Genomic DNA, 144,179 nt, shown 5'->3' with positions numbered 1-144,179 from the left:
ACTTTCTTGTTTGTAAGAAGAAGAAAGATAGGTGATTATCAGTGAGCAATTTTCAGATTCTCTGTGATAGCTGCAGGATAAGGAAAATTTAATTTTTGTACCATAAATACAGGCATTTTCCTCAGTGTGAATCTCACCATTATGGGGTGAGTTAGTATGAATGCTATAAGGATATGGAGCAATCTTAGAGTAAGTTTACACAAGACATACATGCAATATACTCACAATAACACCTCCCATAGTGGTTAGTATGAGTCAGATGTCTACACGCAATCCTTCAATTCTATAAATTCTCCTTTGTTTGTAGCTCTCTCAGTTTAAATGATAAGTTGTTGATAAGTTGACTATCTCAGTTTGAACGATATCTTAATTTTATGGTAGACAGAAATTCAGAGGCAAAACTCTTTTCTCACTCTTAAATTGTCTGTTCAAATGAATATGCACTGGCAGGGATCCAAAATGTTTCTCTCATGCACAGCAACTATTAAAATGAAAAGAGGATATATCAATTAAAGGATGACACAGTGCCACTCACTAACAATTCTATCTACAAGTACTGTCCTGCCAGAGTATCTGGATATATCTGGAACAAAAATGGGTATCTGTTCACAAACCCAGGTATGTTAGAAGTAAAGTGTTATTCACCTTCCTGTAATATTCAGATTAATTTCCCTTGACGTCTGTTCTACTACAGTAGTGGGAAACAATGTCCTTCCATTTGTAATTTCCCTCCACTTCTTCAAGATTGTGTCTAAGTTCTGAAGAGCTTACAAAATACCAGGGAATCAGTACGTCCCAATTTCAGTGTTTTCTGAGCAAGTAGGCACCTGCCCAGATAGTCTTCCTCATGTCTGATCTACACAGTGCCTTAAGTCAAAGGATTTTTCCTTTACTTCTAAGTCCAAGAACCATGGATCTTCTCCAGTGCCGGTGCAGAGCCTGGAAGCTCTGCAGGGTGACCAAATCCCCATCCAGCCTCTCAGTGCCTTGAAACACCCCTTGGATTCTGACAAGATCTCAGCCCCCTTTCCAGTCAATTTCTCCAAAAGTCTCAACGATCTTGCCAGTTCTGAAGACTCTGGGGCCCTCTGATAACTGTCCATCCTCATTTTAAATGGAAAGAGAAAGGAAGAGGAAAGTCATCCCTTTCTTCAGAATGCTCTCAAGCATTCTGTGTATCTTTCACTTACTGAGAGGCCAGTAAGGAACAAGACTCCAAGAAACCTTATAAATATTTTCTTATCACAAAAACATATTCAGACAAGGAAATTACTATGTATAACATAGACCTCCATCAGAGAGAATCAAGGTGGAACCGGGAGTTGGGAGCGGGGGGAGGATTTTGGACCAGTGCCAGTTGCCTGCTTTCATGATGGCAATCTTGTATTTGCTTTTTCCTCTTCATGTGGCAAACACAAATTTATAAGGAAAAATCAGTTTTACCCTTCAGTTGAGCTCACAAAATAGATGAGCCAGCTCTGTGTAAGCCTTTCCTTGTCTGTAAAACAGTGTGTGTGTGTGTTTTTAAAATATTATGAAGACATTTAAAGAAGCGTTGAAATTTTCTACAGATTTCTTTTTAGTAAAGGTTAAACCAGAAAATAGTGAAGTATGAGAGCTCTCCCAGCCTCCTCTCCTTTTTCAATTGCATTCCAAGACAAGAGGGAGCACATGAAATGGAAAAAGAAACTCCACCTCTGACGGGATGAAGATGCACCTGTAGCCAGAATCCACGATGGACTATGCTGGACAGGGCAACTTGGAGAGCAATGAGAGACATGCATAGGACTCCACAGCTAAAGTGTCTGAGAGGGCACAGGCTTCTCTGAAGTCATGGATGGCTGAGGGGCACATGGACTGTCTAAAAATGCTACCCTAGCTTCCTTCCTATGTTCCTGACATCACAATGTGCACAAGCACCAGCTAAATTTCAAACATACAGAAAACACCATTCTGCAAATGTGCTGTGATGCGGGATGTGAGAAAGATCAGGCATTCTAAAGCTTCTAATTTTCCTCAGCTGAACAGCTGGAGGCCTCCCCAGGGAGGCAGGAAGTTTCTGAACCCAGATAGCAGAGCTTTCTTTCTACAAAACATCTTTCAATAAACTGCTAGCTCAGGGAGAAATCGCCTATTTGGATGTGATCTTTTTAATGATATAATGTCTAAAAAATATATACATATGAAACAAAAGAAATAAAAATGAGGGATAAAAAATAAATTAAAAACGTAGCCCTTGAATAAACAAAACTACTGAGGAAAAACCATTTCCAATAACTTAAAAACAGTAATAAAAATAATGCACCTAAAAAGTAAGAAATCAAGAAAGATACAAAATCTGATAATTAATTGAGAAAACAGTCAAAGGAAATGAAAAAAAAAAAAAAAGTCATGTGGAGTTTATGAAAAACATAGATGAGAAAATAAAATACACCAGGACAGAAATTAAGTCCAGGAAATTTTAATTCAAGAAATCTTCTTGAACTAAAAATACACTTAAAATAATAGATTATAAAAAATTATAGGTTAAAGGGGTACATATGGGTCAGAAAATATCAATCCAGAATTTTAAGCTTCAACACAAGTACTAGAAGTTACTAGCATTCCAAAAACAGAAAGAACTCTTGAAAATCCAGGGAAAAAAGGCACCACTTCCCTCCCAAAACTCAGAGGGCCCTCTCATCTCTGACAGTGGCATTCATTTCTGGGGGAGAGGACAGAATGCACACATCTTCAGAAGGAAAATCATTACCTGGTAAATTATACGAAAAATTTACCAGGCCCAGATATCTTACTAATTTAAAGATCACAGAAAAATATTTTTAATATATAAAACTCAGGAAATATGATTTACATGATCTTTTGTTGAAAAATGCATTAGAGGAAAAACTTACAGTGAGAAAAAAAAAGGACCAGAAACACTGAGGTAAAAATTGCGGACATGGAGCATTAAATCCATTTAAATACAGGACATAGGCTAAATAATGAAGGGAGTTATAGTTACAGAGAAAGATTTTAGTGTTATGAACTATGACACAATGGAAACAGTACTGTAGCAAATAAAAGTTGATATGGCGAAGTAAAGAGAACAGATAAAAAAGGATAAGTATGTATCTGGCTTCATCTTTTTATAACTTGAGACCAAAAGATGTAGTTTAAAGCTGTAAATAAAGTAACAGAGATATGCATGCTAAGTCACTTCAGTCATGTCCAACTCTCTGTGACCCTATGGACTGTAGCCCTCCAAGCTCATTGGTCCATGGGATTCTCCAGGCAAAAATAATGGAGTGGGTTTCCAGGCCCTCCTCCAGAGGATCTTCATGACCTCAGGATGGAATCCACGTCTCTTATGTGTCCTGCATTGGCAGGTAAGTTCTCTACCGCTAGCACCACCTGGAAAGTCCAATAGAGATAGTTATAAAGATTAAATACAGAAATAAATCATATGAACAATATGAAATCAGGTAACATAAAACAAAAATCAGAGGAGAAAACAGAAGTATGAGGATGTCAAATTATGCTAACTGTAGTAATTCATCATTTGAGTCATTACTGACTCCTGCTTAGTTCCTCAGTCATGTCTGACACTTTGCAACCCCATGGACAAGTTTCCTCTGTCCATAAAGATTCTCCAGGCAAGAATACTGGAGTGGGTTGTCATGCCCTCCACCAGGGGATCTTCCCAACCTAGGGATCAAACCCAGGTCTCTCTCATTGCAAGCAGATTCTTTACCGTCTGAGCCACCAGGGAAGCCCATTACCAACTAAATAAGAACTAAAATTATGTCATACAGTAACAGTAGTAATATATCTAACTACATGAGAAACTAAAATCAGAGTGCAAAACTTTCAGAATATCAAAAGAATAAACACATAAAACAAATAAAGAAAATAAGTACTTGCTTATTTCCATCTATAATGACTGATTGTGAAATGATAAGCAAGGAACCACTAATAAGATCAAGGGGATGGAAAGTGTTGGCAAGATTAAATTTAAACCAATAAAAATAATTTAATAAAAAGTGTGCCATATTTTTTAATAGAAGGGTAATTGCTTTACAGAATTGTGTTGGTTTCTGCCAAAAGGTTTTAAAATTATGAAGATATAAACAAAATCCATAGTGGCTTCACACAGTGTCATCTACCTAGTGGAACTAGACACCCTTCTCAGTACAATTCCAGGCAGACTGGACACAAGGATTTGTACGAGCTTAATAAAGATACAGGAGACACAGCAGCCACTACCTGGAGCTGGTCTAGGGCTCCAGGTGATGGCTGCAGTTCACACTGACCCTGCTTTTCTGATTTGCCATTAACAAAGGGCTTCCCCGAGCCTGTAGCTCTTCCACACACACACCGCCCCCCACCCCCCCCCCCGCCCCCCGCCATGAGTTTCTCGTTCAGCTTCTCCAAGTCCAGGACCAGATGCATGTGCAGCTCTAGTGAAAAAAATCACTGGATTCCTCTACAAATGACCGCAACATTGAGACTGGAGGCAGTAACAGGCAGTTTCCAGGCGGTCTTATGAATTCCAGAGAATCCTTGTTCTCTCCCTCTTTGCATCCAGCTTTTCTTCTTGACTGTTGGCCTCAGCGATCCACAGTAACTTCAGGACTCCAACAGAAGCAATGATTTTCCAGATCTTCATTTGATCTCACAATTATGTGAGGTCATATGCCTACACATCCCTATTCTGCATCACTCACAGTGGTTCTGTGTCTCTGAATGACTCTTAACTCATACAAAAATAATGGTAACAAAAGAGGGTTCAGGGAAGCAGCCTTAAAGATGAGTTCTCTGAATTGGTCCTGAGTTTTCTGGAACTGGTTCTCTAGTCTGATTAAATTTAAAGATCTTAGTGACTCATTTGCCAGGGGTAAAGGAAACATGGCAGGCAGTGGAAAGTAACTTAAACCAGCATCTTCAGAAACTTCTGTTATAGTGTCTATAGATGATAGGGCTTAGAGTTACCAATAGTTGCTCTCAGTGAACATTTTAGAAAAATTTAAGAGTTCAGTGTGGTTGCTTGCTTGCTTTTAAGGGCACTGGAGAAGAGGTAGGTGGTACATATCTTAAAACTTGACATTTTAAATTCCAAGCTCAAGATCAAAGTGACTAAACACTTTCTATGATTATCCTAAGGGGGGGGGAGACCCTCTTACTTTCTATTTCTGAAGGATGAAATTTTTCAAAGTGGCAGGTGATTGAATTATAATGCAAATTGAATTCCTAAACTCACAGAGTCTCATATGCTAAAGTCAGAACACTGATTGGAAAGGACATAGACCCCAAATATCCGGGCCAGTATTTGAAGCTAGGAACCCTCGAAACTCTGCATTCTGCTGCCTCCTTTGCCAATAAAAGAAACACTTTTGTTCCTGAGATTAGCTCCCAATTGGCAGAAGGAAAAGTTATCAGTTCAGTTCAGTTCAGTCACTCAGTCGTTTCCAACTCTTTGCAACCCCATGTACTGAAGCACGCTAGGCTTCCCTGTCCATCACCAACTCCCAGAGCTTACTCAAACTCATATCCATTGAGTCGGTGATACCATCCAACCATCTCATCCTCTGTCATCCCCTTCTTCTCCCGCCTTCAATCTTTCCCAGCATCAGGGTCTTTTCCAATGAGTCAGTTCTTTGCATCAGGTGGCCAAAGTATTGGAGTTTCAGCTTCTTCCAATTAATATTCAGCACTGATTTCCTTTAGGATTTACTGGTTAGATCTCCTTGCAGTCCAAGGGACTCTCAAGAGTCTTCTCCAGCACCACACTTCAAAAGCATCAGTTCTTCGGTGCTCAGCTTTCTTTATAGTTCAACTCTCACATCCATACATGTCTACTGGAAAAATCATAGATTTCACTAGACAGACTTTGATTTGCAAAGTAATGTCCATGTTTTTTAATATGCTATCTAGGTGAGTCATAGCTTTCCTTCCAAGGAGCAAGCATCTTAATTTCACGGCAGCAGTCACCATCTGCAGTGATTTTGGAGCCCAAGAAAATACAGTCTGTCACTGTTTCCATTGTTTCCCGATCTATTTGCCATGAAGTGATGAGGCTGGATGCCATGATCTTAGTTTTCTGGATGTTGAGTTTTAAGCCAGCTTTTCCACATTCCTCTTTTACTTTCATCAAGAAGCTTCACTTTTTGCCATAAGAGTGGTGTTATCTGCATATCTGAGGTTATTGATATTTCTCCTTGCAATGTTGATCCCAGCTTGTGATTCTTCCAGCCCAGAGTTTCTCATGATGTGCTCTGCATACAAGTTAAATAAGCAGGGTGACAATATACAGCCTTGACATACTCCTTTTCCTATTTGGAAATAGTCTGTTGTTTCATGCCCAGTTCTAACTGTTGCTTCTTGACCTGCAAACAGATTTCTCAGGAGGCAGGTCAGGTGGTCGTATTCCCATCTCTTATAGAATTTTTCAGTGTGTTGTGATCCATACAGTCAAAGGCTTTGGCAGACTCAACAAAGAAGTAGATATTTTTCTTGAACTCTCTTGCTTTTTCAACGATCCAACAGATGTCACCAATTTGATCTTCGATTCCTCTGCCTTTTCTAAATCCAGCTTGAACATCTGGAAGTTCATGAACTGTTGAAGCCTGGCTTGGAGAATTTTGACCTTTACTTATCAGCATGTGAGATGAGTGCAACTGTGCCGTAGTTTGAGCATTCTTTAGCATCGCCTTTCTTTGGGATTGGAATGAAAACGGACCTTTTCCAGTCCTGTGGCCACTGCTGAGTTTTCCAGGTTTGCTGGTATATTGAGAGCAGCACTTTCATAGCATTATCTTTTAGGATTTGAAATAGCTCAACTTGAATCCCATCACCTCCACTAGCTTTGTTCATAGTGATGCTCCTAAGTGATGCCCACTTGACTTCACATTCCAGGATGTCTGGCTGTAGGTGAGTGTTCACACCATTGTGGTTTTCTGGGTCATGAAGATCTTTTTTGCATAGTTCTTCTGTGTATTCTTGCCACCTTTCCTTAATATCTTCTGCTTCTGTTAGATCCATACTATTTCTGTCCTTTATTGTGCCCATCTTTGCATGAAATGTTCTCTTGGTATCTCTAATTTTCCTGAAGAGATCTTTAGTCTTTCCCATTCTATTGTTTTCCTCTATTTGTTTGCATTGATCTCTGAGGAAGGCTTTCTTATCTCTCCTTGCTATTCTTTGGAACTCTTCATTCAAATGGGTGTATCTTTCCTTTTCTCCTTTGCCTTCAGGCACTCTGTCTATCATATCTAACCCTTGAATCTATTTGTCACTTCCACTGTATAATCAAAAGGGATTTGATTTAGGTCATACCTGAATGGTCTAGTGATTTTCCCCACTTTTTTCAATTTCAGTCTGAATTTGACAATAAGGAGTTCATGATCTGAGCCACAGTCAGCTCATGGTCTTGCTTTTGCTGACTGTATAGAACTTCTCCATCTTTGGCTTCAGAGAATATAATCAATCTGATTTTGGTATTGACTATCTGGTGATGTCCATGTGTAGAGTCTCCCCTTGTGTTGTTGGAAGAGGGTGTTTGCTATGACAACCCCTGGCAGTTACCATAGGAAAAAATTACTTATTAACCCGTTTATCGTCCTATCCCCACCATCTTTGTTGTTTCTAGATCTTGTTGTTGTTCAGTCACTAAATCCTGTCTGACTCTTTGCAATCCTATGAATTGCAACAGCCAGGTTTCACTGTCCTTCATTATCTCCCTGAGTTTGCTCAAATTTATGTCCATTAAGTCAGTGATGCCATCCACCATCTCATCCTCTGTCGTCCCCTTCCCCTCTTGCCCTCAATCTTTCCCAGCATTAGGGTCTTTTCCAGTGAGTTGGCTGTTTGTATCAGGTAGCCAAATATTGGAGCTTCAGCTTCAGCGTCAGTTCTTCCAATGTATATTCAGGGTTGATTTCCTTTAGGATTGACTGATTGGATCTCCTTGCTGTCCAAACAACTCTCAAGAGTCTTCTCCAGCATCACAGTTTGAAAGCATCAATTTTTTGGCACTCAGCCTTCTTTATGGTCCAACTCTCACATCCCTACATGATTACTGGAAAAACCATGGCTGTGACTATATGGACTTTTTTGGCAAAGCAGTGTCTCTGGTTTTTAATATACTGTCTGTGTTTGTCATAGGTTTTCTTCCAAGGAGCAAGTGTCTTTTAATTTCATTGCTGCAGCCACCATCTGCAGTGATTTAGGAGGCCAAGAAAGAGAAATCTGTCACCGTTTCCACTTTTTCTGCATCTGATGGCCATTAAGTGATGGGACCAGATGCCATGATCATTGTTTTTTTCATACTGAGTTTCTAGTTTAGCTTTTTCACTCTCCTCTTTCACATTCATCAAGAGGTTCTTTAGTTCCTCTTTGCTTTCTGCCGTTTGTATGGTATCATCTGCATATCTGAAGTTATTTATATTTCTCCCAGCAATCTTGATTCCAGCTTGTGCTTCATTTAGCCCTGCATTTCACATGATATACTCTGCATATAAGTTAAATAAGCAGGGTGACAATATACAGCCTTGAAATTCTCGTTTCCCAATTTTGAACCAGACTGTTGTTCCATGTTCAGTTCTAACTGTTGCTTCTTTACCTGCATATAGGTTTCTCAGGAGGCAGGTTAGGTGGTCTGGTATTCCCATCTCTTCAAGAATTTTCCACAGTTTGTTGTGAACCACAGAGTCAAAAGCTTTAGCATAGTCAATGAAGCAGAAGTAGACATTTTTCCTGGAATTTCCTTGCTTTCTCTATGATCCAGTGGATATTGGCAATTTGATCTCTGGTTCCTATGCCTTTTCTAAATCCAGCTTGTATATATGGAAGTTCTCGGTTCACGTATTGTTGAAGCCTAGCTTGTAGCATTTTGAGCATTATCGTGCTAGCTTGTGAAATGAGTGCAATTATGCAGTAGTTTGAACATTCTTTGGCAATGTGTTTATTTGGGATTGGAATGAAAACTGACCTTTCCCAGTCCTGTGGCCACTGCTGAGTTTTCCACATTTGCTGGCGTATTTCTATATCTACAACCAGAGAAATTTTGGAAGGCACCAGAGGATAAGGTGAAAGTTTAGCCCCTGAGGAGATACAAGGTAGATCATCACAAGAGTCACAGGATGTTGCCATTACATATCAGTAGAAATCTGAGGAGCACTTAAGAGAATGATGTTGCTGCATCTGGGTGGAAAAATGTAATACTGAACCAAGCTCAAGTTATTAATGTGGGCTTACAAAAGAGAAATTCCAGATTGAATGAGTCAAAAAGTCACTGGCCATGGCTCTAACATTTTCCCGATTGATAGAAATCTAGACCCAGTGCTGGCCTATACTAAGTAAGGCAAGATGCTAGAACTTTCTTGGTATATTGTAGAGCAGTAGTTCTCAGTGTATTTCACAGATGACTAGAGTCCCTAAGAACCTTATATGAGGCTTGCGGGATTCAAACTATTTTCAGAATAACTTTATATATTATTTAATTTTTTCATCAGCTTGACATTTATACTGATAATATAAAAAAAATGCATGTAGAACTACTGACTTATTACCATAAATCACAACAATGGCGCTACACTGTACTAACAGTTTTTGTATGCTTTACCACCATGAACTTGTACCAAAAAAAAAAAAAGCCAGTTTCACTTAATAATCTTTTTGATGAAGTAGTAAAAACTGTTAAAATTGTAAACCTCCACTATTTGAATACATTCATTTATAATATTTTGTGTAATGGCAAAGGAAACATGCATAAAGGATTTGAGGTTGGTACTGATATTATCAAAAGTTCATTTTTAATATTGTATAATGGGACATGTCAATATTTGGAAAATGTGAATAAGTCACAAAATCAATACATGGTGCTACAAAATCATGCACGGATAAGAGATATATTCAAAGTGCAAGGCAGAGCAATGAATGTTAATGTTGCTACAGAACAGAAAATTTTATTTATATGGTTCCATTGTCACAGTGAAATTAACCCCTAAGAAATTATTATGGGGCTGTTTGGGCCTCCCTTGTGGCTCAGCTGGTAAAGAGTCCACCTGCAATGCAGGAGACCTGGGTTCAATCCCTGGATTGGGAAGATCCTTGGAGAAGGAAAAAGTTACCCACTCCAATACTGTGGCCTGGAGAATTTCATGGACTGTATAGTCCATAGGGCCACAAAGAGTTGGACATGACTGAGCAACTTTCTCTTCACTTTCACTTTCATGCTAAACCAAAAAAAAGTATCTACAATTATCTGAGGAAACTATTAAAATATTCCTCCATTTTCCAAATAAACATCCATGTGAATCAATTCTTTCATCTGTTCCACCCAAAGTAAGCTACCTCAAGAAACAGAATACAGAAGCAGATATGAAACCTAGCTATCTTCTCTTGTTTCCAAAGATATTTTCAAAAATATAAAGCAATATCACTTTTCTCATTATTTTTTTGAGAAAATATAGCTATTTCCATTAAAAGTGTGTCATTTATATCAATATGTGATGAGTTTATTCTTGTTATTTTAAATAAATTATTGATAAACATTGTTAACATTTAACAATTTTAATTTTGGTACTCAATAAGTCACATAAGTAAAATTCTTTGAGTTGCTCAATAATTTTTAAGGATATAAAGGGAAGGGACATCCCTGGTGCTCTAGTAGTTAAGAATTCACCTTTCAGTGCAGGGCACGTGGGTTTGATCCCTGGTCTGGGACCTAAACTCACACACAGCAACTACTGAGCCCCCATGCTCTAGAGCTGGCATGCCACAAAGAAGGGCCCGCGTGCTGCAATGGAGATGCCATATACCACAACTAAGACCCAATGCAGCCAAATAAATAAATAAATATAGACTTTTAAAGAATACAAAGGGAAACTGAGATGAGACATTTGAGAGTTGGTGTTATACAGGAAGATTTTAAAGCCTTAGGAAGACTGGAAGAGGCTGGAGTAAATTTTCACATACACATTCTCCACATCTCCAGGAGTATCAGGAGGACGTGTCCAGCTCAGCATAGGCCATGACTGACCATGTTAATTGCTGCCCTGGGGATGGGCTCCCTGAATTTCATGGTCATTGCAGGACCTTGGAGCCAGAAACAAAGTGGATATTTTGCCACAATGGGTAATAGGGCCCAAATCATACTCAGAAGGGATTAATCTAGAGGAATATTTGGCATGAGTTAACCAAAATCATGGAGTCCCTAAAACTGAAATAAACAGGTTCTAGCAAAAGTGTTTGGAGAAGACAGTGGCACCCCACTGCAGTACTCTTGCCTGGAAAATCCCATGGGCGGAGGAGCCTGGTGGGCTGCAGTCCATGGGGTCGCTAAGAGTCAGACACGACTGAGCGACTTCCCTTTCACTTTTCACTTTCATGCACTGGAGAAGGAAATGGCAACCCACTCCAGTGTTCTTGCCTGGAGAATCCCAGGGACGGGGGAGCCTGGTGGGCTGCCGTCTATGGGGTCACACAGAGTCAGACATGACTGAAGCGACTGAGCAGCAGCAGCAGCAGCAGCAGCAGCAAAAGTGCTACTTGACATACAGGACAGAAAGCTCTATAGATCTGGCAAATGTTAAGATTCATGAGAGTCACCACAGAGAGAGCTGCAGCCCCTCTGGCAAGTGAGGACCTTAGCAAACAGACAGAGCCCAGGCCATGCACATGAAAGAGGTCATCTTGTTCCTCTTAAGGAATGATCCTTCTTCCCTGCTTATAGCTGATGCTATCAATCTTCTGACTGGACCCCCCGCATACGCACAAAATGAACTTGTAACCATTTTCCAGTATGATTGTGCCCTGAATTAGGTGAAATAAACAGACTTTTAGGACACAACTGAACATGAGTTTAAAACTTTAAATCGTTACGTGTAGAGAAAAAAATGTGCAATTAAAATGCTAGTCACAGAGTGGGAAAGATATTTGTGACACCTGTAACAATAGAGGATCACATTTAGAATATCTTAAGAACTATAGGAAAAGACTGTCAATGCATGTTCTTTTTTAATTTGGCAAGAGATTTGAACAGCTACTGATTAAAAGAGAATATGTAGATGGCCAGTAAGTATATATGAAGAGCAAACTCATTAGCAATCAAGGGAAATAAAATTTCAATGAGACACCACTACACATCAACCAGAATAGCTAATGTTTAAATAAATATGCAAATTTTGGCAAAGATATAGAGAAAATAGAAATTTCATATATCCATGATCCGGGTTATATAAACTAGTATATACTCTTTGGAAACTTAGATAACCACTACATTCGATCCTATGTATACCCCATGATCAACAGAAATGCCTTCACATATGCATCAAACTCTGCACAGGAATGTTTATAATACTGTTATTTGTAGTAGCCTTCCTGCAGAAGGAGTAAATGGTATTGCAATAGGAAAGAAACTTTGTATTCTATAACAGATTAATTACTAAAGGGATGTTGTCTATAAATTTGAATTACACACAATGGCCCATCTCTGGGAACACTGTCTCCTTGATAATGAGCATTTACTAAGCTAAAACACCTTGGTTTAGCTCAGAGGAAACATCCTGACCAGCCTTGTGAATGACTGCAGGGAGGAAGAAATTAATACATTCACTCCTGAGGCTGACCCAAACCAGAAATGGTTTGACTTTACTCCCTCCCCTTTCTGCATAAATGAAGCCTGAATTCTAACTCAGGGAACTTGGTTCTCTGAGACCCTGGTTCACCATTTTCTCAGTCTGACATCTTTTCAAACAAAATCGCTATTCCTTATCCCAACAACTTATCTCTTGATCCATTGGCCCTGTCGTGAAGCAAGCAGTACTGAGTTTGGCCTTGATAACAGTCATCTATTTATACAATGAAATACAGTACAAAAATGGAAATGAAAGAAATACTGCTCTGTGCAACAAAATATGATACTCAAAAAAAAATTGAGTAAAACAAGCTGGACATCAAAGAGTACATAGCACAAGATTCAATTATAATAGAACTAATATAAAGTGTTTGAAGTAAGAGTAGTGGTTACCTTTGGAACAGAAACTGGAGATCCAAGCACCATTTGTTGAAGAGACTATCCTTTCCCCCATTGTGTATTCTTAATATTCTCATTGAAAATCAGTTGATCATCTATGTTAGGATTTATTTCTAGGCATTCTATGCTATTCCACTGATCTATATGTCTGTCTTTATGCTAACACCATGATGACTAGAGCTTTGAACAGGAAAACTTCATTTTATTGAGCTTTACTTTATTGTACTTCACCACCAAAAAGTTATGGCTCACTGAATGACTGGATGATTTTTAGCATTTTTTTAGCAATAAAGTATTTTTAAATTAAGATATGTACATTGTTATTTTAGACATAACATTATTGTTCATATAATATAGTATAGTATAAGCATAACTTTCATATGCACAGGAAAACCAAAAACTTCATATGACTCACTTTATTGTGACATTTGTTTTATTATTGTGGTCTGGCACCAAGTCTCCATATCTCCATGGTACACCTGCAATGCATTTTAAAATCAGAAAGCACGATGCTCCAGCCTTGTTCTTCTTTCTCAAAATTGCTTTGACTGTTTATAACCTTTTGTAGTTCCGTATGAATTGTAGAATTGCTTTTTTCTATTTCTATTAGAAAATGTCATTGGAATTTCGATAAAGATTGAATTAAATCTGTAGATTCTTTGGGTCATGTCGATGTTTTAACAAAATCAGTTCTTCCAATACATTAACACAGGCTATCTTTCTATTCATTCATCTCCTTAGTAAGTTTATTTCCAAGTATTTTATTTCTTTTGATGCTATTGTACATGGGATTGTTTACCTACTTTCCTTTTCAGACAGCTCATTGTTAGTGAATAGAAACACAACTGATTTTTGCATGTTGACCTTGAATCCTACAACTTAAAAAAAATTCATTTATTAGTTCTAGCAGTTATTTTAAAATAACCCTGTGAGTTTTTCTGTTCAATTATTTGTTTTTCAGGATCATGGATTCTGTTTGGTATTTTTAAAATATTTTCTATCTCGTGAAATTCTCTCTTTGTTCATGTGTTTTTCTATGGATCTTTGTGAGAGCTATTTTTAATTTTCTGTTAGGTAAGTTGTACAACTCCACTTAATTAGAGTTAGTTTCTGAAGGCTCCTCTTGTTCTTTTGTTTGAACATCTTTGCCTGGCTCTTCATTTTCCTTGACTCTGTGTATCAGTGTCTATGTTGGACATAGCGGGTCTGGATTTCAGTCTTCATTATCTACCTTTGTACAGGAGAAATGCTTCACCAACAAGCCTGACCAGAGATTCTGAGGGTCTCTACCAACCCTCCCCAGGGAGAAGCAGGCTGTTGTGGCTTTCGCTTGCTATTCTGTACTAAAGCAGGTGGGAGCTAAAGCATGTAGCAGTGCAAACCATTGCCTTCATTCCCCCTGTGGCAGCTACACTGTCCCAGAACCATCAGTGATCCAAGACAGATAAGACAGAAGCCAGTCCTCTAAGTGAGGGACCCCCTCAGAAAAGCTGGGACCCAGAACCAAGTCCTCTTTTCCCCAGGGTGAAGCCAGGTGGAACTACGGAGTCTCTTCCTGATCGTATGCCACTGCAATAGCTGAAGGGTCTCTGGCAGGAAGACATCCCATATCTTCCTACCAGTTTTGGTCAGTCTGGTTTTGCATTCTCCCATGATGCAGAAGACTTACAATCAGTTCCTGATTTATTCCAAAGGGAATTTGTCCATGAAATATTGCAGACTTGATGTGTTGGGTGTGGGTGGGATATGAAGGGTCCAGAGCCAACTGCCATTCAGTTGATGCCACTGAAATTGACATATTATGTTAATTGTAAAACATGAAAGTAATTGTTTTAAAATCAGGAACAAAACAAGAATATTTATTGTTCTAGATTGAATTGTGTCCCCACAAAATTTTGTGTTGAAGTTCTAACCCCCAATACCATAGAAGATATTTGAGGACAGCATCTTGCACAGTAATTATGTTAAAATGAGGTTATTAGGGTGTGCCTTAGTCAACTCTGATGGACGTCGTTATAAGAAGAGGATATTAGGACACAGGCACACACTAAAGAAAAAAATCACATGAAGATTCCAGAAGAAGATACAGTGTACAAGCCAAGGAAAGAAGACCTAGAAGAAGCCAACCGTGTCAACATCTTGATGAAGACGTTGATCTAGAATTGTGAGAAATTAAATTTCTTTAGTTTCAGCCACATATTCTGTGGTATTTTGTATGGCAGCCACAGCAGACTGACCTTCATGACACTGAAGATGCTAAACAGTACAATGATAAGTAAATAATAATAGGTAATTAAAGAATGTAAAAGAAATAAAACTGTCATTTGAAATTTTTATTATTATATACAAAAAGTTCAAAGGAATCCACCATTAAATTAGAACAACTAATAAGATAGCTTAAAATTTTTATAAACTACAAAATATACAAAGTCAGTATACAAGATTTGAGGAGGATGTGGATTGCAGTCCTCTGACAGCCCAACTTCACAGTTGAAGACTGAAAAGTCTCCCAGAGTTCAGTTCCCATTTCTTCCAGAAAAGAAAAATGAAAGATAAAAAAGAAATAACACTTTCATGTTCAAAGGACTGAATTACCTCTTTCTTTTCACTAATTCAAAGAAATCATCTTTCTCACTTTATCATAAGGACTCAGTAAACTTATCCTACCAAGTCTGCCCATCTTTTTTATTCACTCAATAAGACCCCCATCAGTTTTGTACTGTGAGGTTCAGTTCAGTTCAGTTACTCAGTCGTGTCCAACTCTATGTGACCCCATGAATTGCAGCACTCCAGGCCTCCCTGTCCATCGCCAACTCCCAGAGTTCACTCAGACTCACATCCGTCGAGTCAGTGATGCCATCCAGCCATCTCATCCCCTGTCGTCCCCTTCTCCTCCTGCCCCCAATCCCTCCCAGCATCAGAGTCTTTTTGAATGAGTCAACTCTTCACAAGAGGTGGCCAAAGTACTGGAGTTTCATAATCTGCAATTTAGTAAAATCATGAAAATATTTTAAGTCCATTTAAAAATTTCAAAATTTAAGGCACTCTTAAAGCAAAAATCCCAAAAAAAATCCTTTCTCAGAGATCACTGCAGAATAGCTTTGGCGATTAATGCATTAGTATAATAATTAATGGATTATTAATTCACTCAACTAGCTGAGAGAGGCTGAATGATGTCAGAGGACAGTTGTATATATACACAAACACAACATCTCACCAGTTTGTTTATTAAATTGCCTGGTGACACAGATATTTAACTTCCTCATCTCCCAACCTCAGTGCCATGGTGTGGTCTACATAAACCCAAAGTCACCTGGGTCTTCAGTCATCTGTCTCCTCATTCAACCTATTCAGTGTATCTGGATTTGCACTGCCTGGACTTCCCATTTCAAGATGGAAGAACTCTCCCCTGGCATATAGGAAGACTGACAGTTATTGGGTCATGAGATCCCCCCTCCAGGTGACCATCTTTGGCTAAAGGCAACATCCTTGCTAACATTACACTCCTTTCATGAGCAGCTCTCTGACTGGTCCTCAGATGTAGGAAGGGCTATGAAGGCACATCCCTATTGCCCACATTCAGGACCCAATTCCCTGTACAATTAGCTAGTGTTTCCATGGTGATTCCCTCCTGGGTCCTGCCTCTTTCTCTCCCCACCCCTTCTAATCTTGAGAGCACTCCCTGATTCCATGTAAGCCAATCACAGTCTCACAGTTGACTTCCCCTGGAACCTGACCTCTGACTAAGCAGTTTCTTAGCAGATAAATGATATAAAGTGCTAAAGTCTGCTTATCTTGAGTGTCCTGGTTTTATGTTGCTGTTGTTCAGTCACTAAGTTGTGTCCGACTCTTCATGACCCCATGAACAGAAGCACGCCAAGCTTCCCTGTCCTTCACTATGTCCCAGAGTTTGCTCAAACTCATGTTCATTGAGTTGGTGATGTTATCCAACCATCTCATCCTCTGTCGTTCCTCTTCTCCTCCTGCCTTCCATCTTTCCCAGTATCAGGGTCTTTTCCAATGAGTCTGTTATTTCCATCAGGTGGCCAAAGTATTAGAGCTTCAGCTTCAGCATCAGTCATTCCAGTGAATATTTGCAGTTGATTTCTATGGCTCAGCTAGTAAAGAATCTGCCGGCGATGCAGGAGACCTGGGTTCGATCTCTGGGTTGGGAAGACCCCCCTGGAGAAGGAAAAGGCTACCCACTCCAGTATTCTGGCCTGGAGAATTTCTATTTCTGCTTTATTGACTATGCCAAAGCCTTTAACTGTGTGGATCACAATAAACTGTGGAAAATTCTGAAAGAGATGGGAATACCAGACCACCTGACTTGCCTCTTGAGAAATCTATATGCAGGTCAGGAAGCAACAGTTAGAACTGGACATGGAACAACAGACTGGTTCCAAATAGGAAAAGGAGTACGTCAAGGCTGTATATTGTCACCCTGCTTATTTAACTTATATGCAGAGTACATCATGAGAAATGCTGGGCTGGAAGAAGCACAAGCTGGAAGCAAGATTGCCAGGAGAAACATCAATAACCTCAGATATGCAGATGACACCACCCTTATGGCAGAAAATGAAGAGGAACTAAAAAGCCTCTTGATGAAAGTGAAAGTGGAGAGTGAAAAAGTTGGCTTAAAACCCAACATTCAGAAAACGAAGATCATGGCATCTGGTCCCATCACTTCATGTGAAATAGATGGGGAAACAGTAGAAACAGTGTCAGACTTTATTTTGGGGGGCTCCAAAATCACTGCAGATGGTGACTGCAGCCATGAAATTAAAAGACACTTCTTGGAAGAAAAGTTATGACCAACCTAGATAGTATATTCAAAAGCAGAGACATTACTTTGCCGACTAAGGTCTGTCTAGTCAAGGCTATGGTTTTTCCTGTGGTCATGTATGGATGTGAGAGTTGGACTGTGAAGAAGGCTGAGCTCCGAAGAATTGATGCTTTTGAACTGTTATGTTGGAGAAGACTCTTGAGGGTCCCTTGGACTGCAAGGAGATCCAAGCAGTCCATTCTGAAGGAGATCAACCCTGGGATAACTTTGGAAGGAATGATGCTAAAGCTGAAACTCCAGTACTTTGGCCACCTCATGCGAAGAGTTGACTCATTGGAAAAGACTCTGATGCTGGGAGAGATTGGGGGCAGGAGGAGAAGGGGATGGCAGAGGGTGAGATGGCTGGATGGCATCACTGACTCGATGGACGTGAGTCTGAGTGAACTCCAGGAGATGGTGATGGACAGGGAGGCCCGGCGTGCTGCGATTCATGGGGTCGCAGAGTCGGACAGGACTGAGCGACTTGCACTTTCACTTTCAATTTCCTTTAGGATTGACTGGTCTGATTTCTTTGCTGTCCAAGGGACTCTCAAGAGTTTTCTCCAGCTCCAAAAACCGGTTCAAAAGGTGAGAGATTAAGAAATTAACAAGTTAAGGCAAAGTAACCAAATGTTGTATAGAAATATTATTCTTATCCTAATTAGTTCCAAAGCATCTTTAGTTCACTTTGAAAAGTCATTCACTGATGTTTTGTTGCTGTTGTCTTTTTAAAGATAGGTTACAAATTATTTTTACTATCCTTTCTTCATAAGTTGGGGTGGGGGTAGGAAGGAAAACCTCTTTGTAACTATTTCCAAATAATAGAAGAATAAGCCTCTAAGTAAAATTGCCTCCTGAAATCTTATTTAATGTCCATTTCTATCAAGACAAGAAAATTTGAATCCTACTTTTTAAACAAAGAAAACATTGCCAGTGAGAAAGAGATAATAGGATCCATTTATAAAGATATTTTGATGTTTCAAGCATGCTTTAAGGATAAAGTATATTTGTCTTTCATGGCTCCTGCAAATCATAAGGCAAAAAAGAAGACTGATATTTTGAATTCTGGGAAACTGGTATATTACAAAAAGGAAGAATCATGCCCAGTCCTTTTTAGCGTTAAACTCTCAAGGAGTTTTGAGCACATAATAAATGCTTAATACCACTTGTTCAGTAGATAATCAAATGAGTGGATGTCTAAGTATATTGTTAACCTTCTGAAGATAAGCCTCCATTCATCCTCATTTGGAATATATTTTCCTCATCTCTAACAAAATTAAGCTTGTTCTTTCTTCTCACTTTTAATTTGATTTATCAATAAGTGATAATGCCATATTCCATTTGAAAAGAACATATTCTGTTCTCTCTGTTAGAAGTAGAACTAGAAGTAGAATAAGTGAACCTAGAAAGAGAAACCACAGCTGTCATCCTTAAAATGAGATTTAAGAAAGTTCTTGAGACAATTAATTTACCTGGCATCAGTTTCACAGTTCGCCTCTTCTCAAGGCTTGTATCATAATAACAGAAACCATAATCCAGAGAGATGGAAAGATGCTCCTTGTATTCTTCCACTGTTTTTAAAAAACACTGTATTTCTTCTGTGAACCAGACACTGCACGTAGGATGTAAAAAGCGGTGAAACAATACTCAAGAGCTCATACTCTGGAGAGGAAAAGATATCGGACCCATGTGATGGATAATGTGAGAAGCATAAAAGCAAATGCAGAAGGCAAGGGGCCAAGTCCCCACAGAGGGTAGATGGCTTCTCAGAGGAGGTGGCCTCAGGAGTGAACCTTAAATGATGAGTTAGGATTCACAGATTGGGGTCAAAGAAACTGTTCTAAGGACTTCCCCAGTGGTCCAATGGTTAAGTATCTGCCTTACAATGCAGGGAACGCAGGTTCGATTCCTGGTCAGGGAACTAAGTTCCCACATCCTGTGGAGCAACTAACCCCATGCCACAACTAGAGAGTCTATGAGCCATAATGAACGATCTCGAGTGCTGCAACTAAGACTGATACTACTAAATTAATAAATATTTTTCTTTTAGGAAGCTATTCTAATCAAGGGTGATTAAAGCAATAGTGGTGAAATTGGCTAGGAGTCCACAGGGAGATTTTTAGGTATTGGGATCAGTAGGAAGTGGTGATGGGATGAATGAGCCAAGAAGAGTCAACAGGAAAAGAAGAAAGAATGACCCATGCAAATTTGATGCATGAAGCAGGGCACCCAAAGCCAGTGCTCTAGGAAAAACCAGATAAATAGGGTGGGGAGAATGGTGGGAGGGGGTTTCTGGATAGTGGGGACACATGTACACCTGTGGCTGATTCATGTTGATGTACATTGTGTGGCAAAAACCACTACAATAAATGTAAAGTAATTATTCTCCAATTAAAATATTATTTTAAAGAGAGAAAAGGGAATAATGGACACACAGAGGTCTAGGACAGAGGCCAAATTCAACCTGAACTTGTCCACTGAAAGCTCACTTTTCAAGGGTTGTAAAGAAGGAGGCAGAATAGCATTAGAGACAAGAAAGACTGAAAGTTAATTCTCTGGGCTTTTACTGAAAATTTTTATTAAAACTTGCTCTAGAGGGTGGGCTCAAGATTTCAGACAGATTATTCTTATAAAATTATGAACTTTTATGTCTATGAAATGCAAAAATTTAAGAATGAATGAAGTTAGGGAGAGAAAATAGAGAAGCAAATAATTTTCTCCTGATAGATTCAACTTATATATGTATATATTATCTATAAGTTCATCTGTTGAGGACAAAAGGTCTGTATTTAGGGAGGTGATTTTGAATACAATTACTTCAGACCTGTGTGCTTAGTTTTCTGTTGTTATCCAGTAATTAGCAAGTCAAAAAACCATCAGAATTTGTATACCAGAAAGAATATCTAACTTGCTTTTCCTAAGCCGCCAGTCTAAAAGAAGATAATCAAGAGGATACAAACAAATCTCTCTTATTTTAAGAGAGATTTTAATAATCAATCTCCCCCTCCAGCCTCACCCTTAGATATGCAATCATCAAAGAGCTTTTAGCCATGGTTGTTGAACCACAGCTGTCCTTTCTACCATACATATTTTGCTTCTCAGAGGAATGGACATGCTTTCTTTGCCAAAGGCTGGCATTGAGCACCACGAAAAAGACATGGCAAAATTGGCTGATTAACTTTTTGACTTTGTTCTCCCTGATGAGAAATTGAAGCTTCATTGTTATCAAACTCACATCTGGTGACTCATCATTCAAGAATCTAATATTGAGAGACAAGCATTGGGTAAGAGGTGGTTGTTGTTGTTCACTCACTAAATTGTGTCTGACTCTTTCGCAGCCCATGGACTGCAGCACAGAAGGCTCCTCTGTCCTTCATTATCTCCTGCACTTTGCTCAAATTCATGTCCATTGAGTAAATAATGCTATCTAACCATCTCATCTCCTGCCATACCCTTCTTCTTTTCCCTTCAATCTTTCCCAGCATCAGGGTCTTTTCCCCAGTGATTTCGCTCTTTGCATCAAGTAGCTACAGTATTGGAGCTTCAGCTTCAGTATCTGTCCCTCCAGTAATTATTCACAGTTGATTTCCTTCAGATTTGACTGATTTGATGTCCTTGTAGTCAAAGAAACTCTCAATAGTTTTCTCCAGCACCACAATTCGAAAGCATCAATTCTTTGGCATTTAACCTTCTTTCTGGTTCAACACTCACATCCCTACATGACTACTGGAAAAACCATAGCTTTGACTATATGAATCTTTGTTGGCAAAATAATGTCTCTGCTTTTAAATACCCTGTCTAGGTGTGAGATAGCTTTTCTTCCAAGGAGTAAGCGTCTTTTAATTTCATGGCTGTAGTCACCATCTGCAGTGATTTTGGAGCCCCTCAAAATAAAGTCTGTCACTGTTTCCATTGTTTCCCATCTATTTGCCATGAAGTGATAGGATCAGATGCCATGAGCTTAATGAGTTTTAAGCCAACATTCTCACTCTACTCTTTCATCTTCATCAAGAGCCTCTTTAATTCTTCTTCACTTTCTGTGATAAGGGTGGTGTCATCTGCATATCTGAGGTTATTGATATTTCTCCCGGCAATCTAGATTCTAGCTTGGGTTTCATCCAGTTGGCATTGTATGATGTACTATGCATATAAGTTAAATAAGCAGGGTGACAAACTTCTTGACATGCATACAGCTTTCTCAGGAGGCAGGCCAGATGGTCTGGTATTCCCATCTCTTTCAGAATTTTCCACAGTTTGCTGTGATCCACACAGTCAAAGGCTTTAATGAAAGTGAAAGTCACTCAATCGTGTACAACTCTTTGCGACACCATGGACTAGTCTATGGAATTCTCCAGGCCAGAATACTGGAGTGGGTAGCTTTTCCCTTCTCCAGGGATCTTCAAACCCATGGATTGAACCCTGGTCTCCTGCATTACAGGCAGATTCTTTTACCAGCTGAGCCACAAAGGTAAGCCCAAGAATATTGGAGTGGGTAGCCTATCCCTTTTCCAGCAGATCTTCCCAACCCAGGAATAGGGGCTTCCTGCATTGCAGGGAGATTCTTTACCAACTGAGCTATGAGGGAAGTAGTCAGTAAAGCAGAAAGAGATGTTTTTCCGGAACTCTTTTACTTCTTTGAGCCTGAATTTTGTAATAAGGAGCTCATGATCTGAGCCACAGTCAGCTCCTGGTCTTGTTTTTGCTGACTATATAGAGCTTCTCCATCTTTGGCTGTGAAGAATATAATCAATCTGATTTTGTTATTGACCATCTGGTGTTGTCCGTGTGTAAAGTTATCTCTTGTGTTGTTGGAAGAGTGTGTATGCTATGGCCAGTGTGTTATCTTGGCAAAACTCTGTTAGTCTTTGTCCTGCTTCATTTTGTACTCCAAGGTCAAACTTGCCTGTTACCCCTGGTATTTCTTGATTTCCTCTTTTGCATTACAATCCTCTATGATGAAAAGTACATCTATTTTGGTGTTTTTGCTCTAGAAGATCTTTTAGGTCTTCATAGAACTGTTCAACTTCAACTTCTTCAATATTAGTCATTGGGGCATAGACTTGGAGCACTGTGATATTGAATAGTTTGCCTTGGAAACAAACCAAGGTCATTCTATCATTTTTGAGATTACACTCAAGAACTGCATTTTGGACTCTTTTGTTGACTGTGATGGCTACTCCATTTCTTCTAAGGAATTCTTGCCCACAGTAGGAGATATAATGGTCATCTGAGTTAAATTCATCCTTTCTGATCTATTTTAGTTCACTTACTCCTAAAATGTCAGTGTTCGCTCTTGTCATTTCCTGTTTGACCACTTCTAATTTAGATTGATTCATGAAGCTAACATTCCAGGTTCCTATGCAATATTGGTCTTATGGCATTTGACTTTAGTTTCACCACTAGACATACCCACAACTGGATGTTGTTTCCACTTTGGCTCAGCTTCTTCATTCCTTCTGGAGCTATTTCTCTGCTCTTTTCCAGTAGCATATTGAACACCTACAGACCTGGGGAGTTCATCTTAGAGTGCCCTATCTTTTTGCCTTTTTCTACTGTTCATGGGGTTCTCAAGGAAGGAATGCTGAAGTGGTTTGCCATTCCCATCTCTGGTGGACCACGTTTTGTCAGAACTTTCCATCATGACCCATCCATCTTGGGTGGCCCTACATGGCATGGCTCATAGTTTCATTGAGTTAGAAAAGCCTGTGGCCCATGCGATCAGTTTGGTTAGATTTTTGTGACTGTGGTTTTCATTCTGTCTTCCCTCTGATGGATGAGGATAAGAGGCTTGTAGAAGCTTCCCGATGGGAGGGACTGGCTGTGGGGAAAACTGAGTCTTAGTCTGGTGGGCAAGGCCATGCTCTATAAATCTTCAATCCAATTTTATTCTGATGGGTGGGGCTGTGTTTCCTCCTTGTAGTTTGGCCTGAAGCCAAACTTTGGTAGGTGTAATGGCGGTACTGGCAACCTCCTTCCAAATGACTTATGCCAGCATGCCACAGCTCCAGGACCTTCATAGTTGGTGCTGCTGATGCCATGGCAGGTCATTGCTGACCCATGCCTCTGCTGGAGATGCCTGGGCCTTCACAGGCAAGTCGGGCTCAGTCCTTGTGGGGGTCACTGCTACTTTCTCCTGAACCCCGGTGAGCACAAGGTTTTGTTTGAGCCCTCTAAGAGTCTCTTTCCCCCCAGTCCTGTGGAAGTTCTTAAATCAAATCCCACTGGCCTGCAAAGTCAAATTCCCTGGGAGTTCTCAGTCCCTTTGCTGGGTCCCCAGGAAGGGAAATCTGTTATAGGCCCTAGAACTTTTTGCAACAATATGAGAACTTCTTGCTATTTCAAATTCTGAAAGATGATGTGGTGAAAGTGCTTCACTCAATATGACAGCAAATTTGCAAAATTCAGCAGTGGCCACAAGACAGAAAAAGTCAGTTTTCATTCCAATTCCAAAGAAAGGCAATGCCAAAGAATGCTCAAACTACCACACAGTTGCACTCATCTCACAAACTAGTAAAGTAATGCTCAAAATTCTCCAAGCCGGGCTTCAACAATATGTGAACCGTGAACTTCCTGATGTTCCAGCTGGCTTTAGAAAAGACAGAGGAACCAGAGATCAAATTGCCAACATCTGCTGGACCATCAAAAAGCAAGAGAGTTCCAGAAAAACATCTATTTCTGCTTTATTGACTATGCCAAAGCCTTTGACTGTGTGGATCACAATGAACTGTGGAAAATTCTGAGAGATGGGAATACCAGGCCACCTAACCTGCCTCTTGAGAAATCTATATGCAGGTCAGGAAGCAACAGTTAGAAGTGGACATGGAACAACAGGCTGGTTCCAAATAGGAAAAGCCGTATGTCAAGGCTGTATATTGTCATCTGCTTATTAAACTTATATGCAGAGTACATCATGAGAAACGCTGGACTGAAAGAAGCACAAGCTGGAATCAAGATTGCTAGGAGAAATCTCAAAACCCTCAGATTTGCAAATGACACTACGCTTATGGCAGAAAGTGGAGAGGAACTAAAAAGCCTCTTGATGAAAGTGAAAGAGGAGAGTGAAAAAGTTGGCTTAAAGCTCAACATTCAGAAAACGAAGATCATAGCATCCAGTCCCATCACTTCATGGGAAATAGATGGGGAAACAGTGGAAACAGTGTCAGACTTTATTTTTGGGGGCTCCAAAATCACTGCAGATGGTGACTGCAGCCATGAAATTAGAAGACGCTTACTCCTTGGAAAACAAGTTATGACCAACCTAGATAGCATATTCAAAAGCAGAGACGTTACTTTGCTGACTAAGGTCCATTTAGTCAAGGCTATGGTTTTTCCTGTGGTCATGTATGAATGTGAAGGTTGGACTGTGAAGAAGGCTGAGCGCTGAAGAATTGATGCTTTTGGACTGTGATGTTGGAGAAGACTCTTGAGAGTTCCTTGGACTGCAAGGAGATCCAACCAGGCCATTCTGAAGGAGATCAACCCTGGGATTTCTTTGGAAGGAATGATGCTAAAGCTGAAACTCCAGTACTTAGGCCACCTCATGCAAAGAGTTGACTCATTGGAAAAGACTTTGATGCTGGGAGGGATTGGGAGCAGGAGGAGAAGGGGAGACAGAGGATGAGATGGCTGAATGGCATCACTGACTCAATGGACGTGAGCTTGAGTGAACTCTGGGAGATGGTGATGGACAGGGATGCCTAGAGTACTGTGATTCATGGAGTCGCAAAGAGTCGGACACGACTGAACGACGGAACTGGACTGAACTGAGAACTTCTTTGGTATGAATGTTCACCTGTTTGTGGGTTGTCTGCCCGGTGGCTGTGTAGTAGAGCTAATGGCGATCTCCCACAAGAGGACTTATGCCAGCATGCAATGCCTCCCAGGACTGCTGCAGCCAGAGCCCCTCCCTGAAGCAGGCCACTGCTGACCCATTCCTGTGCAAGAGACACTCACTCAAAGGCAGTCTGGCTCAGTCTCTTGTGGGGGTCACAGCTCCTTTCCCTGGGTCCTGGTCATACAAGGTTTTGTTTGTGCCCTCCAAGCATCTCTGGCAGGTATGACATTTGATTTTAAATGCAATTGAGACCCTCCTATCATCTTGTTAGGGCTCCTGCATTGATCTTGGATGCAGAGTATCTTTTTTATTTTTGGTGGGATACAACATTATTCTGTCAGCAGCTAGTCGTTATTTTGGTGTTCTCTGCTATCCTTTGAAGAAAGAGCCAACCTCCTGCTAAACTTAAATATTGCACAGGACATCAACATCAGCAAGTTTCTCTGTGATCATGGTGGTAAGAGACAGAAGCATGACTGCAGGCATAACTGAGCACAGACAGAGTAAGAACAGCATATAACCCAAATAAATGGTCAAGCATCATCGCCTCCTTCCAGCAAACATGAGTACATGAGTGTTGCTTCTCCACCAACCAAAGCATTCTCCTGCCCAGTCCATCCCTCCTGCCCTGTATATACAAAGCATTAAGATACCCAGTTACAGACCCACCCTAATTAATGCACCCAATACAGAACCAGAACAACTTCTGTGAACCGTCTCCACAGTCACCTCACCCAAGCCCATCTTCCATGTCTGCCCTCCCAGACCCCCTATGCTGATAAACCCACATTCCTTGTGTAAGCCCCCACATTTGTCTGGTGTCTCCTGGGGATCTTTAATGACATTCACTGAGAAGAAAAATACTGGCGATAGATAGGATTAATTGAGGGTAAGAGGATATTTTTGTGCATATTGAATGTGAGGTACATTATATTTTTTTTATTTACTATTTTTTAACTATAATTGCTTTACAATGTTGTGTTAGTTCTGCTGTACAACAAATGAATCAGCTAGTCTTTCTCCTGAGGAACATTATTTTTTGAGGGAACTAGATGTATTGATCTAAGACTGATCAGGAGTTTACGCTGACAAATAAATCTGCGAGTCATCAGCATAGACATGGAAGTGAAGTCAGAGGGAGGCAGACATATAAGTAGATATGGAGTATATCTGAATAAACTCTGTACATTGAGGGGAATAAATAGGTCCAATGCAAATCTTTAGGAGAGAGGGGAAGAGACAATGGCAATAGAAGAATCAGGAATGACAGGGGACTTACATGAAAAACACATGTCACTTAGCAGTGATGTCATAGAAGACAAGCAAAGAAATCTCTTCAAGGAAGAGTAATTAACCAAATCTATAAAATTTGTTTAATATAATGTTAAATTTTATGCTATTATTTTCACTTGCAGCCTACCCTATGAACTCTTACAATTTTCTTATCATAAAAGCAATGTATGAACTTAATTTTTAAAAAATACATATACATGCACTCTACATATTTCTCAGGTGTGTCTACTGCTAACAGTATTGTATATTCATAAAAAGTAATTTTCCTTGAACTTTTTATATGGAAGCATACACATATTTTTGTTTTTACATAAATAGGAACATATTACAAGTGTTTTGCACTTTTATACAGTTTATGAGATTCTCACAGAAAGTATATTGGGGTAGTTTGCCATTCCTTCTTCCAGTGGATCACGTTTTCTCAGAACTCAGTGCTCTGACCCATTACCTTGGGTGGCCCTACACGGCATGGCTCATAGCTTCATCGAGTTACACAAGCTCCGTCACCATGACAAGGCAGTGATCCATGAAGGTCAATACTCATACTGATTCCCAAGAAGGGTAGTACTAAAGACTGTGCTAACCATTGGACAGTTTCACTCATCTCCCATGCTAGTAGCTTAGTTCAGTTGCTCAGTAGTGTCTGATTCTTTGTAATCCCATGGACTGCAGCAGGCAGTCACCAACTCCCTGTCAATCACCAACTCCCAGAGCTTGTTCAAACTTAAGTCCATGGAGTCGGTGATGACATCCAACCATCTCACCCTCTGTCATTTCCTTCTCCTCCTGACTTCAATCTCTCCCAGCATCAGGGTCTTTTCTAGCAAGTCAGCTCTTTGAATCAAGTGGCCAAAGTGTTGGAGTTTCAGGTTCAGCATCAGTTCTTCCAATGAATGTTCAGGACTGATTTCATTTAGGATGGACTGGTTGGATCTCCTTGCTGCCCAAGGGACTCTCAAGAATCTTCTCCAACACCACAGTTCAAAAGCATCAATTCTTCAGTGCTGAGCTTTCTTCACAGTCCAACACTCACATCCATACATGACCACAGGAAAAACCATAGCCTTGGCTAGATGGACCTTTGTTGGCAGAGTAATGTCTCTACTTTTGAATATGCTATCTAGGTTGGTCATAACTCCTCTTCCAAGGAATAAGCATCTTTTAATTCACGGTGGCAGTCATCATCTGCAGTGATTTTGGAGGCAAAAACAAATGTCTGTCACTGTTTCCATTGTTTCCCCATCTATTTGCCATAAAGTAATGAGGCCAGATGCCATGGTGTTAGTTTTTTAAATGTTGAGTTTTAAGCCAGCATTTTCACTCTCTTCTTCCACTTTCATCAAAAGGCTCTTTAGTTCTTCTTCACATTCTGCCATCATGGTGGTGTCATCTGTATATTTGAGGTTATCAAAATTTCTGCCAGCATTGTTGATTCCAGTTTGTGCTTCATCCAGCCTGGCATTTTGCATGATGTACTCTGCATATAAGTTAAATAAACAGAAGAACAATATACAGCTTTAATAAGGTCTATGCTTAAATGCCAGACCAGCTCCAGCAGCCAGGAATTCAACCTGAAGTGATGGATGGTGTTGGCGATCATGATGTAGTCTGTGACTCATAGTACAAGATTACATCTGGCAGACAGTGTTGCAGCCTCTGACTCATAGTATGGGACTACATGTTTATTTCAATCTTCAGGTTCTCTTTTATACTTTGACCAAAGCATTAAGTCAGAGGTTTGACGTTTTTAGTTGCCCCAACCAAATTTACGGTACTTTTCTGAGAGAGATGGGAATACCAGACCACCTGACCTGCCTCTTGAGAAATCTGTATGCAGGTGAGGAAGCAACAGTTAGAACTGGACATGGAACAACAGACTGGTTCCAAATAGGAAAAGGAGTGCATCAAGGCTGTATATTGTCACCCTGCTTATTTAACTTATATGCACAGTACATCATTAGAAACGCTGGACTGGAAGTAACACAAGCTGGAATCTAGATTGGCGGGAGAAATATCAATAACCTCAGATATGCGGATGACACCACCATTATGGCAGAAAGCGAAGAGGAACTAAAAAGCCTCTTGATGAAAGTGAAAGAAGAGAGTGAAAAAGTTGGCTTAAAGCTCAACATTCAGAAAACGAAGATCATGGCATCCGGTTCCATCACTTCATGAAACATAGATGGGAAAACAGTGGAAATAGTGTCAGACTTTTTTTTTTTTTTTTGGCTTCAAAATCACTGCAGATGGTGACTGCAGCCATGAAATTTACTCTTTGGAAGAAAAGTTATGAACAACCTAGATAGCATATTCAAAAGCAGAGACATTACTTTGCCGACTAAGGTCCCTCTAGTCAAGGCTATGGTTTTCCCAGTAGTCATGTATGGATGTGAGAGTTGGACTGTGAAGAAGGCTGAGCGCCGAAGAATTGATGCTTTTGAACTGTGGTGTTGGAGAAGACTCTTTAGAGTCCATGGACTGCAAGGAGATCCAACCAGGCCATTCTGAAGGAGATCAGCCCTGGGATTTCTTTGGAAGGAATGGTGCTAAAGCTGAAACTCCAGTAGTTAGGCCATCTCATGCAAAGAGTTGACTCATTGGAAAAGACTCTGATGCTGGGAGAGATTGGGGGCAGGAGGAGAAGGGGACAACAGAGGATGAGATGGCTGAATGGCATCACTGACTCGATGGACATGAATCTGAGTGAACTCCGGGAGTTGGTGATGGACAGGGAGGCCTGTCATGCTGTGATTCATGGTGTCACAAAGCGTCAGACAAGACTGAGCAACTGAACTGAACTGAACTTGTGATTACATTGTAACTCATGCTACATTCCTCAGTTTATTTCTTATCTTTCTAAATCTTATTTTCCACTAGCATCTTAAGATCATTATCTCCTAAAATGGCTTCTAGCTATTCTTAAATTAAACAAGACCCTAAACTCAGCAATTTGCCTTCATTCATGGACCTGACATTCCAGGTTCCTATGCAACATTGCTCTTTACAGCATTGGACTATATTTCTATCACCAGTCACATCCACAGCTGGGTATTGTTTTTCCTTTGGCTCCATCCCCTCTTTCTTTCTGGAGTTATTTCTCCACTGATCTCCAGTAGCATAATGGATACCAGCTGACCAAGGGAGTTCCTCATTCAGTATCCTATTATTTTGCCTTTTCATACTGTTCATGGGATTCTCAAGGCAAGAATACTGAAGTGGTGTGCCATTCCCTTCTCCAGTGGACCACATTCTGTCAGACCTCTCCACCACGACCCACCCATCTTGGGTTGTCCCTTCGGTCATGGCTTGTTTTCATTGAGTTAGACAAGGCTGTGGTCCTAGTGTGATTAGATTGACTAGTTTTCTGTGAGTATGGTTTCAGTGTATCTGCCCTCTGATGCCCTTTTGCAACACCTACCATCTTACTTGGGTTTCTCTTACCTTGGGCGTGGGGAATCTCTTCATGGCTGCTCCAGCAAAGCGCAGCCGCTGCTCCTTACCTTGGACAAAGGGTATCTCCTCACTGCCACCCTTCCTGACCTTCAACGTGGGATAGCTCCTCTAGGTCCTCCTGTGCCAGCACAGCCACCACTCCTTGGAAGTGGTCAAACAAGAGATGGCAAGAGTGAACGTCAACATTCTAGGAATCGGCGAACTAAAATGGACTGGAATAGGTGAATTTAACTCAGATGACCATTATATCTACTACTGTGGGCAGGAATCCCTCAGAAGAAATAGAGTTGCCATCATGGTCAGCAAAAGAGTCTGAAATGCAGTACTTGGGTGCAATCTCAAAAACGACAGAATGATCTCTGTTCATTTCCAAGGCAAACCATTCAATATCGCAGTTATCTAAGTCTATGCCCCAACCAGTAATGCTGAAGAAGCTGAAGTTGAACGGTTCTATGAAGACCTACAAGACCTTGTAGAACTAACACCCAAAAAAGATGTCCTTTTCATTATAGGGGACTGGAATGCTAAAGTAGGAAGTCAAGAAACACCTGGAGTAACAGGCAAATTTGCCTTGGAATGCAGAATGAAACAGGGCAAAGACTACTAGAGTTTTGCCAAGAAAATACACTGGCCATAGCAAACACCCTCTTCCAACAACAAAAGAGAAGACTCTACACATGGACATCACCAAATGGTCAACACCGAAATCAGATTGATTATATTCTTTGCAACCAAAGATGGAGAAGCTCTATACAGTTAGCAAAAACAAGACCAGGAGCTGACTGTGGCTCCAATCATGAACTCCTTATTACCAAATTAGGACTTAAATTGAAGAAACTAGGGAAAACCGCTAGACCATTCAGGTATGACCTAAATCAAATCCCTTATGATTATACAGTGGAAGTGAGAAATAGATTCAAGGGACTAGATCTGATAGATAGAGTACCTGATGAACTATGGAATGAGGTTCATGACATTGTACAGAAGACAGGGATCAAGACCATCCCCATGGAAAAAAAAAAGCCAAAAACAAAATGGCTGTCTTGGGAGGCCTTACAAATAGCTGCGAAAAGAAGAGAAGCAAAAAGCAAAGGACAAAAGGAAAGATATAAGCATCGGAATGCAGAGTTCCAAAGAATAGCAAGAAGAGATAAGAAAGCCTTCTTCAGTGGCGAATGCAAAGAAATAGAGGAAAACAACAGAATGGGAAAGACTAGAGATCTCTTCAAGAAAATTAGAGACACAAAGGGAACATTTCATGCAAAGATGGGCTCGATAAAGGACAGAAATGGTATGGACCTAACAGAAGCAGAAGATATTAAGAAGAGGTGGCAAGAATACACAGAAGAACTGCATAAAAAAGATCTTCATGGCCCCGATAATCATGATGGTGTGATCACTCATCTAAAGCCAGACATCCTGGAATGTGAAGTCAAGTGGGCCTTAGAAAGCATCATTATGAACAAAGCTAGGGGAGGTGATGGATTTCCAATGGAGCTATTTCAAATCCTGAAAGATGATGCTGTGAAAGTGCTTCACTCAATATGCCAGACAGTTTGGAAAACTCAGCAGTGGCCACAGGACTGGAAAAGGTCAGTTTTCATTCCAATCCCAAAGAAAGGCAATGCCAAAGAATGCTCAAACTGCCACACAATTGCACTCATCTCACCACACGCTAGTAAAGTAATGCTCAAAATTCTCCAAGCCAGGCTTCAAAAATATGTGAACCTTGAACTTCCTGATGTTTAAGCTGGTTTTAGAAAAGGCAGATGAACCAGAGATCAAATTGCCAACATTCGCTGGATCATGGAAAAAGCAAGAGAGTTCCAGAAAAACATCTATTTCTGCTTTATTTACTATGCCAAAGCCTTTGACTGTGTGGATCACAATAAACAGTGGAAAATTCTGAAAGAGATGGGAATACCAGACCACCTGACTTGCCTCTTGAGAAATCTGTATGCAGGTCTGGAAGCAACAGTTAGAACTGTACATGGAACAACAGACTGGTTCCAAATAGGAAAAAGAGTGTGTCAAGGCTGTATATTGTCACTCTGCTTATTAAACTTATATGCAGAGTACACCATGATAAACGCTGGGGTGGAGGAAGCACAAGATGGAATCAAGATTGCCAGGAGAAATATCAATAACCTCAGATATGCAGATGACATTAAGCTTATGGCAGAAAGTGAAGAGGAACTAAAAAGCCTCTTGATGAAAGTGAAAGAGGAGAGTGAAAAAGTTGTCTTAAAGCTCAACATTCAGAAAACAAAGATCATGGCATCTGGTCCCATCACTTCATGGGACATAGATGGGTAAACAGTGGAAATAGTGTCAAACTTTATTTATTTATTTATTTATTTTGGCTCCAAATCCACTGCAGATGGGGATTGCAGCCATGAAATTAAAAGACGCTTACTCCTTGGAAGAAAAGTTATGACCAACCTAGATAGTATATTCAAAAGCAGAGACATTACTTTGCTGACTAAGGTCTGTCTAGTCAAGGCTATGGTTTTTCCTGTGGTCATGTATGGATGTGAGAGTTGGACTGTAAGAAGGCTGAGCGCCGAAGAATTGATGCGTTTGAACTGTGGTGTTGGAGAAGACCCCTGAGAGTCCCTTGGACAGCAAGGAGATCCAACAAGTCCATTCTGAAGGAGATCAGCCCTGGGTGTTCTTTGGAAGGAATGATGCTAAAGCTGAAACTCCAGTACTCTGGCCACCTCATGTGAAGAGTTGACTCATTGGATAAGACTCTGATGCTGGGAGGGATTGGGGGCAAGAGGAGAAGGGGACAACAGAGGATGAGATGGCTGATGACATCACTGACTCGATGGACGTGAGTCGGAGTGAACTTCGGGAGTTGGTGATGGACAGGGAGGCCTGGCGTGCTGCGATTCATGGGGTCGCAAAGAGTCGGACACGACTGAGCGACTGAACTGAACTGAATTTTATAGATTTTTTCCAGGCACAACTGTAGAAGGCATTGTGCTTTCTCATGCTTCTCTCAAGCACCTTGACATTCTTTCCAGCCAACTCAACCGAAGAAAACAAAGAGCAAGTTAGAATCACAAGGACTAACTCCTTCAATCCAGGACCATGCCTGTGAGATGAGGAGAGGGGATTGGGGCTGTGCCTCCATTTTGTCAGTAATGCTTAACGTGGCTCCCGACACTGAAAGATAGAGGTCTATGCTTAAACAGGTCTATGCTTAAAGCATGCTAGTAAGGTCATGCTTAAAATCTTGCATGGTAGGCTTCATCATTATGCAGACGAAGAACTTCCAGTGCTCCAAGATGGATTTAGATAAGGAAGTGGAACCAGAAATCAAATTGCCAACATTCTCTGGATCATAGAGAAAGGTAGGGAATTCCAGAGCTTTTAAAGAGATGGGAATACCAGGCCATCTTACCTGTTTCCTGAGAAACCTGTATGCAGGTCAAGAAGCAACAGTTAGAACTCTGTATGGAACAACTAATTGGCTCAAGATTGAGAAAAGAGTATCTGCTGTCACCCTGTTTGTTTAATCTATACCCTGAGCACATCATGAGATGTAAGTCTGGATGAGTTACAAGCTAGAATCAAGATATGTGGGAGAAACATCAAATACCTCAGCTTTACAGATGATACCATTTTAATGGCAGAAAGCAAAGAGGAACTAAAGAGCCTCTTGATGAGGGTGAAGGAGGGGAGTGAAAGAGTAGGCTTAAAACTAAATATTAAAAAAAAACCCTAAGATCATGGCATCCAGCCCCATTACTTCTTGGCAAATAGAGGGGTAAAATGTGGAAGTAGTGACAGATTTCCTCTTCTTGGGCTCTAAAATCACTGCAGATGGTGATTGTAGCCAAGAAATCAGAAGACGTTTGCTTCTTGGCAGGAAAGCTGTGACAAACCTAGACAGTGTGTTAAAAAGCACAGACATTACTCTGCTGACAAAGGTAGGTCCATATAGTTAAGGCTATGTTCTTCCCAGTGGTCATGTACAGTTGTGAGAGTTGGACCATAAAGAAAGCGGACCACTGAAGAATTGATGCCTTTGAACATCTTGAGATTTCCTTGGACATCAAGGAGACCAAACCAGTCAATCTGAAGGGAAATCGACCCTGAATACTCACTGGAAGGACTGATGTTGAAGCTGAAACTTCAGTATTCTGGTCATCTAATGCAAACAGTTGACTCATGGGAAAAGTCCCTGATGCTGGGAAAGATTGAGGGCAGAAGGAGAAGAGGGCATCAGAGGATGAGATGGCTGGATGGCATCACTGATGCAATGAACATGAACTTGGGCAAACTTCGGGAGATGGTGAGGGACGAGAAGACCTGGCTTGCTGAAGTTCATGGGGTCACAAAGAATCAGACATGACTGGATGACTGAACAACAACAACAAATGCTTTGTATCTTGCTGTTTTATTTAACAACAAATTTCTGCACAGTAAATATGACCACATAGTATCATCCTTTTTAATGTCTGTTTGATATTCTTTTGTACAATGCATCACACATTATTGTGTCATTTTTAACCAATTCATTATTATTATCTGGGTTATTTTCAGTCTTACAGAGTTGCAATGAAGATCTTCATACACAAAAAATTAACTGCTTATGCAAGTATATTTAAAGGATAAATACCTCAAACTGGAATTTCTGGATTAATGGCATTGTGTACCCAATTTTTAATATTCACTAAAGGGTTACATGAAGTAACATATTCACAATATCAGTTCTTATTTCCCCAAACCTCAGTAAATTCCTGATATATTTTCCCTAGCCCCAATTTCTTCTCTTGATTGAAGCGTGGCCTCCATCTGCTGACCCTACATTGCCCTTACCTCTCCAGATACAATTTGGTTTCCAGATGCTAGCTGCATTATTTCACTTTCCAGCCTGCTGACACTGTACCAGAAAGTTAGGCATTAAAAGCATACTCTTAATAGTAGTTGGCGGTACTATATCCAAAAATACAAAAATGCCCCAAATCTGCCAATCATTCCTCCCTCTCCCTTCTTCCCATAAGTTTCCCAAGAACTCTATAAAAGAAACAAAGCAAATGGAAAACAAAGTACCACTTAGTGACCGTGGAGTCGGTGACCAGTGACCACAAAAGCACATATCTGGCAGAGGCTCAGGGGGTGTGGCTAAGCATGACCTTTACCCACGCCACCCTCCCCTAGCCCAAATCTGAGTCTTGGGAGGACTTGACAACCTATTAGGTGAGGAAATCACGGATAGAGCTGCTGAGTTTGTCGGTGAATTGCCTAACTCAGTCCTTAAGATAGAAGAGCAGAGGAGAATATTTCTGGATTAACATGTATTTTTAACTTAAAGCTTTCTCACTACTGGTGAAGGAAGTGGAATTTCTTGGATTTATTTATATATGAGAGCAGTAGCTCCTCTTCCTCAAGTGGATACAGGAAGACAGGGAGGAACAGAGCAGAGAGGTCCTCCTCCCCCAGCTGTCAGAGCGAGACCAGAAAGAGAAGCCATCCTACACCAGACCAGGACATGTTTCCTAAAACTGCTCATTTCTGGGCAAAGTGAGTGCTGTGACACAAGCAAATCTACAAGCACCTCTCCTTCTTGGCACATTGTGTTAATTGCTCAACCGTGTCTAACTCTTTGCAACCCCAGGAACTGTGGCCCACCAGGCTCCTCCATCCGTGGAATTCTCCAGACAAGAATACTGGAATGGGTTGCCTTTCCCTTTTTGAGAGGATCTTCCAGACCCAGGGACTGGTCCCAGGTCTCCCGAATTTTAGGCAGATTTTTTACTGCCTGAACCACCAAAGAAGCCTTAAAGTGTTAGTGGCTCAGTCATGTCGAACTCTTTGCCACCCCATGGGCTGTAATCTGCCAGGCTCCTCTGTCCATGGAATTCTCCAGGCAGGAATACTAGAGTGGGTTGCCGTTCCCTTCTCCAGGGGATCTTCCCAACCCAGGATTGAACCTGAGTCTCCTGCATTGCAGGTGGATTCTTTATCATCTGAGCCACCAGGGAAGCCCTTCATGAAGGTCTAATTTATTTTAGGCAGCCAGTGTGGACATTTGCAGGGAGCAATAGTCCTGTCAGGCTCCTCTGTCTGCAGGAATTCTCCAGGCAAGAATACTGGAGTGGGTAGCAATTCCCTTCTCCAGGGGATCTTCCCAACCCAAGGATAGAACCTGGGTCTACTGCATTGCAGGCAAGTTTTTTTTTTTTTTTTTTTTTTTTTTTTTTTTACCATCTGAGACACCAGGGAAGCATGTAATTGTTTTTATCTTTGTTTTGACACAAGTGGAAGGAAAATATAATGTAAAATATTTAGATGAAATTGAACTTCATTCTGAATTTAAGGATGAACTTCACTCTCGAAGACCAATGTATGAAAATACATAAAATGCATCACTGGTTTCAATTTTTTAGAAATTACAACTTACCAAAGATAAAATGATTCTGATTTTGCCTAGAATCAGCAGAACATAACTAAAATAAAGATGTGATCTCTGCCTTAGCACATGTTGTAGGCTATTCTGAAGGTTTTTCTCTCTGTCAAACTGGAAAACTCCTACACATCCATCAAGACATAGCACATGTGACACCTCCTCTGTGCTGCCTTCCCTGCTCTTTCCTTTATTTTCTCACTCCAGCTCATAGTTATTTCTACCAAGGCACTCATCTCACTGAACAGAAACCAATTTTTCCTTTCCCTGCCATCCCCGCTAGACAGTGAGGTCCTTAAGAGTTCATGGTTTGTGGTTCAGTCACTGTGTTTCCAGAACTTAAAGCATTATCTGGAACACAGATACTCATTAAACATTTATAAAATAAATAAAGAAAATATATAGCCACTTATGCTTCTGGTTCATTAATTGGAACCAGAAGTGACAAGGAAACTTAAAGAATGTCTTCTCTATTAAAGATTGCCTACACACTGTTCTCCATAGTGGCTGTACTAGTTTGCATTCCCACCAACAGTGGAAGAGGGTTCCCTTTTCTCCACACTCTCTCCAGCATTTATTGCTTGCAGATTTTTGGATTGCAGCCATTCTGACTGGTGTGAAGTGGTACCTCATTGTGGTTTTGATTTGCATTTCTCTAATAATGAGTGATGTTGAGCATCTTTTCATGTGTTTGTTAGCCATCCGTATGTCTTCTTTGGAGAAATGTCTATTTAGTTCTTTGGCCCATTTTTTGATTGGGTCATTTATTTTTCTGGAATTGAGCTGCAGAAGTTGCTTGTATATTTTTGAGATTAGTTGTTTGTCAGTTGCTTCATTTGCTATTATTTTCTCCTATTCAGAAGGCTGTCTTTTCACCTTGCTTATAGTTTCCTTTGTTGTACAGAAGCTTTTAATTTTAATTAGATCCCATTTATTTATTTTTGCTTTTATTTCCAGAATTCTGGGAGGTGGATCATAGAGGATCCTGCTGTGATTTATGTCTGAGAGTGTTTTGCCTACGTTCTCCTCTAGGAGTTTTATAGTTTCTGATCTTACATTTAGATCTTTAATCCATTTTGAGTTTATTTTTGTGTACAGTGTTAGAAAGTGATCTAGTTTCATTCTTTTACAAGTGGTTGACCAGTTTTCCCAGCACCACTTGTTAAAGAGATTGTCTTTACTCCACTGTATATTCTTGCCTCCTTTGTCAAAGATAAGGTGTCCATATGTGTGTGGATTTATCTCTGGGCTTTCTATTTTGTTCCATTGATCTATATGTCTGTCTTTGTGCCAGTACCATACTGTCTTGATGACTGTGGCTTTGTAGTAGAGCCTGAAGTCAGGCAAGTTGATTCCTCCAGTTCCATTCTTCTTTCTCAAGATTGCTTTGGCTATTCGAGGTTTTTTGTATTTCCATACAAATCTTGAAATTATTTGTTCTAGTTCTGTGAAAAATGTGGCTGGTAGCTTGACAGGGATTGCATTGAATTTGTAAATTGCTTTGGGTAGTATACTCATTTTCACTATATTGATTCTTCCGATCCATGAACATGGTATATTTCTCCATCTATTAGTGTCCTCTTTGATTTCTTTCATCAGTGTTTTATAGTTTTCTATATATAGGTCTTTAGTTTCCTTAAAAAATTGCAAATAGAACTACCTTATGACCCAGCAATCCCACTGCTGGGCATACACACTGAGGAAACCAGAATTGAAAGAGACACATGTACCCCAATGTTCATCGCAGCACTGTTTATAATAGCCAGGACATGGAAACAACCTAGATGTCCATCAGCAGATGAATGGATAAGAAAGCTGTGGTACATATACACAATGGAGTATTACTCAGCCGTTAAAAAGAATTCATTTGAATCAGTTCTGATGAGATGGATGAAACTGGAGCCAATTATACAGAGTGAAGTAAGCCAGAAAGAAAAACACCAATACAGTATACTAACACATATATATGGAATTTAGGAAGATGGCAATGACGACCCTGTATGCAAGACAGGAAAAAAGACACAGATGTGTATAATGGACTTTTGGACTCAGAGGGAGAGGGAGAGGGTGGGATGATTTGGGAGAATGGGACTTCTAACATGTATACTGTCATGTAAGAATTGAATCGCCAGTCCATGTCTGACGTAGGGTGCAGCTTGCTTGGGGCTGGTGCATGGGGATGACCCAGAGAGATGTTGTGGGGAGGGAGGTGGGAGGGGGGTTCATGTTTGGGAACGCATGTAAGAATTAAAGATTTTAAAATTTAAAAAATAAAATAAAAAAAAATAAATAAAGATTGCCTACAGGAAGAATTCCATTAACTAGAGGTCTCATAGAAGAGAGAACTCACAAAATATGAAAATTGATACCTTTATAAAAAAAAATCAGGAATATTTGTAGCTTCTGGATACCTGGTAAGAACTTAGGAGGAAAGAAATGATTTCCATCTTCTGGATCCATAGGAGCTTTAAGTGACTTTCAGTGAGTTTCAGCCATTTGCTGACAAAGTTTATATGTTCTGAAAACTCTTACCTCCTTTTTGTTTTAATCACCTCTAAGATTTACTGGCAATCAAAGATAACTGTGTAAGAAGAAAATCTGTGCTTCTGCTTAAAAATTTCTCTGTAGCTCACTCAACTTGCTCTTTTTGGTTTAATAATTCCCTGGATCAATGTAAGCTGATAAGCACTTACCTAATATAAGAGTTTACGAACCTAAGTGAAAAACATTTCTCTGCTTGTTACATTAAATAGAACGGACTGAGTTGCAAGTTTTACTTTACTTTGTACACATATCCAATGTTTTATTTCTCCTTGTGATTGTTTTTGCTTTTGTTTCAGTCACATACAAAATGAATCACACAAATATATTATCTAAGTAGGCTTAAACTTATTTGCGAAATAAGATTATGCAGCAATACAATAACTCCATTGACAGAGTAGAAAGACAATTAAAACAAATTTTTTTTCTTCCTACTATCCAATCAACAACCAATTTAGAAGAATGTAGCTCACGGATATTTTTTCATGTACGGAAGGAACTGCTATCTATTCTTAAGTTTTAGCTAGAATCAGAAGGAGGAGAGGAAGTCAGAAGAAATGATGTAAAGAAAATCCTCTTACTGAGATTGTAGGGAGAACAGAAAAAGAGAAGGAAAGCGAGGTGCTCATATGTATGACTAATTTTAGGTTCTCTAGGGAGAAAGAGAGATACCAAGGGAAGGGAGGGCACTAGGGGAAGGCAGCTGTGTCCACAAGCTGCCCTTCTGCCCATATCTACCTGGACACAAGCCACATCAAAATAAACTTGGCAGTGTGAATAAAAAATGCTGCCTGGCACATTAGCAAACAAGGGATGTTGCATGCCTCAAGCCACTACAGTCCCCCCACCAGTGAGCCCGGATGCTACCAGGCCGGAAACAAAGAACACTTAGCATGTAGCAGTCAGCGGCTACAGTCAACCATGAGGTGCACCCTGATGGAATTCAGGATGGAGACACATAGGCTGCTCACTGTCAAGCCCTAGTGCACTGCAACTGCTCTCTGTGATGTGCCCTGTGCACACTCAAGATGAGAAAGCACAGGACTCAGACCCCAGATAGCAGCGGTGCATGGCAAAGTAATGGTTTCAGTGAGCCCAGACTCCTGTGTGTATGTTCCCATGTGCTGAAAAGTGGTAAATTCCTTAGCTTCTTTAATTAACAATAATCTTTTCATGTTCTGACTAACTGGTTTTTGTTGCAGAAACTTCTATGTATCCTTGCTCTTCCTTTACCTCTTCAGAGTAGCTCCTCAAAGCTACTTGAGAGGCTGGAATTGAATCCTCAGTTCAGATCAGCTCAGTTGCTCAGTCGTGTCTGACTCTTTGCAATCCCATGGACTGCAGCACCCCAGGCCTCCTTGTCCATCACCAGCACCCAGAGTTTACTCAAACTTATATCCATTGAGTCAGTGATGCCATCCAACCATCTCATCCTCTGTTGTCCCCTTCTCCTCCCGCCTTCAATCTTTCCCAGCATCAGGGTCTTTTCCAAGGAGTCAGTTCTTCGCATCAGGTGGCCAAAGTATGTGAGTCCTCAGAAAATCTAAATAAAACAGAATTCTCAACTTTTGTTGTGCTTTTTTTTTTTTTCAGTCTCCAGCAGCACAGTGTCATCAAGTAGATGGAAGATGTCATGGGCTTAACATTCCCCAAATTTTGATTTTTCCCAAAATTTACATGTCAAAAGCCTTAATGTTACTGAATTCACATTTCATCTACTCGCTGCATGACAGGCCAGTAATTTGGAGCCAAGGTATTGAGGCAAGGAATAGCGACTATATTCTGAAAGCTGGGTGTTCGAGAAGATGGTAGACTAATGTCCCAGAGTACCATCTTATCTGGGTCTGGATGCCAGTCTCTATTATAGAACAAAATGGGGTGGGGAGTGAAAAAAAGTTAAGTAAAAAGGTCATAAATGTTGCAACTATCTTTTGGCTTGGCCACATTTGGGAGGGAATGTGTTAATTTCTTCTTTTCTGCAGCCATTCACTGGTGGTCAGGGTCAGAATGTCTCCCTGTGAACTGAACCTTAATATGTAGGCAAAGAAGCAGGGTTTCCTAGGTCAGGCCATTATGTATGCTCACAGCTACAGACGGTCTTCTCCCAATGGCTCAGCTGGTAAAGAACATACCTGCCAATGCAGGAGACACACAGGCACAGAGAGTTCGGCCCTGGGTTGGGCAGATCCCCTGGAGAAGGAAATGGCAATCCACTCCAGTATTCCTGCTTAGAATATCCCACAGGCCGAGGAGCCTGGCGGGCTACAATCTATAGGGGCGCAGAGTCAGACACGACTGAGTGTGCCTGCACACACACACTTCGACAGCATCCTTTTGGCGACTATGTTAGGGGAAGCACAATGACTGAAACCGCTACCCTGGCCAAGCACCATAGTAACCACTTCTGTGAGTTGTCTTACAACAGTAGGTTTTGGTAAGGAACACTGAACAAATAAGCCACCACCAACCGGAAGAGTTTGGGAAGGTTCAAAAGGTGACACCACGTGTCCAACCAGGCTGTTTCCCGCGGCTGTGACTTCAAACTCGGACTCCCCCAATTTCGTCTGTCAGAGGATGAACTGTGAAGGAGAGAGGAATCTCCCTGGCTGCCCCTCCCCACGGGCCCCCTTCAGTTTCACTGTGGGGCAGGGAGAGTGACAGGGCCCTCATAGGGGCTCATGGTTGAAACGGCTCCTTATGTCGACCTCGCAAACAAAGAATAAAGTCACAGTGACCCTTGAGACTGACCAAACTGCCCAAACAACACTCTGTTTTCTCTCTGGTGCCTACCTTCTCAAAGCTACAAGACCACCAGATTCCAGACCTCCAGCTACGTGACCACACAGGATGCAACTGCAGGCTAATAATTGACCATTTCTTCAGAGAACGTTTCGCTGGCGGGGTATAAGAGAGACCCTGTCAGAAAGGGAGGACACTGGTTCTCCTTCAGGGCCAGTCATCCTGTTGTTTCCCTCTAATAAATTTCCCTTTTCTTGCCTCACTGCCTGGCTCTCTTTCTTTTTCTCTGCACTCGCCTCCCAGAGAGGAAGGGAATCATCTCAGGTTCTATTTCAGCACTGAAAGACCAAAGCTGCCAGGCTTGGGCCCCACCTTTGAAAACGACCCGCAGCCTCCAGAAGCTCACGCGAGCTTTCTCTTCTTCAGAATTCCAGTTTGCTTGTGTCTCGGCCGAGTGTTCTATCATTAAGACAGCAGTGGCAGCACTGCTGCATTTGGATAGACACCCAAGTTATGACTGTCAGAGTCTGAGTTGTCAGCGGCATTGCTTGGAAACTTTCTGATTGTTTCTTAGACATTTGTGTCTAACCAGACTGTTATCTTGATGAAGATTTAGAATATATCTTCTCCCTGCCTGGCCCCGCTACTCTGCTTCAAGAATACACTCGCTGGGTGATTTTATTAGCTCCTCGGACATGTGTGGTTAAGACTGCAGTTTCTGTTCATGCCATATCTGGTGTAACTAGCATTTTTGTAACAGGGAAGAACAGAATCTGACTCCCTGTTGGATCTATTTCTTTTACTTTAACCTTTGCTCCCTGTTGCTTTTGTTACTATAATCACTAAAAGGATGCTATCTATAGCTGTGAGCATACATAATGTGCTGCCTTGGAGAACCCAGCCCCTTTGCCTGATAAATTGCCTTTGTTAAGTTTGCAGGGAGACATTCAACCTCTTCCCACTTGAATGGCTACAGAAAAGAAGAAATTAACATGTCCACTCCCGGAGGCTGGCCAAGCCAGCAGATATTTTGCAAGAGTTAAGGCCTTTTTACTTTACTTCCTCATCTCCTCCTCCTCTTGTCTGTTCTGTAGAAGAAACTGGCATCCAGACCCTGGTAAGATGTTACTCTGGGATGCTAGTCCACACCTCTCCAAATACCTGGCTCTCTGAATAAAGTTGCTGCTCCCTGTCTCAACACCTTGTCTCCTGGTCATTGACCTATCATGTAGCAAGCAGACTGAACTTGGGTTTGGTAACATCTTGTAAAATGGGCTTTTAATAAATTTGAATACACCTTTTGCTGTTGTTCAGTCTCTCAGTCATGTACGACTCTGTGACCCCATGAACTGTAGCATGCCAGGCTTCCCTGTCCTTCACCATCTCCCAGAGCTTGCTCAAATACATGTCCATTGAGTCAGTGATGTATATTTACTTAATAATAATAATAAAAAGATGCTATTATAGAGATGTCCATAAAAATATAGTTAATTTTGGGCTGTTTCTGTTATATTTCATACATGTGATTTATTTTTATTCCTAGTTTTACTGATAACAAAACATGGACATACAAAGACGTCTGAAATTACTCATCTATATTAAAGTAGCAAGGACAGACATTTATATTTATGGAGACACACCCATCCCAATCTCTAAGGTCATTAAGTTATTAACCAGAGTCATAATTAATGATCACTAAGAATCAACTTGCAATTCTGAAAATGATAAGCTTCCCTTTCTGAAAGAAAACAGGGCAGTGGTTCCAAAAGAATGCCAGTGGAATGTCTTTCCAACCTTAGTAGTGAAGTCTTGTGAAATTCTCAGTGATTTACTATAAACAACTAGACAACCTACTATTTGGCATTAAGATAAACCCAACTTAACAAAGTTGTGTTAATAAAGCCACAATTCAACAATTTGTTCAGTCTTTTCATGCATTAGGACATTTTATGTTAAAAAATATAGAAAAGAAGGCCAGCACTTAAAATTATAATTATTAGGCTTACTACAAATCCTTCTTCCTGGTGTTATCCCAGGTCAGACTTACAGTGTTACACCAAGACATCATTAGCCCCTTCCTTCATAATCACTATTTTCCAGTGTTCCTATTATTGTTCCTGTCCTGTGTGTATTAGACAAATTTTAATAGGCAGTTGGTGCTGAGATTTAAGATGTGAGCCTTGTGCTCTGGACTGAGGCAGGGTCTGATGCAAAGCTCAGCTCTGCCATTTGCTGTCAGTGGAACCTTGGTAAGTTAATCACTGTGAAGGGTGGTTTACTCTACTCCCAGGTATAATTCAGATAGTAATAGCTGTTATATAGACATTTACTGAGATAACATCTAAAAATTAGCATTTAACATGATGCCTGGTGTATAATTTTAAGTACTTAATAAATATTACTTATAATTAGATCACAAAATGAAAATTATAGCAAAACAAGGGAGATAATCACAAGCTGAAACTTTTGAACACATGATTCTTAACCAGTTATTTGATATTTGAACGATGTGAATAGTCTCTCATTTTGTATTTAGACTTTAAAACATCAATACAGTATATTAATGCATATATATGGAATTTAAAAGATAGACTTTTATAATGGCTATCAAATTGTTAGAAATGATCACATCTTTTTTACTTTTTAATCATATTGAAGCATAGTTATGATTTACATTGTATTAGGTGTTATAAGTAAAATCCAGAGATGATTTAAAGTGTATGGCGGAAGAGGTACTTAGGTTACATACAATAACCATTTTGAGCACCCGTGGATTTCAGGCTCCATGAAAGTCCTAGACAAACCCCTCCAAGAACCAAGGAACCACCAGGCCATAGCAATGAAAGTGCCAAGTCCTAACTGCTAGACAGCCAGGGAACTCCCAAGAACTACTGTCCTCTAATGTGCTAAGACAGTAGACCTTAATTGTTCTCACCACACACACACACAAATGGTAATTATATGATGGGATGGAAGTGTTAACTAGTGCCATGGTGGTAATCTTTTCCCAGTAGCTAAATGCATCAAATCAATGCACTGTACACCTTAGACTTAACAATGTTATCTGTCAACTACATCTCAGTAAAGCAGGGAAATTAAACAAAAAACTAAAAATACGCTTACCTTTGACCAAACTAGTATATTTAATTTTATAAATAAAATACATGTACATTTATATCTGATTTGTATTTAAAATATTTTAGTAGATGTGGGGTACATGCATATTTTTCAGTGTTTAGTCATTGTCTGCTAGGTTCTGTCACTGAATGAGTCTTCGTTTCATTCCTACTGAGAAATAAGCTTAAGTAATGGTTGAGAATAAGAAAAATTATAATGAACAAGATGCCACATTATGCATGAAATGTGTATTTGTTAACATTTTGTTCTAAATTAATTGCATATTTCATTTCAATATAATGCAATGTTTTTAATATTAAGCTTAATCATTTAAAGGATTTCAATTTTTTATTTAAGAAATGCACAATGAATCCATGCTTTCCTATCAACTACTCCCATAGGAAGCCTCTCCTTGTGGACTGTGAACCAGGGCTTTACTACTGACAGTTCTCCTAGAAGAAAACGAGGTGTTAGCCTGTAGTGAGGAAAACTTGCAGTGATTTGTCAGTGTCCTTATTAGAGTGCTTCAAAGTAAGTAGTTTGACTGTGTAAATTAAATATACTAAACATCCTCATATTCCTGGGGTGGCATTGACCAATATGGTAGCACTAGCCCCAAGCAGGTATATAAATTCATATGTAAATTAATTAAAATTAAATACATTTAGATGGAATTCCTGGGTGCCACCAGCCATAATTCCAGTGCCATGCAGCCCATTTCCATTATGGTAAGAAGGTGTCCTGGGTGGCACTAGACTTGAGTTACCATTTTCCATTGTAATGAAAACTAAGGTTAAAGAATTACTGAAATAACGTGAAGACTAAACATTCATTTCTTTCTCTTTTTCATTCCTTTGTTTAATTTCTTTTTTCCCATTTTCTTCTGCCTGTGTTCCTCATCTCAATATAGGATCAGCCAATATGATATCAGTTTCAAAATGGAATAATTTATTTCAAATAAAAAATTAATTTAGAAAAACAAGTTGAAGTAAAAAGATTTCCTGGAAATTTAGAGAACAATATAGATAGAAATGGATATTTTAAACACTGTATGTCAGGTGATTATCTAGTTAACAAGCAATTCCCAAATAAAAATCTGTTAATTCATCCTTGGTGAATTAGGCAAAACTCACTTTGATTTTTCGTTCTTCATGTTAGAGAAAATTCTCCATCCTTTTCCAATTATTGTGAAGAATATCACACTTCAGAATTATTTCTCCAGACTCTCTTGAGAGAAACGGCCAGGCTTGGTGCTCACTGGGCCACCTGGCTGTTAGTGGCAACCACGGGCCCTGCAACAGAGCCCTCTGCTTCTGTGTGCTCCGAGCAATGGTGTTGGGGTAGGAGTCTCCCGCTGCTCCATCACTGTAAGGCAAGATGGGATGGGTTGTGTTCTCCCCAGGGCATCTTCCCTCCAGGTCTCTTTCTCTTTCAAGTTTAGGCCATCTTGCAGGAATAAACTGACTCCAATTCAGGTAAGGGCGACCTCACACTAGTCCCAGACCCAGGTATATCTTACAAATAAGCTTTTACCTAAAAGCCCAGCACTGGCTCAACTATTTAAAAAACTGTTTTCCATACTTCTCTACCATTTGCTCCATTAGCCAACTGGGGAGACAGTAATAACCTTTAATTAACAAAATGTATGATGCACAAGTGTGTTTCTTCACTCCCCCACCCCAATCCCCATTTCATTAGGGCTTCCCTGATAGTTCAGTTGTTAAAGAATCTGCCTGCAATGTGGGAGACCTGGGTTCAATCCCTGGGCTGGGAAGATGCCCTGGAGAAGGGAAAGGTTACCCACTCCAGTATTCTGGTCTGGAGAATTCCATGGACTGCATCGTTCATGGGGTCACAAAGAGTCAGTCGGACATGACTGAGTGACTTTCACATAGTTCCCTTAGTGGGGGTATTTTTTAGACTTTTTAAAATAGTTCCCCTGGAGGGAGCCTTTTTAGACTTTTTTTTTTTTTTTTTTAAATTCAGTGAGCACACTGTTGGATCTTACTTCCCTGACCAGGGCCACAGCAGTGAAAGCGTGAGTCCTAACCAATGGACTGCCAGGGCGTTCCTGCTTTTTAGACATTTTTAACTAATCTTTCCAGCATGAAATTTTAATACCTCAGATATATTGTGTATCTACTTATAATTATATATATTTAATACATAATTACTATAGGTATATCTGCTTTGTACTGAGAGGGTAACAGGCAGGAAGGCTAAGGGTCTCCAAACGGAGGAAATAGGCTGCAAGTGTCAGACATTTTTTATCTCTCTTTTAAACAGCAGGAAGAAACAAACTACAAATGTCAGATTTTTTTTTTTTCCTTCTCTATACAAAATTAGAAGGTTTCTCTTAAAATTTTGTGTTGCTATGACGACACCTGGTTCCACCTAAATGTAACTTTTCTCAAATCTCGAGCTAAGCAATGCATTTTTCCTCTGAAAATGTTTTTCTTAAGCTATGTTAATGAACTGTGTATTTACCCTAGACTCTCTTAAAGTCAGTGCCGCTTAAGACTCAGAACTGATAATGGCTCAAGGAATCAGTATGTTTTACTCATACATTGTTCTCCTAATCTATGTTAATAAAACTATATATTTTCTTGGAAATCTGCCTTTCTTCGAGACTGATGTCAATTGTTTTATGGCCTGGGATGACTCACCTTGTGCCAAAGTTATCTCAAAATGCATGTTGTGGGTGAGGTGCCTGGTGCCACTCTGAGTTTTGAGACATCTCCTTTCTCTAACAAACAGTTTGCTCATAGGTATATATAAAATACTGCTAAAGGCTAGCAGGGGGGCACTCTTTCTGCCCCCTTCTGATGTCTATGTCAGAAGTTTTCTCTCTTTTATACTTTAATAAAACTTTATTACACAAAAGCTCAGAACGATCAAGCCTCATCACTGGCCCCGGATTGAATCTCCTCTCCGCTGGAGGTGAAGAATCCCAGCATCTTTCACGGCTCAGCAACAACCTTTCAGTACATAAAAAGAGTAAGAATTTTTCACTTTCCAAGAATCAAGTTTTATCCTGTTGGGGGTGATGTTTCTCCCTTTGATAATTCCTAATAAATGGGAACTGAAATATCAGAAATAGGTACCATTTTCTAGATACTTTGTGTATGTTGCAGTGTGTAAATTTCAAAGATTATAGCTCACTTGAGTGTCAGGATACAGAAAATATTTATTTTTTCCTGCATACAACATATTTGCATACTTTGGTAGGTTAGTGAGGAAATAAACTCTCTGGGCTCTCTGAGAGGTTAAAGAAGTCCTTGGAGTTGCCCTTGGAGATGTTGAGTCATTCTATTCTGTTTTCAGTGTAACTGCTGACAGGAAGGGGAGGACTGGGAAAGAGTATGGAAAGAGGGGAAGAAGTAGATGAAGATACTTAGATAATAGCACATTTTTTATTTTCCATATTTACTCAAGCTCATCATCTAATAGCTTACCCTGTCTTTTCTGAAACTCTAACTTAACAAGTTAGTGCTTAGAAAGCATCTCTCATTTCCCCTTTATCAGTTAATAAAATCCCCCACCATTTCCTAAAAAGAAAATAATATTCAAATATTGAACACTGAATTCAATATGAGAAAGTCATCATACTTTAATAATTGCTAAAATTTTACACTAATCTGCATGTTTTAACTTACAAAGTTTTCTTCGGTCATGTTAGTTGATAAATCAACAAATGTTTATAATTAAGACAACAATAATGTGTTTTGTTAATATTTTCCTTTATTGTGATTCACACCTATAACAATTAGGAGTATTAAATTTTAAAGTGTAGTGAGATATTGTTCTTAAAATGCACTGAACTAAAGTAGCAGGTGAAAATATATTCTTTGAATTAATCCTTCATTTATTCAACATTCTTTGTGCACACCACGTGCTGGAGGAAGCAAGTGCAGCTAAAGGAGCTGAGTGACCATCCTGCTCATCTGTCGAGCCCCTCTCTTCTCAGGAGAGAGCCTCACAAGCAGAGGGCTTTCTCTTGGGTTGCAGCTTCTTAATGAAATTAGGCTCATGGGCACATAGTTCTTCATTCCCTCCTTTTTGTCCCCAAATTTTCACTGTATGTGGGCAATAACTTCTTTAGAAAGCTCCATGCTCTCACATTCTGAGTCATTTCTGCTTGGAGCAGAAACAAGCTCTTCAGAGACCACCAGACAAGGTTTTGATACTTTTCTCCCAGTTTCTTTTTGCTTAAGTAGAGACTTGATCTCAAAAAGGCTGAGAGAAGATGACTAGAGGCAATAGCTTCTATGTCATTCTTCTCCCTCCATGACCTCTTACCCTCATATACTCTGCCCCAATATAAAAGTCACAAGTATGCCAAAAATGAAGTGCTTAAAATATTTTCATACTTAAAAAGCTTATACAACCTGACTGCTGCTGCTGCTGCTGCTGCTAAGTCGCTTCAGTCATGTCCAACTCTGTGCGACCCCAGAGATGGCAGCCCACCAGGCTCCCCCATCCCTGGGATTCTCCAGGCAAGAACACTGGAGTGGGTTGCCATTTCCTTCTCCAATGCATGAAAGTGAAAAGTCAAAGTGAAGTCCCTCAGTCGTGTCCAACTCTTAGCGACCCCACGGACTGCAGCCCACCAGGCTCCTCTGTCAAATGTTAGCCTACAATTGACACTTACTCATTTGGTGGAAAGAGGAAAAGAAGTTGGAAATATTCACTCTAAATTCATTAAAATTCTTTTGTTTCTACTGTCTATAGCATTTCTATTTTTCTAGGAAGAAAAAATCCTCACTGTGGGTCTAATATTTATTTAATGTATTTTCCTATCGTAATAAAGGAAATAACATTTACGGACTTAGAGAAGAACACAGGTATAACTATGAGGGCACAAAGTCATAATGACTGACCTCATAGAACTAAGAAAAACCTGCCACAACTTGTTTCTGTGGCAACAACGGGATCCACTGTAGGAAGGAGAGAGCTTCTCCGTGGGGAGAGGAAACCTGACATCAATTGACACAGAAAGGTGTCCCTTGGGATCACTCACACTCAACGTTTGTTTAAAGATCATTGCCAGCCTCTGAGAGTGGGAGGCTCTTAACTTTAAAAGGAACTTGAAAGGTTTTTGACTCTTTTTTTTCAGCTCCAGAAACAAGATAAAGCAAAAGTGGTACAAATGTATTTCAATGCATTTCTACAGATTTCAAGCTGAATTTTAGTTTTACTTTTGCTTTTTCCCCTTCTTTTAAATTTATTTTACTGAAGTACATTTGATTTACAATGGTGTATTAATTTCTGCTGTACAGCAAAGTGACTCCGTTATACATTTATATACACTTTTCTTTGTATTCTTTTCCATGATGGTTTATCACAGGATACTCTTGAATATAGTTCCCGGTGCTACATGGTAGGACCTTGCTGCTGATCCATCTTATGTGTCATAGTTTACATCTGCTAAGCCTAAACTCCCACTCCTTCTCCCCCCTCTCTGCCCCCCTTGGCAACTACAAGTCTGTTCTCTGTGTCTGTGAGTCTGTTTCTGGTTTATAGACAGGTTCATCTGTGTCATATTCCAAACACTATCATTCTCAGTGAAGCAGTCAGAAAGAGAGACTAATACCATATGATATCACTATATACGTGTTTTTCTCTTTTTGTTTCCATCAAGTTAAACTCTAGTGTAGATATTTTGAACCCACCAATGTCAAGCTCTAACCACTTTATAACAAGGTATTTACATCTGTATTCCCAGGGATCATGCAGCTCCAGGAACTATTTGTATTCAGAAAATGGATTAAAGGCTGCCTGAATGTGTTTCTCCCTTTTACAGTAAATAGAATGACTAGTTAAGGCTAGGAATAACTCTTTAAAGGCTCTTCAGAAAACTCCTTATCTAAGTGGATTTTGCAAAAATCTCTCCTTTGGGGGTAGATTTCTGGATGGGACTCTATTGGACACCTATCCTTTATTTATTTTACTTTTCAATGACAGAGGTAGAATATATTCTTCTAGATAGAAAGCAGAAAAATTGATTTGATGCTGAACATACAGATGAATATCCTTGTAAGTAGCTCTCTGAAGAAGCCCTTTTGTCACTAACATTAAACCAGGGACCCCATGCTCTACTCATCTCCAGTCCAAGCACCTTTCAAATCTTTGGAGCACACAATACCTTGCCTATCTTGTTGGTTCTTTCTGTAGATCAAAGAAGTAGAACTGAAGAATAAGTATTTAACAGATGACCAAATGTCTTCTCCAGTTTCCCCTTCAGTAATCTTGTGTGAACAAGATAGCACACTGTGGGGGATGATGATGACTCTGAGCTCCATCTCAATGATTAGCTGGGATCACTTGCCTGTTTCCTTTTATAAACCTTCATGGCCGAATGGAATCTTCAGAGATGACTATGGGGAACACCGAGTCCACCATCTCCCAGATGCCAGCATTCTGATTAAAAACAACTTTACTTCCTACCAACATTTCTCTCTCTGATATGCTGCTTTTCAAGTGTCAAGCAGTCAGACCCGAGTTTGGTAACACCTTAGTCAAAGGAGGGAGGAAAGATTATCAGTGGAAAGGGATGTAGAAGAGTTAATTACTTTGGTCTTGCCAAGCTGTCAACCCATTTGAAGTATTGAAACCCAGATAATTTATCCTAGAAAATTGGAAAGTAGCTTACTTCTCTACCTTAACCATCATTCCCTCTCCATCTCTGAGCATAAAGTAAAACATGCAATCCATATTGATTTTCTCTTTGTCTTGTTTTGAATCAGGTATCTGATTCACTGGAAGGATAGAGTTGTCACCACTGAGAAAGCAGACCCTTCTAGTGGAGCAACTGAGAACAAAGAACTCAGAAGTGGTGCGTTTAGGACACTTTAAGGTGCTCATTAGTCGTCCAAGTGGAAATGTCAGGAACTCTATGAAATTCCAACATGGAGGAAGTCTGGGGGAGAGATAAGTATAACTGGAGAATAGAAATGCATCAAACACAGAGCTCTGTCACTCTGCCCTGTGAGACTCAGAGCAAAGAGCAAACCAGGAAAAGAGACTGACAGCAGAGCACATTTCCCAGACACCGTGTGCTTTCATCCAGGCAAACTGTGGAACAGGTGCCCCATCCGAGAAAGATATTGGCCAATGAGGTAGCATAAACAAGAGAACCTGACATCCTAGAAGCCACTGGAATAAGTTTCAAAAAGCAGAAAATTATCAACCATGAAAAGTAGTGAAGTATGAAGGCTGAGGCCAGACCACAGTAGCTGGCATTGTGGGAGGCATGGAATGGCTTTAACAAGAGTGGGAGTATCAGTGGGAGCAAAATCCTGATTAGAATAAATTAAAGAGAGATGAGAGAAGAATTGGGGACTGGGATTATAAATCATGTTTAAAATCTTTTTTTTTTTTTTTAATTTACAAAAGAGAGCAGAGAAATAGAGCAGTAACTGATGAAGTGGGCCAAAAGAATGATTTTTTTTAATTATAGGATGGGACAAATAATTGCAATTTTTTTCAATAAGGAAAGATTGATGATGTCAGAGGGGAGAGGAGAGAATTGCTGGAATGATTTCTGAGTAAGCAACAAGGCACAAATGATGTGATTGTTTTAAATAAGAGCTCTACTTAAAGAAGATAGTCATAGGACTTTGCAACAGAAGCAGTGCAGTAGACGGACATGGTGATGGGAGTCTGGATGCTCTGTGTCACAGACAGTCCTCAGGAAGAAAATTAAGTTGGAGTTTGGAGTGTTGAATAGAGGGATCAACAGTTATGGAGAGAAGTGGGAGGGAACAGGATTGGCTTACAGGAAAATTCAAAGTACAGTGCATCCCTGGCAAAGCCGCATCAATTCCAAAGACAACTTTGGATTTGTCCCTTGGTGAAGGACTGATGTTGAAGCTGAAACTCCAATTCTTTGGCCACCTGATGCGAAGAGCTGACTCATTGGTAAAGACCCTAATGCTGGGAAAGATTGAAGGCGGGAGAAGGGGATGACAGAGGATGAGATGGTTGGATGGTATCACCGACTCGATGGACATGAGTTTGAGTAAGCTCTGTGAGTTGGTGATGGACAGGGAGGCCTGGCATGCTGCAGTCCACGGGATTTCAAAAAGTTGGACATGACTGAGCGACTGAAATGAACTGTCTTTACATTGCTGCTACCCACTTCCCCCAAAACGTTTCTCTTCTTTCTTCCCTCTTCCCTCCCTCCCTCCCTCCCTCTCTTCCTTCCCTTGCTGTGTCAGGTCCTAGTTGTGCCACATGGGATCTTTGATCTTCACACGAGATCTTTAGTTGCAAACTCTTAGTTGCAGCATGTAGGATCTAGTTCCTTGACCAGTTATCAAAACTGGGCTTTCAATATTGGGAGTGTGGCATCTTAAGTCGCTGGACCATTGGGGAAGTCTCAATGACTCTTCTTGAAGGGGTGATTTGGATAATACATTTGTATGTCCACCACAAAGAAATTTTTCCCATTTTCTCAGTACAGAGGCATTCAAAATCGGTATCCAGAAGGACAGTGAAATACGGGGTGAGGGAAGTGGAGGGCTTGGAGACTGAGTGTTGTAAAATTGCCACCTAGGTAGGACTGGTGAATGGTCTTGGGAAATATGGTACATTTCCAGGCAGCTCTAAGGGTGCATTTTAGGGGTAGTACTGAGAAATTTCAAGTGAGGAATTTCAGCATGATAGTTTGGTTTTCTCCAGTCACATTCATGTGCAGCTTCAGGAACAGAATGAGAAAAAAGGAAGACTGAGAAACAATTTAAGAGGGGGGCCAGATCATTAGGGATTTGCAGGTCATTTCAGGACCTTGTCTTTTTTCTCTGAATGGGATGTGAAGCCATGCAGGGTTGTTTAATCCTTTTAACTTTGAAGAATAATACACATATCTGGAATTTCATAGAACATAAATGTACAGCCAAATAAATTATCACAGAGCAACCACCCACATAACTCTAGCTGGAGGAATAAACAAGGCATAGCCAGCACCATAGGAGGGCCCCCCTTGCCCTTCCCCAACAGTTATTCCCTTCCTCACTGTATATGATATTTACTTTCCTAACATTCATAATTATTTCCTTGCTATCTTTTTTTTTCATTTTTAATAGCTATGCTACCAAAGCTTGTATCTCCAAAGTCTAAAGATTAGATTAGATGGTTTTAACTTTGTCTTTTTCATTTTTTCTTAAGTGGAAGCAATGTACTTTTACTCCTTTTGTATATGGCAGTTTTGCTTTACTGTTTTTGTTTTTGTTTTTAATTTTTTAGATGTGGGCCAATGTTTTCTAAAGTCTTTATTGAATTTGTTACAATACTGTTTCTGTTTTATGTTTTGGTTTTTTGGCCTCAAGGCATGCAGGATCTTAGCTCCTTGACCAGGAATCAAATCTATACGCCCTGCATTAGAAGCAAAGTCTTAACCACTGGACCATCAGAAAAGTCCCTACAATATGTTTCTGAGGTTCACTCAGTGTTGTATTTTTAAATTCAGGCAACCACAGGATCAGTCCTAGGTCTGTTTTCCAGAAATCCCAGCACTTCAGTTATCAGGAGATAGCTTTGTGAAGGGAGCTGGCTTTGTCTTTGCTTACACCAGGATAAGAACAATTTTCTTGGTCCTCACTCAGGTTGAAGGACTAGAATTTAAAGCCTTGAGTTCATCTCTTTTTTCCTGCAAACTCTCCAGTCAATTTACAATAATTGCCTAATGCAAAGTCTTTAATCTTTACTTCCACGGTAATGTTTTCTGCCAGCAGCTACTTGATCAATTAAAACTTTGTCTTCTCTAGACACCAGCTGTTTAGTTACCACATGAACTATTGTTTGTTGTTCTTGTGCACAGGCATTTTTTGTCTTTGCAGAATGTTCTTAGATTTTGTAAACACCCAAATATCACTCCTCATCACAGTATGCCTGGAGAGAGCTTTTTAAAATGGAGACTGACAATAAAATTTGTTAAGCTGTAGGTGATTCTCCTTTCTTTTAGTGTAAGGATGACTTCCTGTTCAGTCTAAATTATAAATTCACCATTGGGCAGAAACATTGGGAAGACATTATCTAGATGTGTAAGACCATTAAATATTTCCTTTTTTCCTGGCTACAATTATTTGGAAATTTTGCCTATAAAGCCATTTGAAATCCAACATTGTTGAGGCCAACGTTTTTTTTAATTTGAATATATCCACAGATAGAGTTTTGTGGATATAAAAATTCTATAAGAAACCAGAAGCATTTTTGTAGAAAGAGATTTTAGCTTCATAATTCAATGTCTCCCAATGTAAACTGTGAGTACAGCTTTGGGAGTTCATAAATTTTTTTTAAAGGACTTGTGAACTATCAAATCTGAAAATCATTTGTTATATATACTTGCTGTAAATGGAGAAAAACTTGAGACTCTCTGCAGTCCCTTCTCTCTTTAAAAACAAAAGGGTTTTTAAACAAAAACTGTCTGAACAGGCAGAGTTATGGAGAAAGAGTGGCCAAAGAGGCCTTCTGATCGCCAGCTACAAGAGGCTCGAGAAAAGACTCAGATAGGGCCATAACTCCTGCAGTGGAGGCAGGCCACATCACTGCACACTTGGCACTGTCAGGGTCCCTGCAAGCTAAGCAGCTGCACCACCTTCACGCTCAACTCTTGCTGGAGCAGAGCTGCCACAGGCACAAAAACGTCTTGTGTCTATACACGCAAGGTCACTTTGGTCGTGTCCAACTCTTTGTGACCCTGTAGACTATGGCCCTGCCAGGCTTCTCTGTAAGGGGGATTCTCTAGTTAAGAATACTGGAGCATATTGGCCAATACTGGTTGCCATACCCTTCTAGAGCACTATCTTTCCTGCTGCCCTAGCCACCAATTCACCTGAATACCTGGTGCTGCCAGAACCCCTGCAACCCAAGCAGCTGCACCACCTCCATACCTGGCCCGAACAGAGGCAAACCCAAGTCTTCCAGGGCAGGCTCAGGACCAAACCCCAGTGGATGACCCACATGCAGAGGTGGAAATAAAACAGTGGAAACCCAGGGGCAGGGTGGCTAAGGAATAAGACCCAAAACCTTCCCACCAGCTGTATAAGCTGCAGATTAAATCCACACGATCAAGTAGGCAGACTCTGTGTCTATGGAATATATAAGAGGACACTGAGAGCTCCCACAAAAGAAAAGCCACTAGTTCTGAGAGCTGTGGACATTGGAGGCAAGAACACACAGGAGCAGGACCAGATTAGAATCTGAGCTGCCCCCACAGCCGGTCCACAGATCAGCACAGTGTTGGGGGGCATCCTAGGGAGGTGAGGGGGACTATGACTCCCAGCAAGGGAAAGGATTCTGACAGCAGTGACTCAAGAAAAACATCTATTATTCTTATGTTTTCACTTGTTCTGTACATTCTTGTGATTTTTTTCTTTTCTTTCCCCCCTGTGTTGTGGTTGATGGTTTTATTGGCACTACGAAATCTATTAAGCTTTTGTGCTTTTTCTTTTTTTCTTAGTCACATTTTTTATTGTTGTTATAAACCTCTGCCTCTACTTTGGGCTTTTGCAGTTCTGTGGAGGTTTTTTTTTTTTTTTCTCTCTCTTTTTAAAATTTTTAAAACCTATTATTATCTTTTCTACATTTATTAGTTTGCTTTTCCTACTGTTCTTTTCCCCTTGCAGTTAATCTTCAATGTATATAAATCTTTATCTACCTCTATTTAAATTTGCATATTTTCCTTTCTTTTCGTTCTCTCCTTTCCTCTCAACATATTTGTTAGTTTTATTTTCATTGCTTTATTCCCCAGTTGGCACCTTTAGTTTTGTTCTTAACTGGTAGATATAATCTTTGGTTTCCTTTGTTTACAAGGTCAATCTATTGTACTTTATTTTTGTTAGAGTGTTTTGACTTTGCTTATGGGTGTATATGTATATTCTATTGTTTTAATTATTATTTGCCTGATTTTGTAACTGCCATTTTTCTGAGGCTCATCTTTGGTTTCTCATTTTTGGATATTTGTTTTAATCTCACTTAATGCCATAACAAACCACTTGCGGAATCTTTATTCCTGATCAGAGATCAGGCCCCAAGCCTTTGGAGTGGGAGCACTGACTCCAAGACCCTAGACTACCAGAGAACTTAGTATCAAATAGTGAGGACTCACATAAAGGAAACCACTTGAAAACAAGACCCAGCATCACCCAACCACCAGTAGCATCCTGTGCAGGATGCCTCATCTAAACAACAAACAAAACAAAAATACAAACCCAATCATCAGTAGACAGGATTAGCACCTTGCTCAGCCTTGCTCTTTAGATGAAAAACAAGCAAACAAACAAAAAAACTCAGCACAAATCTCATCCTATATAAAGCTTACACAAACCACTGGACCAACTTTCAGAGGGCAGAAACTAAAAGGAAGAAAGAATTCAACCTTGAAGCCTGGGAAAAGGTGACCACAAACACAGTAAGTTTAAAAACAAAACAAAACAAAACATAATAACAATGAAAAGGCAGAGAAATATTACACAAAAGAAGGAACAATTTAGAAACACAGAAGTAAAAAAAAAAAGAAGAAGAAGAAAAGGATCTAGGCAAACTACCTAAAAAAGAATTCAGAATAATGATAGCAAAGATGATCAAAAACCTTGAAAAAAAAAAAATGGAGACAATGCAAGAATCAATTAACAAAGACGTAGAAGAATTAAAGAATAAACATACAGAGACAAACAATACAGTTACTAAAATTAAAAACTACTCTAGAAGGAATCAATAGCAGAATATCTGAAGAAGAAGAACAAATCGGTGAGCTGGAAGACAAAATGATGTAAATAACTTCTGAAGAGCAGAAAAAAGTAAAAAGAATGAAAAGAACTGAAGAGAGTCTCAGAAACCTCTGGGACAATGTTAAACATACCAACATTCGAATTATAGGGGTCCCAGAAGAAGAGAAAAAGAAAGGGCATGAAAAAACTTTTGAAGAGATTATAGTTGTTGAAAATATTCCCAACAGGGAAAAGTAAATAGTCAATCAAGTCCAAGAGGTGCAGAGTCCCATACAAGATAAACCCAAGGAAAAACACACCAAGACACATACTAATCAAACTAACAAAGACTAAACACAAAGAAAGAATATTAAAAGCAGCAAGGGAAAAACAACAAGTAACATACAAGGGAAACCCCATACGTTTAACAGTTGATCTTTCAGCAGAAACTCTGCAGGCCAGAAGGGAATGGCAGGATATATTTAAAGTACTGAAAGGGAAAAATCTAAAACCAAGATAACTTTCCCCAGCAAGAATCTCATTCAAAATTGATAAAGAAATCAAAAGCTTTTCAGACAAGCAAAAGAGAACTCAGTACAACCAAACTAGTATTACAACAAGAGAAGAAAAAAGATCTACAGACACATATAGGCTGAAGGTGAGAGGATGGAAAAATATATTCCATGCAAATGGGAAGCAAAAGAATGCTGAGAGTGGCAATTCTCATATCAGACAAAATAGACCTTAAAATAAAGAATATTACAACAGATAAGGAAGGACACTACATATGATCTAGGGATAAATCCAAGAGGAAGACATAACAATTGTAAATATCTATGCACCCAACATAGGAGCACCTTAATACATAAGAAACACTGCTGCTGCTAAGTCCCTTCAGCTGTGTCCGACTTTGTGCGACCCCTTAGACAGCAGCCCACCAGGCTCCCCTATCCCTGGGATTCTCCAGGCAAGAACACTGGAGTTGGTTGCCATTTCCTTCTCCAATGCATGAAAGTGAAAAGTGAAAGTGAAGTCGCTCAGTCGTGCCCGACTGTTAGCGACCCCGTGGACTGCAGCCTACCAGGCTCCTCCATCCATGGGATTTACTGGAGTGGGTTGCCATTGCCTTCTCCGAAGACAAACACTAACAGACATAAAAGGAGAAATTGACAGTAACACAGTAATAGTAGGAGACTTTAACATGCCCCTCACACCAATGGACAGATCATCAAAACAGAAAATTAATAAGGAAACACAAGTCTTAAATGATACATTAGATGAGATCTCATTGATATCTTCAGGACATTCCATCCAAATGCAGAAGAATACACCTTCTTCTCAAGTGCACATGGAACATTCTCCAGGAGAGCCCACATCTTGAGTCACAAATCAAACCTCAGTAAATTTAAGAAAACTGAATCATATCAAGCATCTTCTCCAATCACAACACTATGAGACTAGATATCAATTACAAGAAAAAAAACTGTAAGAAACACAAACACATGGAGATTAAACAATACTTTTCTAAATAACAGGTTACTGAAGAAATCAAAAGGAAATTTAAAAATTTCTAGAAACAAATGACAATGAAAACACAACAACACAAAACCTATGGGATGCAGCAAAAGCAGTTCTAAGAGGGTAGTTTATAGCAATATAATCCTACTTCAAGAAACAAGAAAAACATCGAATAGATAGCCTAGCTTTACATCTAAAATAACTGGAAAAGGAAGGAAAAAACCCCAAAGTTAGTAGAGGGAAGGAAGTCATAAAGGTCCCAGCAGAAGTAAATGAAAAAGAAATGAAAGAAACAATAGTAAAGATTAGTAAAACTAAAAGCTGGTTCTTTGAGAAGATAAACAAAATTGACAAACCTTTAGCCTGACTCATCAAGAAAAAAAAAGAAGACTCAAATCAGCAAAATTAAAAATGAAAAAGGAGAGGTTACAACAGACAATGCAGAAATACAAAGGTTTATAAGAGAATATTAAGAACAACTATATGACAATAAAATGGATAACCTGGAATAAATGGACAGATTCTTAGAAAAGTCCAGTCTTCCAAGACTGAACCAGGAAGATATAGAAATTATGGACAACCCAATTATAAGCAGTGAAATTGAAGCTGTGATCAAAAGTCTTCCACAAAACAAAAGTCCAGGACCAGATGAACATTTAGAGAGGAGCTAATGCCTATCTTTCTCAAACTCTTTCAAAAATTTGCAGAGGAAGGAACACTTCCAAACTCATTCTATGAGGCCACCAGCATCCTGATACCAAAATCAAACAAAGACAACACACAAAAAGAAAACTATAAGCCAATATCACTAATGAACATAGATGCAAAAATCCTCAACAAACAAATTTAGCTAACAGAATTCAGCAACACATCGAAAAGTTCATACACCATGATCAAGTTGGATTTATTCCAGGGGTACAAGGATTCTTCAATAAATGCAAATCAATCAATGTGATACACCTTATTAACAAACTGAAAGATAAAAACCATATGATAATCTCAATAAATGCAGAAAAGCCTTTCACAAAATTCAGCACCCATTTATGATTAAAACACTTCAAAAAATGGGCATAGAAGGAACCTACGTCAACATACTAAAGGCCATCTATAAGCCTACAGCAAACATTATTCTCAGTTGTGAAAAACTGAAAGCATTCCCCCTAAGATCGGGAACAAGACAAGGGTGTCCACTTTCACCACTATTATTCAACATAGTTCTGGAAGTCCTAGCTACAGCAATCAGAGAAGAAAAAGAAATAAAAGGAATCCAGATTAGAAAAGAAGAAGTAAAGCTCTCACTGTTTGCAGATGACATGATACTGTACATAGAAAACCATAAAGATAGTATCCGAAAATTACTGGAGCTAATCAATGAATTTAACAAAGTTGCAGAATACAAAATCAATACACAGAAATCACTTGCATTTCTATATACTAACAATGAAAAATCAGAAAGAGAAATTAAGGAATCAATTTCATTCACCATTGCAACAAAAAAGAATAAAATATCTAGGAATAAACTTACCTAAGGAGACAAAATAACTGTACACAGAAAATTGTAAGACACTAATGAAAGAAACCAAAGATGATATAAACAAATGGAGAGATATTCCATGTTCCTGGGGAGGAAGAATCAATATTGTGAAAATGACTATACAACAAATGCAATCTATAGAGTCAATGCGATCCCTATCAAATTAACAATGACATTTTTCACAGAACTAGAACCAAAAATTCCACAATTCATATGGAAACACAAAAGATCCTGTATAGCCAAAGCAGTCAGATTAGACTACAAAACTACAGTCATCAAGACAGTATGGTACTGGCACAAAAACAGAAATATGGACCAATGGAACAAGATAGAAAGCCCAGAAATAAACCCATGCATCTATGGGCACCTTATTTTTGACAAAGGAGGCAAGAATATACAATGGGGCAAAGACAACCTCGTCAATAAATGGTGCTGGGAAAACTGGACAGCTCCATGCAAAGGAATGAAATTAGAACATTTCCTAACACCATACACAAAGATAAACTCAAAATAGATTAAAGACCTAAATGTAAGACCAGAAACTATAAAACTCCTAGAGGAGAACACAGGCTGAACACTTGATGATATAAACCAAAACAAGATCTTCTACGACTCACCTAATAGAGTAACAGAAATAAAAACAAAAGTAAACAAGTAGGGTCTGCTTAAGCTTAAAAGCTTCTGCACAGCAAAGCAAACTACAAGTGAAGTGAAAAGACAAACCTCAGAATGGGAGAAAATAATAGCAAATGAAACAACTGACAAAGGATTAATTTACAAAATATATAAGCACCTCATACAACTCACTACCAGAAAAACAAACAACCCAATCAAAAAGTGGGGAAAAAGACCTAAACAGACATTTCTCCAAAGAAGACATACAGGTGGCTAACAAACACATGAAAAGACGCTCAACATTCATCATTATTAGAGAAATGCAAATCAAAAGTACAATGAGATATCACCTCCCACCAGTCAGAACAGCCATCATCAGAAAGTCTACAAATGATAGACGCTGGAGAGGGTGTGGAGAAAAGGAAATGATCTTGCACTGTTGGTGGGAATGTAAATTAATAAAGCTACTATGGAAAATGGTATGGATATTCCTTAAAAAAGTAGGAATAAAACCACCATATGACCCAGCAATACTACTCCTAGGCATACACTCTGAGGAAATCAAAATTGAAAAAGACTCATGTATCCCATTGTTCATTACAGCACCATTAGCAATAGTCAGAACATGGAAGCAACCTAGATGTCCATCAACAGATGAAAGGATAAAGAATTTGTGGTACCTAAACACAATGGACAAATACTCAACCATAAAAAGGATTGCCTTTGAGGCATTTCTAATGAGATGGATGAACATAGAACCTATTATACAGAGTGAAGTGAGTCAGAAAGAGAAAAATAAATACCATATTCTAACACATATATACAAAATCTAGAAAAATGGTACTGATGAATTTATTAACAGGGCAGCAATGGAGAGACAGACATAGAGAATAGACTTATAGACATGGGGAGAGGGTGAGATGTATCAAAAATAACATGAAAACTTACATTACCATATGTAAAATAGACAGCCAAGGGGAATTTGCTATATGGCTCAGGAAACTCAAACAAGGTCTCTCTATCAATCCAGTGGGGTCGGATAGGAAGGGAGAAGGGAGGGGGTTTCAAAAGGGAGGGGATATATGTGTACCTATGGCTGATTCATGTTGAAGTTTGACAGAAAACAACAAAATTCTGTAAAGCAATTATGCTTCAACAAAAAAATTAATTTAAAAAGAGAGGAAAGCTTCTCTTCTAGAAAAATGTAAATGTCCCAGGCTTTATCGGTACTAACATATCTGACTTTATTTACATAAATGCTGATCCTGCAGACTTGAGAATCTGCCTTACTGAGGACTCAATGCCTCTGTTTTCTGGTGTCAAAAACTCTGCTGGTACCCTGCTCTTTTTTTAATATATAAATATAAATTTTATTTTTGAAAAGTTAATGTATATGTATATAATACAATATTCATAAATACAACAAAATAGCTTAGTGAAAATTCTCTCATCTCTGACTTGGCTATCTCATTCCTCTCTTTAGAGGGAATCAATGCTTTTTTCTCCTTAAGAGATTCTGTGCATATGCAGTCAAATAAGTGTGCATGTGTGTATGTACAGACATACACATATATCGTCTTCCTGTTCTTCCCATATACATATGTGAGCGTGTTCTACACACTAACTTGACCATTAAATTGCTATTTTCACTTAATGTATCTTGATCTTTTTATATTAGTACATAGGGAGCTCTTCATCCGTTTTGGTTTTCTTTTTTGAAAGTTTAAAAATCTTTATATGTAAAAGTAGAAAGTTACTTTAGATCCTAAGTTCTTCATCTTTTTTTTTTCCCCCCTTTTGTATAGCTACATAGTAACCAACCATGACTGGTCAGTAATTTTTGACCTGTTCTACACTGTGGTGAAGGCAATGGCACCCCACTGCAGTATTCTTGCCTGGAAAATCCTATGGATGGAGGAGCCTGGTGGGCTGCAATCCATGGGGTTGCTAAGAGACGGACACGATTGAGCAACTTCACTTTCACTTTCATGCATTGAAGGAAATGACAACCCACTCCAGTGTTCTTGCCTGGAGAATCCCAGGGACGGGGGAGCCTGGTGGGCTGCTGTCTATGGGGCTGCAGAGTCGGACACGGCTGAAGTGACTTAGCAGCAGCAGTACACTGTAGGGGAAAGGGGGTGTGAACAGGTTAAGAACCAAAGAGTCTATATTAAATAGTGATTTCCTAGCCCAATACAAAGTATTTAACATTACTGCCAGACTCCAGGATCAGATGTAACTTCAATAAATTGTCTTACCAAGACCAGGTACATCTGAGAAATGTGCTCCATCATAAGCTTCCCCAGTGAACATCTGTGACAGTGTTTCTAAAATGTGTCCTGCAGGATATGGGACAGGGAGATGCTCACTGGAGAAAAATAAATGTGGGAAGTAACACATTCTAGAGTCCATATATTAGATTGAACCAAATGAATTTTGTAGGCAATTTCATAGATTTCAAACAGTATCTGAATGCCTATAGATTTTCTATAGTTAATGCCTATAGATTATTTTCTTCTGCCCTTGTATTGTAAACCCCTAATTTTGCTGGACAGAATTTATTTTGAAATGATGATACTGGCAATAAATATATAGTACCAGGAATTATTAAAAAGCAGAGACATCACTTAGCTGACAAAGGTCTGTACAGTCAAAGCTATGGTTTTTCCAGTAGTCATGTATGAATGTGAGAGTCGAACCATAAAGACTGAGTGCCAAAGAATTGATGTTTTTGAACTATGGTGCTGGAAAAGACCCTTGAGAGTTCCTTAGACAGCAAGGAGATCAAATCAATCAATCATAAAGGAAATCAACCCTGAATACTCATGGGAAGGACTGATGCTCCAATGTTCTGGTCACCTGATGCAAAAAGCCAACTCACTGGAAAAGACCCTGATCCTGTGAAAGACTGAGGGCAGGAGAAGCAGTCAACAGAGGATAAGATGGTTCGATAGCACCACCAACTTAACGAACATGAGTTTGAGCAAACTTTGGGAGATAATGGACAGGGAAGCCTGGTGTGCTGCAGACCCCAGGGTTGCAGAGTTGGACACGACTTAGTGACTGAACAACCACCAGGAATTACAGTTCATCAAAAACCAAACTGCTTTTAAAGAAAATTAATCATTTGCTTTGAATGAATCAGCCACTAAGACAGCTGGCACACCAGGGGCTGACACTGCCATGTCCTGACATGAAGCACTGCATGATGCATGGTCAAGCAGACATTTGGAGTGGTGCGATGGGGAAGAGTACCCCTCCCATGTGTCACACGAGCACACGTGAAAGGTTCCAAGAGCTGCAGCAATGGTTCTGCCAGTGGCTATAGATACTGAGAACATATTAGTTCACTTCTACCATCTAAACATTACAGACCACCACCATCTATATATCACATTTTAATAGGGATTCTCTACTAAAAAGTTTCATTCCTTTGTATCTGTCCCACTATTCGGGCCATATTTTGTGTTAGAAACAATGTTTAGCCCTTGTATGTTCAATGCAAATAATAGGCTTTTACCGTATCACGACAGTTGCTCTTTCTGGGGGATGTTACAGTGCAACTAACTACAAAATAAGTCAATGTAACATTTATTCCCATTTCATCAACCTTATGAGTAGAAATAAAAGGTACTGAACTAATATATGCATAATAATCAGGCTTTTACACTAGCTTTCAAATGTATATATTTGTAAGTACACATATAAGTATTGAATGTGCAGAAGAAACTTTTCATTGGCTATTTTCATTATTTTACCATTTGATACACAACTGTGTACCTCATTTCCAGAACACTAAGTAATTGTACATGTCTAGAGTGCAGAGTCAAAGATGAGAGATAATTTTATCACTACTAGTAGCTCAAAACAAGTACTCTGGCCTGATAGGTGGTATTAAGAAGGTATTTCTCAACTTTAATTTCAGAACAATATAGTAAATGTTTCCATGGTTTTCTGGAACATAATCGCTACATAAATTTAGGATCTGGCTGGGTCAGATTGATGAGTAAGGCTTTTGGAATAAGGGCAATTTATCTGCAGAAAAGGACACAAATGTGTACTGCTGTTGCTTTTACCCTGAATGTATTGTCATAAATATAGACTGTATTAAATCAGAGTACCTGCAACATAACTGGACAATCTCTCATAATCATTTTATTTTCCAGCTTGCATTCATTCTATTGTCTATTTTTTTTATAGACCTGAGAGTTTATTCATTGGAATCAAATAGGCAATGTCAGAAAGATTTTATGAACACATATTGTCACGATATACAAACTGACTCTACAGAACATTCATCTAGTTTTTAATTCCTTTCTTAAAAAGACCTAGTGTTTAACAACATACTTATTTTCCCTTGAGTTTCCCTGGTAGCACAGATGGAAAAAGAATCATATCTCAACAACAGGATCATTAAACCGGTTTATCATATGTCTTAAAATGTTTAAATTCATAGTATTGAAAGCAAATGCCAATTACTGCTGAAATAGAATATCCCTAAATGATACATTATGTCCAAGATTTTCTCCCTCCCCAAATCCCTAAGAAAACTTGTTCTTAAGAAACACTAAGATTTTTAGCATATGCAGATTTTAAATACCATCTTTTTTTTAATCAAATAGTATTAAATTATAGATTGGAACTCAAGATTCTACTCATTATTTACTTAAGTTTATTGAATTTGTTACATCACTGTGTTATGTTCTTAGCTTTTTGGCTGCAGGTATGTGGGATTTCAGCTCTCTGAACAGGGACTGAACCCACACCCCCAGCACTGGGAGGCAGTCTTAACGACTGGACCTCCAGGGAAGTCCCTCTACTCTTTTCCTATGTCTTAAAATGTTAACGTACTTGACTTTCACCAACTCTAACCAAGCAAGGAGAAAGAAGAGTAGCACAAGACGAGGCAGGGGTGGAGGGCGGGGAGTAACAAGCCAGAACGAATGGGTGGGAAGAGGGGAAGGGAAAGAGGGAAGAGCAAGCACCCCACAGTCTTCAACATTCGCAAAGCTGAGACCCCTGTACACAGGCTCTGCCAGTGTATCCAACTGGTATGACAACTAGGGCCTACTAATCATTCAGTTAGACAGCAGGATGGGGGCATTTTAGAACTTAACTTTATGACTTAACCATAAGGCTTCTGAGAAATGTGTTTTGCAAAGTTCTGTACAGTACCTCCTATTCTAGGTCTACACTAGTCTCAACCCAGTTCTTTCAGTCTTTATTTCTAACATGAGAACAAGTCATCCAGTTACCAAGGACTTTACTATCTTTTCCATTAAAGAAAGGAGGAGGAGAAAGACAGTTACTCATCTAATAAAATAAACACATTAGCTTAGACTATAATTTTAGTTTCATTTTATCATTATTTATAACTAGACATGCAAAAGGCTTCCCTGATGGCTCAGATGGTAAAGAATCTGCCTGCAATGCAGGAGATTCGGGTTCAATCCTGGGTCAGGGAAATCCCCTGGAGAAGGAAATGGCAACCCACTCCAGTATTCTTGCCTGGAGAATCCCACAGACAGAGGAGCCTGGCGGGCTACTGCCCATGTGTTGCAGAGTCAGACAAGACTGAGCAACCAACACACACAGGACATGCAAAAGCATTCTCTGCATGCTATCATGTGAATGACAATCTATTTCACTGTAGAAAAAGAACAGCCTATTTCAGATGACAAATGGCATGTGAAGAATATTCTAAGTATTTATATTGGCTAGTAATTTAAGGATTTAGAACCATATGATTTCAAAAGCAGCACCCTAAGATTAAGACGATGAAAACTGTAATATTTTTTTCCAAACTTGGGTTCCTTCTCTTACACTCCAAAAATGTGTATAGCTAAAAAATATATACATATAACTGAGAACGAAGTGAGTGAGATGTCATGAACAATTAACAAGCAGCCAGTTTTATTTCTCTCTTCTTCCCCAACTCCCTCCACACCCTCACTACCCCTCTAAACAGAATTCCCTTCAATCCCAGAGTGAAGGGCATAGAAGTTGTAATAGACATGTACCCTGAAATCCACACAGACTAAGGATAAATCCTGAAATTCAACACCTGGCGGTACCTGTTAAAAGTGGTTTCCTAGATCTTATCTCAGATCTACTGAATTTGAATCTTGGGATAAAACCCAAGAATGTGTACTTTTAATAAATCATTCAAAGCTTAGGTCATTTCTGAAATTCAAAGGCCTTGAAATAAGTATAGGGAGGAAGGCAAGTTGGACCTAAGCGCTTAAGGTAGCAGCTTAATTGAAAGCAGAAATCAAATGGCATCACTCAGCTCTAAGTTTCTTCAGGTATTAAAAGAGATATTGTCAATATCTACAGTCTACTTTTGAACAGAAGTCTAAAGATTTTTTACATGCCTTGATGATTATAACAGCTCACTAACTTGTTGTAACTGGATGGCAACATCTCACTCTTTCCATTATGGGGTTTCCTCGGTGCTTTTAGATATAGCCTCACGTAATTCTTAAAATATTTCATCAACCAAAAGAAGACTGTCTTTACTATGCTGTAATACTGTGCCTGTTCTATAAAGGCAACTCCTAAACAGAAGCTGCAATAACATTTCAAAAAAGAAACATGAAATACAACACATGTTTAAGCCAGTGTTACCACCAAAGCAGGAACCTCTCATCTCACAACACAAGAACCCTGAAGAGAGTCTCCTCAGCCCTCGGAGGTGGCGGAGGTGGGGAGGGGGAAGAAAATGGGGACCTGCAACTAGAATCCACACGCTTGTGATAAATTACCAGATTACCCTAACCAGCAAACAAGTATTATTTTTCTAAGACTGCCAAGGAACGAAAGATTGGAAAACACCAATTTATAAAGTACAGGTCTGAAGATCAGAATTCAGTTTATCTTCTTGCTGCCTCACTGGCAACCTTAGTGACTTGATGTCTCTGGAGTCCTTAGGCTGCTCCAAGGTTATTAAATTAGTACTCTTCTAGGCTGCTTCTAAAGCCTCTTCTATCACTAAAATTCTAAGATTTCCTTACACTTATGTTTCATGAGTACATAATCATGTGAAATAACATTCACTGGTTATTTAATTAAAAGTCTACATTTAATAGATTTTATTTTTTTATTAAGCACTTAATCTGTGCCAGGCATCTAAGAATCTGGGAAATCCATATGGACACACAAGTCTCCTTGCTGTTGGTAAATGCACATTACTGTGAATGAATAATGCATTTTACTGTGAATACTCCGTGTGTCTCTTTAAGCAATTAAACAGTAAAGTTTACTGGATCATGCCTGAATGGAAATCTGCACAGATAATGGAAAGCCTGTCAATGCAAAATAAATAAATATTAACTTTAATTATACACATGACTTCTGCCAAGATATAACGCTTTCCTTCTCTGTACCTTTCACCTGCTTTAAGAAAAAAAAAGTACATTTTAATTTATTGGTAAACTGCATTTACAACCAGAGTCAATTTTTGAAATATATTTATAAAAATAGTTTATTTTAAAGGCTCTCAATAGGACTTAACATTTTATTTTCAGATATACCAAGAATATAATCAGTATGGTCAATATATTTTAATCCATGATGAAAGGTGCCCCAGATTATTAGATTGAGGCATATTATTTAATTAGGCAAGGTTCAAAGTATTAATTAAATATTACATAATTGGATTCCCTGCCACAAGTTTAACATTAAATTTTCATAAAGGTTACAATATATAACAACCTACAACTGAAGGAACTAATTTTTAATTTACAATGCTTTAAAAATCTAGCTCTATAATCTCTTTTTAAAAAATGCTTTCACATATATATGCATGTATGTATATAAAAGTCCACATTTCTCAGGAATGCATACATCAACCTAATAGTAAGGTCCAAAATGAGCAGAATTACCATCTCCAGAAGAGGAGGGTGGAGGCAGGGGTGGGGGGGGCGGAGGTGGGGCTAGGGAGTAGGGCAGGGGGATTATTGGGTGAGGGGCCACAGAAGGGGCAGCCCAGCCCATGTTTGCAGAGGCAGGTGGCGGGGGTGGAGGAGGAGGGAGGGAGAAGTTATGCATGTCAAACCCTGGAGGAGGGAAGGGATACTGTGGCATCATGGGGCTATCCTGTATCTGTGGCGCAAATCCTGAAGTGTCCTGAGGGACCATGTGTTCTGTGTTATAAAACTGTGAAGGGGGGGGCCTGCCAGGGCAAGATCGAGGATATCTACCCTGGGAAAATCCTCTTGTGAATTCTCTGTTGTGATATCCTTTGGAATGCTCTGAAACAGAGCTATGAACATTCCAATTGTGATGTACTTCTGCAAAATCTTCACCTTTGAAGGAAAGAGCATAGAGAGAAAATTAAAATTAATTTTCATACATCAAAAAACAGTGTTTAAAATTTCAAGAATGCCTTATTTAACTTCCAGTATATCTTACAGTAGTTATAATTTTGTAAGGCTTAAAATGATCAACTTTAAATGAATCCTAAAGGTCAGAGGATCAGGAGAGGGAAACTTTATCAAGACAAAACTTTTAGACAATAACCACTTGATTTCAGCCAAACACCACAGAGAAAACTGGACACCACTTCCACTCACACGCTCAAAGGTGGTCAAAGAGGCTGAGCAGGGAGCCAGTCAGTACGTCCCCTCAATGACAATGCAGATCACATGGGGAACATAGACTTTTGTCTCTACTGGCAATAACTCCCTAAAAGCCTTCCTCTACTTCTTACATTTGCGGTGGAGTCAGAGAAAACCCAGGAGAGTGAGGACATTCATCACTGCCCAGCATAACAAGGCCAGCCCCAATAGTGTCAGGAGCAGTAATGAGGCACTCTTACAATTCAGCAGACACAAGAGGAGGCCTGCCTGCGCCCAGCAGTAATGAGACAGCCCCAGGCTCAGATGTCAACTGAAGCTAAAAAGAAAAGCTTAACTCTTATACTCACCTGGACGTAAAGAGTAATAATGCAACCTCCTTCCTTTCCCCGAAAGAACAAAACAACATATTAGATGGGTGCAAAGGTGACTGGGGTTTGGACTGTTGAACTTTTGCCATTTCACATTGGAATACATTCTTAAATAAATGTGATTATGTTATATATCATTAAATGCATACTTCTCACTTTATGTTTTTTTCCCTAATGAGTTATTATTTGCTGTTTATTTTATATTTATTTTAGACTGGAGAAATGTTTGACAAAAAGCAAATACAAGCAATTTTATTATTCGAGATCAAAATGGGTCATAAAGCAGTGGAGACAACTCGCAACATCAGCAATGCATTTGGCCCAACAACTACTAATGGACAGTGCAGTGGTGGTTCAAGGAGTTTTGCAAAGGAGGTTTGAAGATGAAAAGTGTAGTGGCTGGCTATTGGAAGCTGACAATGACCGAGGATCATCAAAGCTGATCCTCTTAACAACTGTATAAGAAGTTGCCAAAGAACTCAGTATCAACCATTTCATGGTCATTTGCCATCTGGAGCAAATTAGAAAGTTGAAAAAGCTCAGTAAGTGGCTGCCTCACGAGTTGACTGAAAATCAAAAAAATCAGTGTTTTGAAGTGTTATCTTCTTTCATCCTATGCAACAACAACAAACCATTTCTCAGTCAGATTGTGACATGAGATGAAAAGTGGATTTTACACAATAGCTGGCAATGATCAGCTCAGTGGCTGGACCGAGAAGCTCCAAAGCCCTTCCCAAAGCCAAACCTGCACCAAAAAAAGGTCATGGTCACTGTTTGGTGGTCAGCTGTCGGTCTGATCCACTACAACTTTCTTAATCTCAGTGAAATCATTACATCTGAGAAGTATGCTCAGCAAATCGAACTGATGCACTGAAAACCGCAACATTAGCAGCCAGGACTGGTCAACAGAAAGGGCCCAATTTTTATCCACGACAATGTCCAACCACATGTCACACAACCAATGCTTCAAAAGTTGAATGAATTGGGCTATGAAGTTTTGCCTCATCTACCATATTCACAAAACCTCTTGCCAACTGAGGACCACTTCTTCAAGTAGCTCAACAACTTTTTGCACGGAAAATGCTTCCATAGCACAAGGCAGAAAATGCTTTCCAAGAGTTTGTTGAATCCCAAAGGACAGATTTTTATGTTACAGGAATAAACAAACTTGTTTCTTCTAGTTGGGAAAATGTGTTCATTGTAACAGTTGCAATTTTGACTAATAAAGTTGTGTTTGAGCCTAGTTATGATTTAAAATTCATGGTCATAGATTGCACTCTAGCTGGTAAAACAACAGTAGATTGTGATAATTAAAGACCTAAACCAACCACTGAAAAAGCTACATTCATACAATCAACACTGTAGACAAATGCAAAGAGAATTCTAAAACAATTTACAACCACAGGAAGGCAGAAGAAAGACAACAGAGAAATAAAAATTAGAAAGAACACAGAAAAGGGCAGATTTAAGCCCAAACATATCAATAATTACATTAAATATAAATGGTCTAAATATACCAATCAAAACACAGTAGTTGGCAGAGTGGATTAGAAAACAACTATAGTCTGTAAAAAGCTTATTTCAAGTGATAGTCACATTGAATGTAAGAAAATGGAACAAGCTACAATATGCAATGTAACTAATTATATTAATATCAGATAAAATAAGCTTCAGAATAGGGACATTTTATGATAAAGGGGTCACCTACCAAGAAGACTTAGCCATCTTAAATGTGTATGCACCAACCACATGCTCTCTCTCAACAACTGACAAGATAACTAGACAGAAAGTCATTAAGGATAGAGAAAATACTAAATAGTACTCTTCTAAATAATCCATTGGTCCAAGAGACTGTGTCAAGAGGAATATAAACAAAGAAACATTAAGCTAAATCACAATAAATAAAATGTATGCGTATCCATGGAACAGATTCAAGGAGTAAAGTCTTTAATAACATAAACTCCCATCTTAAGAACCTATAAAAACCAAAACAAAATAAACTCAAAGCAAGCAGTAGAAAGTTAATGATAAAGAGTTAAAAGAATGCAAATGTTAATAGAAAAATAATAAATTAAAATCAATAACAAAGAACTGGCTCTGTGAAAAATCAATATAATTTGCTATCTTCTAAGCAAAACTGAAAAAATACAAGCCACAAATGATCAATATCAAAGACATCAAAATGAAGACAATCTTGCAAACCAACTCTACATACATAATTTGACAAATTAGATGAAATGGACCAACTCGTTGAAAAATAAAAGCTACTATAACCTATCCAACATGGAAAAGTAAGTAAACTATTAAGCAAACTGAATTTGTAATTAAGTTTCTCCCAAAAGCTATCTCCAGTCTGAAGTGGTTCACTGGAGATTTTTTTACTAAATATAAAAAAATTAACAGCAAGTCTACATAATGTTTTCAAGTATACCAAAAAAGAAAATCTCAATTCATTTTTATGAAGCTACTCTGCTGACAATAAAACCAGTTTAAAATAGTCTGAAAGAAAACTAGACCAATACCTCTCATGAATAAAAGTCCTTATTAAAATATAAGCAAAATTCAGCAATATTTACAAAGAATTACATACCATGGCTAACTGGTTTATTCCAGTGATGCTCATTCAATATTCTAAAACCAATGTAATCTACTTTATTAACAAGTTAATGAAGGGGTCATGTGATATTATCAATCAATGCAGAAAAACAATTGTCAAAATTATTATTCATGATTTCTTAAAAAACGTTTAGGAAGACTAGACAGAAACTTCCTCAACTTGATAAAGAACACCTACAGTAACCCTATACCTAATATTATACTTAATGGTAAAATACTGAATGTTTCCTTCTATGATCAGGAATACAACATATTTACTGAATATAGTGCCAGACGTTACAGCCAGTTCGGAAACGAAAGAGAGCTAAAAAACCATACAGATTGGGAGGGAAAAGACAAACGCTATTTCTATTTGCCACTGACATAACTGTCTACACTGAAATCTCAGGAGAAAAACTACAACTAATGAGTTCAGCAAAGTCACAAGATACAAGCTAAACATACAAACAGTAATTATTTCTGTATTCTAGAAATGAACACATGAACACAAATTAAAAATGCAAAAGCAGTTACAATGATTTCCCCCAAACTGAAATACTCAGGTATATATCTAACAAAAAGATGTACAGAACTTGCATTCTGAAAACTACATAATGCTGGTGAAGACATTTTTAAAAAATCTAAATTAATGGAGATGTATACCATGTCTGTGGAATGGAAGACTCAATCCAGTTAAGACATCAGTTCTCTCCAAACCAATACACAGGTTCAATCCAATTTCTATCAAAATCTAAGCAAGACTTTCTGTCAATATAGGGAAGTTGATTTCAAAAGTCATACGGAAAGACAAAGGAATTAAAATGGCTAAAAATAATTAAGAAAACTTTTAGGAAATAAAAAAGATAAAATCTTTGGAATGTAAGTCTAGGAAAGGAATTCTCAGACTCCATCAAAGAAAAGCAGATAAATTGGGCTTCATCAAAACAAAAAATTTCACTCTGCAAAGCTCCTTTATAAAGATGAAAACTCAAGCTAAAGAAATATTAGCAATTAAATATAAACTCTCATTAACTCAAGAGTAAAGCAGAAATACAATTAGAAAGTGGGCACAATATGAACAGAAAAGCATCGAAGGGATATAGATAGCAAATGAGCACATGGAAAGCTGGTCAATATCACTAGCCATTAGGAAAATGCAAGTTAAAATCACAACTACGTATCATTACATACTTATTAAGTTAAGTCGCTCAGTCGTGTCCGACTCTTTGCAACCCTGTGGACTGTAGCCCACCAGGCTCCTCCGTCCATGGGATTCTCCAGGCAAGAATACTGGAGTGGGTTGCCATTTCCTTCTCCAGGGGATCTTCCCAACCCAGGGATCGAACCCAGGTCTCCTGTATTAGAGGCAGACTCTTTAACCTCTGAGCCACCAGGGAAGCCCTACATACTTATTAGAATGGCTAAAATAAAAAATGATGACAATGACAAATGCTTGTGAGAATGCAGACAAACTGGGCAACTAGGGATAAGAATGTAAAGTGGTAAAGCCACACACACAAAAAACCAATATGACAGGCTCTCAAGAAACTAAACATGGAACTACAGTGGGCCCTTAAATAACACAGGTTTGAACTGCACCTTTAAGCAGATTTTTCTCAATAAAAACATACTATATAATCCATGGTTGGCTGAATCTACGGATGTATAATGATGGCTACAGAGGGCCAACTTTAAGTCATTCAGATTTTCAACTGCATGGAAGGGAGGGAGATGTCAGTGCCCCTTACCCCAAAGTTGCTCACTTGTCAACTGTATTATATAATCCAACCGTACTCTTGGACATTTATCCCAGAGAAATGTGAAAATCTGTGTTTACATAAAAATCTGTGCACAAATGTATAAAGCAGCTTTATTCATAAAACCCAGAACTGTAAACAACAAAAATGTCCTTAAATGGATGAATGGTTAAAACACCTGCAGTATATTCATACCACAGAACACCACCCTGGAATGAAAACAAACAATACATACAACAATCTAGATGATCTCCAGAAAAATATGCTCAGTAACAAAACCCAACTGATAATTTATATAAACCATTCTTGACAAGACAAAATATATCACAGAAATGGCACACAGATGAGTGGCTGTCAGGAGCTGAGGAAACGGAAGAAGAAAGGAAGTGGGTGTGGATATAACAAGGCAACATGAGGACCTTCTTCTGTGATTGCATTGGTGTCAACAGCTAACAAAACACCTTGATTTTACCTTAAGTACCGTATCATTTAATTCTAAAAATGGAAGCAAACAGGTTTCTTGGAAAAAAAAAAAAAAGGACTGATAAGCACAAATGATTCTTCTACTTTATACCCCAAAGGGCCCTTTTTTACACCCTCAAGCTTGAAAACCACCCAAGTGTCCCTTGTGCCTCTCCTACCACACCCCACCCCATGCTATGTGATGCCTCCAATGCTGGCAGATGCCAGAAAGTACAAGAAAACTCCTAGATAGCTCCCTCAGTTTTATTACTGAGCAATTTATACAGATGTAAATGAAGATTAAAAATATTATATACTACATTGAGGAGTGCCAAAGACTGCTCAAACTACCACAGAACTGCACTCATTTCACATGCTAGCAAGGTAATGCTCAAAATTCTCCAAGCCAGGCTTCAACAGTACGTGAACTGTGAACTTCCAGATGTTCAAGTTGGATTTAGAAAAGGCAGAGGAAACAGAGATCAAATTGCCAACATCCGGTGGATCATCAAAAAAGCAAGAGAGTTCCAGAAAAATATCCACTTCTGCTTTACTGACTATGCCAAAGCCTTTGACTGTGTGGATCACAAAAAACTGTGGAAAATTCTTTAAGAGATGGGATTACCAGACCACCTAACCTGTCAAGAAGCAAGAGTTAGAACTGGACATGGAACAACAGACTGGTTCCAAATAGGGAAAGGCGTACATCAAGGTTGTATACTGTCACCATGCTTATTTAACTTATATGCAGAGTACATCATGAAAAATGCTGGACTGGATGAAGCACAAGCTGTAATCAAGACTGCTGGGAGAAATATCAATAACCTCAAATATACAGATGACACCACCCTTATGGTAGAAAGAAAAGAACTGAAGAGCCTCTTGATGAAAGTGAAAGAGGAGAGTGAAAAAGCTGGCTTAAAGCTCAACATTAAGAAAAGTAAGATCAAGGCATCCGGTACCATCACTTCATGGCAAATAGATGGGAAAACAGTGGAAACAGTGACACTTTATTTTTGGGGGCTCCAAAATCACTGCAGATGATGACTGCAGCTATGAAATTAAAAGATGCTTGCTCCTTGGAAGAAAAGCTATGACAGCATATTAAAAAGCAGAGAAATCCCTTTGCCAACAAAGGTCCGTCTAGTCAAGGCTATGGTTTTTCCAGTAGTCATGTATGGATATGAGAGTTGGACTATAAAGAACGGTGAGCACTGAAGAATTGATGCTTTTGAGCTGTGGTGCTGGAGAAGACTCTTGAGAGTCCCTTGGACTGCAAGGAGATCCAACCAGTCCATCCTAAAGGAGATCAGTCCTGAATATTCATTGGAAGGACTGAAGCTGATGCTGAAACTCCAATACTTTGGCCACCTGATGTAAAAAACTGACTCATTGGAAAAGACCCTAAGGCTGGGAAAGATTGAAGGCAAGAAGAGAAGGGGACAAGAGAGGACTGAACGTTGAGGAGGGCATGGCAACCCACTCTAGTATTCTTTCCTGGAGAATCCCATGGACAGAGGAGTCTAACAGATTCCAGTCCCTGGGGTCACAAAAGTCGGACACAACAGATGAGACTTAACATGTATGTACATTTTCTACATTTAACTCACCAGGTTCATTAAATTCAGATCTGAATTTTTTCCGACCTTGAATCTGAGATTTTTTCCTCTGTTTGGCTTCTTTTTCCTTTTCATCATCACTGAAATCCAAGGCCTTACATGAAAAAATAGATTTATATCATATGCATTTACCAATTCAATGGTACATTATCAGAGATAAAGAGAATAAAGCACTTATTTACGTGACCCTGAAAGTTAATACATGTACACATGACACAAATCAGAAGGCATAACACCGTGGCAATGAGGATGCTAAAACAGGACTGCTTCTGATTAAGTAATCCTCTAAGTGGGCATTCACTGACTCACACAGCTTCAGCAAAATCACAAATTAACACAGATCATGAACCTTTAGCACTGCTTGAGAATTTACAATGACTAAAGTTAAATCTATAAATATCAATAATTTACAAAACTGAGAAACTTCATCAGAACTTCTGAGTGCATAAAAAATTCTCTTATAATTATATTTTTGTTTTATAAAATAAAAATGCAAAAGTATAAATTCATGCTATTTTTAAGAATGTATATACTCATTGCTGTAATTTTCATGTTTTAATAAAGACCATATATATCAAGCTACTTTGAAATGTAAAATACTATTGCTGATAAGAAAAAGAACACTCTTTTTAGGAAGGTGAGTATACTGTAAAAAATGGAGAAGTAGGTAGACTGTAATTATTTTCTACCTCCAAAAGAAAAGTAGCTTATTAAAAGTACCATCAATAAACATCTTCACGTCCCATGTGGTGAATTTACTAAACTAAAAAAAATTGTTTTAAATAATGATAATTTTGCCTTTACCAGGTATCAACAAAATTGATAAAAACAGGACACTATAAGGAAAATGATAACTGATAGTAATTAAAATGTGATTGAAAATATTTTTTTCTGAAATGACCATAAACATTAATTGCGAGGCATAAAAGGCATCAGAGGGAGGGGAGAGCACACCGGCTGGCTGAAAGCAGTGTGACTAGTGAGCAGTTTCGAGGACATCCTTCAGGTCAGGAATGAGGAATATATAAGACTGAGTCCTGTTCCTTTCTCAAATACTGTGTGAAAAGACACTTACCTCTGGTGGTGGTTCTTGATCATTCTTCCATGATGCATCTGATCCCCTATCCCTAGGGGAACAAACAAAGGTCAAAGGGTCAAAACACTTATTAAGATTCTGTTAAGTGCTTATAACCTAATAGCATGGAAAATAAAAAAGCAAAAGACCTAAGCTCAATCTTAATTTGCAATATATAAGACAATAAGAGAAAAGAATAAAGGCTCATTTCTCTGTTCTTTATTTAAGAATATGTGGGAAGAGCACACATATATATTACGAGTGGAGAATCAGAATGAGAAGCCGACACCACACTGTGCAGGGCAAAGGGTTCTGCAATTCTTCAGCAGCTCCAGGTGCTCTGACTCTGACTGATACCCTCCTAATATCTGAGCTCAGCTCATAAACCTCCTTAAGTAAATACCTATCCAAGACCACAATCAGACGTTCGAGGTGTCAAGGACACAAAAAGGGAATACGGGGTATTTCCTTGTGTAAGACTTTACAGGTTCAACAACAGAGATCACAATATGAAATGCTTCTTCCTCGATTCACCTGAGAATTATCAATGATCCTCCATGAGTAAGCAAGGTTTGCTCTGAGAGTGACTCTCAGAGCAGAGGGTGAGACAAAGGCATCTAGAGTTTGGGGAGAAGGAGCTGTAAAGATAGGACACTAACTTTTTCTGGTGAAAAGTTTTATACTCTATGACCAACAAAAGCATATAGATCTACTATAATTTCTGACAGCTCATTTTTAATTGTGTCTGTTTGATCCCGATTTCAGTTTGACAATATTTGTTATTCAATTACATTAAAATATTACAAAGTATTAGGAGTAGATGTCCTCATTGCTTGACACCAAATCTCAAAAATAAATGAAACGCCCAAGAATGAATTAATCCATTAATCCATTAAAATCAATTTACAGATGTCTGTGAGCTCGCACAACATGAAATCTTTTTTTCTGAGTCTACTCTACTGTTTTAATTCGGAATTCTGTTGTTATACATAAGGCCTTATCAATGACTTTTTCCATTTCTAACTATTATCTTCTACCCATGCGTTTATCATAGCTCCAGGGCTCCTTTTTGCATGGATACCATCTCAAGGCCTGCAGTGAGCTAAGAATGAAATCTTCTAAAGACAGAAATGGGAAAAGTTCCCTACCTGGGGCATTACCACAGAAAATCAAAAACTACTGAACAAAAGAACAAGTAACATTTCCAACAGCACCTTTAACAAGAGTAAGTTCATGGGAAGCTAAGATTAAAATAACCCAACTAAAAGCAGGTAAGCTGGAGATAAGTTCAGCTTCTCCATCTCAAAGGAAAGGAGTTCCCTTGACCAACAGAAAAAATGCAGTCTAGAACAGAATGGACTTTTGTCAGGTGGAGCTTCTGCAGAGTGGGCTCAATGTCCCGATTCTTTAGTTTCTTATTCTTTGCAAAAAAAGACAAAAATTCTTGTTCTTGCAAATCAGAACAAAGACTGCTACTATATCTATCTAAAAACACCTTCAGAAAAATCTCATCAACCTATCTATTTTAAGCTAAAATATTTTACCCCTTAAAAGCTAATATATGGAATATCCAAAGCAACAACTTAATATTCAAACAGAACAAAATGCTAATTATTTAAGGATTGATTTTAAAGCACATTAAAATTTTTATAACTTTGCTATATTTAATTCACCTTTCATGTTAATGGTTATTTAGAAAAATTAATCTTACATAGCCTGAAGAACAACTTCACTTCCTGTAGATACTTCTGTGTTTTCTTAAACATGAGTTTAACAAATTATCAGGAAGAAAACATTCATCTCATTTCAGAGATTTCCAAATATTAAAACTCAGACAGGATTTAGTATGTAAGTGGTAAAGAGGCCTTCTCCCAGCTGGGACTGGTACCGTGGCTTGACAAGCACCGAAGTTACTACTCACGATATCTTCTGCAAAAACCAAATTCCTAATGCTTCACCTGTATTTCAAGTTTCCAACTATTCAAAGGGACTTTTGTGTCAAACTGATTACAAAATCTTTTCAGATTTAAGGTCTCTTCCCCAATCCTTTGCAGTATTTTTCTCCACTCCTAACTGGGCAACATTTTATTGGTTCATATTTATTACATCTTTCCAAAGCATTCAATTTATATTTACAGAAAAAGTTATTCTATTTTAATTCATATGCCACTGGTTTGTGCAAAAATTATGTAATTATAATAACAAATCTAATAAAAATAGCTCTACAGCTAACATCTGGCAACAAATTTTTACCTGACAAATATACAGTTCATCAGTGGAAACAAGAAATATCACCAGATACACACCACAGGATATCATACATTTACAGATAGGATGGAGACCACTGGTTTGCTGATTAAGTCAACTCTGTTAATTGCAGCTTGATACACAACACATAAATATGTTCTTCTATAAATGTACAATTTATAAACAACCTAAAATTTACTCATTTTCTTTTTTCTTTTTAAGAATTATAAAGTTGCATTAAATAATGAAGCTTATGAATGCAATCCAAATAAATCTTTCTTTACAATGGAAAAGTTGTAGCACATATATGCAGGAAAGTATATAATGGAAAAGATAATGAATTAAAATTCAGAGAATGTATATGGCCCAAATGTGCTCTTGCCAGTTGATCATGTCATTTTGGTCAAAAAATACAAATGATCTCTACCTTGTAAAATCTGATAACAACTGTAGCTTTCAAAGATGTTACCAGGAAGACAAATGGGCTCTTGGGAAGACAGATATCATCTTAACTGCAAGAAACTACATCACTAAGAATTACTCCTAAAACACAAACACTAGATAAGCAAAGTAACATGCCAATAAAGTACTTACTGTTTAAGCTTCTCTGTGAATATATACTGGGTGAAGTCTTTCATTGATGGAGCAAAATACATAGTGTCCTTTATTTTAATGCCTTTATTTTCAATATGCTCTGAAGAATTAAACCGTAAAACATAAAATGGATGTGCAACAGGTCCAAATATCTCAAATATCTATAGAAGAGAAGAAACATCAAGTTCTCCTTTGACAGTAAAATAAGGACTTCAGAAGTTCGTACTATTGGACTTCCTTGACAGTCCAGTGGTTAAGCCTTCACCTTCCAATGCAGAGGGTGCAGGTTGAATCCCTGTTTGGGAAGTTAAGATCCCACAAGCCTCCTGACCAAAAAAAACAAAACATAAAACAGAAGCAATACTGTGTGTGTGTGTGATTTTTCAGATTCCAGTTATCTATCAATGGACATGTACGTGGCTTCCACGTTTTGGCCACTGTAAATAGCGCTGCTATGAACTCTGGCGTACATGTACCTTTGCAAATTATAGTTTTCTCTGGATATACACTCAGAAATAAGACTGCCGGATCATACACTAACTCTACAGATTTCTAAGGAACCTCCATACCACTGTCCATAGTGGCTGTACCAATTTACGTTCCCACCAACAGTAAAAGACAGTTCTTTTTACTCCACACCCTCACCAGGGTTTATTATCTATAGACTTTCTAGTGATGGCCATTCTGACTGCTATGAGGTAATACCTCACTACATTTTTTTTTAATTATTTTAATTGGAGGCTACTTATTTTACAATATTGTGGAAGTTTTTGCCATAGAGTCACGTGAATCAGCCACAGGTGTACATGTGTTCCCCATCCTGAACCCCCCTCCCATCTCCCTCCCTATCCCATCCTTCAGGGTCATCCCAGTGCACCAGCCCTGAGCACCCTGTCTCATGCATTGAACCTGGGCTGGCGATCTGTTTCACATATGATAATATACATGTTTCAATGCTACCCTCTCAAATCACCCCACCCTTGCCTTCTCCCACAGAGTCCAAAAGTCTGTTCTTTACATCTGTAACTCTTTTGCTGTTTCGTATATAGGATCATCATTACCATCTTTCTAAATCCCATATATATGTGTTAATACACTGTATTGGTGTTTTTCTGACTTATTTCACTCTGTATAATAGGCTCGTTTCATCCACCTCATTAAAACTGATTCAAATGCATTCTTTTTAATAGCTGAGTAATATTCCATTGTGTATATGTTGACCTGAATTTCTCCAATAATTAGAGATATTGAGCATCTTTTCACGTGCCTCTTAGCCATCTGTATGTCTTTAGAAAAATGTCTATTTAGGTCTTCTGCTCACTTTTGATTGGGTTGTTTGATATTGACTTGTATGAGCTATTTGTGTATTTTGGAAATTAATCCCATTGGTAGCATAAATTGCAAATATTTTCTTCCAGTCTATAGGCTTTTTGTTTTGTCTATAGTTTTCTTTAATGTGTAAAAGCTTTTAAGTTTAATCAAGTCCCTTTTGTTTATTTTTGTCTTTCCTTCCATTACTCTAGGAGACAGAGCTAAAAAAAACACTGCTGTAATTTATGTCAAAGAGGGTTCTGCCCATGTTTTCCTTTAAAAGTTTCATCATATCTTGGCTTGTATTTTATTTAGGTCTTCAATCCATTCTGACTTTACTTTAGCAACATGGTGTTAGAGAATGTTCTAATTTCAATCTTTACATATAGCTGTCCAGATTTTCCACTTACTAAAGAGACTGTCTTTTCTTCATTGCCTATTCTTGCCTCTTTCATTGTAAATTAACTGACCATAAGTGCATGAGCTTACTTTCCAGCTTTCTATCCTGTTCTACTGATCTACTGCTCCCTTTAGAGCCTAAAGTTTTAATTTTTTTCATGTTAAATATATTTTTCATAATATATAGTTTCTGTGGCTATTTAACACTCCTTTATAGATCTAGCAGAATTTAACATATCTTATATTGTAGAATACTGAGACAAGCTCCCAATTTGTTCAGAAATGATGCCATAATGAACATCTTTATCTGTAAATCTCTGTACTTCAGAATTCCTGAAAACTAGTTCATAAGGGATGGAACTATCAAAGCCAAAAGTATGATTACTACTAAAACTCTTGATGCAAATTATTAAAAAACGTTCCAAATAACAATTTAAATCAACTGCAATGAAAGTACCTATTTTATTATATCCTCAGTTGCTGATTGACTGAAAAGTCCTCATTCGTTAAAAAGTAAAACAAAAAAACAATAAAAACAACGAACGCTCAAATGCTCAAAACTAAACGTAGAGACAATGATCAAGAAATTCACCTTATAGGTGGCATAAGTTGTTAACGTTTTAAAAATTCCCTAATATAAGAATTCAACATTAAAAATGGAATTCACTCATTAATTATCAACAGGAACCAATCATTTCTAGGATTAAAGTGCAAAAGGCAGAATTTCAATCTGAAGTTGCCCTCCTTTAAATCAGTGGGAAACAAGGAAGGAGATGGGAGGGAGGCCAAAAAAAATCAGATCACCTGTGTTATACATTGCATTTTGCTCCTTGTTAGCTATTGTGATTTCTGAACAAATGAAGATGATTCTATTTCCTTACAGTTTCAGTGAATTTAAAAAGACACGGAAGGTATCTGACAGTGTAGCTGATTATTACTGTTACTGAAGAGGAGAGGGAAAAGGAAGGATGTCATAAATAAAAGGAGTCATGGAAATAATCAGTTTTAATTCAGTCAGAAAAGCAGGAAGTACATTTCCCTAGCCTCTTCTCCCTGGTCTCCCCAAGAGGTAAAACAGCATCCCTGTGCTCAAGAGCTCCCCTCCCCAGCCATCTCCACTCACCTCCACTCCTCTCTCTCAACAGCTTCCCAGGCTAAGCCCCTAGACTCTCCCTAGCCCCTTACAAAGGTATCAGCAGTAAATAGTTTATTCTGTATTTCAGTACTTCCTCTGAACCAAAAATACTAAGACCCATACTTGAAACAAAAGTATTAAGCCTAGGAATTTGAAAGGGAGAAAAGTCAACACCACCCTTCAGGTATTAAAGTCTTTCTTCTCTTCACAAACTTTTTCAAAAATTGCCAAAAAGCATTAGCTCTGGACTCCAATTAATTCTGTCATTGATTGCTTTCCAGTTCTAAGAGACTCATTTATTTTGGTAAATTAGTCTGTCAACCTAAAAAGTAGGCAGTGCAGGGTGGCAGGGCCCTCATAAAAGTTTGGATCCCTTTCTAATCTGTCAGAACGGACCAGCAGGAAAAGGCACAGAAAAGGGAAAATTATGTGAGTTGCTCTAATAATATTCAAAATAAATGCTTTTTTCTGATTAAACACAAATTAATTCTATTTCTTAAAATAAAAAAGATGTCAACTGTTGCTTATCTAGGAATAGGAAAAACTAAACCCCAAAAAGTTCTCCAGAGACAACATCTGGTTTCTCAATTATCAACTCAATATTTATTTACTTAGCCCATATAATCTACAAAGGACTCTAACGATACACAGTGGAATATCCCAAGGTGAATAAAATTCTGCCCCTGCTGCCAGAAAGGGAATACTTGATTGATATTTATATTCTTCATCTTGGGAGATTTTCTGTCCTCCAATGGCCACTCAGAATTATGTATCTGTTGGGTAAAATGCAGACATGCAGCATGCAGGGTTTTCCCCTGCATGTAAGGATATTAAAAGGGACTTAATCTTATGATTAAGTACATATTCACAATTCTCCAGAAAGTGCTTATAGTGACACTTTACTGGTGTCACCAAAAACTTTTTCCATTTGAAAGATTCCACTCTCAGCTTCCAAGTGAGAAAGACAAAGTCTAAAAAGTTTCTAGAGCCACTATTCAAAAGGCCACAAAAAGCAAAAAGGTTTATGAACTATTATGCATTGGAAAGTCTCCTGCACCCAACTGAGTACCTGGAAGAACTGTGTCTTATTCAAAATACAGACCCATTGCCTGGCAAAGAATGTGACTGGCAAAGAACCTGACAAATGTCAGGGAAAAAATTCTATACAACAAATTAAACCAATTTACAGACAGACACAAATTACTGAAGAAAATCAGGAATGTACTAAAATTTGAGAGCTCTAGATTGCTCACATACTAAAACTAATACACTTAAGATACTAAAGTCAGAAAATCCAATCAACAAAGAAAAAGGGTAATTAGTGGGATTTGAGTATTGTTTTACAAACCTTTCCTGCTGCCTGTCGATCAGTTTTAAAAATTACAGTCTCCTCATTAACTGGAGGTACGTTAGTCATAGATTCAATTATTACTGAAAATAAAACAAAATAGATTATTTCAAGATTTAATCAGAAGATAATGCAGAATTCAAATCAGAATTTAGGCTTTAATCTCCACATAATTTAAAATGAAATTTAAGGTGGGATAATATACGTTGGTAACCATTCCTCCTAGGTAAACAAGTAGCGTAAGGAAATATATTCTACATTATTTTCTTTTATACAAAAGCTGTAATTCTAGGAAAAAAGATTAAAGTACAAAATCTCACAGAAAGCTGGAATTACCCATCAGTCAAAAGTCAACAAAGTCAAGCTGTGTACATTTTCTCAAGCGATTTTTATCCAAAAAATAATAATCACATTTAGTCACATAACTCCTATTTTAGAAGAAATTAGTCTTCTTTCTCACCCTAGAAATCCTTTTCTGAAAAGTACTGATTACATACCGATATATGAAAAAGTTAAAGACTTCACAAAAATATTTTCCTCTGAACAGATAAAGAGAATGATAGAGCTCCCAGTAATGCGGCTCCCAGGTGCACTGGGATGACCCTGCGGGATGGGATGGGGAGGGAGGCGGGAAGGGGATTCAGGACAGGGGACACGTGTACACCCATGGCTGATTCATGTAGATGCATGGCAAAAACCACTACAACATTGCAATTACCTTCCAACTAAAATAAATAAATAAAAAGACAAAAAGCAGTATACCCCCATTCTAGCACATTCTCCTGTTCTTGTTAAGTGCCACAAGTGTCAAACTAACAATCTACAACAGCAAAATGAAAACAAACACACATATACATTCACACAGACACACATACACACTAGATTCTTAGGAAATTAAACCTACAAAAAAATACTCCATCACATTACACAGATAATGCCATCTCCACTTGGAAAATGAAATATTAGTTGATTATTAAAATCCATTCAAGATTTCCAATTGCATCCCAATTAATTTCAAGATTTACTACTTCTAAGTTGGAACATGCACTAAGGAATGGGCAACAATTTTTGAGCTAGATCTGCTTTTGGAATAAAGATGACAAAGACTGATACTGAATAATGACAGAATTTCCCAGAGTCAAATTACATGAAAATTAAAAACTACCTAATTCAAAACCCTCACATTTGACAGAAAGGTAAAAGTGCCTGAAGAACTATGGACAGAGGTTCGTGACATTGCACAGGACACAATGATCAAGACCAACCCCCAAAAAAGAAATGCAAAAAGGCAAAATGGTTGTCCCAGGAGGACTTACAAATAGCTGAGAAAATAAAAGATGCAAAAGGCAAAGGAGAAAAGGAAAGATATACCCATTTGAATGCAGAGTTCCAAAGAAGAGCAAGGAGAGATAAGAAAGCCTTTCTCAGTGATCAATGCAAAGAAATAGAGGAAAAAAATAAAATGGGAAAGGCTAGAGATTGCTTGAAGAAAACTGGAGATACCAAGCGAACATTTCATGCAAAGATGGGCACAATAAAGGACAGAAATGGCATGGACCTAACAGAAGTAGAAGATATAAAGAAGAGGTGGCCAAGAACACACAGAAGAATTCTATAAAAAATTCTTCATGACCCAGATAACCATTATGGTGTGAACACTCACCTAGAGCCAGACATCCTGGAAAGTGAAGTTAAGTGGGCCTTAGGAAGCATCACTACGAACAAAGCTAGTGGAGGTGATTTCAATAGTTGAGCTATTTCAAATCTTAAAAGATGATGCTGCGAAAGTGCTGCATTCAATATGCCAGCAAATTTGGAAAACTCAGCAGTGGCCACAGGACTGGAAAAGGTCAGTTTTCATTCCAATCCCAAAGAAAGGCAATGCCACACAATTGCACTCATCTCACAGGCTAGCAAAGTAATGCTCAAAAGTCCTGAAGCCAGGCTTCAACAGTACATGAACCATGAACTTCCAGATGTTTGAGGAGGATTTAGAAAAGGCAGAGGAATCAGAGATCAAATTGGCAACATCTGCTGGATGATCGAAAAAGAAAGAGAATTGCAGAAAAACATCTTCTGCTTTATTGACTACATAAAAGCCTTTGACTGTGTGGATCAGAACAAACTGTGGAAAATTCTTAAAGAGATGGGAATACCAGACTACCTGACCTGTCTTCTGAGAAATCTGTATGCAGGTCAAGGAGCAACAGTTAGAACTGGACATGAACAACAGACGGGTTCCAAATCAGAAAAGGAGTACATCAAGACTGTATATTGCCACCCTGCCTATTTTACTTACACGCAGAGTACATCATGAGAAACACTGTGCTGGATGAAGCACAAGCTGGACGCAAGATTGCCAGGAGAAATATCAATAACCTTGGATAGGCAGATGACATCACACTTATGGCAGAAAGTGAAGAAGACCCTCTTGATGAAAGTAAGAGGAGAGTGAAAAAGTTGACTTAAAGCTCAACATTCAGAAAACGAAGATCATGGCATCTGGTCCCATCACTTCATGGCACATAGATGGGGAAACAATGGAAACAGTGACAGACTTTATTTTGGGGGGGCTCCAAAATCACTGCAGATGGTGACTACAGCCGTGAAATTAGAAGACACTTACTCCTTGGAAGAAAAGTTATGATCAACCTAGATAGCATATTCAAAAGCAGAGACATTACTTTGCCAACAAAGGTCCGTCTAGTCAAGGCTACGATTTTTCCTGTGGTCATGTATGGATTTGAGTTGGACTGTGAAGAAAGCTGAGCACTGAAGAATTGATGCTTTTGAACTGTGGTGTTGGAGAAGACTCCTGAGAGTCCCTTGGACTGCAAGGAGGTATAACCAGTCCATTCTAAAGGAGATCAGTCCTGGGTGTTCATTGGAAGGAATGATGCTAAAGCTGAAGCTCCAGTACTTTGGCCACGTCATGTGAAGAGTTGACTCATTGGAAAAGACTCTGATGCTGGGAGGGATTAGGGGCAGGAGGAGAAGGGGACAACAGAGGATGAGATGCTGGATGGCATCACCAACTTGATGCACATGAGTCTGGGTAAACTCCAGGAGTTGGTGATGGACAGGGAGGCCTGGCATGCTATGATTCATGGGGTCGCAAAGAGTTGGACATGACTGAGCAACTGAAATGAACTGAACTGTATGGATATGAGAGTTGGACTATAAAGAAAGCTGAGTGCTAAAGAATCGATGCTTCTAACTGTGTTGTTGGAGAAGACTCTTGAGAGTCCCTTGAACTGCAAGGAGATCCAACCAGTCCATCTTAAAGGAGATGAGTCCTGGGTGTTCATTGGAAGGACTGATGTTGAAGCTGAAACTCTGATACTTTGGCCACCTGATGCAAAGAACTGACTTACTGGAAAAGACCCTGATGCTGGGAAAGATTGAGTGCAGGAGGAGGAGACAACAGAGGATGAGATGCTTGGATGGGATCACCAACTCAATGGCCATGGGTTTGAGTAAGCTCCAGCAATTGGTGATGGACAGGGAAGCCTGGCGTGCTGCAGTCCATGGGGTCACAAAGAGTCGGACACGACTGAGAGACTGTGAACTGAAGAAAAGAGTACATAAGAGATTTTAACATGATCATATGGTGAAACCCACACAGAACTATCACGACAACCTAGCTGACTGATATTAAATGTTATTTTCTTTTTTGTAAAAGGTCCAAATAATGTTACGTTTCAAGTTTTCAAACCAGAGTGTGTAACAACCATATTCAATAGCAGCACATGCTCTGTTTGATTCATTAATCTTTATTCCCACCAGGGTGAGAATTTTGTTAGTCTATTAGGATGTGTTAGTCAAAATAGTATCTTTAAAAAGCATTATTTCATATGTATCACATAATTTACTTTTCTTTCCCTTGAGAATGAACATTATGACCTAAACTTTTTCTATACACATCAAGTCCAACTATGTAATCAAGAAATTACCTTTCTGATTTATTTTTGCATATTATTAAATACCATAAGATAGTAAATGTAATGACTCAAGAATCATGTAGAGTTTTAGTAATTATGATCTTTATAAAAAAGTTTCATTTAATTGGAATTTTCATTAATAATCTCCCAAATTATAAGTAAGACTTATTTTTTAAAATAGTGATAAGACAATTTAAAAAAAGATGAAAAGAACAGTTTCAGAAGGATAGGTGTTTTAACTCTTCTCTCAATGTTTGATAAAATTCACCTGTGAAGCTGTCATGTCCTGGACTTTTGTTTGTTGGGAGGTTTTTAATCATGGTTTCAATGACCCTGCAATTCCACTCCTGGCCATATATTCAGAGACAACCATGGCCCAAAAAGATGCATGCATCCCAATGTTCACTGAAGCACTGTTTACAAAAGCCAAGACATGGAAGCAACCTAAAAGTTCATTCACAGAGAAATGGATAAGGCTGTTTAATGGACTATTACTCAACCATTAAAAAGAACGAAATAATGTCATTTGCAGCAACTTGGATGGACCTAGAGAGTGTCATACTGAGTGAAGTCAGAGAAGGAGAAATATCCTATGGCATCCCTTAGATGAGGAATTTAAAAATAAATCATACAAATGAACTTACTTATAAAACAGAAAGAGACTTACAGACTTAGAAAACAAACTTCTGATTGCCTGGGGAGAAGGGATAGTTAGGGACTTTGGGAAGGTCATGAACATACTGCTATATTTAAAATGGATAACAAAGATCTACTGTAGAGCACATGGAACTCTGCTCAATGTTATGTGGCAGCCTGGGTGGGAGTGTGGTTTGGGGGAGAATGGATACACGTATATGAATGGCTGAGTCCCTTCCCTGTTCATCTGTTAACTGGCTATACCTCAGTACAAAATGTTTTTGGTGTTAAAAATAAATAAATAAAAGATCAAAAGATAAATTTTCATTTCTACCACTGACTGATTATACAACAGATCACAGGAGCAAGTAACTCAAATTCTTCTATGTCCCTTAAGTCATAAACTAAGGACTGGTGGACCATTTAGGCCTTTTTCTCAGTTCAAAAATCCTATGACTTTGTCAACTTGCAGTCCTATTTTTTTGGTGTCACTTACTAGAGTTAATAGTAGCCAACATTAATTTCAAAGTCTCTCCTGTACTGATATCATATCTTGGGGCCAAAAGAAATCTGTAAAATTTAGTTCCCATATACTCCAATGGGTTCGTATTTCATGGCATTAATGTCAGTGTTAAATCCTAGAACTTTCTAATTTACTTGTTTGTAAGATAAAATCAAAGGCAGCAGGCAGAGTAACAGCTCTCTACCCACAAAAAAAGATATTAACACACCCAAATCCCTGAACCTGTAAATGATATTTTATATTAAAAAGAGAGACTCTGAGGATAAGAATAAGGCTAAGCACCTTACAGTACAAAATTACCCCAGTTAACAGTGGGTACACCCAATCTAAGGAGTCCTTAGAAGCAGAGAATCTTCCCAGTCTGTGCTGATCCATCAGAGGGGGATATGATGATAGATAAGGTCAGAGAGAAGCTACATTATGGATTTTGAAAGTGAAGGTAGGGGGCCATGAGCAAAGGAATGTGAGAGATCTCCAAATACTGGAAAAGATCAAGAAATGCATTCTCCCTCAGAGCCTCCAGAGAGCAACTTGGCCCTGAAGGACCCCTTGATTTTACCCAGTGGGACCCATCACACTTCTGGCCCACAGTACTGTAAAGTAATAAATGTGTTGTTTTAAACCATTAAATATGTAGTAACTTAACAGCAACAGAAAACAGATGTATCATTCAAATAAATTTTGGAGAAATTTCTATGTCAGTAAAAGCACTTTAAATTTTTTAAAAAACATTGTATTTATGTACTACTTCCCTGGTGGCTCAGATGATAAAGCGTCTGTCTACAATGCAGGAGACCCGGGTTCGAGCCCTGGGTTGGGAAGATCCCCTGGAGAAGGAAAAGGCAATCCACTTCAGTACTATTGCCTGGAAAATCCCTTGGACATAGGAGCCTGGTAGGCTACAGTCTATGGGGTCGCAAAGAGTAGGACACAACTGAGCGACTTCACTTTCACTTTGTGTAAGTAAAAACTGAATTTATCTGTTCAAACCTAACAGCTATAAAATGAAGTATTATTACATATTTTGGAGAAAATTCCCTAACCATAAGTCTTTGATTATTAGTATATACTTGGATATAAATTATAATTATTAATAAAAATACATACATACCTAATTGTTCAATAATACTTGAAACCATCCCAAGAGGCTTTAATTCAATATCTTCAGGCAGAACAATAGTGAGTTCTTCAACAGAAGGTAGTTCCTGTAATACAAAAAAGCAGTAATCTTTCTCCAGCTTCAAGGACTTAACTTTTTTTTGTTGTTTTAAAAAAGGATGGTTTCTATGTAGTATGCTATATCTGTTTCTGAGATGTAACATTAATTATTTTTCATCTCTTGGATGTCGTCCTTTCTAGTGTCTGAACATTTCTCCCCCATCCAACATCTCCCCACCTAAGTGATTCAAGAGATCTAGTATCTACACCCTAACTCATAACACAGACCTAAATACTACTCTAGATTTTTCCAATCAACTTGAACAAGAGATCATCCTAAAAGAGACAATATAAAATAACTCCCAGAGACATTCCACTTGAAGAGAATTAATTCTACTGGCTCTGATTTCTCCACAGAAGAGTTCTCTGATCTGTCTTAATGTGGTTAGTTAATTAATTTGACTATAATTAAACAGTTTAACAGAGGAACAGCTAACTTATCTGAGGTTGTGTGAAAGGAAGAAAAATTTCTGGTCTCTTCAAGACAAAATGCATAATTCCTTGAAATGAGGTAGTAAGTTCCAGCTCAAGAAGCTGTGAAGCTGTTACCTGATTATCGATTATCTTCTTACCTGTCTAGGTTAAAACCAAATTTCTTTACATTCTGACCCAGGTGCTAACTGTTCGTCAGTTGCTACAGAAACTGGATATTGAAGTGGAGAGGATGTTTGAAGAAAAACCTAAGAAAGCAGACCTTAGGTTTTAAATTAAATAAACAGAGCTTTCTGTTCACCTTTGTCAAATGATCACAAGTGACTCTCCCAAGAAAAGTTTTTCCCTAAGAAGGGATTAAGGAAAGTACAAAGATTCTATTAATGGTGTATTAAGGTCAAGTCTGGGAGAAAAAAAATGACTTTTGGAGAACTGTAGACAGGAAAACCTAAATCATACAGAGCATTTTAGATGAGTTTATCTCAGGTACTCATTTTCCTCTACAGAATCTCCAGTTAAGGTTTTTAGCAAAAACAAGACCGGGAGCTGACTGTGGCTCAGATCATGAAGTCCTTATTGCCAAATTCAGACTTAAATTGAAGAAAGTGGAGAAAACCACTAGACCATTCAGGTATGACCTAAATCATAAATCAAATCCCTTATGATTATACAGTGGAAGTGAGAAATATATTTTAAGTGATTAGATCTGATAGACAGAGTGCCTGATGAACTATGGATGGAGGTTTGTGACACTGTACAGGAGACAGGGATCAAGATCATCCCCATGGAAAAGAAATGCAAAAAAGAAAAATGGCTGTCTGGGGAGGCCTTACAAATAGCTGAGAAAAGAAGAGATGTGAGATGAGGAGAGATATACCCCACTGAATGGAGTCCAGAGCACAGTAAGGAGAGATAAGAGAGTCTTCTTAAATGAACAATGAAAACAAAGAAGAAAACAACAGAATGGGAAAGACTAACGATCTCTTCAAGAAATTTGGAGATAAAAAGAGAACATTTCATGCAAGTTCAGTTCAGTTCAGTTGCTCAGTCGTGTCCGACTCTTTGTGACCCCATGAATCATAGCATGCCAGGCCTCCCTGTCCATCACCAACTCCCGGAGTTCACTCAGACTCATGTCCATCGAGTCAGTGATGCCATCCAGCCATCTCATCCTCTGTCGTCCCCTTCTCCTCCTGCCCCCAATCCCTCCCACCATCAGAGTCTTCCAATGAGTCAACTCTTCACATGAAGTGGCCAAAGTACTGGAGTTTCAGCTTTAGCATCATTCCTTCCAAAGAAATCCTAAGGCTGATCTCCTTCAGAATGGACTGGTTGGATCTCCTTGCAGTCCAAGGGACTCTCAAGAGTCTTCTCCAACACCACAGTTCAAAAGCATCAATTCTTCGGTGCTCAGCCTTCTTCACAGTTCAACTCTCACATTCATACATGACCACAGGAAAAACCATAGCCTTGCCTAGACGGACCTTAGTCGGCAAACTAATGTCTCTGCTTTTGAATATGCTATCTAGGTTGGTCATAATTTTTCTTCCAAGGAGTAAGCGTCTTTTAATTTCATGGCTGCAGTCACCATCTGCAGTGATTTTGGAGCCCAAAAAAATAAAGTCTGACACTGTTTCCACTGTTTCCCTATCTATTTCCCATGAAGTGATGGGACCGGATGCCATGATCTTAGTTTTCTGAATGAAGCGAACTTTTTCACTCTCCACTTTCACTTTCATCAAGAGGCTTTTTAGTTCCTCTTCACTTTCTGCCATAAGGGTGGTGTCATCTGCATATCTGAGGTTATTGATATTTTTCCCGGCAATCTTGATTTCATGCAAACATGAGCACAATCAAGGACAGAAACAATACAGACCTAAGAGAAGCCGAAGATATTAAAAAGACGTGGCAAAAATACATAGAAGAACTGTACAAAAAGGTCTTAATGACCTGGATAACCACAATGCTGTGGTCAATCACCTAGAGCCAGACACTTGGAGTGTGAAGTCAAGTGGGCCTGAGGAAGCATCACTACAAAGCTACTGAAGGTTATGGAATCCCAATTGAGCTATTTAAAATCCTAAAAGATGATGCTGTTAAAGTGCTACACTCAGTATGTCAACAAATTTCAAAAACTTAGCAGTGACCCCAGGACTGGAAATGGTCAGTTTCCATTTCAATTTCAAAGAAAGGCAATGCCAAAGAACATTCGAAGTACCATACAGTTGTGCCCATTTCACATGCTAGTAAATTAATGCTCAGAATCCTTCAAGCTAGGCTTCAACAGTACTTGAGAACTTTCAGATGTACAACGTGGATTTAGAAAAGGCAGAGGAATCAAAGACCAAATTGCCAACATTCCTTGGATCATGGTAAAAGCAACAGAATATGAGAAAAAAATCTATTTCTGCTTCACTGACTATGCTAAAGCCTTGGACTGTGTGGATCACAACAAACTGGAAAATTCTTAAAAGAGACAGGAATACCAGACCAACTTAACTGTCTCCTGAGAAAACTGTATGTAGATCAAGAAACAACAGTTAGAACTCAACATGGAACAACAGACTGGTTCAACATTGGGAAAGTAGTATGTCAAGGTTGTATGGTGTCACCCTACTTACATTATGTGAAATATCAGGCTAGATGAATCACAAGCTGGAATCAAGATTGCCTGGAGAAATATTAACAACCTCAGATATGCAGGTGATACCACTTTAATGGCAGAAAGCAAAGAGGAACTAAAAAGCCTCTTGATGACTGAAAAAGGAGAGAGAAAAAGCTAGCTTAAATCTTAGTATTCAAAAAACAAAGATCATGGCATCCGATCCGCTCACTTTATGGCAAATAGGGAAAAACTGGAAACAATGACAAATTTTTTCTTGCGGGGCTCCAAAATCACTGCAAATGGTGAGTGCAGCCATGAAGTTAAACGACGCTTGTTCCTTGGAAGAAAAGCTATGAGGAACCTCCACAGCATATTAAAAAGCAAAGACATCACTTCACTGACAAAGGTCCATGTAGTCAAAGCTATGGTTTTTCCAGTAGTCATGTATGGATGTGAGAGTTGGACCATAAGGAAGACTGAGTGGCAAAGAATTATTTGATGCTTTCGAATTGCGGTGCTGGAGCAGACTCTTCAAAGTCTCTTAAGACGCCAAGGAGATGAAAACAGTGAATCCTAAAGAAAATCAACCCTGAATACTCACTGGAAGGACTGATGCTGAAGCTGAAGCTCCAATACTTTGGCCACCTGATGAGAAGAGCTGACTCACTGAAAAAGACCCTGATGCTGGGAAAGACTGAGGTCAGGAGGAAAGTGGGCAAAAGAGGATGAGATGGTTAGATAGCATCACCAACTCAATGGACATGAATTTGAGCAAACTCTAGGAGACAGAGAAGGACAAGGAAGCCTAGCATGCTACAGTCCATGGGGTCACAAAGAGTGGGATGTGACTTAGCATCTGAACGACAACAAATGCCTCAACAACAGGAAACAGTCCAGAATATGAGAAACTTTATGAAGAGTTAGGCCATAAAACCAGTAAAGCTGGTCTTTGTTCTAAAGATCTCATAGATGTATCATAAACTCTGAAACTGGTACTAAATATTTGACCCATTTGAATTTATGTACACCTTTTTGCAAAGACAACACAGGATATTTCACTGGTCTTCCTCAGAATTTCATTAGGAAATTAGTAGACTACACACAGCCAACAGTTCCACTGCACAGCCTTGCTGCCTTAGAAGAAACACAACAGCAGACCTGAACAAAGGCACATTCAATACCAGCTAGAGCTACTTTTCACTTTCATGCACTGGAGAAGGAAATGGCAACCCACTCCAGTGTTCTTGCCTAGAGAATCCCAGGGATGAGGGAGCCTGGTGGGCTGCCATCTATGGGGTCGCACAGAGTTGGACACGACTAAAGCAACTTAGCAGCAGCAGTAGAGCTACTTTATGTAACAAAGGAGGGGATGCTTCCCAGGAAGCATGAACTGTCATCTGAAAACAGACAAATTCAAAGCTAAGTAATAGGGCTGTCTCAAAAGTCAGCAAAGAATATGGCATGAATAGCCAGTTCATGGAGAACGTGAAAGTAGAACATATCAAATTTTCTACAGAGCCAGGAACAAGAAACCCAAGTGCAAACTAGAGGTAAAATGACTGAATCTACAGGCAAACAAAAGTGAGTCAGAAAATAAAATGACACTCAGAGCTATGAGAATGTCAAGAAGCACATAAAAGAAACAGCACAGGCATCCTCAATAGCTACCTTGGTTCCCAATGGCGTTCCTAGCCAAGTAAGTTTACAGTAAATCCCCCTTCTGATGTAATCTGGTCTCTGTTGCAGCTCCAAGAGTCCAACCTATGTCATATGTGATTAACTGCTTCCACGTATTTCCCTCTTTCCCTTCACAGAAGATAAATATTATTACTGACTGAACAACAGCTGCCATGTTCTAAGCCTCCCCTTCCCATGAACGCACCCCTTGTGGTTTGTATGGGGTTGAAACTACCCATACTCTTCAAAATTCACACACTTTCACACTCCCTTTCTGTCACTTATCACAGACTCCGACCCTCACACTCGCCCATTTGCTTTCTCTCATTTACACTTTCCTACACACTCTCCACACGAGAGTATAGGAGTGACCGTGCAACTCATGTCCAGGCAATCAGAATACCCATCAGAATACCCATCTCACTAGCTTCAATTATTTGTTCAGACCCATAAATCAGGCTCCCAGTACACCAATCCAAGTTCTGTCCATGACGTTCTTTCAGGAACATCAGGGGCCAAGCCACCAGCCATGTGCAGAAACATCTCCTGAACAACAAAGAGTAGATCCTAAAGACAACGAGTACTTGTAGCCACACCATTCTTGAGATTCAGGGCCAAGTCATTCTCTTCCCTTGACCTTGAGAGCGCAAGTCCCGAAGGAGTCCTCATATACCCTTCTAGAGCCCTAAAAGATTTACAGTAGACCAGATCATTCCTCTACATATCTCCAGTACCATATGTAGGAGTAGGAACTTCTAGTACATTTGCTTTCTAATCCTAAGAATATAAAATAGTGTGAGGAGCTAGTTAAGAATCCAAAATTTAAAAGAGAAAAAAAAAAGACTACAATTGCCCCTTCTATCCTTCCCAAGGATCCTTCAGAACTAGCACAAAAAGGAAGAGACCCTCTCACTATATCAAGTTTTAAAAACTAATACATTTTCCCAGCAAAAAAGGAATTTTGATATGAGCTAAGCATACATTCACACAATTCAATAGCACTTTCAGTACTTCTTCCCATCATTTACTGTCTGCCTCTCCAGTAGGTGTATTTAGACTAGAAACCAGATGGGTCTTGGTTCCAGCACCTGGCATATGGCAGACATGTTGTAATAGTTTAAACGTGAGTGAATGTCAGATGCCCACTCACTCACCCATTCCACAAGTCACATATTACTCTTGACTGACAGCCAGATATCTGAAAAGCACTCTGTTGGGCACTACATGAGCCATGAAGATCAGCTATGAACGAGTCCTCAAAAATGTGGACACAGACTCTTTTTGACTTTCTGATGAAAATATGGGCACTCTATCCAGAAAAACACCTAAATAAATTGACTAAGATTTTGCATTAAAGTTCAAGGAATTCCCAAGGGAAGAATTTCAGATCTAGTAGGATAAATAATAAAATAAAACACATGTACACACCAAAATAATATGATCCTTTATTTATTGATTCTTATATTCTAAGAGAGATTTAAGTAGAAAAGTGATTAAGATACAGGGATGCTGCTGCTAAGTCACTTCAGTCGTGTCTGACTCTATGTGACCCCATAGACAGCAGCCCACGAGGCTCCTCTGTCCCTGGGATTCTCCAGGCAAGAATACTGGAGTGGGTTGCCATTTCCTTCTCCAATGCATGCATGCATGCTAAGTCACTTCAGTCGTGTCCAACTCTGTGCGACCCTATGGACAGAAGCCCACCAAGTTCTTCTGTCCCTGGGATTCTCTAGGCAAGAATACTGGAGTGATGTATTTCTGCTTTATTGACTATGCCAAAGCCTTTGACTGTGTGGATCACAAGAAACTGTGGAAAATTCTGAGAGAGATGGGAATACCAGACCACCTGACCTGTCTCTTGAGAAACCTGTATGCAGGTCAGGAAGCAACAGTTAGAACTGGACATGGAACAACAGACTGGTTCCAAATAGGAAAAGGAGTACGTCAAGGCTGTATATTGCCACCCTGCTTATTTAACTTCTATGCAGAGTACATCATGAGAAACGCTGGGCTTGAAGCAGCACAAGCTGGAATCAAGATTGCCGGGAGAAATATCAGTAACCTCAGATATGCAGATAACATCACCCGTAACGCAGAAAGTGAAGAGGAACTAAAAAGCCTCTTGATGAAAGTGAAAGTGGAGAGTGAAAAAGTTGGCTTAAAGCTCAACATTCAGAAAACTAAGATCATGGCATCCGGTCCCATCACTTCATGGGAGATAAGATAGGGAAACAGTGTCAGACTTTATTTTTTTGGGCTCCACAATCACTGCCGATGGTGACTGCAGCCATGAAATTAAAAGATGCTTACTTCTTGGAAGGAAAGTTATGACCAACCTAGACAGCATATTCAAAAGCAGAGACATTACTTTTCCAACAAAGGTCCATCTAGTCAAGGCTATGGCTTTCCCAGTGGTCATGTATGGATGTAAGAGTTGGACTATAAAGAAAGCTGAGCGCCAAAGAATTGATGCTTTTGAACTGTGGTGTTGGAGAAGACTCTTGAGAGTCCCTTGGACTGCAAGGAGATCCAACCAGTCCATTCTGAAGGAGATCAGCCCTTGGTGTTCATTGGAAGGAATGATGCTAAAGCTGAAACTCCAGTACTTTGGCCACCTCATGCAAAGACTCGACTCATTGGAAAAGACCCTGGTGCTGGGAAGGATTGGGGGCAGGAGGAGAAGGGGACAACAGAGGATGAGATGGCTGGATGGCATCACCGACTCAATGGACGTGAGTTTGAGTAAACTCCAGAAGTTGGTGATGGACAGGGAGGCCTGGCATGCTGCAATTCATGGGGTCACAAAAAGTCGGACACGACTTAGCGACTAAACTGAACTGCGCCATTTCCTCCTCCATTTAACCTTCTAAATAAGTCTAAAAGAAGATATTATATTCATTTTAAGGAGATGAAAACTGAAGCACAGAGAAGAAACTTGTTATAGATAACCTGACATAATTCAAGTCCTAAGTAATAGACACAGTATGAGTCCTAAGTCAGTGCTCTCCCTGTTAAGACTTATCCCATTTAGCAAAACAAATTATTAAATATCTATTACAGGAATAAGACCAAACAAATCTGCCAATAACTTTAGAAAATAATCATAAGTTGGGAGAGCCTCTGTGTAAAAAAAAACACAATGTCTCTAGACTTTAAAAATTTCTCTCAAATCTTGCTTTACTACTTCACTGGTTTAAGCATTTTATAACTATAATTAAGGACCATTAAATTTCTCAAAAACATTAACAATAACTAAAAGTACACATGGGAGTTGGAAAAAAAAAAAAAAAACCATATGGCAATACAGCCCATCCTGTGAAAGTCTGAGAAGACTTTCCTCTTCTACCATAAGGCTTCAACAACATTATCATTAACCTCCTAGGAAGAGCATACAGTCTAAGAGGAAATAACCATGCGTTCAAATGCTAATGAATATCTATCCACAATAAACAAGTTTTCTCCAACTGTAATAATGAAAACACTCCAAAAACTTCCAGTAAACAGAAATCCTCAAAAGTGTAACTGATCTAATTTTACTTTCTATTTCTCCAAATGCAATTGATTAAAAAAACAGTTTCAACTGCTACTGAACTAAAGCTTCTCTGAGTTTTGGACCCCTTCCCAAAAAAAGAATTGTACATCTTACAATCTTTAGGGAAGATAAGAATGAAAGGCAGCAAGCTAAACTAGATGCCCAGCACATTATCAAATGTTAGCATTAGAAGCAACCTGAGAAATTATTGAGAATCAATTCTTTCTTTCACTTAAGAAAGCCAAGGCATGGAAAAAGTATGACCAGTAAAAGTTGAGAGTGGTCTTCAAATTCATGGAGCAGATACAGGCCAAATGAAATCACATCAGTATCATAAAATATTTTAGAACATATAAATTAAGTTTAGTAACAAATCTAAGTACTTACACTAAGAAGTAACTCATCTTTTGTTTTAAGAGGAAAATTCTTATTTTCCTTCTCAACTAGTAACTCATCTTCTCCATCTGACAGAACTGGAGGAAGGGACATACGAGAGGAAGACGATGAGGATGATGATGAGGAAGAGGAGGAACTTGAACTATCCGAATCTGTTTCACTATAGAGAAGAAAAAGTTGAAAACAATACAAAAGCATTATTACAATGGTATTAAAATATGATTATTCAACTAGAAAATGTCTGCTTTACTAGATGTTTATGATTGCTGGTATAATTCAAAGGCTAGCATTTTTGAAATTGACTATGGTGTTTGGAAAGCACCATAATCAACTGATCACAAAACCCCTCCTCTAACCCAAACCCTCTTTTTACAACTGTCTCTTATGTGATACACCAGTCTGAAGCATGTGACAAGTCACTGACCGAAGAGAATTCTGGGCCAGGCACCTGTCTTATTAGTCACCAACAAGGACCAGATCAATTAAGCAAAGAGACTTTCTTCTCAGTCTTCAATTTGGAAACTTTTCCAAGTTACCATCCATGCTGAACACTTCACTCTCTGAAAACCCCTTTAGCCCTTGACTTCTGCAACAATTCTCAGAGCCAAAAACTATCCTCTTAGCTTGAACTGTTCGCAGGTACCCACTTCAGCTCCTTTTATGTGCTGTTTCTACAAGTCCCATACTCCTCTTCTCTCTGGTACTCTTTCCATGTATAACCTCCAATGAGTTCAACCATTACCAATGTGCAGATAACTGCTAAATCTTCAGTCTTGATATCCCTAAACTCTTAATAACAACTGCCAAATTAATGACCTATACACTCACAAGTTAAAAACAGTGCATTCTCCCTACTAATTCTGTTTCTTTCAGTTTCTCTTGTATTTCACTGTTTAGTCCTGAATCCAGTCACAAGAGGTAGAAACCTTGGAACTGTATCAAAGTATTGCATGCTCAGTCAATGATGAAATTGGTAAACATGACTCCTATTCCACTAGAAAAATCTAAATACAGAGTGCTATTAGCTGATGTTAAGGAATTAGGGTTCATTCTACTACAGCTGATAATGACATGGTTGTTATGTAAAAAATATTTTATCAGAAATGCACAGTAAAGAATTTACAGGGAAGGTGGCATGCGATCTGAGACTGGTTTTAAAGCTATCAAGTTAAAAGTTAGAAATGCTAGGTAAAACAAAGTTAAGGGGACTTCCCTGGTGCTCCAGTGATTGGGAATCCACCTGCCAATGAAGGGGACATGAGTTTAATCCCCTGTCCAGGAGGATTCCACATGCTGTGGAGCAACTAAGCCCAGTGTACAACTACTTAGCTTGCACACCTAGAGTCCACGCTCCACAGGGAGGCCACCACAATGAGAAGCCCACCTACCACAATCAAGAGCAGCGGCCCCCCAACCTAGCCTAACTAGAGGAAAGCCATGCCTGCACAACACAGCCAAAAATAACTAAATAAAGCTAGGAAATAATGGAAACTGTGAAACTTGGTGATGGCTATGTGTACAGTGATTATATTACTCTGAGTCTGAAAATGTTCACAATAAAAAGTTTGAAGTACAGAGGGTGGGACAGGGTGGGAAGGAGGTTCAAGAGGGAGGGGACCAATGTATACCTATGTCTGATTCATGTCAATTTACCGCGGAAACCAGCCACCACAACATTGTAAATAAAGCAACTGTCCTTCAATTAAAAGCAAATAAATTTAAAAATACATATTAAAAAAAATTAAGTTTTACCTGTAATCTGATGTTCAAATTTACATTTCCATACCAGAATTGTCCTCCTACTGCTTCCCTGACATCACCAATTTGTTGACAGTGAAATCTCAAATTAACTGTCTGAATTTAACATTCTTATTGGTTTACAGCCCCTATCCCAGAAAGTTTTCTCCCCATCTCAGTAAACAGCACCGCCATGCACTCAGTTGATGCCCCTCTTCATAGGCCACTACCACATCTATTAGCGATCCAAATGGGGGAAGTTTCAAAATATTCAATCCAAACACCGTCACACGGTGGACTAATACAACATCTTTCCTATTGCTTCCACACTAAGCCAACCACTCTGCTTTCACTCTTGAACACAGTTCAGTTCCTTCTCCACAGAGTAAAACATTAAAATGCTAACTTGAGCATGAAAATCACCTGCTTAAAATTCTTCAAATTTCTCTAGCAGTTAGAATGAAAACTAACATGGCCAGAGGGTCCCACCTGGTTGGGTTCTACTACAAGTGCCTTGCTTGTTCCTTCCTTGTAATTTTCAACAACTCACTTTTTTTTTAACTTCATTTTTCGTCCCTCTCACCAGAATGTGAAGCAAGGACCGTGTGTATATTGTTCACCGACACAGCATGGCATAAAACACACTCAAACACTTGCAGACAAGGTTCAGCGTGGTTCAGTGAACTCGCCTCCCACCACAGAACTTTCCTATATAAAAGACAGGAGGTAGGGCTGGAGAAGCCTGAAAAAAGCTACGCAAAGCATGTAGTAATAGTTGAATCACTTTCCTCTAATTTCATGAAAAACTCATCACCAGAGAAATTCTACGAACTAACAAAACTGTCAGGAGTCAATCTGAAAAGAGACAAAATCCTTTATCTGATGCCCCATTTATCTGGTTCAACCAGTAAGAGCACACACTAAACTTGAGAAAAAGATTTGCCACAAACTAAATTATAACCCCCAAGGCCATACCACGTCGAGTGGTCACGGGATAAGCCCCTAGTCTCAGGTTTTCTACGTTCTAACTGAAAACGACAAACTGTCCATAGAGGGCTCTCGGACCCTCAGCGTTAGAGGAGGGGCCCCGAAGGCCTCGCTCCCTCCCGGGGACACTGCAGACGCGGCAAGGGACGCGCCCCGGCTCCCGGGCCCTCCTGCCTCCTCGGCCCAGGCCTCCCGCTACCAGAGCCTCCCCCGCGCGCCCGATCGCCGGGGGCACGACCTGTCCGAGTCCGAATCTGAGTCGGAGTCCGAGTCCGACGTCTCCAGGCCGCTCCCTCCCGCAGGCGGCCCCGGGAGCGACGGCGGCAGGAGCTGAGGCGACGGTTCGCCCGCAGACTCCGGGGCCCCCTGGTCCGCTGGCGGCGCTGCGACCGGAGCGGGGTCCGGGGCCGGAGCGGCCACCTCCTGGCTAATTCCGACGCCGGCGCCCCCGAATTTCAGCGTCTGCAGCTGAGCGGCGGCGGCCTCCACCACCTCCATGGCGCAAACTTTGGACGCTGGCCGACAGCCGCCGCGGAAACGAAGCACGGGCCCGCTTCACACGCCGCTCGGATAACCACACGCGGGGCCGTCCGGAGACACGCCCCCGCAGCAGACGCAGCGGCACTTCCGGGCAGCGTGTGACGTAACGGGACGCAGCGGCGATCCCTGGGGCGGGGCGGTCCGAAGGCGTTTGCACTCGGAGCCGAGCGGTCCTAAAGCCGCTGCTTTTCCTGCATCCTGGGAAGCTCACCGTGAGAGGCCAGACGGAGAGACTTTCTTGCTGCTAGATCTGGGGCAGTTACACGGAGGATGAGATGGGAAGGAGGGATGGCAAGACTGGGAAGACGCCTGATGGGGCGAGGCCCTGCACATTGGAAACTTGAGTCAGGAAGCCTTGAACCAACACTTACAGGAAACTTTTATAAAGTTAAATAGAGTTACAGCAGTGGATAGGCAACAAACACAATAACCATCCATCCTCAAAGTTACAACTCATATTTTTGTTTGTTTTCTCCGAAGCGCTCCCAATTTAAAGAGCACTAATCGTGGGGGCCATGAAATTAAAAGACGCTTACTCCTTGGAAGAAAAGTTATGACCAACCTAGATAGCATATTCAAAAGCAGAGACATTACTTTGCTGACTAAGGTCCATCTAGTCAAGGCTATGGTTTTTCCTGTGGTCATGTATGGATGTGAGAGTTGGACTGTGAAGAAGGCTGAGCGCTGAAGAATTGATGCTTTTGAACTGTGGTGTTGGGGAAGACTCATGAGATTCCCTTGGACTGCAAGGAGATCCAACCAATCCATTCTGAAGGAGATCAGCCCTGGGATTTCTTTGGAAGGAATGATGCTAAAGCTGAAGCTCCAGTACTTTGGCCACCTTTTGTGAAGAGTTGACTCATGGAAAAGACTCTGATGCTGGGAGGGATTGGGGGCAGGAGAAGAAGGGGACGACAGAGGATGAGATGCCTGGCTGGCATCCTGACTCAATGGACATGAGTCTGAGTGAACTCCGGTATTTGTGATGGACAGGGAGGCCTGGCATGCTGCGATTCATGGGGTTGCAAAGAATCGGACACGACTGAGCGACTGAACTGAACTGAACTCATGTTGAATTTGAAGAAAAACTGGACAATTGAAAATACCCATAGTCCTTTGAGAGAAGTTGAATAAAAAGGCCAAGACCAGAAGCCTAAGTTTGGGAACAATTCAGACACCTATTTGTTCACCCAGTGATCTCTTACTTACTAGTGTGCCCATGCTTACACCATGAACTGGGCAAATAGAAAGGTGATTTAAACACAGGCCCTGCCCTTAACTTGCTAACACTTTAGAAGAAAAGACAAGTTGAAAACAAGGGATAAGTGCTTTAGTAGAGAACTGTATTGTAGCACAGGCGTGTACTACAGAAGAGGGACAAACCGAAGGAATACTGAACAGAAAACAATAGAGAGTAAAGAAGGCTTTACAATGAGCATGGCAAATGAACTGGAATTTTAAAGAGAACAAGGAATCGAAGAAAGTAGAAGATGTCATATTGATGTTGATCTGAAAGAAATGACTGTTATTTCTTCAGCAAAGATGGATCAGGTTCAGCAGAGAATTATAATCCTGGATCTTCAAAAAAAAGGCAAAACGGTTGTCTGAGGAGGCCTAACAAGTAGCTGAGAAAAGAAGGGAAGCTAAAAGGAAAGGAGAAAAGGAAAGGTATACCCATCAGAATGCAGAGTTCCAAAGAATAGCAAGGAGAGATAAGAAAGCATTCCTCAGTGATCAATGGAAAGAGAGGAAAACAATAGAGTGGGAGAGACTAGAGATCTCTTCAAAAATTTTAGAGATACCAAGAAATACTTCATACAAAGATGGGCACAATAAAGAACAGAAATGGTATGGACATAACAGAAGCAGAAAATATTTTAAGAGGTGGCAAGAATACACAGAAGAACTGTACAAAAAAGAGACTAATGACCCAGAAAACCATCAGGGTGTGATCACTCACCTAGACTCAGACATCCTAGAGTTTGAAGCCAAGTGGACCTTAGGAAGCATCACTATGAACAAAGCTAGTGGAGGTGATGGAATTCCAGTTGAGCTATTTCAAATCCTAAAAGATGATGCTGTGAAAGTGATACAATCAATATGCCAGTAAATTTGGAAAACTCAGCAATGGCCACAGGACTGGAAAAGGTCAGTTTTCATTCCAATCTCAAAGAAATGCAATGCCAAAGAATGTTCAAACAGTTGCACTCATCTCACACATTAACAAAGTAATGCTCAAAATTCTCTAAGCCAGTCTTCAATAGTACCTGAACTGAGAACTTCCAGATGTTCCAGTTGGATTTAGAAAGGGCAGAGGAACTAGAGATCAAATTGCCAACATCTGTTGGATCATTGAAAAAGCAAGAGAGTTCCAGAAAAACGTCTACTCCTGCTTTATTGACTAGACCAAAGCCTTTGACTGTGGATCACAACAAGCTGTTGAAAATTCTTAGAGACAGGAATACAAGAGCACCTTACCTGCCTCCTGAGAAACGTGTATACAGGTCAAGAAGCAACAGTTAGAACTGGACATGGAACAACAGACTGGTTCCAAATTGGGAAAGGAGTACGGTAAGACTGTATTTTGTCACCTTGCTTATTTAACTTATATGCAGAGTACATCATGCAAAATGATGGGCTGGATGAAGCACAAGCTGAAATCAAGATTGCTTGGAGAAATATCAATAACCTCAGATATGCAGATGACACCACCCTTACAGTAGAAAGTGAAGAAGAACTAAAGAGCCTCTTGGTGAAAATGAAAGAGAAGAGTGAAAAAGCTGGCTTAAAACTCAGCATTCAGAAAACTAAGATCATGGCATCTGATCCCAACACTTCATGGCAAATAGGTGGGGGAAATAATGGGGACAGTGACAGACTTTATTTTCTTGGGCTCCCAAATCACCACAAATGGTGACTGCAACCATGACATTAAAAGACACTTGTTCCTTAGAAAAAAAGTTATGACCAATCAAGACAGCGTATTAAAAAGCAGAGATATTGCTTTGCTGACAAAGGTTCATCTAGTCAAAGCTATGGTTTTTCTATTAGTCATGTATGGATGTGAGAGCTGGACTATAAAGGAAGCTAAGTGCCAAAGAATTGATGCTTTTGAACTGTGGTGTTGGAGAAGACTTGAGAGTCCCTTGGACTACAAGACCAAAACAGTCCATCCTAAAGCAAATCAGTACTGAATATTCATTGGAAGGACTGATGCTGAAGATGAAGCTCCAATTCTTTGGCTGCCTGATGTGAAGAACTGACTCATCGGAAAAGACCCTGATGCTGGAAAAGATTGAAGGCAGAAGGAGAAAGGGATGGCAGAGGATAAGATGGTTGAATGGCATCACTGACTCAATGGACATATGTTTGAGCAAGCTCTGGGAGATGGTGATGGACAGGGAGGCCTGGCATGCTGCAGCCCATGGGATCGCAAAGAGTCAGACATGAGTGAGAGACTGAACTGAACTGATGTTATCAAGAGCATAGGCATTGGAGATCATCTGAAGTGCTATGTCATCTCCAAAGGTTTGGTGACAAACTTCCAACAGGCTTAGTCTGGATATCTTGGGAAAGTTATCTCATCCAGTGTCACCAGTTTCAGCTCCAGGGAATCTCTACTTTGAAGTCACCAGGGTATGTGCAGCTCCAGTCAGGGTTCTGGGCTTCCTGTAGATGTGTCATGTGGATCCAGGAGTCTGTGCCCTGCAGTTCAGCTCCACAAGGCTTGATAAGCAATGCCTGATAGGAGCTTTTCCACTGAGGTTGAGGAGTGTCCTACTAGAGCTTCCCCAACAGATGAAGTCTCCAGTTTACTAAGCATGAAACTTAGGGTTTTTGTCTCTCAAGGGTTTTTGTCTCTTAGGGTTTTTGCACACTCTGAAAAGGTTGTTCTACCAAAACATGGCTATTTTTAATCGAAGCAAGTAGCCTTTATAATATTGGAGTGTCTACCCTTTATTAGTTAGGGCTCAAAAGAAGCAGGAGCCAAGGTGCATCAGACATCCTCTGACCTTCCTCGAAGCTGAGTGTCCAAAGCAGGTGGATCTCAACTATAGAAGGACCAACAGCAATGCTTTCGGCCAAAGTATTTGGAGTACCTCTACAAATGCTCCCAACTGAGTCTTCCAATAATGCCTTTAATGTGTTAAACCAAGGGCTGAGGAAAGCACAGTGAAAGTGCTGAAAAGCTGGCAAAATAGCACAGACTTGTCAAAGTACCTGGCTGGTAGAATGGGTTCCTCCATCACTATGAAGTTTGAGAGGAGTTCCTCAGGTAGGGGCACAGAGGACATTAGCCACAGAAGAGGCAGTAGCCTGTCTGCAAAGGAAGGCTTCAGTGCAGCGTGAAAACATACACACCATGACTAAACATATTTCTATCTGTAAGAGGAGGAAGAAATGTGAATTTCATTTTCCAGACCTTGAATTGTCCATTGAAGTGAAGTGAAGTGAAATCGCTCAGTAGTGTCCAACTCTTCGCAACCCCAAGGACTATAGCCTACAAGGTTCCTCTGTCCATGGAATTTTCCAGGCAAAAGTACTGGAGTGGATTGCCATTTCCTTCTCCAGGGGATCTTCCCGACCCAGGGATTGAACCCAGGTCTCCCTCACTGGAGGCGGATACTTTACCATCTGAGCCACCAGGAAATTGTCCATGAGGTAGTTTAAAATGTCTAAGAGCAATATGAACAGGCTTCCCTGGGTGGTAATTTGTGGAATTACCACAAGGACAAGGACAAGTGGAACAAGTGAGTTCAGCCCAATTCAGTCGCTCGGTCGTGTCTAACTCTTTGTGACCCCATGGACTGCAGCATGCCAGGCTTCCCTGTCCATCAACAACTCCTGGAGCTTGCTCAATCTCATGTCCATCTAGTCAGTGATATCATCCAACCATCTCTTCCTCTGCCGTCCTCTTCTCCTCCTGCCTTCAATCTTTTCCATCATCCATCTTTTTAATGAGTTAGTTCTTTGCATCAGGCAGCCAAAGAATTGGAGCTTCATCTTCAACATCAGTCCTTCCAATGAATATTCACGACTGATTTCCTTTAGGATTGACTGGTTGGATCTCCTTGCAGTCCAAGGGACCCTCAAGAGTCTTCTCCAACACCACAGTTTGAAAGCATCAATTCTTTGGTGCTCAGGTTTCTTTATGATCCAACTCTCACATCCATACATGACTACTGGAAAAACCGTAGCTTTGACTAGACGGACCTTTGTCAGCAAAGCAATGTCTCTTCTTTTTAATATGTTGTTTAGGTTTGTCATGTGCTTCCCTGATAGCACAGTTGGTAAAGAATTCACCTGTAACGCAGGAGACCCTGGTTCAATTCCTGGATTGGGAAGAACCGCTGACGAAGGGATAGGCTACCCACTCCAGTATTCTTGGGCTTCCCTTGTGGCTCAGCTGGTAAAGAATCTGTCTGCAATGTGGGAGACCTGGGTAGTATCTCTGGGTTGGGAAGATCCCCTGGAGAGGGGAAAGGCTACCCACTCCAGTATTCTGGCCTGGAGAATTCCATGGACTGTATAATCCATGGGGTAGTAAAGAGTCAGACATGACTGAGCAACTTTCACTTTCATGGCTGATTCATGCTGAGGTTTGACAAAAAGCAACAAAATTCTGTAAAGCAATTATCCTTCAATTAAAAAATAAATAAATATAAAAGCATCATTCTTAACATAGGAAATAAATATAAAAACACAAATATTTCAAGCATTGTGGATTAAGTATAAAGCACTAAATAAGGGAAAGTAAGTCTGAAGCATGAAATTATGGGAAAAAAAAAAAGTTATTTCCTTGTTCTTGCTTTCCTCCCCTCCCTTTGATTTTAAACAGGAAGATAGAACTCCACATACCTTGAGACCTAATAGTTCTCAGGTACCAATCATGATGTTAATCTGTTTATAAGGATCATATTTAATCCTTGCAGTGTATCATTAGGGACTTCCCTGGTGGTTCAAATGGTAAAGAATATGCCTGCTATACCAGAGACCTGGGTTTGATCCCTGGGTCAGGATGATCCCCTGAAGGAGGAAATGGCTAACAACTCCAGTATTCTTGCCAGGAGAATTCCATGGACAGAGGAGCCTGGCAGGCTATAGTCCCATGGGATTGCAAAAAGTCAGACACGATGGAGCAATTTACAGACACAAAGTACCATTATACTCTTTTATACACAGAGAAACAGGATAAGATAGATTAATAAAGATGTCCAAGATCACAGAGCTTGTAAGATAGGAGTTGGCATGTCACCCCAGGTAGGTCTGATTCTACATTTGTACTCTTTTTTTCTTTTTCTTTCCTTTTCTTTTTTTAAAATTGATGTTGTGAATGAAAAAATATTACCTGCTACATCAGTAAACAAAGGGATGTTTTAGCATTAAAACTATCAGCCGCTACAGCAACCCCAGAATGTGCATCTTGAAAGGATTTAAGACGGAGAAAAGCCTGACACTGGCCCTAGAGAGTTAAAATGCACATCAAACGGATGATCTCAGGGTGCCTAGACTGTGGCATCTTCCCTCTCACAGAAAAGTGTTACACTTATTAGCTTGAAATATCTGGTTTCTTTCATTAGCAATCATCTTTTGAATATCAACTAGGGTTTTTTTTGGGGGGGAGGTTATTTTGTCTTTTGAATTTTTTTTTTTTTTTTTCAAAAATACCCTGGTTCCTCTCTTACATCTTCAGATTAGTCCCTCAGAGCTAGCTGACAGGGTGTCTTCTGGGCTTAAGTCTTCAGTATATTCACAAAATAAAACATAATTCTCAACTTTCAGGTTGAATTTTTTTGTTTCAGTTGAGAATGTATAATGGATTTACAGCATTTTATTAGTTTTCAGTATATGGATGAATGTTTCTCTTCCCAAGTAAAGGCAAAAAAATATTGACTAGCTTCATCAACTGCATGCAGAAGAATGCACTGCACAAATAATTTATAGTGAAGAAGTTACTTCCAGTGGGATTGGAAGTCAGTAACATAAGAGTTTGAAAAAATAAGGTGTCAAAGGATAGCAATGTCCTTTACCACTCAGAGGCCCTAGACAAAGCTTGATCCTTGGCCCTTAATGGGAGAAATATCAATAACCTCAGATATGCAGATAACAACACCCTTATGGCAGAAAATAAAGAGAAACTAAAAAGCCTCTTGATGAAAGTGAAAGTGGAGAGTGAAAAACTTGGCTTAAGGCTCAACATTGAGAAAACGAAGGTCATGGCATCTGGTCCCATCACTTCATGGGAAACAGATAGAGAAACAGTGGAAACAGTGTCAGACTTTATTTTGGGGGGCTCCAAAATCACTGCAGATGGTGACTGCAGCCATGAAATTAAAAGACACTTACTCCTTGGAAGAAAAGTTATGACCAACCTAGATAGTATATTCAAAAGCAGAGACATTGCTTTGCCGACTAAGGTCCGTCTAGTCAAGGCTATGGTTTTTCCAGTGGTCATGTATGGATGTGAGAGTTGACTATGAAGAAGGCTGAGTGCCGAAGAATTGATGCTTTTGAGCTGTGGTGTTGGAAAAGACTCTTGAGAGTCCCTTGGACTGCAAGGAGATCCAACCAGTCCATTCTGAAGGAGATCAGGTCTGGGATTTCTTTGGAAGGAATGATGCTAAAGCTGAAACTCTAGTAGTTTGGCCACCTCATGCAAAGAGTTGACTCATTGGAAGCCTCTGATGCTGGGAGGGATTGGGGACAGGAGGAGAATTGGGAGACAGAGGATGAGATGGCTGGATGGCAAAACCAACTCGATGGACGTGAGTCTGAGTGAACTCCTGGAGTTGGTGATGGACAGGGAGGTTTGGTGTGCTGCGATTCATGAGGTCGCAAAGAGTCGGACACGACTGAGCGACTGAACTGAACTGAAGTGAAAGTTTTCTCACTGGCAAAATAGAAAAGTTATAGAGTTGGTACAAGTGATAAGAGGCCTTGAGACCTGTAATCTACTGTGAATTTTATGCCTTTGTTATTGTTTGGTCACTCAGCCATGTCTGACTCTTTGTGACTCATAGACTGCAGCACGCCAGGTTTCCCTGTAGTGTCACCATCTCCTGGAGTTGGCTCAAACTCATGTCCATTGAGTCAGTGATGCTACCCAACCATCTCATCCTCTGCTGTCCCCTTCTCCTCCCTCCTTCAAACTTTCCCAGCATCAGCGTTTTTTCCAATGAGTCTGCTCATCCCATCACGTGGCCAAAGTCCTGGAGTTTCAGCTTCAGCATCAGTCCTTCCAATGGTATTCAATCTTGATTTCATTCAGGATTGACAGGTTTGATCCCCTTGCTGTCCAATGGACTCTGAAGAGTCTTCTCCAGCACCATCATTCTAAAGCATCAGTTCTTCTGTGCCCAGCCTTCTTTATGGTCCAACTCTCACATCTGTACATGACTACTGAGAAAACCATAGTTTTGACTATATGGACCTTTGTGGGCAAAGTGATGCTTCTGCTTTTTAAAAGGGTGCAGAGGCTCCTCATAGCTTTTCTTCTAAGGAACAAGTGTCTTTTAATTTCATAGTTTCAGTCACCAGTCACAGTGATTTTGGAGCTCAAGAAAATAAAATCTGACATTGTTTCCATTTTTTCCCCATCTATTTGCTGTGAAGTGGTAGAACTGGATGCTATGATCTTAGCTTTTCAAATCTTGAGTTTTAAGCTTTTTTCACTCTCCTCTTTCACCTTCCTCAAGAGGCTTTTAGTTCCTCTTTGCTTTCTGCCATTAAGGTGGTGTCATCTCTGTTCAGTTCAGTTCAGTTCAGTCACTTAGCCTTGTCCGACTCTTTACGACCCCATGAATTGCAGCACACCAGGCCTCCCTGTCCATCACCATCTCCTGGAGTTCACTCAAACTCACGTCCATCGAGTTGGTGATGCCATCCAACCATCTCATCCTCTGTCATCCCCTTCTCCTCCTGTCCCCAATCCCTCCCAGCATCAGAGTCTTTTCCAATGAGTCTACTCTTTGCATGAGGTGGCCAAAGTACTGGAGTTTCAGCTTTAGCATCATTCCTTCCAAAGAACACCCAGGGTTGATCTCCTTCAGAATGGACTGGTTGGATATCCTCGCAGTCCAATGGACTCTCAGGAGTCTTCCCCAACACCACAGTTCAAAAGCATCAATTCTTCGGTGCTCAGCTTTCTTCACAGTCCAACTCTCACATTCCTACATGACCACTGGAAAAACCATAGCCTTGACTAGATGGACCTTTGTTGGCAAAGTAGTGTTTCTGCTTTTCAATACGCTGTCTAGGTTGGTCATAACTTTTCTTCCAAGGAGTAAGCGTCTTTTAAATTCATGGCTGCAGTCACCATCTGCAGTGATTTTGAAGCCCAAAAAATTAAAGTCTGACACTGTTTCCACTGTTTCCTCATCTATTTCCCATGAAGTGATAGGACTAGATGCCATGACCTTCGTTTTCTCAATGTTGAGCTTTAAGCCCACTTTTTCACTCTCCACTTTCACTTTCATCAAGAAGCTTTTTAGTTTCTCTTTATTTTCTCCCATAAGGATGGTGTTATCTGTATATCTGAGGTTATTGATATTTCTCCCAGCAATCTTGATTGCAGCTTGTGTTTCATCTAGCCTGGCGTTTTGCCTGATGTACTCTGCATATAGGTTAAATAAGCAGGGTGAAAATATACAGCCTTGAGGTACACCTTTCCCAATTTTAAACCAGGCCATTGTTCCATGTCTGGCTCTAACTGTTGCTTCTTGACCTGCATATAGGTTTCACAGGAAGCAGGTAATGTGGTCTGGTATTTCCATCTTTTTAAGAATTTTCCACAATTTGTTGTGATCCACACAGTCAAAGGCTTTAATGTAGTCAATGAAGCAAATATTTTCCTGGAATTTATTTGCTTTTTCTGTGGTCCAATTAATATTGCCAATTTGATCTCTCATTACTCTGCCTTTTCTAAATCTAGTTTGTCCCTTAGAAGTTCTCAGTTAACGTATTGTGACGCCTAGCTTGAAGGATTTTGAACATTACCTTGCTATCGCGTGAAATGAGTGCAACTGTGCAGTAGTTTGGACATTCTTTAGTATTGCCTTTCTTTGGGATTAGAATGAAAACTGAGCTTTTCCAGTCCTGCGGCCACTGCTGAGTTTCCTAAATTTGCCAGAATTTTGAATGCAATACTTTAATAGCATCATCTTTTAGGATTTTAAGTAGCTCAGCTAGAATTTCCCCACCTCCACTAGCTTTGTTCTCAGTAAAAAGGCCCACTTGACTTTACACTCCAGGATGTCCCTAGGTGAGTGAGAATAGCATAGTGGTTGCCCAGGTCATTAAGACCTTTTTTTGTATAATTCTTCTGTGTATTCTTGCCACCTCTTCTTAATATCTTCTGCTTCTGTTAAATCCATATTGTTTCTGTCCTTTATTGTGCCCATACTTTCATAAAATTGGAATTTTCTGATAGCTCAGTTGGTAAAGAATGTGCCTGCAATGCAGGAGACCCCAGTTCGATTCCTGGGTTGGGAAGATCTGCTGGAGAAGGGATAGGCTACCCATTTCAGTATTCTGGCTTGGAGAATTCCATGGACATTATAGTCCATGAGGTTGCAAAGAGTCTGACAGGACTGAGCAACTTTCACTTTCACTTTGCATGAAATATTCCCTTGGTATCTCGAATTTTCTTGAAGTGATCTCTAGTCTTTCCCATTCTATTGTTTTCCTCTATTTCTTTGTATTGTTCATTCAGGAAGGCTTTCTTATCTCTCCTTCCTCTTCTTTGGAACTCTGCTTTAAAAGAGATTTATCTTTCTCTTTCTCCTTTGCTTTTTGCTTCTCTTTGTCAGCTATTTGTAAGGTTTCCTCAGATAACCATTTTTCCATGTTGCATTTCTTTTTCTTTGGGATGGTTTTGGTCACTGCCTAGTGTATAGTGTTACAAATCTCTGTCCATAGTTCTTCAGGCACTTTATCATATCTAATTCTTTGAATCTATTTGTCACTTCCACTGTATAATCATAAGGGATTTGATTTAGGTCATACCTAGTGGTTTTCCCAACTTTCTTCAATTTAAGTCTGAATTTTGTAATAAGGAGCTTGTGATCTGAGCCACAGTCAGCTCTCAGCTTTGTTTTTGCTGACTGTATAGAGCTTCTTCATCTTTGTCCTCTAAGAATGTAATCAGTCTCATTTCAGTATTGACCATCTGGTGATGTCCATGTGTAGAGTCGTCTCTTGTGTTGTTTGAAGAGGGTGTTTGCTTATGACCAGTGCATTTTCTTGGCAAAATTCTATTAGCCTTTTCCCTGTTTAAAATTTTGTACTCTAAGACCATTTTGCCTGTTACTCCAGGTATCTTTTGACCTCCATCTTTTGCATTCCAGCCTTTTATAATGAAAAGGACACTTTTTTTTGATGTTAGTTCTAGAAGGTCTTATAGGTCTTCACAGAGCCCTTCAACTTGATCTTCAACATTAGTGGTTGGACATAGACTTGGATTACTGTGTTGTTGAATGGTTTGCCTTCGAAACAAACCCAGATAATTCTGTCTTTTTTGAGATTGCACACAAGTGCTGCATTTTGGACTCTTGTTGACTATGAGGGCTACTTCATTTCTTCAAAGGGAATCTTTCCCATAGTAATAGATAGTAGTCATCAAAATTAAATATGCCCATTCTGGTCCATTTTAGTTCACTGATTTCTAAAATGGTGGTGTTCACTCTTGCCATCTGTTTGTCAACTTAATTCATGGACCTAACATTCCAAGTTCCTATGCAATATTGTTCTTTACAGCATTTGACTTTACTTTCACCATCGGACACATCCGTAACTGGGTGTCCTTCTTGTTTTGGTTCAGCCTCTTCCTGTTTTCTGGAGGTATTTCTCTGCTCTTCTCTAGATATATTGGACACCTACCAACCTAGGGGTTTTCATCTTTCAGTGTTCTATTTTTTTGTCTTTTTCATGGGGTTCTCAAGGCAAGAATGCTGAAGTGGTTTGCCATTCCCCTCTCCAGTGAGCTGCATTTTGTCAGAACTCTCCACCAAGACCCATCCATCTTGTGTGGTCCTACATGGCATGGCTTATAGTTTCATTGAGTTATACAAATCTGTGATCCATGTGATAATTTTGGTTAGTTTTCTGTACTTGTGGTTTTTATTTGGCCTGCCTTCTGATGCAAGAGGCTTGTGCAAGCTTCCTGATGGAAGGGACTGGCTGTGAGGAAAACTAGATCTTGCTCTGGTGGGAAGGGCCATGCTCAGTAAATCTTTAATCCAGTTATCTGCTTCTGGGTGGGGCTGTGCTCCTTCCCTGTAAATTGGCCTGAGAGGCCCCTAGAGTCTTGTAGTCTCTATGGAATGGCTATGGTCCTTGTTAGACCTAATGGGAACTTCCTCCAAGAGGACTTGTGCCAACATCCTGCACCTTCCAGGACTGCTACTGCCAGTGCCCCTGACCCTGTGGCAAGCCACTATCAACCTACTTGTCCACTGGAGACTTTTGAACACTTACAGGCAAGTCTGGCTCAGTCTCTTGTGGTGTTACTGCTCCCTTCTCCTGGGTCCTGGGTGCACAAAAGATTTTGCTTGTGCCCTCCAAGAGTCTGTTTCCCCAGTCCTGTGGAAATTCTGTAATCAAATCCCACTGACTTTTAAAGTTAGATTCCCTGAGAAATCCTAGTCCCTTTGCCAGGTCCCAGGTTGGGAAGTTTGTTGTAGGGCCTACAGCAAGAACTTCTTTGGTTAACTGTTCTCCAGCTTGTGGATTGTCTGCTTGGTGGCTCTATGGTGGGACATATGGAGACCTTCCTGAGATTTATGCCACATACTCTGCCTCCCAGGAATTCTGCTGCCAGTGGCCCTGTCCTCGCAGCAGGCCACTGCTGACTCATACCTCTGCAGGAGACCCTCAAACACCCAGGAAGATCTGGCTCAGTCTCTTGTGGGGGTCATTGTTGCATTCCCTGGGTCCTGGTGTGCACATGGTTTTGTTTGTTCCCTCCAAGAGTCTCTGGCAGGTATTAGGCTTAGCTTTAAAATTGATTTCGCCTGTCCTACCATCTTGTTGTAGCTTCTCCTTTGTCCTTGGACATGAGGTATCTTTATTTGGTGGGTTCCAACATCCTCCTGTCAGTTGTTGTTCAGCAACTAGTTTTTGCCTTAAAGGACGGTTTATGCCTTCAAGGGCTCTTTATCCTATGATATTATTAATTCTTGGATGAGATTTTGAGGGATCTAAGGAAATCAACCCTAAATATTCATTGGAAGAAATTCTAATACTTTGGCCATCTGATGGGAAGAGCTGACTCATTGGAAAAGACCCTCATGCTGAGAAACACGGAAGGCAGAAGAAGAAGAGAGCAATAGAGGGTGAGACAGTTGGATGGCATCACTGATTCAATGGACATAAACTTGGGCAAACTCCAGATGATGCTGAGGAACAGGGAGGCCTGGTGTGCTGCAGTCCATGGAGGCACAAGGAGTTGGACACGACTTGGTGAGTAAACAACAACAAACTGAATTACGATGGGGAGTGTGCTGTAAATTTTGCTAATATCAGTTGGAGATTTTGCCCATAAGGAGCATGGTAGCTGACTCAATGAAGACAAATGATCAATGATTGTGTGCTCAGTTGCTAAGTCATGTCTGAGTCTTTGTGACCCTATGAACTATAGTCCACCATGCTACTCTGTTCATGGGATTTTCCAGGCAAGAATACTGGAGTGGGTTGCCATTTCCTCTTCCAGTGGATCTTTAGGACCAGGGATTTGAACCCACATCTATGGCATCTTCTGCATTGTCAGGGAGATTCTTTACCACTGGGTCACCTCAGAGATGGAGCAAATAAAAGGTGTCAAAGGATCATTTAGTTCACTTGATTGGTTGCTTTGATGACTATTGTCAGTTTCTGGAATACTTCCTCCTTTTGAGAGAAGGAAATTCCAGCATGATAGTGTTCCAGTTAGCCTAATAAATAGATAGGGGCAGAGTAACTAAGGAGTAAGGGGAATATTTCTCTTAAAGAGCCTAAACAAAAGGGAATAGGTTCAGAGACAGGATCCTCTTTAGGTTCATTAGAAATCCCCACTACTGGAACTGTTCTAGTCCTCTGAGGCTGGGGCTGCTTTACAGTGATGGAGTTGAGCACCAGTAGTGTGGCTCTCACGTCAGCTAGGACTAAAAGAGATTCATCCCCAATCTGGAGAAATGTTCCTCCAAACCAGTTAAGAGGAAGGATTGAGATGAGCCCCTGCAGAGCCTCATTCCTTAGCAGCCTCAGAATTGGGAGGATGCTGGAAACTCTAAGGGCTGAAGGCATCTTACAGTTGTATCAGTCAATTTTCCCATGTCCTACCTCTTGGCAGAAATAGCAAAAACTAGAGTTTTGGTTTGATTCAGGAGCTTTCCTCTGCTGGATTTGAAGATTAACACTTATGGTGGTCTTCCTCTGAGGTAACACATCTAGTTTATGAGAGAGTTGGTTTGCTGGATTAACTAAATCTGGAGAGGACATAATTTCCTGTTGTGTCCTCATTCTTTTTACAAGAAATGAAAGGTCTCAGCTCAGCCCCCAAATAAACATAGAGGTAAAACCCACTTGGGTGGAACCAACATCTGAAGGAAGACCAGAATTTTCTTTAAAAATAATTTGAGGTTGATTGTAATAGTCATAAATTAACAAACTTTGAAAAATGTTGTGATGAACTCACCTAGCAGTTGCCTAAGCCTGATCATATAAGCTAGCAACTTTTCTACCAGGTGTAATTGTAGAGCCCTCTCTGGACTTTTCCAATTAGTGGTTTCATTGAATGCTGGACCTGGCCTTCACCAAAAAGTATGTAAACTAGCTGATGTAAGTCAGATCAACCATGCTGATACATTTGAATAATTATATTAAATTCCTCACAAAATCTGGGAGAATGGGGGGTTATTTGGGAAAAAAAAATCTTTGAGTATGGCTCACAGTTCAGCTTTAGTCCATGGAGCATAAGAAATTTAGACTTTAGCCCCTGGATCCTCAGAAAGCTTCATTTTAAAGAGATGCATTCTGGCAAGTTCAGAAGGAAAGAGAATGGGAGAGTTTAAGGGGGAAAAGAAAGTTTAATGAGAGAAAAAACAGCTGTTTCAGAGAAACAGCCCTTGTTCCAAAGGGGATGTGCCAAAGACCATTTCAGCCAGTTTCCATGAAAGAGTCTGATCTCAGATCAGATCAAAGTGCCAAATGAGAGCTAGAAAAATATTGCCTTTCAATAGGTCCTGAGTAAATCTCGGGGAGGTCCAAACAAAAAGAAAGCAAGAGGTCATGAGCTTGAATGCAAGAGGACATACCTTCAAGCTCCTGAGTTGTTGAGAAATCAGGTAGCACAATGGGCTCAGCATGGGCCACACCCATAAGTCAGCCAGACTCAGAGCAACTGGGCGTCTTCTCTCATTTTCATGTGAGCCCCAAAATGTCGACCGAAAACAAATGTGTTTCCAGATATTTCTCCAACAAAGATGGGTTTCTTTGGGTTTGGCAGAGAATTGCAATTTGGGATCTGCAACTCTGGCAAGCCACTTGCAAGTCCCCAGCACACGTGAATAGGAGAATTCCAGATGTAAAGGAGGGGACTGTTGTAAACAGTGTCCATGGCTTTTCACTGGCTAAATCATTATGAGGAAAGAAGGGGAGACCTTTCCTTACTGTCTGGCTCCCCCATCCACACAAGACTCAGAGAGCTTCATTTTCTAGCCTCTCAACTCTACTTAATTACAGTTTGTTTATTAGTTTTTTACAGAGAAAATAAATAAGATTCTGTAAACTACTGCTTAACACCCTAAATATTTGCAATCATGCTTAGGACAAAATCTAAACACCCTGCTTTGCTCCTTAAAGCTTTGTGTGATCCAACTGCTACTTTTCTCTCCAGTGCCCACGTCCTGCATTGTTCCTTCCCTGTGCCATCCATCTCACTGGTATCTTTGGTCTCCCTCCAACACATTTTTCATATGGCGTTTTCACTTTGTTGTCCTCTCCTCGTGTTCATATCCTCATTTTTCTCACATCTCTGCTCAAACCTTATACCCTAGATAGGACATTCCAGACCACCCAGTCTGAGACCTCAGACTATCAGTCACTCTATAGCTCACTTTTTTTATTTTTTTAATGAAAAAAATTTTATTGGAGTCGAGTAGTTTTACCATGTTTTGAAATGAAGCGAATCAACTGTATGTATACATATATCCCCTCCTTCTTGAGCCTCCCTCCCAACCCCCATCCTACCCCCTCTAGGACTAAGCTGGGTTCCCTGTGTAATACAGCAGATTCCCAGTAGCTATCTATTTCACACACGGCAGTGCACATATCTCCTAATTTATCCTCCCCTCTACCATACCCCCAGTCCACACATCTATTTCCTATGTCTGCATCTCTATTCCTGCAAATAGGTTCATCTGTACATGCTGTTCATGTGTTAATAGATTTCTTTTTCTCTTCCTGATTTAAAAGTAGGGAAGAACAAATCTGACTCCTTATTTGATCTGTTTCTTTTACTTGAAACTTTGTGTTCTAAAAAGCTTTTAGGTTTAATTAGGTCCCATTTGTTTATTTTTGCTTTTATTTCCATTACTTTGGGAGGTGGGTCATAGAGGATCCTGCTGTGATTTATGTCAGACAATGTTTTGCCTATGTTTTCCTCTAGGAGTTTTATAGTTTCTGGTCTTGCATTTAGATCTTTAATCCATTTTGAGTTTATTTTTGTGTATAGCATTAGAAAATGTTCTAGTTTCATTCTTTTACAAGTGGTTGACCAGTTTTCCCAGCACCACTTGTTAAAGAGATTGTCTTTTCTCCACTGTATATTCTTGCCTCCTTTGTCAAAGATAAGGTGTCCATAGGTGTGTGGATTTATCTCTGGGATTTCTATTTTGTTCCACTGATCTATATTTCTGTCTTTGTGTCAGTACCATACTGTCTTGATGACTGTAGCTTTGTAGTACAGCATGAAGTCAAGCAGGTTGATTCCTCCAGTTCCATTCTTCTTTCTCAAGGTTGCTTTGGCTATTCAAGGTTTTTTTGTATTTTCATAAAAACTGTGAAATTATTTGTTCTAGTTCTGTGAAAAATACCATTGGTAGCTTGCTAGGGATTGCATTCAATCTATATATTGCTTTGGGTAGTATAGTCATTTTCACTATACTGATTCTTCCAAATCCATGAACATGGTATATTTCTCCATCTATTTGTGTCCTCTTTGATTTCTTTCATCAGTGTTTTATACTTTTCTATATATAGGTCTTTTGTTTCTTTAGGTAGATATATTCCTAAGTATTTTATTCTTTTTGTTGCAATGGTGAATGGAATTGTTTCCTTAATTTCTTTTTTGTTTTCTCATTGTTAGTGTATAGGAATGCAAGGGGTTTCTGTGTGTTAATTTTATATCCTGCAACTTTACTATATTCATTGATTAGCTCTACTAATTTTCTGGTGGAGACTTTGGGGTTTTCTATGTAGAGGATCATGGAACCTAATTAAACTTAAAAGCTTTTGCACAATGAAGGAAACTATAAGCAAGGAGAAAATACAGCATTCAGAATGGGAGAAAATAATAGCAAACGAACAACTGACAAATAATTAATTTCAAAAATATACAAGCAACTCCTGTAGCTCAATTCCAGAAAAATAAATGACCTAATGAAAAATGGGTTAAAAAACTGAAGAAACACTTCTCCAAAGAAGACATACAGATGGCTAACAAACACATGAAAAGATGCTCAACATCACTCATTATCAGAGAAATGCAAATCAAAACCACAATGAGGTGCCATTTCACACCAGTCAGAATGACTGCTATCCAAAAGTCTACAAACAATAAATGCTGGGGAGGGTGTGAAGAAAAGGGAACCCCCTTACACTTTGGTGGGAATGCAAACTAGTATAGCCACTATGGAGAACAGTGTGGAGATTCCTTAAAAAATTGCAAATAGAACTGCCATATGACCCCGCAATCCCACTGCTGAGCATACACACAGAGGAAACCAGACTTTAAAGAGACATGCATACCCCAACTTTCATCACAGCACTGTTTATAATAGCCAGGGCATGGAAGCAATCTAGATGTCCATCAGCAGATGAATGCATAAGCTGTAGTACATATACACAATGGAATATTACTCAGCCATTAAAAAGAATACATTTGAATCAGTTCTAATGAGGTGGATGAAACTGGAGCCTATTATACAGAGTGAAGTAAGCCAGAAAGAAAAACACCAACACTGTATACTAACACATATATATGGAATTTAGAAAGATAGTAATGATAACCCCACATGGGAGACAGCAAAAGAGACACAGATGTATAGAACAGCCTTTTGGACTCTGTGGGAGAGGGGGAGGGTGGGATGATTTGGGAGAATGGCATTGAAGCATGTATACTACATATGTGAAATGGATTGCCAGTCCAGGTTTGCTGCATGGGACAGGATGCTCAGGGCGGGTGCACTGGGATGACCCAGAGGGATAGGATAGGTAGGGAGGTGAAAGGGGGGTTCAGGATGGGGAACACATGTACACCTGTGGCTGATTCATGGCAATGTATGGCAAAACCACTACAACATTGTAAAGTAATTAGCCTCCAATTAGAATGAATAAATTTATAAAAAAAACAACAACTTTGTGTTCTATTACTTTTGCTACAAGTTAAGAATACTGCCTATAGCCGGAAATGTAGATGATAGCCCATTCTCAAGGCTCTGATTTTTAAAGGTATAACCCTTTTCCATTCATATAGAGATTTTTAAAAAGTTGCAAAATGGAGAATAACAGGAACATTGTGATCTGACCTAGGTGGACAGTTTTAAGAACAAAGGATTCCAACACCAGGAAGTTTGCAGCAACTAATTACACCCCTTCACCTTTCAGTCTAAAAGAAGCCTAAATTCTAACTGAGGGAAAATGATTCTTTGGGACACTAGTCCACTGTTTTCTCAGTCTGCTGGTTTTCCAAGTAAAGTCAAAATTCCATGTCCCAACGACTTGTCTCTCCATCTATTGACGGTCATGTGGTAAGCAATATAAGTTTCATAAACACCTACCACTGTAGACTGACAATTGGTGTCCCAAAATGCATATGTTGAAATCTAATTCCCAATATAGTGGTATTGAGATGTGGGGCCTTCAGAAAGTTATTAGATTATGAGGGAAGAGCTCTCATGAATGAGACTCAGTTCAGTTCAATCGCTCAGTCGTGTCTGACTCTTTGTGACCCCATGAATGAGATTAGTGTTCCTATAAAACAGACCTGAGAGAGCTCTCTTGCTTTTCTGCCACGTGAGATAAAAATAAAATTGACAGTCTGCAAACAGGAAGGAGGGCCTTATTAGAACCTGAACAGGTGGACACACTGATCATGAACTTCAAGGCTTCAGAACCGTGAGAAGTAAATTTCATTGTTTTTAAACCACCCAGACTATGGTACTTTGTTACAGCAATTCAAACTGACTAAAAGACCAACACTTTGGGACACAGCTATAACAGTTTGTTAAATTGGGGCTTTTGAATGAAGCATCATATACATGTGGTTTTGCCTTCAAGGAAGTGGTAAACTTCAAATGAAACATCCAGTTCATCTACAAAAACCTTAAAATCCCTCCCTCACATCAGAAATATGACAAAGCAGAAGGATGGGCAGTCCAATAATTTCATGGAGAAAGTTTTGGAGGAGAAAGTAGATGGATTGTTGTGATTGTCACCCCCCGCCAACTCCCTTACCTCTCCTCTCTGTTGTCTCCTATCAACACAGGAAGGACCAAAAAACCTAGAATAATAAGCTGGGAAAGAAAAAACAGCAGGACAGGAGAAAAGAGAAAAGAGACCATGTACTTCCATTACCAAGTCCAAGCTCTTACTGCACCCCATGAAAGAGGTGAATAAGTCTACAGAAAATTTGTTGGGACAAGGAATGGTGACTATTTGGATAGCCCCAGACAGGGAGGATGATGGACAAGTGTCCCAAAGAACCATCTTACCTGAGTTAGAATTCAGGCTTCTTTTAGACTAAAAGGGGTGGGGCGTGGTTGGTTGTTGCAAGCTTCTTGGTGTCAGATTCCTTCCTTCTTTGAGCTGTCCACATAGATCCGGTCACAATGTTCCTATAAAAGTCCAACAAGACAAATGCTATTCTCTGTTCTGCAAGTTTTTATCTCTTTATGAGTGGAAAAGTGTTACAACATTAAAGGTCAAAACTTTGAGAATGGGTTATCCTGTGTATTCTGGACTATAGGCAACATTCTTAACTAGTAATGAAAGCTGCTGCTGCTGCTGCTAAATCACTTCAGTCATGTCTGACTCTGTGTAACCCCAGAGACGGCAGCCCATGAGGCTCCCTCGTCCCTGGGATTCTCCAGGCAAGAACACTGGAGTGGGTTGCCATTTCCTTCTCCAACGCGTGAAAGTGAAAAGTGAAAGTGAAGTCGCTCAGTCGTGTCTGACTCTTAGTGACCCCATGGTTTGCAGGCCACCAGGCTCCTCTGTCCATGGGATTTTCCAGGCAGGAGTACTGGAGCGGGGTGCCACTGCCTTAACACAAAGTTTAAAGTAAAAGTAACATCCAATATGGAGAGATTACATATTACACTTCTTCCCACTGTCACTAATCTGCTCCAAGAAAAAGACTTCAGAGGGAGAGAGATGAGAAATCAGATATAGAGTTTGGATTATCATCTGGGACGCGTTGCTTTTGTGAGCTGTGGCTGTGTTTGCCACTTTAGAAGATGTCAGGACTTTCTATAATCGCATTGAGCATAATAGTCTGAGGAAACGAGTGTTCACCTAGACGGGAGGTGGACTCCTACCCGGCAGATGCAAGAGAAACGTGGAACACAGAAGCACAGCTGCTCTTTGGATTAAGCTGAATGAATCTGACAGTTCAAAGCTCTGCTACAGAGTCATAGCCCCCACACTTTCCAGCCATTTGTCCCCTCCTGGAAGAGTCCCGCAGAGCTGCATTTTTTTTTATAGCCAAGTCCACACACCCCTTACCAAAGTGTAGAAAAAGTACACTTGGTTAAGAGCCCAGAATATTTCAAATGCACAAAAACTGCTGCAAAGTAGAAGGCTGAGTTCCTGACCCAAATCAGAGATGCAGTGCAGTCCATCTCATCACTTTCTTGCCTAGAATCATTTACCTTGTATATTGTCTTGATTATGCCTAACTTTTGGAAGCTGTCTCCCCGCTTTGTCCCAAGTCAGTCCTGATGCTCAGCTTCAGTGCCTGGTTGGATGAGAGGCCTGTGTGGGCATGGCCAGGGTCTCCTTCTTCCTACCAGGCCCTCAAGCCCAGCACAGGGGAGGGGCTGGAGGGTGGGGGGCAGTAAGTATGCCTTCCTTGCAAGCTGGCTTCCACAGCAGACTTGGGCTCCAGGTTAGAAGGGGAGTCTTAGACATAATGAACAGCTAGACCCAAACCATATTCTACATCTATCTTTGTCTAACTCTTTGTTCTTGTGGCAACCTCTTTGTCATTTCCTTTCAGTTCCATTGCATCAGACTTTGCATTCATTATTATATTTCTTTGTACGCTTTTGACCCTGTTAAATGTTATCTCTTTATCCCAACAACACAGCTCATAATTACCTAGGCTAATGGTACTTCGGAATTACTGAAATGAAAGTCACTCAATCATGTCCAACTCTTTGTGACCCCATGGACTATACAGTCCGTGGAATTCTCCAGGCCAGAATACTGGAATGGGTAGCCCGTCCCCTTTTCCAGGGGATCTATCCAACCCAGGGATGGAACCCAGGTCTCCTGCAATTCAGGGAGATTCTGCACCAGCTGAGCCACCAGGGAGGTCAGAATCACTACTTAACCTCAGATCAACTCTAACCCAGGGGTGTATCACTGTGAGCAGAGCTGCTGCCTACCGGGCTCACTTGGGCTTCATGGGCAGCATTTGAAGCAGGCAGGCGAGAGGGCAGGCACAAAAGAGGATGGTGCCATGAAGCCCTGAGTGATTTTTATATGTCAATCCTACCTCTCTAGAGCTGATTTTTTTTTTTAAGCAGAAAGAAAAAGAAGCTTTGAGTATTTTTGGAACGGTCATAACCCAGGCAGGTGTAAAGGTAATGCACTCGACGAATTCCTTACACTTTACTTTTTATTATTTTCAGTTTTGTCTGAAGCCAGGATTAACACTACCCTATATCTAAAGTTTAGTTTACAGGCAAATATTGAGTATTTCTTTTTGTTGCCTATAATTCAATCTTGAAGTCATTGAAAATGATTTTACTCTCCCAAGAGAAATATTTTCTTTTTAACAAAGTAATGAGAAAGTTAAGCAGAGGTCAATCAATAGTTGAACGACTCCATGAACCAGCCAATTAGAAAGTAGCAGCTGTCATCATTTTCAGTTTGGGGAAGAAGCAGTAAAAATGCATGTTTTATGGTTTGTTTTTTTGTTTGCTGGCTCAGAGAAAATTATTTTCATGCTTCCTTGATGAGATTTACTAATGATGGAGGGAAAGTTTTTCTCTCTCTCTCTCTCTTTTTTTTTAGGGAAAGTTCTCATAAGAAACACTTCATTTTCCTCTAAACTGGGAGATAAACCCATTTTCAGCACTTCTGAATCATATAGTAAAATATAGCAAGATAAATAGTAAGATAAATATAGTAAGATAAAAGTAGTGATCCTACCAACTCTATGTAGTCTCTCCTCTCACCTGGCAAGCCCAGATTAAGAACTGTTTGTTTCTCACAGCAGGATCTGACAATATAGTCAGCTGTTTCAGGAGGCAGTAAGTTTAAAACCATACTGTTTTTATATTTCAAGCAGAGGCTAAGAGGATATTGAAGAAAATGTTATATTGAGCTTGAAGGTGGACGAGATGACTTCTGGGATAGTTATTTCCAACATTTTTTTTTTTTTTTGGGTACCTATATCTGTTTTGTGTTCTTTTGAGGTGGCCAGTCAGGTGCACTACAATAAAACACAGAGGAGAGGCTGATAAAACAGCAAAGTTTATTATACTCATAGGTTCTGGAGGCAGGAGAAACAGCACGCCAAACAGAACCACCTGGGAAAGCCTCCTCGGTTGTCAGGAGGCAGAGGACCGGGAGGGAGGGGAGATGCGGGACACAGTCCTTGGTGGGGTTTCTGTGGGGAAAGCAAGACAGGGTTGTATGAGCAGTTTGGTGGGCTAGTGTGAATATCTCAGGAGTGGGAATCTGGAGAGGTAGACCCTGAAATGATTGAGACTGAAGACTGTTGCTTCCAGGTCCAAAACAGGTCTGACTCTAGACTGGTGACTCAACTCCCAGCAGGAAGCTGTCTCCCAGAACTGGCTGGCGCTGGAAGGACACTTGCTTCCAAGCAGAAAAGGTTATTTTTTTCTTTACAATGTCAAAGCATTATACAGAAAATTTTAAATATTTTTGATGCAGAATCTTATCAGAAAATGATTTGGAAGTGCATACCCCTAAATATGCATATACATTTACCTATAAATTATATGTGTACCCTACATTAATATTATATTAAGTGCATTCAGATAGAAATTAGAAAATGATGAATTTTAAATAATACTTTAGATGAAATGAAGTACACTAATTCAAATTTAAAAGCAATAAAAACTTTAAAATTAATCATACAGAATGTTTTGCTTCTATTGAATATATGTCAACTTTAGTAATAATTTAGTGACAGCAAAGCAATTGAATATTATTTATTATTAAAAGTGTTGTGTTGCAGGAAGGGAGTCCCCTTTTAGTGCCTTCAAGGGGCTCCTGTCTAATACTCAGGAGCACTTATTGATGCAAAAGAATTTATTGTAAGGGAGGTGGCAGTGGGGGTGAACAGCAGGGTAAGAGAGAACCACTCTGCTACGTGGCCCACATGCTCAGAGTTTACGGTAACAGAGTTAGTTTCTGGGTTGTCTCTAGCCAGTCTTCCTGCTTGACCCATGTTTGATGACTCAGGGTCCTTTCTGGTGGTCAGGCATCTCTAAGGCAAGGTTCCAGCGATAAGGACTCTGGGAGGCTGGTCATCTTCTCCCTCTTTTGGCCCCTCCTGAACTCTCATAGGTTAGTTTTACAAGACATACTATGCGCTGTCATGTCCTCACTCCTTTCAGCCCCTCCTGAGTTCTCCCAGTTACTTTTTCTGAGGCAGTACCACATTCTTTATTGGGACCTCTTGTTGTGACATAGCTCAAGGCAATTGGTAATCATCCTGCTTGGGCAAGGCAGTTCCCTAATAGTGTCACCATTATGTGATACAACAAATTGATTCTAAATTAAGGTTTTTGTAACCTTTTATTTTATTTGCCATGCTGTGTGGCATCTGCAATCTTAGTTCCCCAACCAGAGATGGAACCCGCCTCCCCTACAGTGGAAGCATGAAGTCTTAACTGCTGGACCATCAGGAGAGTCCTTTTAACCTTTTATAAATGAAAATTTTTAAAAGTTAGAAAAGTAGTTTTTTGCCTTTTCATACTGTTCATGGGGTTCTTGAGGCAAAGAAAAGTAGTTGTTGTCATTGTGGTTCAGTCACTAACTCACGTGTGACTTTTTCCAACTCCATGGACTGTACCATGCCAGGCTCCTCTGTCCTCCTATCTCCTGGAATTTGCTCAAATTCATATCCATTGAATTGGTGGTGCTATCTAATCACTTCATCCTCTGCTGCCCCTTTCTCCTTTTACCTTCAATCTTTCCCAGCATCAGAGTCTTTTCCAGTGAGTCAGCTCTTCACATCAGGGGACCAAAGTGTTGGACCTTCAGCTTCAGCATCAGTCCTTCTAATGAATATTCAGGGTTATTTCCTTTAGGATTGGCTGGTTTTATCTCCTTGCTATCCAAGGGACTCTCAAGAGTCTTCAGCAAATTCAAAAGCATAAATTCTTTGGTACTAAGCCTTATTTATGATCCAACTCTCACATCCATACATGACTACTGGAAAAACTATAGTTTTGACTATATGGACCTTTGTCAGCAAAATGATGTCTCTGCTTTGTCTAGGTTGTCTGCTGTCTAGGTTTGTCATAGCTTTTATTCTAAGGAGCAACTGTCTTCTGATTTCATGGCTGCAGTCATCTGCGTATCTGAGGTTGTTGATATCTCTCCCAACAATCTTGTGATTCAGCCAGCCTGGAATTTCACATGATGGACTCTGTGTAGATGTTAAATAAGCAGAGTGACAATATATCCCTTTGTCATGCTCCTTTCTCACCTTTGAGCCAGTCAGTGGCCCCAAGTCTGATTCTAAGTATTTCTGACCTGCACACAGTTTCCTCAGGAGCCAGGTGGGATGGTACTCCCATCTCTTTAAGAGTTTTCCACATTTTGTTGTGATTCACACAGCCCAAGGCTTAACTCTAGTCAATGAAGCAGAAGCAAATGTTTTTTCTGGAACTCCCTTGCTTTCTCCATGATCCAATGAATGTTGGCAATTTGATCTCTGGCTCCTCTGCCTCTTTGAAACCCACCTTGTACATCTAGAAGTTCTTGGTTTACATACCTCTGAAGCCTAGCTTGAAGGATTTTGAGAATGACCTTGCTAGCATGTGGAATGAGTGCAGTTATACAGCAGTTTGAACTTTCTTTGGCATTGCCTTTCTTTGGGACTGGAATGAAAACTGACCTTTTCTAGTCCTGTGGCCACTGCTGAGTCTTGCAATTTGCTAATATATTGAGTGCAGCACTTAGCATCATCTTTATAGGATTTTAAATAGCTCAGCTGGAATTCTGTCACCTCTACTAGCTTTGTCTGTAGTAATGCTTCCTAAAGTGAAGTCGCTCAGTCGTGTCTGACTTTTTGCGACCCCATGAACTGTAGTCTATCAGACTCCTCCATCCATGGGATTTTCCAGGCAAGAGTGCCGGAGTGGATTGCCATGTCCTTCTCCAGGGGACCCTCCCGACCCAGGAATAGAACCCAGGTCTCCCGCATTGCAGGCAGACGCTTTACCGTCTGAGCCACCAGGGAAGCCTTGATATCACACTCCAGGAAACCTGGCTCTAAGTGAGTGACCACACAATTGTGATTATCTGAGTCATTAAGATTTTTTGGGTACAGTTCTTCTGTATATTCTTGTCACCTCTTCTTAATCTCTTCTGCTTCTGTTAGGTTCTTACAGTTTCTATCCTTTATTATGCCCATCCTTGCATGAAATGTTCCCTTGACCTCTCCAATTTTCTTGAGGAAATCTCTAGCCTTTCCCATTCTGTTGTAGACTGAATACTAAAGTAGACTGAATACCAAAGTAGACTGAATACCAAAACAAATCCCTCTATTTTCTTCAACCATTTTAATCCTTATCAGTTCATAAAAATTTTGGTTTATATATACACTCCCCCTGACCACTACCCTAAATTATTTTGAAACAAATTGTAGGTACCATAATTCATCTGTAAATATTTCAATACGTACTTTTAAAAGATATGTATTTATTAAAAAATAAATCACATTATTAACACAGAAAAATTAACACAAAATTCTTAATATTGTCAAATATCTTGGCATTATTCATATTTTTGCATTATGGTTTTTACAGCCAATTGGGATTATATGGGTACTTGTGATTTCATTACTGTGACAGTTGAAACAGAGCATTGCAAAAGCATAATATAAAAAATGTACATTGTACATTTAGAGTAAGTTAAATTATGAATGATAATAGATATGAAAGCATATTTTAAAGAGTTTGCTTGATAATTCTGAATATTTTGTCCAAGTTTATAAAATCTAATTAGACTGCTATGCTTTCATCTTATAATACATTGACCAAAAGATTTTTTTAAATTATTTAGTTATAATTGACATATGACACTGTGTAAGTTTAAGATGTACAGTTGATTTTGTAAGCAGTTTTTGGTATAAGAGAGCTCTCTGCAGGAAGCTCCTTTTGTCTTGTCACTAACCTTAAACCAGGGACCTCCTATGCTCTGTTCATCTCCAGCCAAAGAACACCTTTCAAAGCTTTTGATCACACAATACCTTGCCTAATTTTTTGGTTCTTTCCATAGATCAAAGAAGTAGAAATGGAGAATAATTAACTAACAGATGACTGGATCTCCTCTCCATCTTCCCCTTCAATAATCTCACAAACTGTGTGAACAAGATAACATCTAAAGAAAGACCACAAGAAGTGACAAGCCTATACACAGTGGGAGATGGTGACAACTCTGACCCCCCATCTCGATGATTATCTGAGATCACTTTCCTGTTGCCATTTGAAAGCTTTCATGGCCCAATAGAATCTTCAGAGATGATTTTGAAGAACACTGAGTCCACCATCTCCCCAGACTGCCAGCATTCTGATTAAAAGTAATTTTACTTTCTACAAACATTTGTCTCTCTCTTGAGTAATGATCTTTGATCAGTGAGCAGCAGGGGCCTGATACAGTAAACTTTTATCTATTGCAATATGATGACCATCTTAGAGTTAGCTAATACCTCCATCACCTCACAGAGTTATCATGTTTTTATATGTGTTGGGAACATTTAAGTTCTGGTCTCTTAGCTGCTTTGAATTATATAACACATATTTTTAACTATGGAAAGAGCTCTTACTAAGAACAAAGATGCTCAGCTCTGTTGTCTTCTTGCTTCCCTGCTTGCTTCACTAGTATCACTACTATGCCTCATTTCTTAGACTTATATTTTAAAGCTGGTTGTACACATTATGAAAGGCACTTTAGTTAGAACCACTTTTTGTCTATCACAAATCATAATCGATTTATCAGTCATGAAGTTACACTTAAATATCAATGTGGTACCATATAACTAAATAAAGAGACATGGATCACTCTCTTATGAAGCCCCCATGTCAGAGAACTATATATTTTCTCCTCGAATAACTCTCTGATTACAGGGAAATTAGTCCTAGTCTAAAGACAGAATGAGGGTGCCAAGGTCAATACATAGGTAATATTATAAAGCTTTTTTCCAAAATGTTTGTAATTCAGTTCAGTTCAGTCGCTCATTCATGTCCGACTCTTTGCGACCCCATGAACTGCAACACACCAGGCCTCCCTGTCCATCACCAACACCCAGAGTCCACCCAAACCCATGTCCATCGAGTCAGTGATGCCATCCAACCATCTCATCCTCTGTTGTCCCCTTTTCCTCCTGCCCTTAATCTTTCCCAGCATCAGGGTCTTTTCCAATGAGTCAGCTCATCACATCAGGTGGCCAAAGTACTGGAGTTTCAGCTTCAACATCAGTCCTTCCAATGAACACTCAAGACTGATCTCCTTTAGGATGGACTCGTTGGATTTTCTTGCAGTCCATGAGACTCTCAAGAGTCTTCTCCAATACCACAGTTTAAAAGGATCAATTCTTCAGTGCTCAACTTTCTTTATAGTCCAACTCTCACATCCATACATGACCACTGGAAAAACCATAGCCTTGATGAGACAGACTTTTGTTGGCAAAGTAATGTATCTGCTTTTTAATATACTTTCTAGATTGGTCATAACTTTCCTTCCAAGGCGTAGAAAGTGAAGTTGTTCAGTCATGTCCAACTCTTTGCGACCCCATTCACTGTAGGCCACCAGGCTCCTCCATCCATGGAATTTTCTAGGCAACAGTACTGGAGTGGATTGCCATTTCCTTCTCCAAGGGGTCTTCCCAACCCAGAGATCAAACCCAAGTCTCCCGCATTGTGGGCAGATGCTTTACTGTCTGAGCCACCAGGGAATCCCACTTCCAAGGAGTAAGTGTCTTTTAATTCCATGGCTGCAATCACCATTTGCAGTGATTTTGGTGCCCAGAAAAATAAAGTCAGCCACTGTTTCCCCATCTATTTGCCGTGAAGTGATGGGACTGGATGCCATGATATTAGTTTTCTAAAGGTTGAGCTTTAAGCCAACTTTTTCACTCTCCACTTTCACTTTCATCAAGAGGCTCTTTACTTCTTCTTCACTTTCTACCATAAGGGTGGTGTCATCTGCATATCTGAGGTTATTGATATTTCTCCCAGCAATCTTGATTCCAGCTTGTGCTTCCTCCAACAGCATTTCTCATGATGTATTCTACATATAAGTTTAATAAGCAGGGTGACAATATACAGCCTTGATGTACTCCTTTTCCTATTTGGAACCAGTCTGTTGTTCCATGTCCAGTTCTAACTGTTGCTTCCAGTATTTGTAATTAAAAAATAAATATAAAAGGAAACTAAAGCTTTATTTATTTCTACTCAGTGGATTGTCACACCTGCTCCTTTGGAGGAATACAACCAGTTGGTGTTCTCTGAGCTTTCTGTATCTTTGATTTGCTATCTGTCAGTACTTTTGGAAAGTTCTTATCAGTTATAAGTTTAAATATCTCTTCTGCTCCATTTTTCTTTCTTCTCTGTTTGGCATGCCAATTACACATATGTCACACCTTTTGAAATTGTCCCACACTTCTTGGATGTGTTATTCTGTTCTTTGCATTTTGTTTGGGGAAGTTTCTGTGAACCTATCTTAAGTTCATTGATCTTCTCATGTCCAGTCTACTGATGAGTTTATCAAAGGCATTCTTACTTTCTAGGTTTTTTTATTTCTAGAATTTCCTTTTGATTATTTATTAGACTTTCCATCTCTCTTCATATTACCAATCTGTTCTTGCATGTTTTCTACTTTTTCTATTAGAGCATTTAACATATTCATCATCATATTTAACATGTTCATCATGATATTTCAAATTCCCTGTTTCATAACATCAACATAACATTCATATCTACGTCTGATTCTGAGCTTGTCTTGCCTCTTCAGACTGCTTTTTATAGCTTTTTAGCATACCATGTAATTTTGTTGTTGTTAAAAGCCAGACATGATATATCAGATAACAATGCTGAGCACCAAGAACTGATGCTTTCAAATTGCGGTGCTGGAGAAGACTCTCAAAGCCCCTTGGAAAGCAAGGAGATCAAACCGGTCAATCCTAAAGGAAATCAACCCTGAATATTCATTAGGATTGATGCTGAAGCTGAAGTTCCAATACTTTGGCCACCTGATACAAAGAACTGACTCATTGGAAAAGACTGTAATGCAGATAAAGTTTGAGGGTGGGAGAAGGAGGAGACAGAGGATGAGATAGTGGGATGGAATCACTGACTCAATGGACATGAGTTTGAGCAAACTCTGGGAGATGGTGAAGGAAACAAACGCCTGATATGTGCTGCAGTTCATGGGGTCACAGAGTCAGACATGACTTAGTGACTGAACAATAACAAAGCAGTTTACAGCCTGTGAGGTGTTATATTAGTCTGGCTAGAAACTCACTTGTGTTTAATGTTTCTGTCTGGTATTAAGTACCAGGGGCTTCAAATTTCTCTACAGTCTGTTTTTTTTTTCCTCCCTTATTTTGGCTTTATGCTTTCATAAGTACTCGCTCTCTCTCTTTTTTAAAATTAATTAATTAATTTCAATTGGAGGATAATTATTGTGATGGTTTTTCTATATATTGACAAGAATCAGCCATGGGTACACATGTGTCCCCCCATCCTGAACCCCCTCTCACTTCCTTCTCTACCCCATCCTTCTTGGTTGTCTGAAAGCACCAGCTTTGGGTGCCCTGTTTCATGCATTGAAGTTGCCCTGGTCATCTACTTTACATATGGTAATATACATGTTTCAATGCTATTCTCTCAAATTGTCCCACCCTCACCTTCTCCCACAGAGTCCAAAAGTCTGCTATTTACACCTGTCTCTTTTGCTGCCTTGCATATAGGATCATCATTACTGTCTTTCTAAATTCCATATATATGCATTAATATATAGCCTTTGTGTTTCTCTTTCTGATTTACTTCTTTTTTCTTCTATACATTTACTTATGTATAATAGGCTCTAGTTTCATCCACCTCATTAGAACTGACTCAAATGCATGCCTTTTTATAGCTGAGTAACATTCCACTGTGTATATGTACCACAGCTTCCTTATCCGTTTGTCTGTCGATGGACATCTAGGTTGCTTCCATGTCCCAGCTATTGTAAATAATGCTGCAATGAACATTGTTATACATGTGTCTCTTTCAGTTATGGTTTCCTCGGGGTATGTACCCAGCACTGGGATTGCTGGCTTGTATGCCAGATTTACTCCCAGTTTTTTAAGGAATCTCCACACTGTTCTCCATAGTGGCCATACCAGTTTGCATTTCTACCAACAGTGTAAGAGGGTTCCCTTTTCTCCACACCCTGTCCAGCATTTATTGTTTGCAGACTTTTTCATTATAGCCATTCTGACCAGCGTGAAATTATACCTCATTATGGTTTTGATTTTGCTAACAATAAGTGATGTTGAACATATTTTCATGTGTTTATTAGCTTCTTTGTTTAGTTCTTTTGCCCGCTTTTTGATTGGGTTGTTCGTTTATCTGGTGTTCAGCTATATGAGCTCCTTGTATATTTTGGAGATTAATTATTTGTCAGTTGTTTTGTTTGCTACAGTTTTCTCCCATTCTGAAGGCTGTCTTTTCACCTTGCTTATAGTTTCCTTTGTCGTACAAAAGCTTTTAAGTTTAATTAGCTCCCATTTGTTTATCTTTGTTTTTATTTCTATTACTCTGGGAAGTAGGTCATAGAGTACCATGCTGTGATTTATGTCAGAGAGTGCTCTGCCTATGTTTCCTCTAAGAGTTTTCTAGTTTCTGGTCTTACATTTAGATTTTTAATCCATTTTGAGTTTATTTTTGTAGTTGTTCTAACTTCATTCTTTTACACATGCTTGACCGGTTTTCCCAGCACCTCTTGTTAAAGAGATTATCTTTTCTCCATTGTATATTTTCCCCTCCGTTGTCAAAGATAAAGTGTCCATAGGTGTGTGGATTTATCTCTGGGCTTTCTATTTTGTTCCATTGATCTATATTTCTGTCTTTGTGCCAGTACCATACTACTGTCTTGATGACTATAGCTTTGTAGTAGAGCCTAAAGTCAGGCAGGTTGATTCCTACAGTTCCATTCTTTTTTTTCAAGATTGCTTTGGTTATTCGAGGTTTATTGTTTTCATACAAATTGTGAAATTTTTTGTTTGTTTGTTCTAGTTCTCTGAAAAATACTGTTGGTAGCTTGATAGGACTGCATTGAATCTATAGATTGCTTTGGGTAGTATAGTTATTTTTACTATATTGATTCTTCCAATTCACAAACATAGTATATTCCTCCATCTATTTGTATCATCTTTTATTTCTTTCTTCAGTATTTTATACTTCTCTATATACAGGTCTTTTGTTTCCTTAAGTAAATTTATTCCTAAGGATTTTATTCTTTTCATTGCAATGAATTCTTTCCTTCATTTCTCTTTCTGTTTTGTCATTGTTGGAGCATAGGAATTCAAGGGACTTCAGTGTATTAATCTTATATCCTGCAACTTCACTATATTCATTGATTAACTCTAGTAATTTTCTGGTGGTATCTTTAGGGTTTTCTATGTAGAGGATCATGTCCTCTGCTAACAGTTAGAGTTTTACTTCTTTTCCAATCTGGATACCTTTTATTTCTTTTTCTTCTCTGATTGCTGTGGCTAAGACTTCTAAAACCATATTAAATAGTAGTGGTGAGAGTGGGCACCCTTGTCTTTTTCCTGATTTTAGACAAAATGCTTTCAGCTTTTTGCCATTGAGGATAATGTTTGCTGTAGGTTTATCATGCATGTTTTTTTATTATGTTGAGGTATGTTCCTTCTATGCCTGCTTTCTGGAAAGTATTTTTTAAAAATCATAAATGGGTGTTGAATTTTGTCAAAGGCTTTCTCTGCATCTCATTTTTAATTGAAAAATAATTGCTTTACAAAATTTTGTGGTTTTCTGTCATATATCAACAAGAATCAGACATAGGTACACCCATGTCCTCTCCCTCCCATCTCCCTTCCACTCCACCCTTCAGACTGTTGCAGAGCCCCTGTTTGAGTTCCCTGAGTCATATGGCAAATTCCCATTGGCTACCTGTTTTACACATGGTATTGTGAATTTCTATGTTACTCTCTCCATATCTCTCCCCTTCTCCCTCCTCTTCTCCCACCTTGTCCATAGGTCTGTTCTCTATGTCTTTGTCCATTGCTGCCCTGAAAATAAATTCACCAGTGCAATCTCTTCAGATTCCATATATATATATGTCAGTATATAATATTTATATTTCTCTTTCTGACTTACTTCAGTCTGTATAATGGGCTCTAGTTTTGTCCACCTCATTAGAATAGATTCAAATATATTCCTTTTATGGTTAAGTAGTATTCCATTGTACCTTAGCTTCTTTATCCATTCATCTGTCGATGAACATCTAGGTTGCTTCCATGTTCTAGCTATTGTAAATAGAGCTACAATGAACATTGTGATTCAGTTAAGTTGCTCAGTCGTGTCCAACTCTTTGCAACCCCATGGACTGCAGCATGCCAGGCCTCCCTGTCCATCACCAACTCCCAGAGTTTACCCAAATTCATGTCCATTGAGTCAGTGATGCCATCCAACCATCTCATCCTGTCATCCCCTTCTCCTCCTGCCCTCAATCATTGTGGTATATGTGTCTTTTTCAGTTTTTATTTCCTCAGGTTATATGCCTAGGAGTGGGATTGCTGTGTCAAACGGTGGGTTTATTCCTAGCTTTTTAAGGAGTCTCTGTATCGTCTTCCATAGTGGCTGTATCAGTTTACATTCCCAACAGCAATGCAAGAGTATTCCTTTTCTCCACACCTTCTCCAGAATTTATTGTTTGTAGACTTTTTGATGATGGCCATTCTGACTGGTATGAGGTGGTATCTCATTCTAGTTTTGATTTTCATTTCTCTTATAATGAGTGATATTGAGCATCTTTTCATGTCCTTGTTATCCATCTGTATGTCTTCTTTGGAGAAACATCTCTTCAGGTCCCTTCCCCACTTTTTGATTGGGTTGTTTGCTTTTTTGATATCGAATTGTATAAGCTGCTTATATATTGTGTAAATTAACTCATTATCAATTGTTTCCCTTGCTATTATTTTCTCCCATTCTGAGGGTTGTCTTTTTACCTGTGTGTAGTTTCTTTGCTGTGCAAAAGCTTTTAAGTTTAATTAGGTCCTAGTTGTTTATTTTTGTTTTTATTTCCATTACTTTAGGAGGTGGATCATAGAAGATCTTGCTTTGGTTTATGTCATCGAGTGTTCTGCCTGTGTTCTTCTCTAAGAGTTTAATAGTTTCTGGTCTTACATTTAGGTCTTTAATCCATTTGGAGTTCATCTTTGTGTGGCATTAGATAGTGATCTAATTTCATTCTTTTGCACATAGCTGTCCATTTTCCCAGCACCACTTACTCAAGAGGCTGTCTTTTCCCCATTGTATATTCCTGCCTCCTTTGCCAAAAGTAAGGTACCCATAGGGGAGTGCATTTATCTCTGGGTTCTCTATCATGTTCCATTGGTCTATATATGCGTTTTTATGCCAGTACCATACTGTCTTGATGACTATAGCTTAGTGATATAGTCTGAAGTCAGGAGGGTTGATTCCTCCAGCTCCATTCTTCTTTCTCAAGACGGCTTTTGCTATTTGGGTTTTTTTGTGTTTCCATATGAATTGTGAAATTTTTTGTTCTAGTTCTGTGAAAAAATTCATTGGTAATTTGATAGGGATGGCATGGAATCTGTTAATTGCATTTGGTAGTATAGTCATTTTCACAATACTGATTTCCCCCCCTTCCAGGAACATGGAATATTTTTCCATCTGTTTATGTTGTCTGAATTCTTTCATCGGTCTCTTATACTTTTCTGTATACAGGTCTTTTGTTTTCTTAGGTAGGTTTATTCTTAGATATTTTATTGTTCTTGTTGCAATGGAGAATGGCATTAATTTCTTAATTTCTCTTTCTGATTTTTCATTGTTGGTATATAGAAATGCAAGTGATTTCTGTGTATTGACCTTGTTTTCCATGACTTTGCTGAATTTGCTGATTAGCTCTAGTAATTTTCTGATAGTTTTGTTTGTTTGTTTGTTTTGGCGGGGGAGGGGTGGTTCTATGTATAGTATCTTGTCATCTGCAAACAGTGAGAGTTTTACTTCTTATTTTCAGATCTAGATTCCTTTTATTTTATTTTTTTTCTTTAAATTGCTGTAGCTAGGACTTCCAAAACAATGTTGAATAATAGTGGTGAGAGTGGACACCTTTGTCTTGTTCCTAATCTCAGAGGAAAAGCTTCACCATTGAGAATAGTGTTTGCTGTAGTCTTTTCATATATGGTCTTTACTACGTTGAGGTAGGTTCTTTCTATGCCCACTTTTTGAGGCTTTTTATTAAATATCATAAATCGATGCTGGATTTTGTCAAAGGCTTTTTCTGCATCTATTGAGATGAATATATGATTTTTGTCTTTCAGTTTGTTGATGTGATGTATCACTTTGATTTATTTGCATATATCAAAGAATCCTTATATTCCTGGTATAAACCTGACTTGATCATGGTGTATGAGCTTTTTAATGTGTTGTTGGATTGTTTTTGCTAGAATTTTATTGAGGATTTTGCATCTATGTTCATCAGTGATATTGGCCTGTAATTTTCTTCTTTTGTGTTGTCTTTTCTGGTGTTGGTATCAGGGTGATTGTGACCTCATAGAATGTGTTTGAAAGTGTTCCTTTCTCTTCAATTTTTGGAAGAGTTTCATGAAAATAGGCGTTAGCCCTTCTCTGAATGTTTGATAGAATTCCCCTCTTAAGCCATTTGGCCCTGGACTTTTGTTTTTGGGAAGACTTTTGATCACTGTTTCAATTTCAGTGTTTGCAATTCCCTTTTTTCTTGATGAGTCTGGCTAGTGGTTTGTCAGTTTTGTTTATCTTCTCAAAGGACCAACTTTTAGTTTTAGTAATCTTTTTAGTTTAATAATCTTTTCTTTCATTTCTTTTTCAGTTATTTCTGCTCTGATTTTTATGATCTTCCTTCTGCTGACTTTGAGGTTTTTTGGTCTTCTTTTCCTAGCTGCTTTAGATGTAGAGTGAGGCTGTCTATTCAATGATTTTCTTGCTTCTTGAGGTATGACTGTATTGCTATAAATCTCCCTCTTAGAGCTGCTTTTGCTAGGTCTGATAGGTTTTGTCATCATGTTGTTTTCATTGTCATTTGTTTTTAGGAATCTTTATTTCTTTTTTTAAAAATTTTATTTCTTCAGTAACCTCTTTGTTATTTAGTAATGTTTTGTTTAATCTCCATGAGTTTGTGCCTTTTGCTGTTTTTTTTTTTTTTTCCCTGTAGTTGATCTGTAGTCTCATAGCACTGTGGTCAGAGGAGATACTTGATACAATTTCAATTTTCTTAAATTTACTGTGGCTTGATTTGTGGCCCAAGATGTGGTCTATCCTGGAAAATGTTCCATGTGCACTTGAGAAGAAAGTATATTCTTCTGCATTTGAATGGAAAGTCCTGAAGATATCAATTAGGTCCATCTGGTCTAATGTTTCCTTTAAGGTTTGTATTTCCTTACTGATTCTGTTTTGATAATCTGTCCATTGATGACAGTGGGGTGTTAAAGTCACCGCTATTATTGTGTTGCTTTTGATTTCTCCTCTTATGCCTGTTAGTGTTTGCCTTATGTATTGAGGTGCTCCTATGTTGGTTGCATAGACATTTACAGTTGTTATGTCTTCTTGGGTTGATCTCTTGATCATTATGTAGTGTCCTTCTTTGTCTCTTATGATATTCTTTATTTTAAAGTCTATTTTCTCTAAAATAAAGATTGCCACTCCAGCTTTCTTTTGGTTTCCATTCACATGGAATATTTTTCCATCCTTTTGCTTTCAGTCTGCATATGTCTCTAGGTCTGAAGTGGGTCTCCTAGAGGCAGCATATATATGGGTTTTGGTTTTGTATCCATTAAGTCAGTCTGCATTTTTGGTTAGTGCATGTAATCCATTTACATTTAAGGTAATTATTGATACACATGTTCCTACTGGTATCTTCTTGATTTGGGGGGGGTTTGTTTTTGTAGGTCTTTCCTTTCTCTTGTGTTTACTGGCTATGTAAATCCCTTTAGTATTTGTTGCAAGGCTGGTTTGGTGGTGCTGAATTCTCTTAACTTCCACTTGTCCATGAAACTTTTGATTTCTCCACCAATTTTGAATGAGATCTTTGCCAGATATAGTAATTGGGGTAGTAGGTTTTTCTGTCTCAGTACTTTAAATATATCCTGCCATTCCCTTTTGGCCTGTATAGTTTCTGCTGAAAGATCTGCTGTGAATCATATGGATTTTCCCTTGCATGTTACTTGTTGCTTTTCCCTTGCTGCTTTTAATACTCTTTCTTTGTGCTTAATCTCTATTAGTTTGATTAACATGTATCTCAATGTGTTTCTCCTTGGGTTTAACCTGTAGGGGACTCTCTGCACTTCTTGAACTTGATTTACTATTTCCTTTCCCATGTTGGGGAAGTTTTCAACTATAATTTCTTCAAAAATGTTCTTAGTGCCTTTCTTTTGGTCTTCTTCCTCTGGGACCCCTATAACTCGAATGTTGGTGTGTTTAATATTGTCCCAAAGGTCTCTGAGGCTTTCCTCAATTTTTTTCATTCCTTTCCTTTTATTCTTCTCTTCAGCAGTTATTTCCACCATTCTATCCTCCAGCTCACTTATCTGTTCCTCTGCTTCAGTTATTCTGTCATTGGTTCCTGCTAGGGTATTTTTAATTTCAGTAATTGTATTAGTCATCTGTGTTTGCTTATTCTTTATTTTTTCTATTTCCTTGGTGATTGTATTAACTGTGCTAAATGCTTCTTGCATTTTTTCCATTCTTTTTTCAAGTCTTTGGAGCATCTTTACTATCATTATTCTGAATTTTTTTTCCGGGAGATTATTTATTTCCTCTTCATTTATTTGAACTTGTGCATTTCTACCTTGCTCTTTCATTTGTATTGTATTTCTCTGTCTTTTCATTGTCTTCCCCACCCCCCACCCCCCAATTTGCTCCACTTGAGGTCTCTTCCCCAGGCTTTAGGGTAGTATTATTTCTTCCTTTTGATTTTTGCCCTTGGAAGGAAATATTGGTTGGGTGGTTTATGTTAAGTTCTTGTTGGGGGTGACTTGTGCCTGTATTCTAGTGGAAGGAGATAAAGCAGATAATTACAGAAACAGTGGGATATATACACACACACACTTCCACACATACAATTATAACCAAAGTGTTCTAATAAAAAGTACAGAAGATTGATTTGGTGAGCTAGGGAAACTAGAGGTGATATCAATCAATTGAAAACAGAGTTAGCTAATGGTCATTCTGGAAATCTGAGCATGAGCAGAAGTCCACCTGGGGAATATAGCATGGAGAGCTCAAAAATTTAACTTACATTGTGAAAGAAGAAAGAGTGAAGGAAAAAAGGGAGAATAAAAAAAGAGACAGATGAAAGAGGAAAAGGGAGGGAAAAGAAAAAAGGAAGGGGTGGAGAAGAGGATTACAAAATTTAAAAAGAGAGAGAGAAAAGAAAAAATAGAAAAGCCAAGATGAATAGATGTGTGTGGAAAAGATTTATATATATTCAGGAATAGCTACAGCCAGTACAGAACAGTAGGAAAAGCAGTTGAATATATCCCCCCCAAAAATCCAAAAAACTCATCAAGAAAAAAGGAAAACAAAAGTGAGAAACAGGAAAAAAGAAGATAACCTAAAATGAACCTTTTCCTTGCTTTTTTTTTTTTCTTTTTGACAAGAAACACAAAGAAGAAAACTCTACAACACTGCAAAAAACAAATATGGGGGTGGAAATATGTTGGGGGAATAAACCATGTGATTTATAGGAAAAAAAGAAAAAAAAAAATCTTAAAATGAATTTTTTTTTTTTTTAACAAGGAAAACTCCAGAGCACTGCAAGAAACTAATGTGATGGTGGATACATGTTGGGGAATAAGCAATGTAATTTATAAGAAGAAACAATCTTAGAATGATTTTTTTTAATAACAAGAAAAACAAAGAGGAAAACTCCACAGCACCTCTAAATGCTAGTCTGAAAGTGGATATATGTTGGGGGAATAAACAGTGTTATTTATAACAGAAAAAAAAAAGAAAAGAAAAAGAAAGGCAAAAAAATTTAAAAAGGGTTTTCAAGGTCATAATTCTTGACTGTGGAGTCTGCCCCTGTGGATGGGGTTGGCTTAGTGCCCTGTGATGTTTTCCTGGTTGGCAGAGCTTGTGCCTGTGTTCTGGTTGATGGAGCTGGATCTCGTCTCTCTGAAGGGCAGTGCAGTGTCCAGTAGCAGGTTTTGGAGTGTTTACGGGTTCAGTATGACTTGGAGCAGTTGTTCTAGCTTTTGCGGTATTCAGTGCAGTTTGCGGTACTAGGCGCGTCTATTTCCACAGCTGCTCCAAAGTGACTCTCTCAGCATAACTGCAGTGCTACCAGTCCCCTGCTTGTCTCTGGGATCATTGCTGGTGGTTCTGTTCCCCTGTCCCGCCCTGCGCTGCGGGCCGAAACTTGCTAGGTAGGTGCTTCTGTGGATCCTTCTGCATCACAGCGACTTGTGTAGGCTTCCCTCAGCCCCCTAAGCTCACCCTCTGTGTCGCAGGGTTGTGTGCATTTGATTCTGAGTTCCCTAGGTTCACCCTCTGTGTCACAGGCTTGTGTGCACTTGTTTCAGCTCCCCAGGCTAGTCTCTGCGTCTCAGGGCTAGTGTGAACTTGTTTTGGCTCCCCATGCCCGCCTTCTGTGTCAGAGGGTTTATGTGCACTTGTTTCCTCTCACTGCCTGCACTCTTGGTAGCGGGGGTTATTTGTTTTTCTTTTAGCTGTGCCGGGAGGGTCGTGTGTGCTGCCCACGTCAGTACACCTCCCCTCTATCGGCACCCCAGTCCCGCCCTTTGCACCAGCTGTGTTTGCTTGTCGGCTACCTGGGCCTGCCCACTGTGATGCCCGCTAACTAGGTTTGTTTGCCCTGTCACACTTGGCTACCTGGGCCCGCCCTCTGGGCTGTAAGGAACAGCACACGAGGGTTGTGTGCGCTGGCTGGGTGTGTATGCTCACCACTCTTGGTTCCCGAGCTGCTATCTGTTTGGGTCCACCGTCCATGAGTTGTGAATGGGCTGAAAAGTGCAGCGTTCTTTGCTTACTGCTCCAAGTGCCTACTTTGCCTGGTTTTCCAAGACTTCAGAGCTCTCCTTTGGGCCTGCCTGTGAGGGAGTTTCCCTGTACCTAACTACTCTTGTTTTAGGGCTCCCTCCCTGCTCCTTGGGGCACAAGCTGCTGCCCTGATGTTCTTTCCCCTTTTCATGTCTCCCTCCTCTCTCCTACCTCATTTCAGGGAGCTTAGCCTGCCCCCCTGGAGGCCTGGGGTCTTGTCACCTAGAGGTTGCTTTGTAGGAGTTGTTCCATAACTTGATGGGTTTTTGATGTATTTGGGGGAGGGTTGGTGATCTTCCCGTGTTACTTTTCTGTCATCTTCTCTCCCTTTCCTCAATTTGTTAATATGGTGCATCACATTGATTGATTTGCAAATATTAAAGAATCCTTGCATCACTGGAATAAAGCCCACTTGGTCATGATGCATGATCTTTTAAATATGTGTTGAATTCTGTTTCCTAGAATTTTGTTGAGAATTTTTGCATCTATGTTCATCAGTGACATTGGCCTGCCTGTAGTTTTCTTTCTCTGTGTGTGTGTATGTATGTGTGTGTGATCTCTGTGTGTGTCATCTTTGTCTGATTTTGGTATCAGGGTGACTGTAGTCTCATAGAATGAGTTTGGGGGTTTGCCTTCCTCTGCAATTTTCTAGAAGAGTTTGAGTAGGGTATCTGGTTCTGGGCTTTTGTTTGTTGCAAGATTTTTTGATTACAGTTTTGATTTCCATACCTCTGATTGGTTTGCTCAGAGATTATATTTTTTCCTGGTTCAAGTTTGGAGGGTTACACTTTTCTAAGAATTTGACCATTTCTTCCAAGTTGTCCATTTTATTAGCATATAGTTGCTCATAGTAGTCTCTTATGATCCTTTATATTTCTGTGAT

General features: G+C 39.5%; 1 protein-coding gene across 2 annotated transcripts; it reads right to left on the bottom strand.

The window, feature by feature from the left end:
* On the bottom strand, nucleotides 69,075-103,405 carry NAF1 (nuclear assembly factor 1 ribonucleoprotein). 2 transcript variants are annotated; one of them, XM_018049161.1, is made up of 8 exons: nucleotides 103,024-103,405; nucleotides 100,053-100,221; nucleotides 91,313-91,406; nucleotides 85,102-85,184; nucleotides 80,909-81,069; nucleotides 78,068-78,119; nucleotides 76,984-77,086; nucleotides 69,075-69,918 (listed from the first exon to the last, which is right to left on the bottom strand). In XM_018049161.1, the coding sequence occupies exons 1-8, from the start codon at nucleotides 103,281-103,283 to the stop codon at nucleotides 69,464-69,466; spliced, it is 1,377 nt and encodes a 458-aa protein (XP_017904650.1). In that variant the 5' UTR covers nucleotides 103,284-103,405; the 3' UTR covers nucleotides 69,075-69,463. The 2 variants fall into 2 exon arrangements, with proteins under 2 accessions (XP_017904650.1, XP_013819899.2); XM_013964445.2 differs by having other exon boundaries at nucleotides 102,349-103,139.

This window comes from Capra hircus, chromosome 6 (genome assembly GCF_001704415.2).
Source record: "Capra hircus breed San Clemente chromosome 6, ASM170441v1, whole genome shotgun sequence".
Taxonomy (NCBI): Eukaryota; Metazoa; Chordata; class Mammalia; order Artiodactyla; family Bovidae; genus Capra; species Capra hircus.
The sequence above is the reverse complement of the archived record's forward strand: the minus strand, read 5'-3'. Positions and strand labels throughout refer to the sequence as shown.

Excerpts from the sequence above, each read along its gene's own strand:
- NAF1 (XM_018049161.1), bottom strand. The coding sequence starts at position 103,283 with ATGGAGGTGGTGGAGGCCGCCGCCGCTCAGCTGCAGACGCTGAAATTC. Across the intron at positions 91,407-100,052 it reads AAGATGAGTTACTTCTTAGT|GAACTACCTTCTGTTGAAGA; the intron begins GTAAGTACTTAG and ends TTTGTATTACAG. Across the intron at positions 78,120-80,908 it reads TTCACAGAGAAGCTTAAACA|GGATAGGGGATCAGATGCAT; the intron begins GTAAGTACTTTA and ends TTGTTCCCCTAG.